This window comes from Felis catus, chromosome B1 (genome assembly GCF_018350175.1).
Source record: "Felis catus isolate Fca126 chromosome B1, F.catus_Fca126_mat1.0, whole genome shotgun sequence".
Classification (NCBI taxonomy): Eukaryota; Metazoa; Chordata; class Mammalia; order Carnivora; family Felidae; genus Felis; species Felis catus.
This window is the reverse complement of record NC_058371.1, coordinates 119,150,332-119,279,005: the sequence shown is the minus strand read 5'-3', so window position 1 is coordinate 119,279,005 and position 128,674 is coordinate 119,150,332. Positions and strand designations below refer to the sequence as shown.

The window sequence follows — 128,674 nt, the reverse complement described above, 5'->3', positions numbered from 1 at the left end:
CCTTTGCTGTGCAGAAGCTTTTAATCTTCATAAGGTCCCAGTAGTTCATTTTTGCTTTTAATTCCCTTGCCTTTGGGGATGTGTCAAGTAAGAAATTGCTACAGCTGAGGTCAGAGAGGTCTTTTCCTGCTTTCTCCTCTAGGGTTTTGATGGTTTCCTGTCTCACATTCAGGTCTTTTATCCATTTTGAGGTTATTTTTGTGAATGGTGTCAGAAAGTGGTCTAGTTTCAACCTTCTGCATGTTGCTGTCCAGTTCTCCCAGCACCATTTGTTAAAGAGACTGTCTTTTTTCCATTGGATGTTCTTTCCTGCTTTGTCAAAGATGAGTTGGCCATACATTTGTGGGTCTAGTTCTGGGGTTTCTATTCTATTCCATTGGTCTATGTGTCGGTTTTTGTGCCAATACTATGCTGTCTTGATGATGACAGCTTTGTAGTAGAGGCTAAAGTCTGGGATTGTGATGCCTCCTGCTTTGGTCTTCTTCTTCAAAATTACTTTGGCTATTTGGGGCCTTTTGTGGTTCCATATGAATTTTATGATTGCTTGTTCTAGTTTTGAGAAGAATGCTGGTGCAATTTTGATTGGGATTGCATTGAATGTGTAGCTAGCTTTGGGTAGTATTGACATTTTGACAATATTTATTCTTCCAATCCATGAGCACAGAATGTTTTTCCATTTCTTTATATTTTCTTCAATTTCCTTCACTTGCTTTCTATAGTTTTCAGCATACAGATCTTTTACATCTTCGGTTAGATTTATTCCTAGGTATGTTATGCTTCTTGGTGCAATTGTGAATGGGATCAGTTTCTTTATTTGTCTTTCTGTTGCTTCATTGTTAGTGTATAAGAATGCAACTGATTTCTGTACATTGATTTTGTATCCTGCAATTTTGCTGAATTCATGTATCAGTTCTAGCAGACTTCTGGTGGAGTCTATCGGATTTTCCATGTATAATATCATGTCATCTGCAAAAAGTGAAAGCTTAACTTCATCTTTGCCAATTTTGATGCCTTTGATTTCCTTTTGTAGTCTTCTTGCTTTTTATATTTCAAATTTCTTTTTTTTCTGGCATAATGTTCAAGAGGTAAGATTTTGGAATTTGATTACCTGGACCTAAATCCCAACTTCTGTTATTAGCTGAGTAACCTTGGGTAAGTCATTCAGTTTTTTGTCACTTAGTTCCCTCATCTATACAGCAGGGGTAAGAATATAAATATATTAATTTATAAATAAGTATATAAGCTTATTGATAATAATGTAAGTATATAAATAATAAGTATATATTTCTATGAGAATTAAGAATTAATATATTCAAAGAATTCAGAATACATACATATATATTCAGAATATATGTATTCAGAATACATATATATATATATAATATATATAATTGAGGTAAAATTCACATAACATAAAATAAACCATTTCAAAATGTGCAATTAGCAGCATTTGGTACATTAACATTGTGTTGTGTATCCATCACCTCTATCTAGTTCCAATTTATTTTTGACACTCACAAGAAACACACCATATCCATGAAGCAGTTACTCCCCATTCTCCACCACTACCCTCCATGCCCCTGGCACACATTAGTCTGCTTTTTGTCTGTAGAGATTTAACTATTCTGGATGTTCATGTAAGTGGAATCATATTAAGAAGTTATTTTTTTGTTTGTTTTCCCACATGCTTATTTTTAAAAATTTTAATTCCAGTGTAGTTAACGTAGTGTTAAATTAGTTTCAGGTGTACAATATTGATCCAACAATTCTGTACTCAGTGCTCATTGTGGTAAGTGTAGTCTTAATCTCTTTTACCTATTTCATCCATTCTCCCACCTACCTCCCCTCTGGTAGCCATCAGTTTGCTTTCTATAGTTAAGAGTCTGTTTTTTGGTTTGTCTCTTTTTTGTTGTTTTGTTTCTTCTTTTGTTTGTTTTGTTTCTTAAATTCCATATATGAGTGAAATCATATGATATTTGTCTTTCTCTGAATGACTTATTTCACTTAGCATTATACTCTTTGGATCCATTCATGTTGTTGTAAATGGCAAGATTTCATTATTTTTTATGGCTGAGTAATATTATATACACACACACACACCATTTCTTCTTTATTCATCAATTGGTGTACACTTAGGCTGCTTCCATAATTTGGCAATTGTAAATAATGATGCAATAAACATAGAGGCGCATACACATTTTCAAATTAGTGTTTTCATATCTTTGGGTAAATTCCCAGTAGTGGAATTACTGGATCATATGGTAATTCTATTTTTAATTTTTTGAAGAATCTCCATACTGTCTTCCATAGTTTTGCACTAGTTTTCATTCCTGCCAACAGTGCACAGGTTCCCCTTTCTCCACATCCTTGCCAACAATTGTTGTTTATGTGTTTCTGATTTTAGCCATTCTGACAGCTGATATCTCATTGTAGTGTTGCTTTGCATTTTCCTGATGACTAGTGATGTTGAGAATCATCTCTTTTGAACATCTATATGTCTTCTTTGGATAAATATCTGTTCTTGTCTTATGTCTATTTATGTCTTATGCTCATGTTTGAATTGGATTATTTGGTTTTTGGTGTTGGGTTGTATAAGTTCTTTATATATTTTGGATGCTAACCTTTTATCAGATATGTCATTGCAAATATCTTCTCCCATTCATAGGATGTCTTTTAGTTTTGTTGATTGTTTTTTTCACTGTGGAGAAGCTTTTATTTTGTTGTAGCTCCAATAGTCTATATTTTTGTTTTTGTTTCCCTTGCCTCAGGAGACATATCTAGATAAATTTTGCTATGGCCTATGTCAGAGAAATTACTGCCTGTGCCCTCTCCTAGGATTTTTACGGTTTATGGTCTCACATTTAGGTCCTTAATCGATTTTGAGTTTATTTTTGTATATGGTATAAGAAAGTGGTCCATTGTCAATTTTCTCCATGCAGCTGTCTAGTTTTCCCAGCACCATTTTTGAAGAGACTGTCTTATTCCCATTGCATCTTCTTGCCTCCTTTGTCAAAGATTAATTTACCGGGGCGCCTGGGTGGCTCAGTCGGTTAAGCGGCCGACTTCGGCTCAGGTCATGATCTCCCGGTCCGTGAGTTCGAGCCCCGCGTCAGGCTCTGTGCTGACAGCTCAGAGCCTGGAGCCTGTTTCAGATTCTGTGTCTCCCTCTCTCTGACCCTCTCCCGTTCATGCTCTGTCTCTCTCTGTCTCAAAAATAAATAAAACGAAAAAAAAAAAAGATTAATTTACCATATAATTATGGGTTTATTTCTTTCTAGGCTCTCTTTTCTTTTTTTAATTTTTTTTAAATTAATGTTTATTTTTGAGAGAGAGACAGAGTGTGGGCGGGGGAGGGCCAGAGATAGAGGGAAACATGGAATCCAAAGCAGGCTCCAGGCTCCACACTGTCAACACAGAGCCGGACACAGGGCTCGAACCCACAAACCCATGAGATCATGACCTGAGCTGAAGTCAGACGCTTAACTGACTGAGCCACCCAGGCTCCCCTCTAGGCTCTCTTTTCTGTTCTCTTGACCTATGTGTTTATTTTTGTGCCAGTGCCATACCGTTTTGATCACTACAGCTTTGTAATATAATTTGAAATCTGGAATTGTGATACCTCCATTTTCATTCATCTTTTTCAAGATTGTTTTGACTATTCGGGGCCTTTTGTGGTTCCATACACATTTTAGGATTGTTTGTTCTAGTTCTGTGAAAAATGTTGTTGGCATTTTGATAGGGATTGCATTAAATCTGTAGATGGCTTTGGATGTATGGATATTTTAACAATTATTTGTTCTTTCAATCCATGAGCATGGGATATCTCTCCATTTGTGTCATCTTCAATTTCTTTCATCAATGTTTTATAGTTTTCATTTTTTTTTAATTTTTTTTAAAGTGTATTTATTTTTGAGACAGAGAGAGACAGAGCATGAACAGGGGAGGGGCAGAGAGAGAAGGAGACACAGAATCTGAAACAGGCTCCAGGCTCTGAGCAGTCAGCACAGAGCCTGACGTGGGACTTGAACTCATGGACCGTGAGATCATGACCTGAGCCGAAGTCGGACGCTTAACCGACCGAGCCACCCAGGCTCCCCTATAGTTTTCAGAGTAAAGGTGTTTCACTTCCTTGATTACGTTTATTCATAGGTACTTTATTGTTTTGGGTGCAATTGTAATTGGAACTGCTTTCTTAATTCTCTTTCTGCTACTTCATTATTGGTGTACAGAAATGCAACTCTTTGGATCCATTCATTGGTGTACAGAAATGCAATCAGATTTATACTGATTTTGTATCCTGCAACCTTACTGAAATCACTTATCATTTTTAGTGATTTTTTGAGGAGTCTTTAGGGTTTTCTATATATAGTATCATGTCATTTGTAAATAGTAAAAGTTTTACTTCTTCCTTTCCAATTGGGATGTCTTTTATTCCTCTTCTTGTCTGATTGCTGTGGCTAGGACCTCTAGTATGATGTTAAATAAAGGTGGTGCAAGTGGATATCCTTGTCTTGTTCATGATCTCAGTTGAAAAGCTCTAAGTTTTTCACCATTGAGGATGATATCAACTGTGGGTTTTTCTTTTTCTTTTTTTTTTTAATTTTTTTATTTTTGAGACAGAGAGAGACAGAGCATGAACAGGGGAGGGGCAGAGAGAGAGGGAGACACAGAATCTGAAACAGGCTCCAGGCTCTGAGCTGTCAGCACAGAGCCTGACGCGGGGCTCGAACTCACGGACCGTGAGATCATGACCTGAGCCGAAGTTGGACGCTTAACCAACCAAGCCACCCAGGCGCCCCAACTGTGGGTTTTTCATATATGGCTTTTATTATGTTGAAGTATGGTCCTTCTAAACCTTCTCTGTTGAGGGTTCTTACCATGAATGGATGTTGTAATTGGTCAAATACTTTTTCTGCAGATATGGAAATAATTATATGGTTTTTATCCTTCTATTGTTTTTTTTTAAGTTTATTTATTTTTGGGGATGGAAGGGGCAGAGAGAGAGAGAGAGAGAGAGAGAGAGAGAGAAAGAGAGAGAGAATCCTAACCAGGCTCTGCACTTTCAGTGTGGAGCCCGATGTAGGGCTCAAACCCACAAACTGTGAGATCATGACCTGAGCTGAAATCAAGAGTTGGACACTTAACTGACTTGAGACACCCAGGTGCCCCTATCCTTAACCTACTTGAACCACCCAGGAACCCCTATGCTTTTTGTTGTTGATGTGATTGATTTGCAAATATTGATTGCAAATATTGAACCACCTTGCATCTCAGGAATAAATCCCACCTGATTGTGGTGAATAATTTTTTTAAATCAAAATATTTTTTTTTCAGAAATAGATTTAGTGATTCATCATTTAAATATAACACCCAATGCTCATCCCAACCAGTGTCCTCTCTAATGCCCCTCAACCCTTTAGCCCTTCCCCCACTCAACACTCCACCAGCAACCCTCAGTTTCTTCTCTATATTTAAGAGTCTCTTATGGTTTGCCTCCTTCTCTGTTTTTATCTTATTTTTCCTTCCCTTCCCTTATGTTCATCTGTTTTGTATCTTAAATTGCATATATGAGTGAAATCATTTATTTGTCGACTGACTTATTTCACTTAGCGTAATACACTCTAGTTCCATCCATGTTGTTGCAAGTGGCAAAATTTCATTCTTTTTGATTGCCAAGTAATATTCCATTGAATACTTTTTTGTGAGTATGTGAGTCTCTTCTGTTTTGTCCCCCTCCCTGTTTTTATTATTTTTGTTTCCCTTCCCTTATGCTCATCTGTTTTGTCTCTTAAAGTCCTCATATGAATGAAGTCATATGATTTTTGTCTTTTTCTGACTAATTTCACTTAGCATAATACCGTCTAGTTCCATCCACGTACTTGCAAATGGCAAGATTTCATTCTTTTTGATTGCTGAGTAATACTCCATTGTATAAATATACCACATCTTCTTTCTCCATTCATCCATCAATGGATATTTGGGCTCTTTCCATACTTTGGCTATTGTTGATAGTACTGCTATAAACATGGGGGTGCATGTGTCCCTTCGAAACAGCACACCTGTATCCCGTGGATAAATGACTAGTAGTGCAACTGCTAGGTCATAGGGTAGTTCTATTTTTAGTTTTTTGAGGAACCTCCATACTGTTTTCCAGAGTGGCTGCACCAGTTTGCATTCCCACCAACAATGCAAAAGAGATCCTCTTTCTCTGCATCCTCGCCAACATCTGTTGTTGCCTGAGTTGTTAATGTTAGCCATTCTGACAGGGGTGAGGTGGTATCTCATTGTGGTTTTGATTTGTATTTCCTGGATGATGAGTGATGTTGAGCATTTTTTCATGTGTCGGTTGCCATCTGCATGTCTTCTTTGGACAAGTGTCTATTCATGTCTTTTGCCCATTTCTTCACTGGATTATTTGTTTTTTGAGTGTTGAGTTTGATAAGTTCTTTATAGATTTTGGATACTAACCCTTTATCTGATATGTCATTTGCAAATATCTTCTTCCATTCTCTCAGTTGCCTTTAAGTTTTGCTGATTATTTCCTTAGCTGTGCAGAAGCTTTTTATTTTGATGAGGTCCTAGTAGTTCATTTTTGCTTTTGTTTCCCTTGCCTCTGGAGACGTGTTGAGTGAGAAGTTGCTGGGGCCAAGATCAAAGAGGTTTTTGCCTGCTTTCTCCTCGAGGATTTTCATGGTTTCGTCTTACGTTTAGGTCTGTCATCCATCTTGAGTTTATTTTTGTGTATGGTGTAAGAAAGTGGTCCAGGTTCATTCTTCTGCTTGTCACTGTCCAGTTTTCCCGGCACCACTTGCTGAAGAGACTGTCTTTATTCCATTGGATATTCTTTCCTGCTTTGTCAAAGATTAGTTGGCCGTACATTTGTGGGTCTATTTCTGGGTTCTCTATTCTGTTCCATTGATCTATGTGTCTGTTTTTGTGCCAGTACAATACTGTCTTGATGATTACAGCTTAGTAACACAGCCTGAAGTCCAGAATTGTGATGTGTCCTGCTTTGGTTTTCTTTTTCTGTATTGCTTTGGCTATTTGGGGTCTTTTCTGGTTCCATACAAATTTAGGGTTTTTTGTTCTAGCTCTGTGAAGAACGCTGCAGTTATTTTGATAGGGATAGCATTAAATATGTAGATTGCTTTGCATAGTATCAACATTTTAACAACATTTGTTCTCCAATCCATAAGCAGGTAAATGATTTTTTTAAATGTATTGTTGGATTTGGTTGGCTAATATTTTGTTGAGGAGTTTTGCATCTATGTTTATCAGAGATATTGGCCTATGGCTCTCTTTTTTGTAGTGACTTTATCTGGTTTTGGTATCAGGGTAATGCTGGCCTCATAGAATAAATTTGGCTGCTTTCTTTGCTGTTCCACTTTTTAGAAAAAATATGTATTAACTCTTTCTAAAATGTTGGGTAGAATTTCACTGTAAGCTATTTGGTCCTGGACTTGTGTTTGTTGGAATTTTTTTTGGTTACTGATTCAATTTCATTGCTGGTAATTAGTTTAAATTTTCTATTTCTTTCTGCTTCAGTTTTGGTGGGCTATATGTTTCCAGAAATTTATCCATTTTTTTTTCTCGGTCGTCCAATTTGTTGGCATATACTTTATCATAATATTCTCTTATAAAATTTTGTATTTCTATGGTATCAGTTGTTATTTCTCCTCTTACATTTCTGAATTTGTTCTTTTGTGTTCTCTTTTCTCCCTGTTTTTCTTAATGAATGTTGCTAAAGGTTTATCAATTTTGTTCCTCTTTTCAATGAACCATCTCCCAGTTTTATTGATCTGTTCTATTGGTTTTTTTTTTAGTTTTTATTTTGTTTATTTCTATTCTAATATTTATTATGTCCTTCCTTCTACTGGTTTTGTTTTTCTTCTTTTTCTAGCTACTTTAGGTGTAAGGTTAGGTTGTTTGAGATTTTTTACTTGCTTCTTGAGGTAGGTAGGTTTGTATTGCTATAAACTTCCCTTTTAAAACAGCTTTTGCTGCATCCCAAAGATTTTGGACTGTTGTGTTTTTATTTTCATTTGTCTCTAGGTATTTTCTGATTTCCTGTTTTATTTCTTGGTTGACCCATTCATTGTTTAGTAATGTGTTATTTAACCTCTATGTATTTGGTTTTTCCCAGGGTTTTTTTCCCCTTGTGATTGATTTCTAGTTTCATAGTATAGTGGTTGGAAAAGATGTATGGTATGACTTTGATCTCTTTGAATTTGTTGACATTTGTTTTGTGGTCTAATATGTGATCTATTCTGGGGAATGTTCCATGTGCACTTGAGAAGTATATTCTGCTGTTTTAGGAAGGAATGTTCTGAATATATCTGTTATATTCATTTGGTCCAGTGTATCATTCAGAGCCAATGTTTTTGTTTGGATGATCTATCCATTGATATGAGGAGGTGTTAAAGTCCCCTACTATTATTGTATTATTATTGATCACTTTCTTTATGTTTTTTATTTATTTTATTTTATTTTATTTTATTTTATTTTATTTTATTTTTATTTTTTAACGTTTATTTATTTTTGAGACAGGGAGAGACAGAGCATGAACAGGGGAGGGTCAGAGAGAGGGAGACACAGAATCTGAAGCAGGCTCCAGGCTCTGAGCTGTCAGCACAGAGCCCGACGCGGGGCTAGAACTCACGGACCGTGAGATCATGACCTGAGCCAAAGTCGGCCACTTAACCAACTGAGCCACCCAGGTGCCCCCTTTATGTTTTTTAATAGCTGCTTTGTGTATTTGGGTGCTGTACATAAATATCTACAATTATTATATCTTCTTGTTGGACCGTTTTATGATTTTATAGTGTCCTTCTTTGACTCTTATTACAGTCTTAGTTTTAAAGTCTATTTTGTCCAATATAGTATTGCTATCCCAGCTTTCTTTTCACTGCCCTTTGCATGATAAATGCTTTTCTATCCCTTTACTTTCACTCTGGATGTGTCTTAGGTCTGAAACGAGTCTCTTGGAGACAGCATATAGATGGGTCTTGCATTTTATCCATTGTATCACCGTATGTCTTTCTATGTAGTCCATTTAACATTCAAAGTAATTATTGACAGTTACGTACTTATTGGTATTTTATTATTTGTTTTATGGTTGCTTTTTTAGTTCTTCCCTGTTTCTTTCTTCTCTTGCTCTCTTTTCTCATGGTTTGCTGGATTTCTTTAGTGATATACTTACATTACTTTCTTTTTATTTTTTTGTATATCTATTACTCGTTTTTTTTATTTGTAGTTAACGTTAGGTTTGTATGTGACATCTTATGCATATAACAGTCTATATTAAGTTGATGGTTGCTTAAGTTCAACTCATTCTTTACTCCTCTCCCCACCCCTATCTTAAATATATAGTGTCATACTTTAAGTCTTTTTATTTTGTGAGTCCCTTCACTGATCTTTTTGTGTTTCCTGTTTTTTTTTTTTAAAGTTTATTTATTTATTTTGAGAGGGAGAAGGTGAGCACGAGCCAGGGAGGAGAGAGAGAATTCCAAGCAGCTTCTGCACCGTCAGCATGCAACCCGATGCAGGGCTCTATCCCACAAACCTTGAGATCACGACCTGAGCTGAAGTCAAGAGTTGGACACTTAACTGACTCTTTCCTATTTGCCTTACTGTTACTTATGGTTTTTCCTTTCCATTTCAAGAGTCTCCTGTAACATTTCTTGTAGGGCTAGTTTAATAGTCATGAATTCCTTTAACTTTTGTTCGTCCAGGAAGCTCTTGATCTCTCCTTCTATTCTGAATAATAGCTTTGCTAGATATTCTTGGCTGAAGGTTTTTCTCTTTCAGTAGTTTGAATATATTATGCCACTCTTGTCTGGCCTGCAAAATTCTGCTGAAAAACCAGCTGATACTCTTATAGGGTTTCTCTTGTATGTAACATTTTCTTTTCTCTTGCTTATTTTAAAATTCTCTCAAAAATAAAATAAAATAAAATTCTCTCTTTATAATTACTTTTTGCAAATTGTTTACTATGTGTCTTGGTGTGGACCTTCTTGGGTTGATATTTTGTTGGGGGCTCTCTGTGCCTCCTGGATCTAGATTCCTGTTTCCTTCCTTAGATTCAGAAAGTTTTCAGCTTATTTCTTTAAATTTCTTTCTTTATTTCTTTAAATAAAATTTCTTCCCCCCTTTTTCTGTCTCTTCTCATTCTGGGATCCCTATAATTGAATGTTATTAGGCTTGATGGTATTGCTAATTCCCTAACTCTGTTTTCCTTTCTTTTCTTTTTTCTTTTCTTTCTTTTTTTTTCTTCTTCTTCTTTTTTTTTTTTTTTTTGGTCTCTCTCATGTTCATCTTGATTGCTTTCCATTCTTTCCTCCAAGTCACTAGTCCATTCTTCTGCTCCTCTAGTTTACTATTTATTCCCTCAAGTGTATTTTCAATTTCATTTATTGACTTCTTCATCTCTGATGGGTTTTCTGTTTTCCATCTCTTTGTTAAGGGTCTCCCTGAGGTCCTCCACTCTTTCTTCACATCCAGTAAGTACTTTATGACCGTTATGTTATATTTTCCATCAGGCCTATTACTTATCTCCACTTCATTTAGGTCTCTTGCTGTGATTTTGTCCTGTTTTTTCATTTGGGACATATTCCCCTGTCTCCTCATTTTGTCTGTGTCCGTTTCTGTGTATTAGGAAAGTCAGCTATGTCTGCTCCTCTTGAAAGTAGCAACTTTATGAAGAGATTCTGTGGTGCCCTGCAGTGCAATGTCCTCTGTTTATTGCAACCTGGCACTTTGGGGGTGTCTCCTATATGTGTTGCACGCACCCTGCTGTTGTGGCTGAGCTGTGTTTGCCTTCAGTCCAGTCATCTGCAATGGATCTCTTTGCCTGTTATGGCCAGGATTTAGTCCTTGTGTTGTTAGTGGGACAGTCTGGGGCTGTCTTGGGCTTCAGTCAGACCAGGTGTTTGCCAGAGATGCAGTACCTCTGCTGTGGGAAGGGGTCTGGAGTGGAGGCAAGGTAGGTAGTGAGTGTTGAAAACACTCTGGTTCCTGCAAGTGGCCCGTATGTTTATGGTGGTGGATGAGGGAGGGAAATGGTGCCCTCCGGCTCCTTTGTTCCTGAAGAAGTCTCCCAACGATCCTTGCCCCTCCAGCACATGCTCTGAGATTAGTAAACAAATCTCCCTCCTGTGTACCCCAAGCATTTTTCAAACTGCTGCTTTTATGGTGCATCTCTGTGACACTGTTTTTGTGCTCTCTCTTGAAGGCTTGGGACTCAGTTTCCTCTTGCCCTCCCAGCTCTCTCACAGGCCTCCTGATTTTTTAAGTTCCAAGTTTTAGGCCTCTCTGATTGTAAGAACTTGTGCAAGTCATTCCTCTGGTTTTCAAGGCCAAATGTATGGAGATTCATCTTTCCAGTGTGGGTCTCCCATGCCTGGGCTGGGGTCTGCTCTTCTCCCTTTTTTGTGCCCGGGGCATTCCTCCCTCCTGTGGATAGTCCTGTGGGTCTTTAGCTTTCGATCATGTCTGTGTTTCCTACTCTCTTTGATGTGGCCTCTTTTCTACATTTAGCTGTGGAGAGTCTGGCTGCCAGTCTTTGGGTAATTTTCTGGGTTGTTCACACTGATGTGGCTGTTACCTAGTTGTATCCATGGACTGAGATGAGCTTAAGGTCCTCCTACTCTGCCATCTTCCCTGGAAGTCAATATGTAACTTTTCATATCCGGCTTCTTTCACTTAGTAGGTTTTCAAGGTTCATCCACATTGTAGTATGCATCAGTACTACATTCCTTTTTATGGCAAAATAATATGCCATCATATGGATACACACAATTTGTTTATTCATCCATTGTTTCCACCTTTGTCTATTGTGAATTATGCTACTATGAATGTACAAATGTTTGTTTGAATTTCAGTTTTCAACTGAAAACTAGGAGTATATATCTAGGAATGGAATTGCTAGGCCATGTAGTAATTTTGTATATAATTTTTTAAGGAAATGCCAACCTACTTTCCATAGAAGCTGCATCATCTTACATTCCTGCCAGCAATGTAAAATGGTTCCCCAAATCCTCCCAACGCTTATTTTCCATTTAAAAATTATAGCCATTCCGGGCACCTGGGTGATTCAGTCAGTTGGGCGTCCAACTTTGGCTTGGGTCATGATCTTGTGGTTTTTGAGTTCAAGCTCCATGTCGGGCTCACTGTTGTCAGTGTGGAGCCTGATTCAGATCCTCTGTACCTCTCTTTCTCTACTGCCCCCCTTCCCTACTCACACGTGCTCTCTCAAAAATAAACATTAAAAAAATATTATAGTGATTCTAGTAGATGTGAAGTGGTATCTTATCGTGGTTTTGATTTGTATTTCTCTAATAACTAATGGTGTTGAGCATCTTTTTCATGTTTGTTGGCCATTTGTGTATCTTTTTTTGAGAAATATTCAAATCCTTCGCCCATTTTTAAATTGGGTTGTCTTTTTGTTGAGTTTAAAGAACTCTTTATATATTCTGCAAACTAGACACTTATCAGATATGTGATTTGCAAATATTTTCTCCCATTACATAGGTTGTCTTTTCACTTTGATAGTATCTTTGGACATACAGAAATTTATAATTTTGCTGTCCAACTTATCTGTTTTTTCTTTCATTGCTTTTGCTTTTGGTATCATATCTAAGAATTTGTTTCCAAATCCAAAATCATGAAAATTTACTCCTCCTTTCTTCTAAGAGTTTTATAGTTGTAGATCTTACATTTAGGAATTTGATCCATATTGAGTTGATTTTTGTATGTGGTGTGAGGTGGGATCCAAATTCATTCTTTTGCATGTGAATATCCAGTTGTCTTAGAACTGTTGAAGAGACTATTCTTTCCCCATTGAGAGGTCTTAACACCCTTGTGGAGAATCAATTGGCCACAGATATGTGTGGGTTTATTTTGTACTCTCAGTTCTATTCCATTGGTCTATATGTTTATCTGTATGCTAGTACCATACTCTTTTAATTACTGTAACTTTGCAGTAAATTTTGAAACAGGAAATGAGTCCCCAAAGTTTGTTCTTTTTCAAGATTGCTTTGTGCTCTTTTGTAGTTCTCTACGAATTTTTAGATCTTCCATTTCTGCAAAAACAGTCATTAGGATTTTGACAGGATTGCATTGAATATGTAGATTGCTTTGAGGATCATTGCCATCTTCACAATAAGTCTTCCAATTCATGAGCACAAGAAGTCTTTCCACTTATTTAGGACTTTTCTCTTTCAGAAATGTTTTGTAGTTTTCAGTGTGCAAGTTTTGCACTTCCTTGGTTAAATTTATTCCTATTATTTTATTCTTTTAGATGTTATTGAAAATGAAATTGCTTTCTTAATTGCATTTTCAGATTGCTCATTGCTAGTTACAGAACTGCAATTGATTTTTGTGATTTTTGTATTCTGCAATTATGCTGAGTTCCATTTTTAGCTCTAATTTTTTAAATTATCATTAAGATTTTCTAGATTGTGTCATTTTGCGAATATGGTCTTACTACTTCTTTCCAATTTTTGATGACCTGATATTTTTAATGTCTGAAAATTTTGCAGGTCACATGGCTCCCACTCATGGTGCTATGTTCCTTTGTATTTTGTTTTTTTCTGATATTTAACCATGAACTATTGACTTCCTTTAGAAATATCTGTTTCCGCCAGTTCTTGGTTGCTCTGATTTGGAACTACTTTAAAAATTAATTCTGCTTGAGTTTTCTGGGACCACCTATGTAGTTAAGATTTAAGGGCTGCAAATCTTCACAAAGGCCAAACTATGACTACAGTTTCTGAGAGGAGAATATTCTCCTGTTACAGAGCACCAAGGTTCAAGATCTGTGGACTCCTCACTGTTGTTTTGGGGATGGGTTTCTCTTATTTGATACCACTCTTTGCCAGGGTCACTTGGTTTACAGGGAACTTAGGTTACAGTTCACTTGGTTTTCAAGTGTTTTTGAGATGAAGGTTGGCTTCTGTTTATATTCTTTTTGGATTCCTGGCTTCAATATATTTTGGCTTGTGAGTACTCCTTTCTTGACTGATTCACACATTAAAAAAAATTGTTTTTCCCATGTTTGGTTGCTTTTTCACAAGAGTCAGTCAGGATAATCATCCATACTAATAGGAACTGAAATGTCCATCTACTGACTGTGGTGGTGGTATTTTACTTACCGTAGTCAGAAAGTGAAGAAGGTTCATTACACTAGTCCTCCTGATCCATGGAGGATATGTTCCAAGACCTCCAGTGGATGCCTCAAACTGATAGTATTGAACTCTCTACTATATATTTTTCTATACATACACATGATAGAGTTTAATTTACAAATTAGGTACACTAAGATTAACAATTGCCAACAATATACTGTTATGACAGTATAATAAAAGTTATGTGGATGTGTTCGCTTTTTCTCAAAGTATCTTCTTGTACTCTGCTTACCCTTCTTGTGATAGGAGAGGATAAAATGCCTCCATGATGGGATGAAGTGAGGTAAATGTGACAGTTAGGCTACTATTTACCTCCTGACAGTGTATCAGGAGGATGATCTGCTCCTGGACCACAGTTGACCATGGATAACTTAAGACTGTGGGTAAGGGAGGACTACTATATTTTTCTATAGTATACTGTAGTTTTTGTTTTTTGTATTTTTAAACATTTGGCAAGGAATATTTTTGGCAAAGTCTACCATTTAACTTTCACTCATCTATTAAATACTTGGCCACCTAACAACGTGCCAGGCAGTCATCTAGTCATTAAAGAATATAGCAGAACAAAACAGACAAAATCCCTGTTCTGGGATGGGGTTGAAAAAACAGTATTACATGCGAAGGTAGATAATACAGAATATGCCATGGAACACTCTACAATGCAGGGCTGTGTTGGTATATTATGTATAATAATAGTTAAGGAAAACCACTCTTAAGTTTGACATTTGAAACAATTAGGGAAGGGAGAGCCATATGACTTGAGAGAATTCTAGTCAAAGAACAAGGGCAAACATCCTAACATCAAAGTCCTCAAGTCTCACCTGAAGCCTGTGAGAGTTTGAGTTGGGGAGTGGTTGAGCAGTGTATTAGAGGTGATGGGAAGGCGTTACATCCTTGAGCATTTGTTTTCACTCTGAAGGAGGCAGGAAACGTTTAGGTTTGGAGCAGTGATGACATGATCTGACATGGTTTAGGAGTATGCTGGGTGTTGTGTGTGGGGCAGATTGCTGCAAAGTAAAAAGCAGGACCACTGAGTAGGCTATTACATACAGTGATCCAGGAGGTGATCAAGCTTTATACCATGGTGGCAGCAGTGACTATGGTGAATAGGTAGGTTCTGAATAAAAATTAAAAGAACTGACAGGACTGCTATGAGAAATCAAGGTTGATGCCCAAGCTTTGAGCCAGTGCTACTCAAAGGAATGTTTTACATTTACCAAAGCCAAAAGAGGTAGGGGTGTGTGCATCTGTGTAGAAATCAAGTAGGTTTTAGACATGTTTAGGAGAGATGGTTGGGAGATCAGCAAAGGACAATGGTTAACTATGTACCTGAGTAACTAGGGCATGAAACTACTCCACTGTTTGGTCTTGACACTATTCAAATGTGACACACCAACAAGGAATTTGAGGTTATTTAAGAGGCTCAGACAATATAGTATGCAAGATGAAAGTTATTTCATAAAACCATTTTCAATACAGGAAAACTTCAAGAGGGCTCTTAAAGATACTCATCCAGGAACAGCATACAATTTGGAAAGGTAACTGACAATGGGACCTTAACTAAAACAAATACCATGTTAAAAGAGCAATTACTAGAAAGTTTGCCAGAATTAAAATCCTAAAAAATTCTTCAAAATGAGGCAAGAAAGGAGCAAGTAGTTATAAGATAGCAGGAAAGAATATAAAATTGTGGTAATTACTGGAGACCTGAAGAAACCAAAATCTTCCTAGTGTTTCCAGAAAACATCTTAGTATCTAAGTATCTTAGTTTTGATCTTTTACATAGTTCCCCCAATACACTATTTTTTGGGGAATGCAGATGCAGAGGTAATCAGGTTTTTAAAATCTTGTCTCTAAATACCTTTACAATTTATATTACATTGGGACAACTGAAAGTTTTCAATAGCTACTTTTGAGCTATTTCGAATTATGTTCTGAATATGCTAAATCCAGTGAACATTACAAACATCCTAAACATGAGGGCTTACCTTGTCACTCAAAAACAAAACAAACAACAGACTTAAAGGCCACGTGGTAAGACATGTTCAAATACTGGATCTAACCAACTTGGACTTTTGTACCTGGTTACTTTTTAAATATTAGTTGGCCATTTGCTCCATCATGTATACGTGAATCGTTAGATTTTTGTTATGAATTTGAATACCACTGGAAGATGGTTAGTCAAATTGTAGGATTTTAGATCATAAGTAAATGTGTGGAACCTACACTGTTATTTATAATTCAAAGTACTACAACTTGTCAGATATGAGATAGCAATGTAATGCTTGGGAATACAACAGATGTCCTCTTATCACCAATGAAACAGTAACAGGTGTCAAGTAACTAGCTATGGGGGCTCAAGGATTGCTGCTATGGGTTGTTAGATCTAGGAGCAGACTTCAGAATCACCTGGATGGCTTTTAAAAACAGACCACTGGAGGGATGCCTGGGTAAACCGCTCAGTCAGTTAAGCACCAGCCTGAGCACCAGGCTCAGGTCATGATCTCACAGTTCATGAGTTCAAGCCCTGCCTTGGGCTCTGTGGACAGCTCAGAACCTGGAGCCTGCTTTGGACTCTGTGTCTCTCTCTCTCTACCCCTCCCCTGCTTGCACTCTGTCTCACTCTCAAAAATAAAATAAAACATTAAAACAAAAAAACAAAAACAAACAGACCACTGGATTTTCTCAATCAGTAGGCCTAGAGTGTGGTCTGATAACTTGTTTTAATAAACTTCCCAAATAATACAGATTATGTCTTGGGACCACACTTTGAGAATGTCTTAATTCTTTATAGATCAGTTTTGTAACTGCTATTTTAAGAAGTTCAAATTAGAACTCACACAATATTAGGTTAAAGTGTGGATTTCATGTTAGCCCGAATTACTGAGACCAAAGTGTCTTTAAACACAGACTTTAATGGTAACAATTCCTTTAAGCTCAATTTTATCTTAGCTATTACAAGTGTTATGCAGATGTCACTATTAAGACAATATTTAGTGACTTGTACTGGTTTCCTCAAAATAGAAGACAAATTCACTTAAAAAGTAAAATCAACAATCATTTAACAGTTTTGTTATGCCAACACAAAACACGGCTAATTTGAGTCACCTCCAAAATCACTAACACAGCATGATCAGTAACTGAAGCATATTTTAACTAAGCCATTAAAAAAAAAAAAAAGTGAGTGTTTCACTACCCCTGAGACCACTATTAACTGTGGTTCATACTTTAAAAAATTGTGAGCACACCCACACAAGAAAGCAAACTAACAAGCTTTTTAAAAAAAATCTGGTACCACATTGCAAACTTGCCCAGGAAAAATGAGTCACTTAAAATATAATTTACCATTAACAGGTCAACTGGACTGTTAATTCTCAAGAAACTCAGCATTAAAAATTTGACTTTATGCATTAAAAGATATAGGAAATATAAAGAACCAAAATCAATTTTTAATCTTCTAATACGCATCCAGTCCTACACATGGCACTGGTAATGTATATAGGGAAAAAGGGCAAATTCTTGGGATTCTTTTGAAGGTTTCATTAGAGATGATTTCAAGTCCAGTGTCCATACATTCAAAAATGTTGGTTTTCCAGGTACTTTACTGTTCTCTTAAACCTGGAGAAGCCTCTATGGCTTATTCCCTTAGAGTGACATTAGAAATGTTGTAGAAAGCATCAAATCAAAGATACAGAGAACTGGACACATCTAATAATTATGACAACAATTTCAGTCATTCTCTATAAATACTTCAAGGTTGTCTATGGCTAAAAAGGTCAACTTGAAAGTCAATTAGCAATTCAGAAGCTCTGACAAAGTGCTTATTCACGACGGGCTTTCAAGAAATAATATGCCTACTAAAGCTATTTTGAGTTATTGGAGAATCAGAAGTAATTATTTTGAAAAAAGAGCAAAAGAACAGGATCTCTTACCTTACGGAGCAGGTAGGTTACTAATTTTTCATTTGTAATTTGAATCCAAAATAGCATTAACAGTATGACATCTACCTTTAAGGAGTAATTTTTTTTAAGTAAAAGATGAAATGAAAAAAATTCACTCGTTGGAAAATTGTATAGCTGGGTTGATATTTCTCAATGAAATGCTTAAATTACAGAATTAACAAAGCCAGAACATCTTCGGAAGGCATGCGTTTCACTTGCAGTTTAGAGAAAAATCTTAAGTCAATAAACCATGTCCAAACTACATATTAAAATGTTTATAAAAATCAAGCTTTAACATTTATTTTATATCTAGCTTTCCACATCTGTGTGCAGACAAGGAATAAGATTGCACATAAGTGTAAGCACTGCAAAAATGTGGAAGTGGAGAAAAGTCACAGATGTGCTAAAAATCAAACACAAGATTTTAAGAAAGCAATGGACAAACCAAAACTAGGAAAAAAGTAAAACTATAGCGTCAGGATTAGGAAGGGTGAAGAATGATAATGCCCTTGTTACTACAGAAGTTAAGTTAGTGGCACAGATAGCACTTGTCAAACAAAAAATAATCCAATAGCATTGACTTTTATTCATTCATGTTAAGTCACCTGAAATGATATCTGTTGCATTTAAATGCTCATTAATGTAAATGGCTGAACAAATCCATTTCAATGGATAGTCAATATCCCACATAGTTAAGTCACTTCAACACAGCCTCATAACAACTCCCACACCAGAACAGTACTTTATTTTGTAAATTTTGACCCATTATTACTCCCATGTTATGGTTTTTTCAGCTGTCAAGTGTACAAGGTGAAGAAAAAATTTAGTTAGATGGGGGTTGCACCTGGAAAATAAATTTCTTAAACTCCATATACACGTTTCAAAACTGCTGGGTCCCAAGTCCATCTATGAACTCCAGGGCTGCCAGTATCATGTGCAGCATACTAAAGCTACACTATCCGAATAGCTTATTAATTCTGCATAAATCAGGTCAATCAATGTGTCAACCTGTAACAGACTGTGCACTTTTAACTGAACATGGCAAAATATTCACTCTTTTGAACTTTACATCATTATTTGATGTCAAACAATGAAGCAAATCCCAACAGTATATACAAAAACAGCTTTGCATTTACAAAAGATTGTTTCCCATACTGATTAATTCAGGCAGCTAACTCATTGGTTTATGCAACTTTATTGAAGAAAAATAAATCAATTACTAGCAGAGCTATTAGTTGATCACTCATCCATTGACAACTTGCATCATTTATTCAGTGCTATATTAAACAGTGTATTGGAAGATAGATTAACTAATAGCTCCAAGCCTCCTAACAATTTAAATGAGAATTACAAAATGTTTGAGACCCTATTTTGGAATACAAAGGGTGTTTGACTTCCAATTTCCATTCTCTGTAGAACAAGAACAGGTCATTCCTTTATTGACATGCATAAAATACATCACATTTTCTGTTCTGCTGATGCTATAAATTCAATACCAATTCTCCAGCCACATCAGTTATGAGCATAAAGTATATCATGTAACCTCAAATCTCTAACAGTGGAAGGCTTAAAAAAGACTGGATGCTAGAATAATGCTGCTTCCTTTGATGTGACAACTGAGCATCCATCTCCCTCCCCCTCAGATGATTTCTTCAGCATGTTAGAGCAGTGAGGAATGGTTTTAGTCTCATAACCAAGTTAGAGTGAAGACATTGGCCACATAATACACATGCTCCATTTTTAAAAAAATTCAGAATCTTGGGCAACTGTTCTCTTGTAACTACTTTACAGTTTCTAAAAGCAGTTATTGTCCAAAGCTGGAAGAACTTAAGTCTTCTCAGATGAGCATGTGAATGAATGGAGGGAGGTAAACAAAAAATAAAATTAAAAAAGATGAGGTCTGAAAGGGGAGCAGCCGGATAAGAAAATCAAAAAAGGAACAGTAATTTAAAGTTTATTCCAGCTATAATGCAGGTTATTCTGACTTTAAGGTAGCATCACATGGCATACTTCTGAGTCCATTCCCGAGATATTCTGTTGTACCTGCAAATAAAGAAGATGTTACTTAAAAAGTTAAAGAATTCTTAATATTTGAAAGGAAAGATTTCTATTTTACCTCCAAACTCATCATGGAGTTATCTCTTATGGCTATGATTAGAATTAAGCCAACAAGGGAGAAACAGCATTGGTACTCAAAGCAATGTGGGAAATGGAAATCTTATGCTTCCACTAGAATGTTCCAATAGACTGAAAATATTTTCATAAACACAATAAGGTGGTATTGAGATTGGGGACGCGAAGAAAAAAAATAATCAAAGACCTTTTCTCTTCCCTACCACTGAGTTAAATGTTCTATTAGAAAATCCTATAATTAGTATTCACTTCAACTAACTGTAACATTAAAAAAATTATTTTACAGATCATGGACTTATGTCAGAACGGCACACACAGTCTACAGAAATTTCCATCAAAGTTGGAACCAAACAATTTTATCTGAATCCTAGACTTTGAGAAACTGGTAATACCAGAAATTACATTTGAGATTTAAAGCACAGGGAGAAGATTAGACATTGGGGAAGGAGGTTTTGAAGAAAGGACTTTTCAAGAGAGGTGGGTGTGAGTGGCATGTATGTGTTAATTGGAACATGTATGTGTTACTTTTAGAAAGTGTGACTGGAGCTAACAAGTCCCACTTGAGACTTAATGAGAATCTCTAGTAGTACAACTAGGGGGCATCTTTGTTTAAAAAGATCAACAGATAACTCACACACGAGCAAGGTTATTTATTACTGAGGATTATCATTCATATTGATAAATGCTATCAATTTCTTCCTGTATTACATCCATGCCATAAATTACTTACCAACAAAAAATACAGTGATAGCCTTAAGAAATGAATATAACATCAAAGGGTATAGGAGAACTTTTAGATTTCTATTTCCAGTTTGAACTTTATGCAATATTAACTAGCTTCATTTCAAACCAAGAACTAAACATGGTTCAACCACTTTTCTAAACTTTAGCATATAGAAGTTCTTTCTACCATTCATGGTTACCTCATTTAAGGACACCCTCTCAAGAAGCCAGCACTTTAAAACAAAGGTTTCATTTAGCATACAGGGAGCCACAAAGTATAGCTGATATTAATGCATGCTTGTCAGTAATGAACATTTAGTTTAGATGCTTGGAGGCTTTATTAAAAGTGTTTTCCCCTTATATTATGATCTCTTGGCCAAATTTTAATTAAATCACCACATTCCATAAAGTACTGGTAATAAAGGTTAAAATATACCAACTTTAAAATTTAAATACCATGGTAGTTTGAAAAAGATACTATTTAAACTTTCATTTCTTACTAGTGCTATATATAACTGCTTTGCCATGCAAATACTCTCAAGCAGTAAGGACTACTGGGTATACTTTCACGCTAAACAGAGATCAAGCAGTTAAATGTACAGTTTTCAGAAAACTGTCACATCTGTTACCTTTGGTTAGTTAAGACAGTGCCTTTAAGCATGCAGCACTCAAGTGCTGGCAGTACCATGAATAAGCGCACCATAGAGTGCAGATCCTCTTACCCTACAACATAGCGTATTTCTCTGTCCACTCTCTTGCTAACCTATTGTACCTAATTGAACAAGTATACTTAGCATTAATCATAACATACAACAAAGTTATAATGGTGAAGTAGTACATAAAGGTAATTCAAATATCTGAGGAATTTAGACCACATTTTTATAATAGTACCAGTTATTTGTTTCAAAAATGTAATTGGGACAAAGAAAAATCTTTCTTTCCAAAAACTTAGTAAGTGACAAAGCACTGAACATGTTGGGAAATTAAAACGTTTTAGAGGGGACTATTCATTGTCACATAAACTAAAACCTATTAAAAAAAACCTCACATTTCAAAAACTAGCTTTCTGCACATTTTAATTATTATCTTACCAGCAATAATCATCAAGTCTTCTTGGCATTGCCACAACTTACAGCAGAGTGTAAGCCTAACTCATTAAAAAAATAAAATCACTTTTCTACTATATACTTACTTATCTCTGTCTGTTTTATAGATCCGTGCAATCTCTGGCACTAGGGGGTCATCTGGGTTTGGATCACATAGCAGTGAACAAATGGATAAAAGAACTGCAAGAAAAAAAAGTGTTACCTAGCATTGGAAATTTAGATAAAAATGTATTTAGAAACATGTATTTAAAAAAAAAAACACCCAATCCTCGAAAGATTTTTTATTAGTTTGTATCTTAAGGTCAATGAGACACAGCTTTACAGACATTTTGCTTCACAGGAGACAATAAGGAATGTCAAAAATAGAACTTTGTTGGCATCAAGTTTAGTACTGACTAGCTATGAAAATAGTGCCAAACTCAGGAGTTCCAAGATACTCAAACAATGCGGTAGTAGTTTATTATCCTTTTCATAAAGTTAAATGGCATTAGTAATAAACTGTGGAGTTCTTGGTACTTTGAGGGGGGAAATCTATAAAGAATAATGTGGGGAACATTCGTGCAGTATTATTTTCAGCGGTTGGGCATAACAAAAAATCCATTCTCAGGGTGTCTAGCTAGCTCAGTCAGAGGAGCATGAGACCCATGATCTTGGGTTTGTGGAGTTCAAGCCCCATGTTGGAGGTAGAGTTTACTTATTAAATAAATATATATATATTAAAAGAAAGGGGGCACCTGGGTGGCTCAGTTGATTTAGCCTCCAACTTCGGTTCAGATCATGATCTCATGGTTTGTTGAGTTCGAGACCCACATTGGGCTCTATGCTGAGTGCTCAGAGCTTGGAGCCTACTTCAGATTCTGTATCTCCCCCTCCCTCTCTGTCTCTCTCAAAAATAAACATTAAAGAAAACAAAAAGAATAAAAAAAAAAGAAATCCATTCTCTTCCCTGCCCTTGGGGGAGTTTCACATAAACTCCCAACTGCTCTGTTGTGTTTTGTCTCCTTGAATTTATAAACTAAGAGTACTGATTAAATAAATGCTGAGATCTCCATTACTTTTTTAATAAAAGATTTTATTATATACATATATGTACATACACATATATTTTTAAGTAGGCTTCACGTCCAGCGGAGAGCCCAACGTGGGGCTTGAAATTACAACCCTGAGATTGAGAACTGAGCTGAGATCAAGAGTTGTGGACACTTAACCGACTGAGCCATCCAGGAGCCCCTGAAGATTTTATTTTTAAGCAATCCCTACACTCAACATGGGGCTTGAACTCACAACTCCAAGATCAAGAGTCCTGCTCCACAGACTAAGCCAGCCACGCAGGCACCTCTCTATCTCTATTACTAAACGAGCCTTCACAACTTTAGTTCTTACTCTGACCTGTTCAATTCATGAACTTGGATGATACCAAGCATTACAGAGCATGTATCTAATTCATTTTGTATGCCTATTATGTGGCAGACACTGCAAAGTGTTATAAGGGATTTTCTTTCTTCTCCAAAACAGTGATTTTAGTCAAATAAAAGTCTGGGAGATGCTACACTACCTTTTTAGTAGATACAAATTCACTGCACAATCCTATCTGAAATACTGTCTTAATTAGCAACATTAAAAACCTCATTTTTTATACCTTAAGGTATGCTAAGCCAACACCAATACCCAAAGGTTACTACAGGGTACACTTCCTTCCCATTGAGTAGTCACTCTGTGGTAGGTGATTTCATTTGTGGGGGAGAAGTGACATAAAAACCACCACAGTCATTCAAAATGGAGAAAGATGGAGGAACTCCATCTCCATCTGGGATTTTCTTGTGGAGACTGGACAACCTATTAGAGATGTCATATAATAGATCCCAACTGAAATTAGAAGACCAGAATTGATCTAGAGACCTTTCCAAGACTATGAATCTGAGCAGCTCAAGACTTTCTCTGAAAGTATTTTACCTTTAGAAATAGTTAAAGCAGGAGACCACTGTGATCTTAGAATATCGAGACAAATGCTGCCATTACTGTTAATATTTGGATGATAAATTCTTGTTGTAAATGCAACCTAAAATAAATTAAAAAAATTTTTTAGGTATCTTTTCCCCAAGTAAAAATAAGCATCCTAATCTGAAATAAAAGACTTTCATTTTTAGCAAGGCTTAAAATACTGTTCTGCTCTGTCTCTCTCCGTCTCTCCCCCCCCCTCTCTCTCACACACACACACACACACACACACACACACACACACAATCAAATGGCTAAAACCTACTTTACATACACAGTAGGACTAAAAATTACAGAAACTCATCTGATATTCTGATCAAGATCTTTCAGGGGATCCTTCTCTTTCATTAAAATAAAATGTACTCTTTGGGGCAAAAATTTTACGATCAATGATATGATGGGATATTCTGAAGGTTAACTTTCACTCTACCATGTCATGAGTATCAAGAACATTGTGAAGGCTAATTAACATTCATTAATAAATAAAGGAACTTCAGAATGTAAACCAAATTTGTAGACCAACCCATTTAAGGTATCAAGTTACAAAAAGTATGTGTTTTAGTGTGCGTTTCCATAGTACATAAAATAATTTTAAATATCACAGAAGTGTTTCATCTGAAGTAACTGTCATACTACACCTATAACATGACTGCAAAGATGGCTGAAGTGCCAACGTTCTGCTATTTTCTACAGGTATTCATATAGATTGGATTTATGCTAATTGCTCTGAAAAGACAAGGATCAAATGCTTTTAATAACTGTAAACCAGTCACCTTCGTGCATTAAGCAACTATAAGCTTTGATAGATTTATTGTTATATATGCAAACCCAAACCCCTAGAAGATATAGCCTAAGACCTAACAAACATAGCCTAGGCTGCAGCAACATATGCAAATGAATACAAAGCTGAATAACTGAAGTCTACTACTTTACAGAGGTTAATAATCCAAACCTGTATGAGCACAATAAAGGGGGGAAAAAAACTTCCACATAATGTATCAGAGCTTTGCAACATTGGATAAATCCTTATCTCCATTTACAAAAGTTCAAATCCAGGTCTAGCTGCTCTTCTAACTAAAGATTAAGAGCATTCTGTATTATATATTTAGCTTATGTATTAGCCTCAATATGTATTTAACCTAAATTATTTTTACTCCCTACATATACATGCCAATTACCTTGAATTACATTGAATCTTAATTTCTAAGAATACTCTATTCCTTTGAAATAAAACACTGATGTATACTAATGGATTTTGGGGATAAATACTTGCCTTAGGTGGTTTGAAGGGGTAGTCTGTAGGAAAATGAATTGTCAAAAAGAATACACCACCTTGATATGGGCTGTCATTCTGTGAAAAGAAAAATTTGCTTAACTCTGATATTTAAAATATTACTGCTAAATAATCCAGGTAACATTTCTATTTTCTAAATAAGCATTTAATATGGACCCAAATTACCCACTGTTTACACTGTAATAGAATCTAAACTATTCCACAATTTAGTTCATATTATTAGAAAATACACAATCAAAATTTACTATAGAACAACGAACCCTTATTTACTTAGATCCCATTTTACGTAGGTCACCAAAGAACCAAAAAATTACCCAGAAACTAAGTGTTCTAGATCCCAACTTTCACAAAGGAAAAGTATACTTAGCAATAAGGTCTATAAAAGTATTATACATCAAACATGAATTTGAAAATAAGGTCTTATATTTATTTCTTCTAATGAAAACCATATATACAACACAGAAGGCTTTGTACTTCAACACATCACTCTGGCTACTGGCAAAACAAAATGCTGAACTCACAACCCTGAGATTAAGAGTCACGTGCTTTTCTGACTGAGACAGCCAGTAACCCCTCAAAAATCCTCATTTAAAACCAAGGAAGTTTTTCTTCAAAAGCATACTAAAAACCCCACAGCAAACCAACACACAGCATTACAATATTTGGAAAACAATGTAGAATATTTGTTCTTCCACTTCAAAAGAAAACAAAATTTCAAGCTATCGCATCACTCTTCCTCCCTCGTTTTGATTATAATTTGAGTACGAAGGACTCTTAGTAAATACCTATTAGACAATGTTAGTATGAAGTAATTTTTGGGAAACACTACTTGCTAGAATTTTACATTTAATTTAACCAATATCAGGAAAAAGATATCATTGTTCCCATTTTATGGACAAATATAAAGGGACTTGAAGAAATAACTTAGGTGAATGGTATAGGATAGAACCAAGATTGAAACCCCAGGTCTTATGAAGACTACCAACAATGGAACAGAAAGTGAGGACAAAAGACAGTGACTTAGTAAAAAACTTTAAGGTAAAAGTTAAGGAAAATATAAAACTGCTTCTAGATATGCTAAGAGCCGACCTGAAGATGTATTTCAAAGTTTATAGTGAGTTATTACCAACATCTATTTCTCTCCATTAGAAGAGTATGTACATAGTGCTAATATAAGCCTTTTACTATGCTCATTCTGGATATCAGGCAAATAAAAACTTTTCCAGATCTGTCACTTTTATAGTGTTCATTTAATCCCCAGCCCGCTGTAAAATAAACAATAGCTGAATTAATTTAACTCCCTTCTATAGATCAGGTATGTAGAAGGGACATTGAGAACAGTTTCTTATCTTGATGGGCTAACAGTATGGTAAAGAGACATATAATGAAATGTTGCAGGTATTATGAAAAATGAATGGGATATATCTGTGAGTTGAAGGAAAAATGTCAACTTACTGATAAATGAAGTTCAAAGAAACATACAACTAGTAAAATTAAAAAAACTACAGTTTGAACCCTTTCATAATGCCCAAGTCCTTTCTTTTCATATTGTTTACAAAATTTTAGTTTGAAAAACTACAACTGCAAAGCAGCATTGTGAAGTATAGACAAAAATCAAAGCAAGGTACCAGAATACGATCTGAATTTACCAGATTAATGGATCTTTAACAGCTACATCAACTGGGAGTAGATGCTTCAAATGGCATACACTTTTATAAGACTAATACTGAAAATGTTTGTACAGTGTACAGTTAACAATTTACGGTAATCCTAAACAGTAGAATTCTAGGGGCACCTGAGTGGCTCAGTCGGTTAAGCATCTGACTCTTGATCTTGGCTCAGGTCATGATCTCTGTTTGTGAATTGAGCCCTGCACTGGGCTGAAAGTGTGGAACCTGCTTGGGATTCTCTTTCCTTCTTTCTCTGCCCCTCCCCTGTTTATGTTCTCACTCTCTCTCAAAATAAAAAAAAAAAAAAAAAGAAAAAAAAAAAGAAATTCTAAATTTTCATACAATCACAAGTGCTGTAATCTCACTGCTTCTGAATAAAGGCAACCTAATCATAAGATTTAAGCAAAACCAAATTTCACTTCACTTGTTCAAAAAAAAAAAAAAACTTATGGGATGAAAATATTTCAATGTTACAATTTAACACTACAACTCCATCAACTCAAAAAGGAAAAACTGGTAAAATCTTAAGATCCAGGGGTAACCCAACCAAACTATGCTATCTAAAGATTGAGGCTCTATATCAAAGTTACTATAAATAGAAAACAAACAGAAAAGAAATTAAAACAGGAATATTTTGATTATAAACTGACCCAAATCCAGAATTTATACTTGATCTCTTTATAAACCTTCTACACCTTGGATTTACTCCAATTAGTTCAAGTGGCTCCTCTCAGTGTCTGTATTCCTCCCCTAGGGCAATCATAAAGTGTTGGTATTCCCAAAGATCCATCTTCTGCTTCTATCTCCTGATCCGCACTTATTCTGGTAACTCTGGAGTCCTTCTCTCTCTCTCTCTCTAAATATATATATTATATATATATATATTCAAATGCTCATGAATGTTTATTCTTGGATGTCTTGTGTCCAAAACTCAAACCACAAACCATCAGTGATCAAAGCAGTTATCAATCTTAAAGATCCTTAAATTCTCTTCAACTAGCTGCTTCTCCTTTAGGTCCATTGCCACCACTACCTTCGTTCCAGATCTCACATCTTTTTTCTACATTATGGTAATGGTTTACTACTGGTATTCCTGTCTTCACTCTGGCTTTTTCTTCTAATTTATCCCTCACCCTAATTCTGAAGTTGTCTTAAGACACAAGTTGCACCCCTGCTTGAAATCCAGCAGATTTCAAGATAAAGTACAAACTCCTAAGCACATAAAGTGCTTTATGAACTCATTCCCACTAATATAGCTGGTCTCATCTTCTACCTATTCTCCTAAATGTGCTCTTTACTGCACATAAAATGTTTCACATCTCCTTTTTCTATTATTTCTTTCTCTTCCTTGAAATATTCTTTGAAAAAAAAAATTTTTTTTTTTTTTATTAGAGAGACAGCATGTGCGAGCGGGTGGGGGGGGGAGAGGGGCAGAAGGAGAGAGAATGTTAAGCAGGCTCTACACACAGCGTTAGCCTGACACAAAGCTTGATCCCACGACCCTGGGATCATGACGTAAGCCAAAAATCAAGAGTCAGATACTTAACAGACTGAGCCACCCAGGCATTCCTACTTGAAATATTCTTATCTGCATCTGTATCTTTATCTCTAGGATCCTACCTACACTATAGAATCCATCTTAAGCTTAAATGTCCTTAAAAAGATAATACAGCCTTTCCTTTAGTTCAATCCGCTTGTTGCCTTTCTTCTATAATTTCTGTACATTTACTATTATCCAACATATTTATAACTTACTTATATTTTCCACTTCCTCTACTCTTCCTCTGGACTACAAAGCTCCTTTTAAAAGGTCATGAAGGGAAGAGTTTTCATGTTATCATTAACCTTTGCAGAAACTGACATAATACACTTAAAATAAGTTGAAAAATAACCTTTATGGACCAATGAGACAATACCTATGAACCAATTATTTGACTTCAGATGGTTTTTTGTAGTTGATTCTGCTCAAGCTGCCAAAGATGACGTTATATTATTCAAATTTGGTACTTTCTTCCTTGGCTGTATCATAGATTAGGTGGAAGTTAGTGTGGTTCTCCAAATAATTTCAAAATTATCTTTCTCCCAGCTCCATTTCCAATTAGTAATCAAGTATATAAATACCAGAAATAAGTAAGGAGTTAATTTCTCCTAACTTTTCCAATTGTTAATGGGAATTGTCCTCAATATAGTACAAAAAACCCAGCCACCACCAAAAAGTTTAAGAACCACATAACCAGCAATGCTCTGTCATTTCTTTCAAAGGTTTAATTTTTATTAGTATTTGTGCTTCCAAAGTATCTTACCTTAAGAAAGAATAAGCCAGTTCAAATGGTTATTAGAAAGCATTTTGCCTCATAAATTTAATGATCAAGAACATTCCCAGACTGTAATACACTAAAACTGAATAGTTACTCTGCATCAAAACTTAAATTAGATGCTCCATTCTTTAGTCAGGAACCTTTAGTTATGTGGCACTGCCAATCACTTTACTGACCTAAGAAGTACTCCATAGCAATTTTGTTACCATTTATTCTTTCAGCAAATCTGCAAATATATGGATTGCTATACTACCAATGTCCCAATGTTTTAGCTCATTTATCTGCATGTCACACAGCTAGGCATAATAACAAAATAAAGCAATTATTTATCTAATCAAACTGTGATGTTGTATCACAAGGATGCAATCAAAAGCCAAAATAAGAACATGAGTTGTTTCATTGTTGACGCTATGGTAAAGATAATTGCTAACTATTTCCAAGTTGACACCCAAAACCGGTGTTTACTAAAATACAGCTTCTGTAAATTTTGTTCATTAGGGAATATTTAAATAGTTCTGAAAATCAAGTATTTGTTTTTAAAAGCAGAAAACTGTCATTGATACAATTAACAAAGTTTTCTGAAAATAAAAGCAAATAAGTAAGCAGCTACAAAAAAAGGTCAGGATAAGCAATTTTCTCTTATTCTCTAAAAAATTACTGGCATAAACTACTCACTTATGCTTCACTCTGATTTACTCTAAGTATATTCCTCACCTTTTGGAAACAAAAGTTCAATAAACAGTGGAGTCTCAGAGTCCAGCAGAAAAATGTCACACTGGTGTCAAAGAGCTGGTTTCTATCATACACACCATCCAATTAAGTCTTGAGATTACCAACTTTTTAGTGCTTTATTAATACTGACAACTAATTTTTATAATGAGACCATCTTAAAGCACCCTCTGGATCAAAGATGAGCTTTTACTTGGTAGAAATGGTAAGGCATTTTACTGAACACTCTGCTTTAAGAATTGGTGACCTATAATGACAAAATTCTAGAAACAGCAAATCCATGTGCCTACAGAATCTAGGGAGGCAAAATGAAGTGGACAGGAGTGTGAGACACAAACCCCATATAAAAAAAGGGAGGTAGCTGCTAAACCTCATCCCCAGTCGCTACTGCTATGGAATGAGGGCCTCGTCAGGGTTTTAATATGAAGACTGTTAACTTCTAAACTGTTTTGTGGACCAAACTGGGTAAAAGCCAGACTAGTTAACTATGTTCACTTAAAATAAATAAACCACAATTTTGTTGCAAAGTAAGTATTTTTAAAGCAAAATAAAATTTACAGTAGTAAGAATAGTCCTTGAGATAACTAGAAGTGAACAATTCTGACTGTTAAATTTTTTTCCCTATTAGGATAATACAGATATGTTTCAGACTATTAAGATAAATATCCCCCCCTCTACCAACACCACCAAGTTTAACTTAACTCACAGTCTCCCTACCTTTAGGTCGTAACATTTCACAATTACTCTAACTCAATCATCCCTGCTATGACTTCCCATAAAATTTCCTATCTTATGCACTTGTTTTAATTGCCGGTCTCTCCCAGATTTTAAGTTCCCTAAAGAATGAGAAGTATTATGTCTATCCTTAATGGCTGGCATACAGTGGGGGACCACAGGGAGATGGAAAAAAAAAAAGATTAAAGTTATCAAAATCAGAACTACGGAATAAAAACTTATTGATCCAACCCATCAACTGGCTAACTTTTCCAAGAGCATTTCTCCTTTTAGAATAATACCTATTTATTGACCGTTATCTCACCAAGTACATTATTGACATTTATGTTGAGATTAAACCACCAAAAAGGGGGGGAAGAAAGCAGATTAAGACATACATAGAATAGAAATCCTAAAGTGCCTTCCAAGTCAAAAAAAATATTAAGTATTGTGCAAGATACAGTCTTACCCCAGGTTGTTTTACTGCGCTCTAATTCTGTGAAATTCTTAGATGGTATCCATAATTCTGAATATTCAATTATCCAGCATATACAGTTTCTTATCTACCCAGGATAGAAAGGAATTTTGCTGTATTCAAAATATCACTTTCTACCTAAAAATATTCAAATTTTGTAAAAATCTAAAGTTCTATACAAACATCAAATACAATAAAAACTTAGATTTTTGGCAGCAAGAGGAATTAGGTCCATGGTAGAGCTAATAAATTAAATGGTCTATAAATAACAGGAAGCTCTGCAACAATGCTTTACATTACTACAAAAGAAAACTAAGATAAAGTGAAAAAATATTTGATAGGTCATAGAGATGCTAGACTCTAGAACCCGAATACAGGGACAGACACATATATGTAAACAAATGACTAATTCATTAAATTTTTAGGGCTTTCAAAAGCTGTACAACTACGGCAGTTCCAAAACGGCATTACAAGGTTAATAAAATAAATATGAGACTAAGTTAAATATAACTAGGTCAATGTTGAATTTTTAATTAAAAGCAACAATTTTTAATTCTTAATACTTACAGGTCCCATAATTGTGGCTTGCCAATGAAACACTAGGGAAAAACAAAACAAAACTGTTATCTAAAAATGTACAAGCTTTTTTGAAATTAGCCATTCAAATCAACTTCAGAGTTACTTACTGTCATCCCCAACTGGACCTGCAGAACATTGTGCTGGAGGGTCACGGGCCAAATCACTAAGTTCCTACACCAAAACAGAAAATGATGGGTCATATAACCATAACAATAAACAAATAGAGTCAATAGTTTATCTTCACCCCATTCTTTAAGGGACACACAATCAGAGTTCACATTAATACATTCTAGTAAAAGAAAACATTAAGTTAACCATAGTCCGGATTGTGGAACATAATAGGCACAGATACAAAAATTCTTGTTACATCAACAAAAGCCGTCCAAACCAGAAAAGTTGTATCAGATACTTTCACAGCTTAAGAACTAAGACAGTTCTCAGCATTCATGTTGTTTGCTTCACTTTCAGGATATCTCAGAAGCCCTTATTTCTACTATCCTAAATCCTCTGTTGTATCTGAACCACACTATCCACAGACCTCATTTCCACTTGAAAAATCTCTAATGGGGCTAGGTAGGTAGGTATCCTTTTTGATTTGGTCTTATTGCTGCAACTCAACTGTGTTTATTACCCTGGAAGAAACTGAAATTTGCTCTTAGTAAAACATGCAGTTTCCAAAATTCCATCAGACCTTATATTTATAAATATGTACTTAGCCTTTCCAGGACTTATATGTAACAAATATGGATAATTTAGTTAGAAAATAAAGTTGTTTCTTTTTTAATTTTTAATTTTATTTTAGAGAAAGAGAGTATGTGTGGGGCTCGATCCAGAGCAAATATCTGCCTCTCTCACATGGTCCAAATACATTTCAGAAAATAATCAACTGTTGCACAGTGATCAATCTAGATTCACTCCATTTAAATACAAAACAAAACCCCACACTGCAGAACAATTGTCCTTGTGGTAATTGTTTCACAAAATTCATAAACCGTCACGTTGCAGCTCTAAAACTAAAAATGTCACAAATCAATTATACCTCAACAAAACTGGGAGTTGGAGATTGCTCTGATACACTGCCAACTTGCTTCTCAAACTCACACATCTGTTTTTAAGGTTATCAAAACAGCCAGAAATCCCAGGATACCCAACTTAGGATAACGGAAGATCAGATCAGACCTTTACGCTTGCCTAAATAAATATACCTTCTTATGTTCAATATATTTAAGAATGGGAGAAAATTCATCCCAACCACCATGGATCCTGATCAGTAGGAATTACAGAAACTCTGAACAGAGATTTAAACAACTGGTTAAAAGAAACTATGTATGGGGGCACCTGGGTGGCCCATTTGGTTAAGCCTTCTATTCTTGATTTCAACTCAGATCATGATCTCATGGCTTGTGGGGGTTTGAGGCCCATGTCAGCTCTGCGCTGTAAGCACAGAGCCTGCTTGGGATATTCCCCCCTCTAAGTAAATAACTTAAGAAAACAGAACTATGTATGGTTTTAACTTAAAAACAAAAACACTGTTACAAATTATCAAATGATTCTGAATGTTATTTTTTGTTTTGTTTTTTCAGGCTTGATGTCCAGGGGGGAGCCCAACACGGGCTTGAACTCACAACCCTGAGATCAAGACCTGAGCTGAGATCAAGAGTCTGACACTTAACCGACTGAGCTACCCTGGCGCCCAAAACTACCAATTTTTGAGTAAAAATAGAAACGTACTTGAATTAATTGACTACCCATTATTAAGCAAATGACTTTTTCATAGGCCAGATTAGGTTTCATATGGCAATTATTTACATCCCATAACCAGCCACTTTTGTTATGATGGGAATCTACTTTAACACCATCTCAAAGCATTAAAAACTTCATTGTTGGTAAAAATCAAGTAGTCTAGTCAAACTAACACGACCAGAGAATTCTCCCATGTCCCAAAGCTTATGTAACAAGTTCTACTGTTTAGCTGGCCCACCAAAAAATACAAAAAACCAAAAGCTAATTTATACAGTTTAATTCTCTTTCCTTAAGGAACACAAGGGTTCAAAAAAAGGGGTCTATTTTAAGGTTAAACACTTACCTGTTCTAAACCATCCCCCCCCTCCTTTTCCATAAAAGATTTATCTCGTTTCTTACATTGAACTAGCCCAAATTATGTCCTTAATAAACATGTTTTGAATACAGATTTGTTTATATGCCAGAAAAAAAAGCAGTTATTATTTTTTTTTTAATTTTTTTTCAACGTTTTTATTTATTTTGGGGACAGAGAGAGACAGAGCATGAACGGGGGAGGGGCAGAGAGAGAGGGAGACACAGAATCGGAAACAGGCTCCAGGCTCCGAGCCATCAGCCCAGAGCCTGACGCGGGGCTCGAACTCACGGACCGTGAGATCGTGACCTGGCTGAAGTCGGACGCTTAACCGACTGCGCCACCCAGGCGCCCCAAAGCAGTTATTTTTAAATAAAACCAATCTAAACGATGGCTGCTCTAAGCAACCTTGAAACAACTTCATTATAAATTTCAGTAATCTATAAAGTTGACCTAGAATATACCAATACCCTATTTAATGTTAAAGAACATATTTCTTACAGAGGAAACAAGTTTTTATGCATAATATTTACAAATTAAGCCTTTATAATACTGGCATTATTATTCTAACTTTAGAGTGAAGGTCTAATTTCAGCTCTTTCCTCCCAAAATTTCAGGCTCTTATTACTCAGATAATTTCTGAGTGTCTTATTTTCTAAGTTCTCCATGACCAAGATGTCTCTGAAGTAATAATCAAAGATCTAAAATTAGGCCAATTATCTTACATACTAAAATCTACTTTAAATACAACATTGAAAAAAAAAACCAACCTGAGTTATTTTAGGGATCAAAACAGGTCTTTCAAATCATATACCAGCGTTCATCTCTAAGATAACAAGTAATTCTCATGACATTATTATGCCCATAAGCATAAGCAAATGAGAATACGTAAGAAAATCTCAGCAAGAAAAATTATGAGAAAGCACAGTAAGAAGTCACCTCAGATGCTCTTAATGTGTAAGACCTTTTATCTACTCAGTAAACTATCTATCTTACCCTGCTTTCATGGAAATGCTTTTCCCTTACTCCAAAACATGTGATTGTAGTGTTTGGTTAATGGTGGCTGATAACCACCCATTACTCAGGGCTAATCATAGAATTTTGTTTCTTTAGCTTCAGTGATTAGCTCAAAGGGCTGGAAAGTAACCTAAGCCAAGCCAGGACCTGACCTAATCAGGTCCATCCATCTCTGCCTGGTTTTTCATATTGAAGCTGGGAAGACTTCTTCCTTCTCTAACTGTAAGGATGTGACTTAGAGCTATTGGCAGGCATGTGCCTTGAAATTACATGGTGAATCCAGAGAAAAAGAGACCACATTGGGCAAAAGAGATAATAAGAGCTGACTTGGCATAAAGATATGCAATTTCAGTCCCTGAGGTTGTAGCTTGCTCTGGTTCCTATAGTTATTTCCTTTGATTGTTAACTGCTCCAGTTTCCTTCTAACAAATCCAAGGGAGAAAAAACACCAAGAGTGAGGAGAGACCCATTCTAAGCAGAAAGTTCCTGGGAACCACGGCCATTTATATAGAGCTTATCCCACTAAAGCACAATGTAATGCTCAAGTCTTGTTTTTTGAAAAACATGTAAGAAATCTAAATCAGTCTCAAAATCAAGCTAGAGGGAGCAGGGAGAAATCATGTATTCTGTCTAGCAACTTTTAATCTAATCACAGAAACTAGAAGTTAATTTAAATCCATTTCTAAAATGAAAAGTAGTATTTGCTATTAGCTAAAGTTTCACCATCATTTATTCACATATAGGAAAAGTGCATATTTGGTGTCAAGCATGTTAGGTCTGAATATACCGAGATAAAACCTAAATCCCTTCCCTAATAGACTGAGTTAATATAAAGTAGGCACAATGCAGAAACAAAAAACTACATTTCAACAACTTTAAGTGCTTAAAATAAAGACATTTAAATGCTTTGTGAATCCTGAAAAGGTGACCACTAACCTTGCCTGGGTTTAAAAACAGTGACAACTGAGCTGAGTCCTGATGGAGGGATAAGCATTCCAAGCAGAGAACCTTATTCAAAGTCAAGGGTATGAAAGAACAGTCTACAAAAATTTGCTTGTAATTCTGGTATACCAACCAGAAACACAAAAGAGTAAAGGTAAGAAGGTAGCACATGTGACCAGCAAGGTTAACCATGGCTTGATCTTTCAGTAGCTTTGAATATATCAAAGACCATCCCAAAGGCAATGGGAACCACAGAAATTTTTAAGCAGGAGTAAGGCAAATCAAATTTGGGGTGTTTTTAAAAAAAATGTACAGACAATAGTACACTAGAAAAAACTTTCAATTTTTAAAATTACTAGGTCATATCCTAAAAGTACCCCTGTGTACCCAGGCTGACAAGTAAAGCTGAACATTTTTACTAGATTTCCTTCATATTAAAAATAAAATGCTGCAGAGAGGTGCCTGTATGAATCAGTTGGTTAAGCATCTGACTCTTAACTGGCTCAGATTCTCATGGTTTGTGGGATTGAGCTCCGCACCGGGCTGCACACTGAACATCATAGAACCTGCTTGGGATTGTCTCTCCCCTGACCCCACAAAATGAACTTAAAAAAAAAAGAAAAAAAAAAAAAAGCTATAGGAGCACCTGGGTGGCTCAGTCAATTAAATGCCCAACTCTTGGTCTTGGCTCAGGTCATGATCTCAAGGTTCAGGAGTTCGAGCCCCACATCGGACTCTGCTGATTGATGGCAAGAGCTTGGGATTCGATTCTCTCTCTCTCAAAATAAATAATTTTAAAAAAATGCTACAGATATACCTGAAGCTCCCTCACATACTCCCCAATTCCATGTGCCCCTCAGAAGGTTATTTGAAATTTGGTTTCCACTACTTCTCCCCATTTTTATACACTACTAGATATGTATCTCTTAAGAATATATAGCATTGTTTCGCAGGGCTTCAAATTTTAACTATATATATAGACATGTATCCATGTGTATTTCTATAGATATCATTCAGAACACTGGCTTTTAAAAATTTTTTTCTTTTAGAGAGAAAGCGAGAGAAAGAGAGGGGGGGAGGGAGAGAGTGAGTGAGAAAATCTTAAGCAGGCACCACACTCAGCACGTAGCCCAACATGGGGCTCAATCCCACGACCCTGGGATCATGACTTGAGCCAAAATCAGGAGTGGGACCCTCAACCAACTGGGCCACCCAGACCCAGGCACCCCCAGAACACTGGCTTTTAACACTATTTGTGACAAGCACTTCTAAAATTAACTATTAGAGTTTCTATCCCCCATATACCCATACAAAAATTTAATCTGTGGGTATCACAGACTCATCTCCGTATTGTAGGAATCCCTAATACAAGGACAGAGAAGCAGTAACTACATTAGGAAGCATTAGCAGTAATTCAGGTGAGAGTAGAACATAAACTAAGTCATGGAGGATTAAAAAAAAAAAAAGAAAAAAAAAGATCTTAAATACCAAGCATTTTACCCTTACAAAAATCTTACGAAAATAGGCCTGATTTCTATTTTACATCAGAGGAAAGACTGCATGCAAGTGTAGGATATACTAAGCTTTAGGATGTGTAGGAAAACAAAAGTAGTGTATCTACTAGACACTTGAAAATTAGAGATCTAGAAACAGATTTCAAAATGGCTGCTTTTTAAAAAGGGTGTCCTTACATCAAAGATGCATTTAGGGGCGCCTGGGTGGCGCAGTCGGTTAAGCGTCCGACTTCAGCCAGGTCATGATCTCGCTCGCGGTCCGTGGGTTCGAGCCCCGCGTCAGGCTCTGGGCTGATGGCTCAGAGCCTGGAGCCTGTTTCCGATTCTGTGTCTCCCTCTCTCTCTGCCCCTCCCCCGTTCATGCTCTGTCTCTCTCTGTCCCAAAAAAATAAACGTTGAAAAAAAAAAAAATTAAAAAAAAAAAAAAGATGCATTTAAAAAAATTTGATACAGCATTTGGCATACTGAAGAAAAAAATTTCAATTGCACTAAACCAACTCTCCACTGTACTTAAGGAATAAATGGCCTAGATTGAACAGGATATGGAAAACTGAGGTTTTCATAGGATCAGTTTCTCCATAATCATTCAGTTAGTTTGCATCTTATTACTACACTCAGTATGAATCTAGTGTTACCTATTTTTTAAGTTACATGGCCTTTAAATTAAAGCCAACTGAGAAAACAATTATCCATTCCACTGCAAGAGGAAACTCTATTTACTGGACTGAGATCAATTTTCAATGAAGCACTTACTCAATGAATTTCCAAAAGTAATTTTGTCTTTGGTAAAATCATACTAAGTACTGAAACTGTTAGCTCTTTGCTTCCTAGTAGAGAGGAACATGGAAAGGACCAGAGAACAGCTCACATATAGCACCTGGGAAGTCTTCATATGATGACCATCCCTTTCCCCAAGAATAGCATTACTAAGGTGGGCTCTTGCCCAACTATTTTTTTACTAAATTTTTTAATGTTTATTTATTTTGAGAAAGAGTGAATGGGGTAGGGGCAGAGAGGGAGGGAGACAGAGAATTCCAAGCAGGCTGTGCACAGAGCCTAACATGGGGCTCAAACTCACGAACCATGAGATCATGACCTAACCCCAAATCAAGAGTTAGATGCTTAACCGAGTGAGCCACCCAGGTCCCCCACAGCCAACTATTAAGACCACTAAAATAGAAAAGAAGTTGTCAGGGGAGACTGGCACATACTAGGAGTTGCTTAAAGGCTCCGCTCACACTGAAGGGACACTAAAATGGATCAAGGGCATACAAGGACATAAAACAAACAAACCTCCTCACCAAATTTAAATATTTTTTTGTCATGGTATGTTCTTCTGGAGGAAATTTTTTTTTTGATCATCTTCCTCTGAACTGCTTCTCCTGAAACCTCCCTGCATACTTAGCTGGTATGAAAATCCAGGCCTTTTCTCACTTAGAAATATGCTTCTCTATTCCATTTAAAAGCCTAAACAGGGCACCTGGGTAGCTGAATCGATTGAGTGTCTGCTTTGGCTCAGGTCATGATCTCGCGGTTTGTGAGCTTGAGCCCCACGTTGGGCTTGCTGCTGTCAGCACAAAGCCCGCTTTGAATCCTCTGGCCCCCTCTCTATCCCTTCCTTACTTACACTCTCTCAAAAATAAATAAATAAATGTTAAAAAAAAAAAAAAAAAAAAAAGAGTCTAAACAGACCCATAGGATAAGGAGTCAAGCAAATCTCTCCAAAAGGCAGCCAAAAGGTACAGCTTAAGGCAGTGAGTTCTCAATTGTAGGTACATGATTAAACATTAAGAAGTATGACCATTCCTTTTGTGGGGCTCCTACAAGAAAGCCCAGCTTATCTTTAGATCTTTGCTTTGATCATTACAGCACACAGGATCTCTTTGAAAGTTGACTATAAGAAGTAAAACATGAAAAGACCTAAAGTCTAAACATACTGCTAAATATTTGCTTTTTGCTTCTCTACTGTATCTACATCTTACTCATTTTAGAGGTGAAATGACTAACCAGACTATGAAGAAAAAGCCAAGGCATTAAATGCAAAGGCCTAAAGAGATGATGGGAAGTACAAGAAATGGCCTCTGCCATTAAAGAATTCATAAGTTGGAAATACAAGAACTATTTATGAATAATGAAACTACAGAGCAGCCATATCAATGAGTGTCCAGTAAGATTTAATGCCTCTAGTAATAATCGTTTAAGCATCCTGCTGAACTTTCTAATGACAACCACTACTTATGCATTAGATCAACATAACCAAAGTCAGCATTTATGAAATTACTGTGGTAATGCCAAGTTCATGGGTTCCATCCCTGAGTACAGTAATTGTCATCACCATGTTCACAATCATTTGTTATCCCATACTCCACTATCCATCATGCACATTATCACTCAAAGGTCATAACGATAGCAGTATAGATACAATTCCTATCATAACTTTTGGGAAAACTTAAAAGGTTCATGCCATTACTGACAGGCAATTTCTTGTATTTTACTCAAGAGTCCACTTCTTTCAAAACTTTTGACTTAGAGACCAGATTTGTAGAACTATGTGAATCAGCACTATAAAGACATCTCTTGCCTCTTAAAACCTATACTGAGCAGCAACATAAAATACTGCTTTGGGGTCTGGATGAGATGAGGCCATGAAATGGAAAGAAGAGTGCCTTTAAAGAAATTTTGAGAGAACTCACCCTCACCAAGCCTTTACAACCTAACAAAATATAAAGGTACATATTCAGACGAGTGATAGGACAAAATGCTATGTAATTATTGCTCGATAAGAACTGCTCTAATTGTTCTTATAAAGATCAGGTTTACTATGAAGTAAACAAAAATTTTCTAACTTTAACATCGTGAAATTTCTATATACTGTGTGTAGACACAAATAGTAAGGAAGAAAACAGCAAACATTTTAGAAATGTATGCTTACCAGAAGTTATTTCAAAAGAAGGAAACCTGGCAAAAATATTTTAGGATCTGAACACTTTCATAGAACTGCAGACTTAAAGAATGAAAAGAAACAGTCACTTTAAAATCATTTTAGTTTGCAACTTACAATTTATGCGAAATCCTAAAAGTTTCTTTTAAGAATTAAGAGGTAGGTGCTACAAACCATGTCTCATTACATCACTGACAATATAGTAACTTCCTGTTTAGCTGTAATTACAGGTGAGACAGTGTGCTTGCTCATTACTCAAGATATAAAGAATGTCTTGAGTGAATAATACTACAATTTTCTTTCCTTAGATCACCATTTAAATCACTTAAAATTATTCAAAGCTGTTCTTTTGTAGGCTTTATCTAAATGGGCAAAACAGAAAGCCAAATTTAGGTTCTCAGCTTTGATACATGAAAACACACAAGGCATTTCATAGATAAGAAAAAACAAAAATTAACAGCAGTCCTGTGGTTGAAAACATCCAATTATACATTAGCTTTGAAATGATAACAAGACTAGGATGAATGTGAACAAGTACTCTATCCTAAAAACGAACAAGTAACCAAGTAGTGATTCACAACTGAAACCTACAAGGCCAAATAAGACAAATCTAGCTATGAAAAGTTGTCAATATCAATGATACAAGATTATACTGAAAGTGTTGTTGCAGATAAAAATCAGATGTTTAGGGAAAGTATAAAACACTTCATCGAATTTTTCCCTTTCACACATAACAAGGCAGAGGATAGTTTTGAGAATCTTATCTAGCCAGATAACTTAGCTAATAAGATATTCACTAAATGCATTCATTCTTAATTACACTGTTCAATTTCAAATAAGATCATGCTGTTGGTAGTAAAACCCAATCAACAACATAAAATTTTCTAGTAAAGTAACGAAAATCACTTAATCTTGCTGATTTCAAAATACTACTTGTTTGACAGAATTAGGTATAGTTATAAAACCCACCATAAAACGGCAAAATATAGCATAAGCAAATTATTTAAATAATCTTTTTTTTTGTAATTTTTTTTTTTTACATTTATTTTTGAGAGAGAGAGAGACAGAGCATGAACGGGGGAGGGGCAGAGAGAGAGGGAGACACAGAATTGGAAGCAGGCTCCAGGCTCTGAACCGTCAGCCCAGAGCCCGACACGGGGCTCGAACTCAGGACCGCGAGATCGTGACCTGAGCTGAAGTCGAACACTCAACCGACTGAGCCACCCAGGCTCCCCCAAATAAACTATCTTTAATAATAAGTAAATCTGGGGCATCTGGATGGCTAAGTCAGTTAAGCACCCGACTTTGGCTCAGGTCATGATCTTGACTTTGGCTCAGGTCATGATCTTGCGTTTCCAGAGTTCAAACCCCACACTGGGTTCTCTGCTGTCAACTCAGAGCCCTGTTTCAGATCCTGTGTCTCCCTCTCTCTGCCCCACCCCTGCATCTCTCTCAAAAAAGGTAAAAAACAGTAATGGGTAAATCTGATATAAAACCAAAGATTTCACCCCCCTTTTTAAAAATTTATTGTGACAGAGGAAGAGTGAGGGAGAGACAGAATCCCAAGCAGGATCCACGCTCTGAGTGTGGAGCCCAATTGGGGCTCCATCCCACAAACCTTGAGACCATGACCTGAGCCAAAATCAAGACTCAGAACTCAACTTATAAAGATCAGGCACTCCCCTTAATTTCTTTTAAATAAGTGTTTCCCATACTTGACTTAGATTCTTGGAAGTTAAGTAGTACAAGGTGACAAACCCCTATTCATGTGTTTATATGCTTGTTTCTTCCACTCAAAGCAGAGACTCTCATGGGTAATGACAAGGCTTCCTCATTTTCTATCTCCTGGGACTAACCTACTGAGCCAAATGGAGTAAAACTTCCCTCAGTTAAGTATTGGTTAAATGATTACCCCGATGTTTGTGGATCTTCACCAGAGGGAGGCTTCAGAATCACCTAAGGGACATTTCAAAATCACGCCTGTTCCCAGAGAAAATGAAATGATTCCATATATCTGGTAAGATCCTATACACTATATTAAGAACTCTGCTCAATTTCCCGATATATAAATGCAACTCATGTCAAAACCCACGAACAAGAACGTATATTATGGAATGCAAAAGCCAACCTAAGATTTGAAATCTTAATCTGAAAACATCTTTATGTCAGCATTAAGAACCTACTGTTTTCTTTACTAGAAAGGGATCATTACAGTAAAAGTATTTGGAAAAATTGCAAGAATTTACTGTATCTTGGATTAACAAGGTGCACGGAATCCATGAGTTAAATTCACATATAATCTAGTAACAGATATATTGTAAGTAGCTTCTCCCCTAGTGCTAATAAGAGTATTCAAGTTTATATTCGTAGGAATAACAAAAACTAGAATTAACACTGCAAAAGAGCAGGATGATGAAAACAGTGTCAAGGTAAGTGCCTCTTCATAAAATAAACACCAAGGTCACCATGATCAGTATCCATGAGTCACACAACTGTCCCACAAATTTAGTTGGCTACAGAAAAGCCTTGAGGATCCTAAAGAAACACCTGCAAAACTGTGTATCCAGCCTATAGGCTCTTTGGAGACAAGATATTTTAAGATACCCCTAGCAATTAGTTGGAACATGGCAACTCCCAGTCCTTTAAGAGATCAACCAAAAAGAACATTCACTCCCGCTTTCAAAACTTATGTTAGTGAATATCTTAATTCACAAATTAACTATAATCTAAGAATAAAGTGAAATTCCCATTATTTAAAAGTGAAGTGGGAGAGGAGAGCAGCAGCTTATTGCAGGTAGTAAAACTAAAATGACATTCATTCACCTGATAAAATAGAAACAAATGGTTCAGAACAGCAGTACACTATGGAGTTCAAGAGGTTAAGCTCTTGAGGTAGACTGATCTGAACCTCAGTCACTAGCTGTGTAGCAAGTAACCTCTGTGTTGGTTTCCTCATGTATAAAACGGAATGATAAAGAGCATCTCACAGAATTGTTGTGAGAATTAAATAAGCTGATTTCCATAAAGGGCTTGGAAATAGTTTGGTACACAGTAAATGCTAAGTCCTCGCTATTGCTAGCAGCAGAATGATGCAAAAGAAAACCTTTTTGAATGCTAAAAGCATAAAGGATGACATAACAGTTAAGACACAGAATGGAGCCAAACTGTCCAGGTTCCAATCCCAATTCTGCTATCAGACGAACGGTAGGTTTTTATTTTGTTTTTTAACCTTTCTGTGCTTCAGGTTTCTAATCTCCAAATGGGGATAATAATTTAACTGTACCTACTTCCTTGAGTTGTAATACTGAGTTAATACAAGGGTTTCAAACAATTCTGACACATTGCAAACCCTCAAAACATGAGTTACTCTTCTAGGCTTGGCTCACATTATATTTTATGTGAAGTTCTTTTTAAACTTCCCCAAAATACAAGCACTGTAGTTACCTGGTTTAATGGGAGTAGTATAATTGCCTATGGTCCTCAAACACCACTAATCAACTTGGGAGTTCCCATTTTTCATTTTTGTTGTTTAATAAATAGCCTTGTAAAACCATACTACAGCTTATTAAATAAATGATACAGCAAAAAACAAGTAAGATTGTTTGAAAAAGCTGCCTGGTCTAAGAAACACAATATATTTTAATGTAAGCTTTAGAAAAAAACAAATCCAAAAGCTTTATCAAATGAGTACTGGCCAAAAATAATCCAACAATAAGCATTTCAATAAAGCATCAACAAATGTAAGTATCTTAGTATTTGGAATTTGGGGGCTCCAAACAATAAATTAAAAAAAGAAAAAGAAAAAAGTGCGTAACACAAGAAATACCATACTAATAGCGATGCCTACTTGACCCTGTATTTCTAGAACAGAAATTAATAAAACCATCCCCCATAACTATCACTAATACTCTTTGGATCTGGGATTTTTTTTTTTTTTTTGAAGTTTCATCATGTGATTCTGACAGTAACAGCTAAATACCAAGCCACATGCCTTTCAAAAACTTTCTGTACATTGAATCAACAGTCCTACATAAATATTGTTTTTTCCAATTTGGAAAGTATTATGTCTAGTTAATATATTACGCATATCTTCAAAATATTTACAACAGAAGACAATCTGATGTTAATGAAGAGTACTAAACTACGAAAGTTCTTTAAGAAGATTTTGAAAATTAAAAAGTGATATTAAAATAGCAGTAATAATCTGAATGCCATATGCCTGTTCCAAGCCACACACTAACCTCTTTAATCCTAAAATAAATGAATAAACAAATAAAATCTAGGACCCTAAATCTGTTTTGCTCACTACTGCAGTCCTAGCATCTAGAACATACTAGGCACTCAACTATTGTTCATACGTAACAAATACTCATTTTATAGAGGCATACAAATAACTTGCCCAGTCCTAGAATTCTAACTGGAGCATTTCTGCTCCAAAGTTCAAATTCTTAACCATTATGTTGCCTCTCTAGGGCTTTTAAATAATTAAAGTGGTGTCACAGCAGCTGGGTATCACCTGTAAAAGAAAAAAAATCAATGAGACCTTCCTTTGAAGTTCCACATGCATAAAAAGCTATGGGTTTGAAACTATTCCACATCTTAGTAGCCTGAACTAATTCTCACAGATAAAAGGTTTTGATTTGTATTTAATGTTATATTCTTTGTATTAACTATGCTTTTCCAATGTATTGCTGGCCTTCAAAGTGGTCAAAGAGATGCTTAATCCTTTTTGCTTTAAATCTTAACTCTTACAAAATTTTTCCTCTCCTCTTCCATCCTCTCAAAATCACAGAGATTTAAGTTTATATTTAACATAAACACACAATGACAATGCAATGATGGACTAAATCAAAATTCAAAATTTCAGCCTCGATACATTCCATGAAGATATGAACCTTCATCTTTCATAATATCAGTGTTGCCAAATAAACTCCAAAGTCATACGTATTGAATAAATCAAAATTAGGCAGCATCAGGTCTACTTAGTAAAGCCAAGTCCTTGTCATTCCTTCCATGCAGAACCCCTTTTAAAAAAGTAACCCATCAAAACCAAAGTTTCTAACCCACAACCTCCTCTGTCTCCTAGTTTTAGTACGGCTGAATTTATTCCATGACATTTTTTTCAAGTTAGCTGTAAATACTCCACCCTCCTCGATTGTGCAAGAACCAAACACACCACACATACACAAGTTACAAAAAAGGGAAATACAGTCTGAGAGTTTGAATATAGATAAAGTCTTGAGCAGGACGTCTTAAGAGCTATGTACAATCTGATGTAAAAGTTAACATTTAACAAAGAATATCATTTTATATTATTAGGAAAGGAGATGCCGGAAAGAGCCTGAACCAGTTAAAGCAGCCGCCATCTTAAAATGCGGGATAGAAGTTAGAGCAAGAAAATGAGACTAAACCTCCGGAGGTGGAGGTTCCGCTCACCCCCCAAGCCTCGAAATATCCTTTTTTCACCCCAATTTCCAAGGATAGTTTAGTATCAAACCACATTTTAGGTGGCGAAACATTGTTTCCCGAAAGTGTTATTAACAGAGCCGAGGCAAAACTAGGTACACCTAGCCTTCCCTTACTGCCATCACACCCCTCGTCCGCCCCCTTCCCCCCCCCCCCAGCCAAAAAGAAGAGAGCTTCCAGAAGCCTTTTACATCAGTTGCCGGTGTCCCTCAGATAAATAGCTTCGGGTGAGAAGCCTCAACTACAAAACATAGGAAGCGGTAACATTGTGTCAGCCCATCTCCTCTCAACCCCACTTACTCTTGTGTAACCAACCTGCCCCCAGTCGATTAAGTTTGACTAAGCTCATTCACTACTTTTCAGCCACTAAGAGGCTTCTACACCGACCCCCAATGAAGTTCGGGGCCCGCCAGATTTACACGTTCTTCTCCCCCGAGTTTCCAATGATTCTTCCCGTAAAAAGCCTAAGATCCTTGATCTTACAATTGAAGTTTTTAAGCACCGAGAATAGGAAGCGCCATGACATCTGCTGGAGCGTCTCTCGGCAATTCTGACCTCAAACAAAACTAACTCTTCCTTTAGAAGCAGAACCGAGGCGCCTGAAATCACTCTCCCCCGCCCCTAATTTGCACCGATTCCACTGAAACATACACAAGATAACACCTCACTCGCCACAAGTGTTGTTCTTTAGCTTGAACATTCACTTCTTTAAAGTAGATCTGCGTCTCCCTTCCCCCAAGAGAAGTGACCCAAAGAGGGACGTTTTCATAATTATACTTCCTCCCCACCCCCACGCTTTCCTCTGGTACTGAACCTTCCTTTCCTCCTACGACCCCATTCCCTTTAGCCCCAAGGGTTACCTTATTAATCCGTTTCAGCGCCATCGTCTGTGCTTTTCGTCTGGCTCCTCACTCTCCCGGTGTGTGCTCAAAGGTCCGGCCAAAACTCTTGATTATCCGGGCGGCAGGGAAAGATGGGTCTCTTCGTCTCACACCGGCTCTGCCAGACACAGGCGCCTTTTGCAAAAACGGAGCAGATCAGCACTCGCACAGGCCCCGAAGAGACCCTGATGAATCCAGGTCCCTTAAAACGGTCGCGATCCGGGGTGGGTGGGGTGGCGTGGCAAAGCCACCAACAGCCTCTATGCCGTGCTTCGGCCCGAAGAGGCGGCGAAGGTGACGGGAAGAGCGGAGGGGCGGCTACAAGTTTGACTTCCCGGCCTCTCGATAGGAAGAGACCCGGGTGGGAGAGGAAGAGGCGTAGGAGAAAGGGGTGGGTGCGGGGCAGGGTCCGGAGCCCAGCAGAGGAGGAGCCGGGGCCTAGTCGGCGCTATGCCGGCGTCACTAGGGCAAAGAAAGGCTAGGGGGGAGGGGGAAACAGGAGACTCCGGACTTCTTTCGGTTTCTGCTCAAAGATGCGGCCAGGGAGGGGAAGGAAATAAAAGAGGGAAGGCTTGATATGTGTTGCCGTCCCCGCAGCTAGGGCTATTCTGTGTCGGCCCCTGACGCCACCGTACACTCCGCCTTCCAGCGCGCTCCCGCACGCGCCCGCCCAGCCACCGCCACCACGCGCCCGTGCTGCCCCTGAGGCTCTGGCTTAGGCGCGAGGACGCGCCCATTCCCCCACCCCTTAAGCAAGACAGGCCCCGGCTTCTCCAGCCTTCCCACCCTACCCCACCCAACAGGCTGGTCACTCAAGCCAACCAAGGCCTGTATTTCCCCTCTTACCCGGCCGGCCAGTGGGCCGGCCTCCCTTCCCATCCCCTAGCCGTCCACACCCACGCGTACAGAGGGGCCGGGGCCTCCCTCAAGCTGCGGCCTCGGCCTCCTCCCCGCGCGGCAGCTGGTGCCTCCCCGGCCCTACGGGGCTCACGCGCACGACACAGCCACAAGATGTCCGCTCTGACGGAACTACTGCCAGCTGCCACGCTCCGCCCCTCCCCCCTCCTCCTGCCTCTTCACCACCGCGTATCAGTCCGCCAACGCCGCCGTCGCGAGCACAGGACGAATCTAAGGGTGAAGGGGGACGGTTTACTTCCTACGTCCAGGGTTGAGTTTATCTATACTACCCCCTTTTCCTTTTCGGAACAGCACCTTCTTACTAAACAGATCGGAGGTTGGACTGGGAGGGCGGGGGCCGGAGGCGGGTCATGGGCTGGGGGGAAGGGTGGACGAACGGCGGAAACCCTCAGACTCAGAGAAGCATCGAGAACCGGAAGGAGACCATGGGAGGAAGGTAATGGAAGCGGCAGCTGCGCGATTGAGCCCCACGCCCCTCCCAGCAGCATCCCCCAATTTCCTCACTTGGTATTGAGGCGGCGGATCTCGCGAGAACCTCGTGGCTGGCTAACAGGAGCTATACCTCTGCAATGACTTAAGGGCAGTTTTGTGCGCGCTTCCTGCTGAGGGCCCGCCCCCAAATCCACAAATTCTCGCGAGAAGCAATAAGCACCGGCTCGGGTTGGGGCGGGCCGTCGCCGGGAAGCACCGCCCCTGAGTGCCTATGCTGGTGGGAGGGAGAGGAAATGGAATTCCCCGGACTGGTTAGAGCGCGCGCCGACACATCCGTCTCTCACGCGCCCAATCAGGAATGTGCTGTGGGAGGTACCACGAACTAATTACTAGATAACTTTAGCCCAGGTTGACCCGTGCTTTTGAAGTTTTCGGGGAAGCAGGTGAGCAATATTTTACTCGCCTGCCCATCCGGGCCGGTTAACCAATGGGAGGAGGCACCTCTCAAAATGAAACAGTCATTTTAAATAGAACCAGGCGAACCGCTGATCAGCGCTCTCACGTGCCAAAATATAGCGCATTTCTGGCCTAGAGGATCAGTACCGAGAAGAGTGGACTCATACACTCGTTCCCAGAATGACAGCGGCCTAGAAATCAAACTCAACAGTGAATTGATTAACTTGGGGCATAGGGGCGGACTAGTTATTTGCCTTTTCACCATCCGCCAAGGTTGAGGTAGGAAAATAGGCTTAATACCTTTTTCTTCTTCTTGCTGTGTTTCAATTTCTAGAGCCACAGAGTTGGCAAAACTCAAGAAATCAGTTTTGGGTCATAAAAGGTCATTACTTAACTGAAATATCTGGTGGGGGAGGAGGCACCTATAAGGGTAGGATCGGCCTGTTTTAATTTAGGTGTTGTAAAATATAGAGAGGGTGGTTTTACTGTCTAGTGCATCCTTCAGGTGAAGGGTAGTACATTAATTTTTAAAAGGAGTAAAGGTAAGAGCTGACGTGTTTTAAAGTTTTCCAACATTCCTAAGTGAAGTGGATATTTAAAAAAATTTTTTTAACGTTCATTCATTTTTGAGAGAGAGCATGAGGGGGGAAGGGGAGAGAGAGAGGAGGACAGAGGGGGAGAGAGAACTGGAAGCAGGCTCCAGGCTCTGAGCTGTCGGTACAGAGCTGGAGGCGGGGCTGGAACTCACCAACCATGAGATCATGACCTGAGCAGAAGTCCCACGTTTAACTGACTCAGCCACCCTGGGCGCCCCATGAAATGGATATTTTAAAGAATTAATATAAATATAAACTTGGGGCGCTTGGGTGGCGCAGTCTCTTGATTTCCATTTGGGTCTTGATCCCAGAGTCGTGGGATCGCGCCTGTAAAGAGCATGGTGCTTGCGTGGGACTGTCTCTCTCTTCTCTCCCCCTCTGCCCTTATCCCCTGCTCGTGCACACATGCACTCTCTCTTCGAAAGAAGAATTCAAAATGCTGTAAAAAATATGTGTATGTATATAAACTCACTTTTAGAATATACTCAAGAAAAAAATCAAGTTCTTTCTTGTTACAATAAAGTATTACCTAATAAAAACAAAAGTAGGTCTGTGATAAATGAGCTAGCTTATACTGTTTAAGTGACCAGAATGAGTGTCACTAGAGCAACTAGTGAAACAGTGCTTTTCAGACTAGTGTCTGTGTGAATCACCTAAGGATTTTGTTCAGAATGCAGGTTTTGATTTAGTAGGCCCTGGTGGGGCATGAGATTCTACAGTTTTAACAAGCTCCCAGGTGATATAGATTATTCTGGGTAGAGGACATGAGTAGCAGAGTACTAAAGTGCTCATCATGTGGCTTATTTCCCTTCTCCCAGAATAATCTTCGTTCTCTGTTTCAACCAGTCTGATATGGTAGAAACACAGAATTAGGCAGTTGGGGTGGAGGGAGAAATCCGGGTTTGCCTTCTTGCTCTATTCTGATGTGTGTGATACTGTGTGGCTACTTACCATCTTAGTTTCTTCAACACTGAACTATACATAATAATAGCTGTCCTTTTTCACAGGTTTATTGTGTGGTTCATATGTCATAATGTATGTGAAAGGGTACTGTAGACTACAATGCTGTGTAAATAGAAGTTATTAATGTAACCAGCCAGACATTAACTGGCTGTAATATGAAACAAATGTACAAGAATAATCATAAATACAGGTAATGTTTATGCAACATTTGTCTTGTGTCAGGGACTGTGCTTATTAACCTACTTTTACAAATAAACTGATGCACAGGGAGATTTACTATCCCAAGGTCACACAGCTAATAAATGGCAGAAGTAGAATTTGAACCCATGCAGTCAACTTCAGTGTGTTCATCAGGTGGAGTTTCATATTGTCTCCTATTTTAGAAAGTAGGAGAGTAGGATGTTGTATATTTCTACTTTCAGTGTCCTCTGAATCTAGTTTTATTTGACTTATTTCTCCCTCTGTTTTGTTCTTTCAGAAGCCAGTATACAAGAGTGGTAGGAAACATTCCTATTGACCCAAAGGGAACTCACAGTATCCAGGAGGTCCCTTAAGAAAAGTCCCAGATAAGCCAATTTGTATTACCCTGATCTAAACAAGCTTCAGTATGAAAGTATAAAGGAACATGTTAATGCTCTGAATTAACGAAGCACAGCGGAGTGGGACAAATTTGAGGTCAGAGTTCTTTACTTTTTTTGTGCCACAGACCATTTTGGCAGTCTGGCAAAGCCATCGACTCTTCTCAAAATAATGTTTTTAAATGTATAAAGTAAAATTCATAGCAATAGTTGTAATGTGATATAAAGTATCTCATTCCGATTGGTGATACAGACATATGTATAGCTATTTGCTGCTTACATTCAAAATTGAAGGAAATACTACATTTCAGTTTGAGATTAGTAAAAATAAAGCAGTAATTTTTTTTCCCCAACTGAATTCACATACTTCCTATATTCTATCCATGAACTTCATGATAAAAATTTTTAGGTAAAGTCAAGTGGGCTTATTCCTGTTGGTAAGCCTTGAAAGGATTGTGAAATGTTATCATTCAATTATAACTTATATTCATAACAGTAGTGATTCATTAATCACTAAAATTCATTTAAAAAAGGTTAATTACTACCAGTATATTCTTTTTTTTTTTTTTAAATTTTTTTTTCCAACGTTTTTATTTATTTTTGGGACAGAGAGAGACAGAGCATGAACGGGGGAGGGGCAGAGAGAGAGGGAGACGCAGAATCGGAAACAGGCTCCAGGCTCCGAGCCATCAGCCCAGAGCCTGACGCGGGGCTCGAACTCACGGACCGTGAGATCGTGACCTGGCTGAAGTCAGACGCTTAACCGACTGCGCCACCCAGGCGCCCCGTTACCAGTATATTCTTATTAAGAATGCATGGAAGTACATAATAGGTTTAGGAAATAGTTTTATCCCATTCGTTGATTTTTTTTTTTTCTATGCGTATAAACGTACCCTATGGAAAACTTACCTATCCAGATGACTCATTTCCCAAGCATTCTGGTAACTTAGGTTTTACTGTATCACTTTTATTTATTACACGCCTTTGCAAATAAGATGTGGTGGAAGAAGTGCAAAATTAAAATAATAACCTACAATGAAATTAAAATACTGTGTAAATTTCTTAAAAATAAGTGTTAATAATTGTTACTTGAAGCACTATGTATGGGGTCTCTTAATTCATTATCTCATCAAATACCCATTATATAGATGAAACACTCAAGCTCATAAAATTATTAAGTAGTAGAGTCAGGATTTAATACTTGTGTACTTCTGTACCCCCACCCCCACCGCCACCCCTGCCACAGGATTCCTGTGTGTCTCTTTAAACACATAAAAATTCCTTTGCAAACCTCCTTTATACTTAACCCCCAGTATATGTTGGCAGTTATACTCCAAGCATATGGCCCCTGATGTACATCTGAAGGGTCTCATGACTGAGGTTTTACTAAATAGTAATACATGATGTTTTCCTAACAACAACTAGCCCCTCAAGGTCCTGGAAACCTTGCTTCCAAAATTCCTTAGAGCCTTATGCTGTCCCTAACCCACGCCCCATCTGAAGGTATATAACCAGTCACTCTTCACAGTCCCAGTGCAGCTCTTTCTGTCCTGTCCCTGTGCCTTAATAAAATCACCTTTTTGCACTAAAGACATCTTCAAGAATTCTTTCTTGGCTGTCAGCTCTGAACCTCACCATCACCCCAAAATCCCAAAACTAATATGTGAATGTATCATTGAAACCACATAATTATAAAAACTTCAGTACCAGGGTTAATTAAAATTTATGTGTGAATAAATATATTTAATATAGATTGGTACATATGTTTATTAATGTTGAGTCTGTTTTCAGATTTCTGTAACTTTATCATGGAATTTTATAACGTGTTAGGGATACTGGCTCTAACACAGTGTATGCCATTTTATTAGCTTAATTAAATTGTAAATGTTGTAGTCCAGATTTTATATTCAGAATGTATGTTTACATATTCTGCTTGTAATAGGTGATTTGGAAACCAAGTCAACCAAATGTTACTTCATATTGTTCGCATAAAAATTAAATTACTCCTCTCTATACTTTGTTCAAAATCTCATTTTATGATCAAGACAAGTTGATGTGGTTTAGGGAACTGTTTTATGCTAAGAACATCATTTCGACCTTAAATTAAGATGGTGTTTGGAGTGCCTGGGTGGCTGAGTCGGTTAATGGCTCAAGTCATGATCTCGCTGTTCATGAGTTTGAGCCCCACATCAGGCTCTGTGCAGAGCCAGGAGCCTGCTTCAGATTCTGTCTCCATGTCTTTCTGTCCCTCCCCCACTTGTGCACACTCTCTCTGTCTCTCTCTCTCAAATATAAGTAAATGTTAAATTTTTTTTTTTAAGCTGGTGTTTGGTACATAGTAAACCATGCACTAATGTTTGAGCTAAAAATACATTTCAGCATTTTCACATAAAAACTTGTATACGTGAATCTTCAGAGTAACATTATAATAGCTAAAAAGTGGATACGACCAAAAGTCCCACCAGCTGATAAATGGGTAAATAAAATGTGGTATATCCTTATTATGGAATAGTATTAATAAGAAAGAACAGGGGCGCTTGGGTGGCTCAGTTGGTTAAGCGTCCAACTTCTCAGGTCATGATCTCACAGTTTGTGAGTTCAAGCCCCCCCCACCCCCCACCATTGGGCTCTGTGCTGACAGCTTAGAGCCTAGAGCCTGCTTCAGATTCTGTCTCTCTCTCTCTACCCCTCCCTACTTGCTTTCACTCTCTCTCTCTCAAATAAGTAGAAACATTAAAAAAAAGAACAAAATACCGATACGTATTTCAACATGTGTCTTGAGGCTTGAAAATGTGAAGTGAAAAAACCCAGAAACAAAGGCAACATATTTTATCATTCCATTTATAGGAAATTGCTAGAAAAGGCAAATAGAGACAAAGTAGATTACTGGCTGCAAGGGGCTAGGGGCAGGGGGAATGGGGAGTGACTGCTAAATGAGTATAGGGTCTTGGGGGGAGGTGATGAAATATGTTGAAATTGGATAATGATGACGGTTATGCAACTCTATAGATATGCTGCAACTCACGGAATTGTAGACTTCAAAAGAATTTTATGGTATGTGAATTATTTCAATGTAGATTTTTAGAAAGAAATTAGACGGGCGTCTGGGTGGCTCAGTCGGTTAAATGTCTGTCCAACTCTTGATTTCAGCTCAGGTCATGATCTCAAGGTTTGTGAGTTCAAGCCTCACACTCTCAGTGTGGAGACTACGTGGGATTCTTTCTCTCTTCTTCTCTCTCTACCCCTCCCCTGCTTGTGCACATGCTCTCTCTCTCAAAATAAATAACGTTTTAAAAAATAATAAAAATATTAATTAGAACCAAATGTGAAATCACTCTGAAAGCTTATTACTAAAAATTTTTCAATATCTCAGTGCCTCTCAGATTACTGATGATAAATGAGATACAGCAGCCTTGTATAAGGTGAAAAACTTAGTCAACAAGCGGTTTTTCCTTCAATACAGTGTAATTTAGATTAGATTTTAATATAATAATAAGCCTTTGCTGTTAATTAGTTTTTAATTTGGTGGTATTTTCATCAATCTTATTTAATAAAACAGTGATTAAAAATTAATTTATAATTAATTTTGTATATCCTTGAAATACATTGTATTTCCTTGAAAATAAAACTTCATAATTATGGCCAGAAATTACAAATAGTCTAAATAGATAAAAATTTTTCTTTAAAATTTCAAATGAAATCAAGTTAGGTTGAAAATTGGGTAAATCGTCTAGATAAGGATTTTGAGGATTAGGTAGTATCAAATGAGAACACTAAAACAGTTTAGTAACAAGTTTGATGTCCTTATTGAAAGGAAACAATCCATGGATTGGGGAATATACTACCCCCACTTCTGAGAGGATTTTGGGCAGGAGCCAGTTTTACAAAGTATTAGAGCAGCAAGATGAAAATGGCATGATTGGCTAGGAGGTTGGGGATTTCCTTGTAAGGCTAACAGGTCCTGTGTTCTAGGGTAAGGTAAGCTAGAGCTAAAGCTGACTTGAAGGATTGTGATTGGCATATGCTAGGTTTCCCTGACAGGTGTTTTTCGTAAATGCAGACTGGTTTAGGTTTACATTTGTGATGTGGGCTGGGCCACTGAGGTGGCCTCCATTTTGTGGATCCCAGTACACAAATTAACTTTATCAGTAGTTAAAATATGTAATTTGAATTAATATTAACTTCCCAACAATAACTATAATCTTTGTTGCTTCAATAACAATGTAAAAAATCTAAAGGCAACAGGTGTTTTTGTAAATGCAGACTGGCTTAGGTTTACATTTGTGATGTGGGCCAGGCCACTTAGGTAGCCTCCATTTTGTGGATCCCAGTATACAAATTACAAATTAACTTTATCAGTACTTAAAATATGTAATTTGAATTAATATTACTTCCCAACAATAACTATAATCTTTGTTGCTTCAATAACAATGTAAAAAATGCAAAGGAAACAGAAATAGAGTGTGATTTAGACCAGAAATGATCAGTGTTTACAGTATTGGATTTGATTATTTAAATAAATCTATGTGAGAATTCTTTAAGAAGTTAATACACTCTTATTAAAGAATTATGCTGTGCATAGTGGTTCTGATGGATCTGATCTATATCATATCTAAGTGACTTAATGGAGCCACTTATGTGAAACTTTTAGGTTTTAACATACATTACTACCTGTTGATTTTTCATTGCACAGAAACAGTGACTTAACATGGCACTAAAAGAATGAAACTTATTAAGAAACATTTCACTACATCTAAAAAAAACCTTAAAGAATTTGGCTTATGTGGTGTTGAAGAAATGTGACAGTTTCAGAGATATCCCATCATCAAAGCATATTTAATCTCAAAAGTTAACTATAATGAGATTGGGCTTTACCATATACATACTTTGTAAGAGAACAGTATGAGACAGGTTTTCCATAGAAAAGTGGGAAGAAAAATGTCAAAGGCAAATTAAAACTATTCTTAAGGAAACAAGAAATAAGGATATATATATTTTTCTTTCTCCTCTTTGTTCAAGCACTGTAAGATCTCCTGCCCTAGAGCACAGAATTCCAGCTACTACCATGGTGGTTCAGTTTTATACAACTTCATTGCCATTTCTGTACTTGCTAGCTTGAAATTTAGTCACTGTAACATTGTTCACATGATAGTACATTCTGCCTTCCAAAAGCCTTCTTATTTATAGCTTTAAAAAAACATCCATTTATAATATGGGACTGCTTTTGATGTAGGTTGAGGCAAGACTGAGACTCCTACAGTTTGTCAGTCAGTGATATTTGGATTTGACTGGGCCAAGTGGGGAGGTTTCTCCCTAAGTGAAGGTTTAGGCTGAAGAATGTTAATGCAATAGAGATCTATTGATAAATTACTCCCATATTCCTGTTAACTTTTAAAAATATATTGAATGCCTATTATATGCAAGGCACTGAGCTAGATGTTGAAGATACATAGATGAAAGATCCAGATGTCACCTTTAAGAAAGTCTTTCAATTGGGGAGACCATTAAGGATCAGATAGTCACCATAATGTGATGACATAAATGCATGCATAGAGTAATTTTAATGTATCTAATTTAACTGGGGGTGCTCAGGGAAAATGTCTATATGTAAGAGAATTGTTTTTAAACAAAATCATAGCTGGGGGGGGGAAACAGGAAGTCGCCTACACAGAGGGAACAATGCAAAGTCTCAGAGAACTTGACCTGGTAAGTTTTGGAAACTACAAGTTTGGCAAGTACTCTAAGGGGTTTGGGGAGGGCAGAGGAAAGAATGAATGAGAAGGGGGGGCGGCGCCTGGGTGGCTCAGTTGGTTAAGCGTCCGACTTCGGCTCAGGTCATGATCTCGAGGTTTGTGGGTTTGAGTCCTGCGTCGGGCTGTGTGCTGACAGCTCAGAGCCTGAAGGCTGCTTTGGATTCTGTGTCTCGCTCTCTCTCTGCGCCTCCCCTGCTCACACTCTGTCTCTCTCTGTCTCAAAAATAAATAAAACATTAAAAAAAAAAAAAAACCTTAAAAAGAATGAATGAGACAAAACAGTTGAAAGATAAGGCTGGATATATTGAGTGCCTTAACATATCATGGTAATGAATTCAGATTCTATTCTGAAGGGTAAAGGATGGGAGAATTGAATTTTAAAAAAGTCTTGGTCTTTTAATCACAAAAAGATAACTATGAGAGCAATGTGAAATATGTAACTAAAGTTACATATTTGCTGCAATGGGGTGGAGAACTAGAGGCAAAGAGACCACTTGGGATGCTATTGAAATATCTAGATGAGATGTGATTGTGGGAAAGACCTAAAATAGTAGTGCAAATACTAAGGACCCATAGTACATTTAGTGTGTTTACTGGGCAGAGCTTACCTAAAGAAAAAAAACAAATTTTTGAGTTTCCTCCAGTTATCTTTATAACTCTTAATATGAACTCTTTATGCTCTTACCTCTTCATCTTGAAACTAAAATTTATATACTAAATGTAGAGAAATATAAACTCATAAAATTAGTATCTATGTGCTACTTGATTTTTTTTCTTTTTACTTTTTGCAAAAATTGCTTCTTGAAACAGAAATACAGATCTGCCACAGTTTAGGTTCTTCTAAATTTGGCCTGTCTGTACTAACTGTTGTGTTCCGTATATGATGGCCAGTTTTCTCTACTAGACCTTTAAGAGATCTTGTTCATTCTTTCACTGATGTCATTTGACTTTCATATGGCCAGAAAGAAGCATTTATTACCTATTTCTGTTCTCATTTGCCTGAGACACAAGTGCTATTACACAGTACCAACAAGATCATAAAATCTAAACACAGCACAGGCTCTGGAATCACATGGCAGTATTTAGTTATAAGTGGCAATCAGGGTGATTTGGACTATGATTATATTATTATAGATTAATGAAATAAATCACAAAATGGGAAAAGTCTGGTAAAGAATTCAAAGATTCTAGTTTGAGAAAAACTGGTGTAGAGGTTATAAAAATCCTTTTGTCACATCTAAAGTCACATTTGTTGAGTCTGACTTTGTGACTCTGAGTAAAGTCAAGAAATGCTAGACAGGTAGGACAGATAAATAACTTGATTTTAAAGTGAAAGGGGTGCTGGTTGGCTCAGTTGGTTAAGTGTCCAATTTGTGATTTTGGCTCAGGTCACGATCTCACTGTGAATTCAAGTCTGGAGTTGGGCTCTGTGCTATAGTGGGGAGCCTGCTTGGGAGCCTCTCTCTGTCCCTCTCCTGCTTGCACACGAGCATTCTCTCTCTCTCTCTCTCTCTCTCTCTCTCTCTCTCTCTCTCAAAATAAATAAATAAACTTTTAAAAAGTTTAGGGAAAGTAAAAGGAGAAAGAAAGGGCTTAGGTACATTTTAAGGTTCATTCCTGTTCTGGAACTAAGAACACAATATGCAATAGGAAAGTAATTCTGTCTCCAGGATTACTATTAGGGCCATTCTCTAAATCCAACCTCTGTATATGTTTTATGTTACTATGAGAAAATATTCTATAGAGTTTCAAGTTGATATAGCAGGAGTGATCTCTGCCCATCAAAATGAGGCATCCTACCTTTCTGTTTTGTTAGTAAGTCTCCTACCTTCAAGTAACAGGAGTTAGTTACTTCCTATAACTTAGGGCAAGAACTCAAACAGATCAGGAATAATTGGACTGAAGGTAAAATCATATTGAGTGGTTGGATGAAAGCTTTAGAAAGTTGGAGATTGGTAGCCAACGAATCTATATTTAACCTTAGACGTCACTGTATGGTTTGGGTTGGCTCTGGGACTCCCTTCTTTTCTTTTTTTTTTTTTAGTGCCAGATTGGTTTACCCACATTTTTCTCCCCTGCTATTATCAATTGCTCCCTAACAGAAACCAACAAGCTTTCTTTTTCTGTCCTCACTTGGGGAAGAATACAATCTTACGTTATCCTTTTTTTCCTGAAGCAAGTATGCACCCTGTTAAGTTTTCATAATGGTTTTAATTCTGGTAATAGAATGTCAGTATTCATATATGATTATAAGCAAGTATGAAGATCAACAAGAGAGTAGTTGCAGTGATAAAGAACTCTTATTTGAACCTGGTTTCCTTCCTATCATCACTTCCAAGCCCCCACTCAATAGATCAGACTCAATAGAAAAAGTCACAAGATTCAACTGTACTTTAAAGGAAAATTAGAAATAGTTATTGTAATACTGTTGATACAACAAATTACTACAAATTTAGTGGCTTAAAAAAAGTTATCTTAGATATTTGGAGGTCAGAAGTCTGAAATGGGTCCTACTGTTCTAAAATTAAGGTATAAGCAGAGTTGGTTGCTTCCTTGAGATTCTGAGGCAGAATCTCTTTTCTTGCTCTTTCCAACTTCTAGAGGCTGCCGGCACCTTGGTTCATGGTTCCCTTCCATCTTCAAAGCCGGAAGTGGCTGGTTAGTCTTTTTCACATCACGTTAATCTGACACACTTGTCTGCATCCTTTCATTTATAAGGATCTTTATGATTATATTGGGCCTACATGGATAATCGAGGAAAATCTACATACTTGAAGGCCAGATGATTAGCTACCTTAATTCCATCCACAACCTTAATTCCCCCTTGCTATATAACATAACATATTCAACGGTTCCAGGGAAACTGGGATGTAAACATCTTCAGTGGGAGTAGAAGATCATGGGGAGGCATTATTCTGGCTACTACAACTATTTATAATTCCTTGGGTACTCAAGTTTAAAAGCAACTTTTCCCTTCCTTCCATCAGTTCCTACTTTGTTCTTCTAAATATATTTGACTACTACTCAAAATATGAAGTGTGAAATGGTACAGAAAGTTAAATATACTAAAGGTTAGGAACTTGTCAACTACATTTTGTCACTGATGACTCAGTTTTATTGAGGTAGTGTTGACAATAATTTATATTTAAGCATGTTGTGAAGTGAATGGAAAATGAAAAAGTGCAGAGCATGGCCATGAGAAGAAATTAGAAGATAGAGTATTAGTTTAGAGTAACTCAGGGTCAAAGGAGGATATTTTTTTAGAATGGGAGAGGTTTGAGTATATTTATAGCCTGGAGGAAATCCTGAGAGAGATGAGATATAGAACAGAGAGATTAATAGATGAAGTCATTTTCTTCACAAGAGATGACTGTGGGTCAAAAAATTGAGTATTTGATTTTGAACAATGGGTAAACATCAGACTCTAGAGGGAAGAAGATTAGAATGGGTAAAAACAAAGATAATTTTAAATGGAAAGAGGCAGGAAGTTGACCATTAATACTCAGTTTTCTCAACTTAATTGGAAGGAGGGCTTTATCCATTCATCTATTGATGAACACTCAGGTGCTTCCATATCTTAGCTATTGTATATAATGCTACAATAAACACAGCTTTGTGTAATATTTTCAAATTAGTGTTTTTATTTTCCTGAGTAAATACCCAGAAGTGGAATTACTGCATCATATGGTATTTCTATTTTTAATTTTTGGAGAACTCTCCATACTGTTTTCCATAGTTGTTGTACCAATTTACATTCCCACCAAGAAAATGGTTCCCTGTGGCGCCTGGGTGGCTCTGTCAGTTAAGCATCTGACTCATGGTTTCAGCTGAGGTCATGATCTTGAGGTTCGTGAGTTCGAGTCCCACATCAGACTCTAAGTTGGCAGTGTGGAGCCTATTTGGGATTCTCTCTCTACTTTCTCTCTGCCCCCCCCCCCCCTCCTCCCCTGCCACTCGCAGAGTACCAACAAGATTATAAACCTAAACCTGTCTCTCTCAAAATCAAATTAACTTTAAAAATCCTTAAAAAAATTAAAAAAAGAAATTCATCCCCTTTTTTCCACATTTTTGCCAACGCTTATTATTTCTTGTCTTTTTGATACTAGCCATTCTGACTGCTGTGAGTTGATGTCTTACTGTGGTTTTGATTTGCATTTCCTTGATGATTATTGATGTTGAGCATCTTTTCATATGTCTATTGGCCATCTGTATGTCTTCAGCAAAGTGCCTATTCAGGTCCTCTATTTTTAAATTTTATTATTATTATTACTATTATTATTATTATGTTGAATTGTTTGCGTTCTTTTTACATTTTGGATATTAACTCCTTCGCAGATATGTCATTTACAAATATCTTCTCTCATTCAGTAGGTTGCCTTTTTGTCTTCTTGGTGGTTTCCTTTGCTTTACAAAAGCTTTTTAGTTTGATGTAGTACAAGTTGTTTATTTTTGCTTTTGTTTCTCTTGCCTGAGGAGACAGATCCAGAAAAATATTGTTTAAGTCCGAGTTTACTACCTATGGTTTCTTTTAGGAATTTTATGATTTCAGGTCTTATGTTTAGGTCTTTAATCCATTTTGCATTATTTTTGTGTATATTGTTAAGAAAGTGGTCCAGTTCCATTCTTTTGCATTTAACTGTCCAGTTTTCCCAACACCATTTATTGAAGAGGCTATCTTTTCCCCAGTGTATATTTTTGCCTCCTTTGTTTTAGATTAATTGACCATATAAGTGTGGATTTATTTCTGGGCTCTGTTCCTCTCTATTGATTCTCTGTGTTCATTTTTGTGCTAGTACCATATTCTTTTGATTATTATAGCTTTGTAGTACAGTTTGAAACTGGGATTGTGATACCTCTGGCTTTGTTCTTTTTTCTCAAGATTACTTTGGCTATTTGAGGTCTTTTGTGGTTACACCCAAATTTAAGGATTGTTTGTTCTAGTTCTGTAAAAAATACTGCTGGTATTTTAATAGAGATATCATTGAATCTGTAGATTGCTTTGGAAAGTATGGACATTTTAACAATATTAATTCTTCCAATCCATGAGCACAGAACATCTTTCTATTTATTTGTGCCTTATCCAGTTTCTTTCATTGGTGTCTTATAATTTGCAGAGTACACTTCTTTTATCTCCTTGGTTAAATTCATTCATAGGTATTTTATTCTTTTTTTGATGCAGTTATCAGTGGGCTTGTTTTCTTAATTTGTCTTTCTCATAGTTTGTTCTAAGTGTATAGAAATGTGGCAGATTTCTGTATATTGGTTCTGTATCCAGCAACTTTACTGATTCCATTTATTAGTTCTAATAGTGTTTTGGTGAAGTCTTTAGGGTTTTCAATATGTAGTGTCAGGTCATCTGCAAATAGTGAAAGTTTTACTTCTTCCTTACCAATTTGGATACCTTTTATTTATTTTTCTTATCTGATTGCTGTGGCTAGGACTTGTAGTATTATGTTGAATAAATGTGGTGAGAGTGGACATCCTTGTCTTGTTCCTAATCTTAGAGGAACGCTTTTAGCCTTTCACTGCTAAGTATGATGTTAGATGTGGATTTTTCCAATATGGCATTTATTTTGTTGATGTGTGTTCTCTCTAAACTCACTTTGTTGAGAGTGTTTATAATGAACAGATGTTGAGTTTTGACCAGGGCTTTTTCTGCATTTTTTGAAATGATCATGATTTTTATCCTTCATATTGTTAATGTGGTATATCATGTTGATTGGTTTGCAGGTATTGAACCTGTAATCCCCAAAATAAATCCTACTTGATTGTGGTGAATGGTCCTTTTAACATATTGTTGAATTTGGTTTGTTAAATTTTGTTGAGGATTTTTGCATCTATGTTCATTAGGAATATTGGTCTGTACTTCTTTTTTTGTAGTGTCTTTGGTTTTGTTACCAGGATGATTGTTGCTTCATAGAATAAATTTGGAAGCATTCAATCCTCATCTATATTTTGGAATAGTTTGAGAAGGATAGGCATCAGTTCTTTGAATGTTTGGTAGAATTCAGGGCACCTGGGTGGCTCAGTAGGTTAAGCATCAGACTCTTCGTTTTGGCTCAGGTCATGATCTCACTGTTCATTAGTTCAAGCCCCACATCGGGCTCCGTGCCGACAGGGCAGAACCTGCTTCGGATTCTTTCTCTCCCTCTCCGCCCCTTCCCCACTCGTGTGCACATGTGAGTATGTGCTCTCTTTCAAAATAAATAAATAAATAAATAAACTTTAAATGTTTGGTAGAATTCACCTGTGAAGCCATTTGATCCTGGACTTTTGTATGTTGGGAATTTTTTTTATTACTGATCCCATTTTCTTAGTAGTAATCAGATTTTCTCCTCCTTCAGTCTCAGGAGACTGTATGTTTCTAGTAATTTATCCATTTCTTCTAGGTTGTCCAATTTGTTGGCATATAATTTTTCATAGTAGTCTCAATCCTTTGTAGTTCTGTGGTGTCAGTTGAAACATCCCCTTTGTTTCTGATATTGAGTTCTTTCTCTTTTTTTCTTGATGAGTCTGGCTAACGGTTTATCAATTTTAGCTTTTCAGAGAACCAGCTCTTTCTTCTTTTAAAAAAAAATTTTTTTTTTTTTGACATTTATTTTTGAGACAGAGAGACAGAGCATGAACGGGGGAGGGTCAGAGAGAGAGGGAGACACAGAATCGGAAACAGGGTCCAGGCTCTGAGCTGTCAGCACAGAGCCCGACGCGGGGCTCAAACTCACGGACTGTGAGATCGTGACCTGAGCTGAAGTCAGACGCTTAACCGACTGAGCCACCCAGGCGCCCCCAGCTCTTTCTTTATAATTGATCTACTACCATTACTATGTGTTTGCTTTTACAAGTGGAATTTTTTCCTTTTACAATTTTCTTCTAGTTGTGGCCTTTTCTTATTTGCTTATGGAATTCCCTTTAACATTTCTTGTAAGGCTGGTTTAGTGGTGCTGACCTTTAACTTTTGTTTATCTGAGAAACTCTTTATCTCTCCTTCAATTCTGAATGATAACCTTGCCCAGTAGAGTCTTCGTGGTTATAGGTTTTTTCCTTTGAGCACTTTGAATATATAGTGCTGCTCCCTTCTGGCCTGCAAATTTTTGCTGACAAACCAAGTAATAGGCTTATGAGGTTTCCCTGGTATGTAACTATTTGTTTTTCTCTTGCTGCTTTTAAGATTCTCTATTTTTAATTTTGGACATTTTATTTATTTATTTGAGAGAGAGTGCATGCATGTGCCTGAGTGGGTGAGGAACAGAGGGAGGGAGACAGATAATATTAAGCAGGCTCCATGCCAGCATATAGTCCAGTGCAGGGTTCAGTCTCATGACTCTGAGATCATGATCTGAGCTGACATCAAGAGTCAGACGCTTAACTTACTGAGCCACCCAGGTGTCCCAAATTTTGGACATTTTAATTATGTGTCTTGGTGTGGACTGCCTTGCGCTCACTTGTTTGAGGTTCTCTGTATAGCCTAGACCTGGGTGTCTGTTTTCATCCCCCTTAAACTTAAGGAGGCTTTCAGCTGTTGTTTTCTCAAATTGTTTTCTGCCCCTTTCTCTTTTTCTGGGGCCTGTATAATATGAATGTTAGTATACTTGATGTTGTCCTAGAAGTCCATTAACCTGTCTTTTTTTTTTTCTTAAATCTTTTTTGTTTTTACTGTTCGGCTTGGGTGCTTTCCATTACTCTGTCTTCCAGATCACGGATCCATTTTTCTGTATTCTCTAATCTGCTGTTGATTCCCTCTAGTGTATTTTTCATTTCAGTTATTGTATTCTTTAGCTCTGATTTTTTTTTGAAGTTTTTGTTAAAGTTCTCACTGAGCTCATATACTTCTCTCAAATCTGGTTAGCATCTTTATGAGCATGATTTTGAACTCCTTATCAGATAGATTCCTTATCTCTATTTTGTTTAGTTCTCTTTCTCAGGTTTTGCCTTATTCTTTTGTTTGGAACATATTCCTCTGTCTCCTGATCTTGAAAGTAGTGGCCTTATGTTGAAGGTGTCCTGTGGGGCCCAGTAGCACAATCCTCTCTGGTCACCAGAACCAGGTAATCCAAGGATGTCCCCTCTGTGGACTGCATTCACCCTCCTGTTGTGACTTGGCATGACTGCTGCAGGCATGCTAGTGGGCAGGTCTGGCCTCCAGCCTGGCTGGCTGCAGTGATTAGCCATGACTACTTATGGGTGTACTGGTGGGTAGGGGTGGACCCCTGTGCAGCTATGAGATCTGGCTGTAGTGGGTGTGCTGGTAGATAGGGTTAGTTCTAGTGTAGAAGTCTAAGAGTCTCACCTCCACCTTTGGTGGGCATGCTGGTGAGTGGGGCTAGCACTCCACCTCCCTGGGGCAGAACTTGCTCTGGAAGGGCATTGGTAGTTGGTGGAGCATGTGACTTGATCTAGGGGTTGTGAGTTCAAGCCCCATGTTGGGTATAGAGTTACCCAAATAAAATCTTAAAAACCAACCAACCACCAACCAACCAACCAACCAATTAACAAACCCCAAAAAACAACTGAGGCTGCTTGCCAGGTGTGGTGCAGATTGGACCGGACGGGTCTGTAGGGAAATGCTGGGGAGGAGCAAGTAGTGTTCTCAGGACAGATGGAGAGTATCAGAACTGGCTCACACAACCGTCGTCCAGCTAAGCTGAAAGAGGGCAAGAAAAATGGTGCCCACCAGTACTGCCCTGCCCCTCCAGAACACCTTAAAATTAGATTTCCTTCATGTATAACCCAGGTGCTTTCCAAACTGCTGCCCCTGTGCTGGGTCTCAGACTAAGTGATCTAGTGCTCTGGCCTTATGAGTGGCGTCTTTGTTTCTTATTGCCTTCTGGCTCTCTTAGAGTTATGGTAAGTCCTACTGATCTTCAAAGGCATATTTTATGGGGATTTATCTTCCCTGTGCAGGTCCCCACAGCCAGAGGTGCCTGATGTGGAGCCTGATCTCTTCGTTCCTTAGAGAGGAACTCCTATGATATCCTATGATATCCCTCCTACTCGTGGGTTGCCAGGCCAGGGGTTTTGGTTCTTGACTGAGTCTCTGCCCCTCCTACTGTAATGAATGTGGCTTTTTCTTTATATCAGTAGCTGTCGAAAAGTTGTTCTGCTAGTCTTCAGGTTGTTTTCAGAGTGAGTTATATTAAATGTAGTTGCAGTGTGGGTGTGTCTGGCGGGGGTGGGGGGTGGAGGTGAGCTCAGGATCCTTCTGTTCTTCCATCTTCCTTGCAATCGGTACCTTTCTTAGTGTAAAATCAATAGCAGTTCTCAAAAATTAATACTCCCACCTCAAGAAACTCAGATGACAGAATAAATGTTTATGTGCCACGTGAGAGAGGGAGTGCAGAAAGAAGCGAGAGTGCATTTTATTTATTATTTTTATTCCTTTAAATATTTTTTGTTTTTGAGGGAGAGAGAAAGCACAAGCCAAGGAAGAGCAGAGACAAAGAGAGAGAGAGAGAGAGAGAGAGAGAGAGAATCTGAAGCAGACTCCAGGCTCTGAGCTGTCAGTACAGAGCTGGACGAGGGGCTGGAACCCACAAACGATCATAAGATCATAACCTGAGCCGAAGTCGGACCCTTAACTGACCAAGCCACCCAGGTGCCCCATGAAAGAATCATTTTAAATTTAATCAAGATCCATTTGGCAGATATTTATTGAGCAACTGCTATGCATTAGCTTCTGGGCTTAGCTTATAGAAAACTTAAGAGGTGATTTTCATACTTTTTCCCCTCTGGAGCCCTTAAGTCTATAAAACAAAGAAGCTGCCTGACTTGGAGGCTAGAGCCTTGCCTACTGAGAATCTTTATCATTTTCCCTCCATTTCCAATCCTCACACCCACTCAGGATACCTCAGATGGTTCTGTGAGTATCCCTCCCTAGTGTTCACTAAACAGAATCTGAAAAACCAATTGTCTAATAAATATTAATACCAAAGCCTCACTATAATAGTTATGAGAAATAAATAATATAAAATATAGCAGAGATAAGTATAAAATGTGTAAAGAAGTGTAAAGTATAAAGATGAAGAGAATCTGGCTTAACAGCAGACATGTGATAAAAACCTGAGCATTTCAGTTGCTCAACTTCTCAGTATAAGCCAGCAATGTGGTCAGGGTTTGCCTAAAGAACCTATACAGTTTTACTCCCAAAGATAGAAATGTATTGTCCAGCACAAAGCAGTTGCCTTTTCCTCATCTTCATTGGCCAGACCATAGTTTTAAAAATTTTTATGGGGCGCCTGGGTGGCTTAGTCGGTTAAGCGTCCAACTTTGGCTCAGGTCATGATCTTGCGGTTCGTGAGTTTCAGCCCTGTGTCAGGCTCTGCTGACAGCTCAGAGCCTGGAACCTGCTTCAGATTCTGTGTCTCCCTCTTTCTCTGCCCCTCCCCTGCTCACGCTCAGCTCACAGCTGTCTCTGGCTGTCAAAAATAAATAAATGTTAAAAAAAAATTTTTAAAAATTTATTATAGCTTTATTGAAATATAATTGACATACAGTATATCACATATATTTAAAGTACACAATTTGGTAATTTGACGTATGTATACACCCATGAAACAATCACCAAAATCAAGATAATAAACATATGCCTCACTACAAGTGTCTGTGTAGTCCTTTGTAAACCCTTTCTGTTCCCCCAACCCAACCCCTCTTCCTTGCACCCACTTGAAGCCAATGATCATTTTGTCCTATAGCTTAGTTGGCATTTTCTATAATTTTATTTAAATAGAATCAAACAGCATGCCCTCCGTGACTTTTTTCACTCAGCATAATTATTTTGAGATTTACCTATGTTGTGTCACTCAACAGTTTTTTGTTTTTTGTTTTTTTTACTACTGAGTAGTATTCTTTGTATGGATATGCCACAATTTCTATATCCATTCACCCATCGGTGGACATTCTGGTTGTTTCCAGTTTTTGTCTATAACAAATACTCTTGTATAAGTGTTTGTATGGACATAGATTTTCTTTTTGGTAAATAGGTAGGAATGGAATAGGTGGATTATGATAGGTATACATTTACCTTTTTAAGAAACTGCCAAGCTGTTTTCCAAGTGGTTGTACCATTTTACATTCTCACTAGTTATATACTGAGAATTCCAATTCCCCCTGACCTGTTATGACCAGTCTTTTTAATCAGCCATTCTAATAGGTATGTAGTGGTATAGCTCATTGTTATTTTAATTTGCATTTACCTAGTGACTAATGATGTTCAGCATCTTTTCATGTGCTGTTTTGCTGTCTATATTTTTTCCTTGAAGAAATGTCTCTATTCCCATTGTTCATGGAGTTCCTTTTGTTTGTGTTTATTTACAAGTGACAAACATTTACAGCTGGCTCAGAAGATTTTAAAAAGTAATAAATAAAGTCATAACAAGGTATCATATACATGGAGGAATATGAAAAAGGCATGAAGGATTCAACTCATATTAGCTATTGCCTAAGTCACTTCCAAAACTAAAAGTGCAGAAAGCAGTATATGCTAGAGCTGGCTTATACTGCTTTATGAGTACATTTAAACATTTTTAGAAATTTTGCAGGCTGTTAAACACAGCCTTTATGAAGAATTAACTATGTAAGCTGACAATTATGTTAAAATCCAGTATATAAGAATAATAAATACTCAAAATTTATTTCATTTTACTATTATCCATGTTTTTGTGGTTATGGTGATCATATCTGTATTATAGAAATATTATAGTTTGATAATATATACCTTCTTCTAATTCTGTGTTCTGTGATGTCCTGTGGTAGCCTGAAATGAGCCACAGTGGGATATTTACCCCAAGAAATTTGCAAACACCATAATCAAAGCTTTTTTTTTTTTTCTTTCCTGGTGAGCTAGTTGTCAAACATTTACTAGGCCACCTGTAATGACAAGGACCTTCAAACTGCACTGGGTTACTGTCCACGATGAATAATTGAAGCCTTAGTCACATGGAGAACTCACCTTTGTGAAGCACTTAATTCCTTAAGAACAGATTGATATTTTTGCTGCAGGGTAAAGCTTACCGATTTTCCTTGCTGCTCTGTTTTTTTTGTTGTTGTTGCTTTTTTCACTTCCAGATTTGGGCATGCCAAAATCTACTGGATAAGAGAGGATGCCAATACATTATTTCTGTAGTCCCAAGTAAAAAATACAAAATATTTTATTTGGAGTAGAATTAGAAGGGCTGTTAAATACAGAAAACTGTAATGGGCAAAAAAAAGCAGGAAAGGCAAACAGCTCTGTATAACCAAATTTCTACTCATGTAAGAATAGGGGAAACTAGACAAAAATGAGAGGGAACAAACGAGGATGTAAGAGGAATGTTTGGTCTAAACCCCCAATCAGCTTTCTAATGGTGGACAAAGCATTTTTTTAAAGTCTAAACTTAATGAAGATGTTGGATGTTACTGGAAATGTAAAGTTACAGATTCAGTAACATACTACAGCAATCCAGAGATAATCAAATTATGGGGGACAAATTCCTGGGGCACAACATAAAGCTACTGTTATGGTTGAGTGTCCATTACAATTTAATTTTAAAAACAATTAGGAGAAACTAAGGATTTCAGAAGGAACAGAAACCATCTTAAAAGTTCACAGTCTAAATTAAAGGCATATACATTTAAAATATAAAAGAAACAAACATGGCATATGACTTTCAGTAAGACATTTGTTATGTCTCACATGAAATTCAAATTGAAGTTAAAGTGTTTGCCTGACATGAAAAGATGCTCAACATCGCTCCTCATCAGGGAAATACAAATCAAAACCACACTCAGACATCCCCTCACGCCAGTCAGTGGCCAAAATGAACAAATCAGGAGACTATAGATGCTGGAGAGGATGTGGAGAAACGGGAACCCTCTTGCACTGTTGGTGGGAATGCAAATTGGTGCAGCCACTCTGGAAAGCAGTGTGGAGGTTCCTCAAAAAATTAAAAATAAACCTACCCTATGACCCAGCAATAGCACTGCTAGGAATTTACCGAAGGGATACAGGAGTACTGATGCATAGGGGCACTTTTATCCCAATGTTTATAGCAGCACTCTCAACAATAGCCAAATTATGGAAAGAGCCTAAATGTCCATCAACTGATGAATGGATAAAGAAATTGTGGTTTATATACACAATGGAGTACTACGTGGCAATGAGAAAGAATGAAATATGGCCCTTTGTAGCAACGTGGATGGAACTGGAGAGTGTTATGCTAAGTGAAATAAGCCATACAGAGAAAGACAGATACCATATGTTTTCACTCTTATGTGGATCCTGAGAAACTTAACAGAAACCCATGGGGGAGGGGAAGGAAAAAAAAAAACAAAAAAAAGAGGTTAGAGTGGGAGAGAGAGCCAAAGCATAAGAGACTGTTAAAAACTGAGAACAAACTGAGGGTTGATGGGGGGTGGGAGGGAGGGGCGGGTGGGTGATGGGTATTGAGGAGGGCACCTTTTGGGATGAGCACTGGGTGTTGTATGGAAACCAATCTGACAATAAATTTCATATATTGAAAAAAAAAATAAAGTGTTTGCCTGGGTTTTAGTAAGGTACAGTACCTTAAAGTACTAATAGTGATAAAGATTTAGATGCACACTGAAGAATAGCAGTTTGGTATTAAATTGGAAGGAACAAATAATCCTTAAACCAGGCAGTATCCCATGTAATCACTTTACTAATAAACTGGACAAATATAAATGGAACTTTTATCAAACCAGCAGGTACAGGCTTTATTTTTTTTTAATAAATTAAAATTAAATTAAAATTAAATTAAAAATGAGGTGCCTGGGTGGCTCAGTCGGTTAAGTGTCTGACTCTTGATTTTGCCTGGGGTCATGATCTCTGGGTTCCTGAATTCGCAGCCCGCCTAGGGCTCTGTGCCAGGTCAGTGCAGAGCCTGTTTAGGATTTTCTCCCTCTTTCTCTGCCCTTCCCCTGTTTGTACTCTCTTCTCTCCCAAAATAAACAGATAAACTTAAAAAAAAAATGAGGAAATACATTCCCAAGGAGATATCTTCTTTCTCTATCTCCAAACTTAAAATTTTATAAAGGAAATTGAGTAATCTCACATGAAAATACCTAAGAATATATGAAATTAATAGATACAGTAGAGAAGTGCCTGCTAAACATTTCCACAATTAAAAAGAAATAAATCACTGTTTTTTCCCTTGTCCTGATTCCCATAATCAGTTCCTCTTTTTTTTTTTTTTAAGTTTATTTATTTTGAGAGAGAGAGAGGAAGGGGGTGTAGAGGGGCAGAAAGAGAGAATCCCAAGCAGTCTCCTCACTGTCAGCGCAGAGCCTGACACACAGCTTGATCCCAAACTGAGATCACGGTCTGAGCTGAGATCAAGAGTTAGATGCCTAACTGACTGAGCCACCCAGGCACCCCATCAGTTCCTCTTTTGATTGACTTATGTAAGTTGATTCCATTTTCTAGTCACCAGGATTCACTATACTTGAATAATCTTTTTCTTTCACTCTTCTCTTTCCTTATCAGTCTCCACTTTTATTTCTTTAGATCTTCAAATGCATATTACACCTTTAATTTTATAATATGCATTTTAAAAGGTTCTTATCATCATTATATTTGTATAACCACTCTGTGAGTTAAGGAAAAGTTATTAACATTTCATCATTCTATTAAAGGCCTCCAAGGTGACTGGCATGTAAATAAGCAGAATCACACAGGTTAAATGACTTGCCCAAGTTGACAGGACCAGTAATTACAAGTCCTGTGATTCTAATGTCAACATTCTTTTCATTACACCATGATGTCTCTCATCAACAGCTCATATTTGGTCCATTACTAAAGATTCCTAGTGGGTTTCTCTGCCTGTATTCTTACTTCTTCAGTCTATCTTGCATGTCACTACCGTATTGAACACAGTTTTTATGAAAAGATACCACAATAGGGGTAGCTCAGTCAGTTGAGTGTCTGACTTCCGCTCAGGTCATGATCTCATGGTTTGTGAGTTTGAGCCTCGCTGTGGGCCCTGTGCTGACAGCTCAGAGCCTGGAGCCTGCTTCAGATTCTGTGTCTCCCTCTCTCTCTGCCCCTCCTCTGCTCACACTCTGTGTCTCTCTCTCCCTCAAAAATAAAAAAAAATTAAAAAAAATTTTAAAGATACCACAATAAAGAAATTTCCAATGGTTTCCTATTATATAGAGAATAAAAGTCAGACCTTTATCCCTGCTTTCATACATCAAATCTCTTAATCAAACTGGGCTCATGTTCCTTCAAACATCCTTCTAACTTTCCTGAGACTATGCCTTTGCTTATAGCAGTGTTTCCCTTGAGTTACAAATCCCTGAGTAATAGTTATTACAGGGGACTTGGACATAATGATGTGTCTATTTTTCTTATATATTTATTTATAGTTTATATGCTAAACATGTATGACTAGTACCCTGTGTGTTTTGATAGAGAGGGGGCAGGGGCATCCAGTAAAATTTTTGACATTAAAAATGTCACAAGTCACCAAGGACTTGGTGTGTCTGGTTGGCTCAGTTGGTGGAGCATACGACTGACTCTTCATATCGGGGTTGTGAGTTTGAGCTTCACATTGGGTGTAGAGATTACTTTAAAAAAAAAAGAGTCGTCTGCAGTTCCACTTCTAATAATAAAGAACTAGGTGGGTTTTGATTATGCTTTAGCTGAGAATAACTAGCAACTAGAAAAGTGGGCCAAGAAAAAGAAAACCACATTTCTTTAAAGGCACTAAAAAGCTACCAAACTGGTGAAGATTGCAGGGCTAAGATCTAGGAGAGGGAGACACATCGGAAAGATACTTGAGTATTTAGGGCTCCCTTTCTGCTAGAGACATCTGACTCTATCAAAAGCAACTGAGAAAGTGAACACAGATTTTTGCAAACTCACAGGCCCAGGAGGGGGCAGGGAGGTTGAAAACTGGAGTTTAGGGCTCACAAGGAAGAAATAAACACCTCAGTCTTTTAGCTGAGGGTAGACTTTCACAGTGGGTAGACTTAGTAGTCAATTATATGGAGTTGAGGACAAAATTAGGGAATTGGAGAAAGTTCAGAAGAAAATATGCAGATAGATTTACAGAGACAAAAGGAAGAAAATGGTAAAAAATTTTTCAAAGGTGGAAGAGACTTACAGTGTAGAATTTTAAAAAGTCTAATATAGTTGAGACCCAGAAGGAAAGGAATGAGAGACCATAAAAAAGTGATACTTGAAGAGATGTCTAAAATAAGTAAAAGGCATCATGCCTCAGATTTAAGCAGCACTATAAACCTTAAGCAAGAAAAAGGCAAGGAAAATCACACTTAAGCACATCATCGTAAAATTGCTGAAAACCAAAGAGGAAAAATTTACGCATCCAGAGGAAAAAGACAAATTATTTTATCAAAACGAATGACAGTAAGACAGCTGTTTTGCAACCAAAATGATGCTATCTTTAGAGTACCAAAGGAAAATACTGTCAACTTAGAATTTACATTCAAACAATATAACTTTCAAATAGGCAAAATAAAGTTTTTTCAAACAAACAGAAATTGAGAATTTGACACCAGCATTTCTGCCCTGTAAAAAAGAGTGGACTTTGGGCAGAGAGAAATGATCTCAGATAGCCACTCTCACATTCTGGAAGAGATGAAGAGCAATGAAAGGGAAAAATACATAGGTAAATCCCAATAAATAGTAAGTTTACAAAACAATGCTAATATATCATGTTGTTAAAAACATACAGATTTAAAACATAATAGCACAGTAACTGAGAGGCGAAGGAAAATAGTCTTAAAGTGGTCTAAGGTAATCACATTGTCTAGGAAGTGGAAAACGTACTAATATATACTAGGCTTTTAAAAGTCATGGATGCACATTCTCATTTCTGGAGTAACTAAGAATATTAAAAGAACATAAAACCACAAAAAATCAAAAGAAGAAGATGAAATAGAAAAAACACTTAACAATCCCAAAGAAAGTACAGAAAAAAGAACAAAGAATAGGTGAGACAAAAAACAGCAGGATGGCAGCTTTAAAGCCTGTATATAATAATTATACTAAATGTAAATTGATTATCCCAATTAAAAGACAAAGACTTGGATTTATAAAGGTACACTTTTAACCTGTTTTCAAGAGACAAATCTTAAATATGAGAATGCAGAAAAGCTTAAAGTAAAAAGGTATATCATGCAAAAACTAATAAAGATGGTGCGGCTATGCTAAATCCAAGTAGATTTTAGACAAGAAGCAATTCAAGAGATAAAAAGTTCATGTGTCCAGGGGCGCCTGGCTGGCTCAGTCAATAGAACATAGGACTCTTGATCTCAGGGTTGTGAGTTCAAGCCCCATGATGGGCATGGTGCCTACTTAATTTAAAAAAAAAAAAAAAAAGTTCATGTGTCCAAGAGTCCTAATAGGAAACAAATGATACATTCAGGATCATTTAAAGAAGGTTGATTTACAAAGGGACTAATTACAAATGTGTGTGTGTAGGGTATAAGAGAATTACAAGAATAGGTTCCAAGAGACAGAAGAACTTAATCAGAATCTGGAGGGAGAGAGAATTGTGAAGAGTTCACTGTGAGACGAGTAATGACCTGTGGTCAAAGTATAAATCCAGTTCAAGGTAACCTCTAGTGGAGGGGAAGAAAAGATATGCTCACCTCACTCTTTTCCACTAAGCAATCTCTTCCCATCAGTTACAAACTCATCATGGGGTGGTGTAATCAGTTCTGGAACCATAAACATTAGCACCCTAGAATTCTTCATATATGGCAGGGGAGAAAAGAAGTTACAAAACATAATCATAGTCTCTTAAAACCTGCTTTTTTAAGTTGGTCATGAGGCCTAGATTCATAAACATAGCTCTTTTCTTTCACCATCCATTCTTTTTTTTTAATGCTTATTTTTGAGAGAGAGAAAGAGGGAGTGAGCGACAGAGAGAGAGCATGAACAGCTGGGCAGAGAGAGGGAGAGAATCTGAAGCAGGCTCCACACTGTCAGCACAGAGCCTGATGGCTCAAACCCACAAACCATGAGATCATGACCTGAGCTGAAATCAGATGCTTAACCAATTGAGCTATCCAGGTGCCCTGTTCACTGTCCATTCTTGGTTTCTCTCACTTTTTGTTTGTACCTCACCTGGATGGGATTCTTACCAGGTGGGGTACTCCCAACCGTCATTCTTATGAGTCCTAGCAGAGGTCCTTTTTGGGTTACCCTAGTTTTTTACTGGACTATTGGCTAAGAGAATACAAACAAGCTTCTCAGAGAATACTGTTACAGTCCATATACAGTCATATTTATTCTGCTGTATAGCAGCAATGCAATTTCCCCCTGTTAAAAGGGATCCCTCACCCTGCCAGTAGAGTGATTGCCTTCTCTCTTGTTGGTTAGTGACAGAAAAAGCCCAAACCTGCCAGTGAATAGTGTCCACTTCTAATTCGTTGAAGTATTAGGAAGCATTCCTCTCTTTAGTATCAAGTTTACTACCAAAACCACTAAGTCCAAAGTTTCAGGGACCAAAAAATTCTTCAAGTGGGTTTTTAGGTATAATAGAGAACCTAACAAAAATGCATACATGTGTACCCCAAAAGACATACAAAAGAATGTTCATACCATCAGTCTTTATAACAGCCCTAAATGGAAACATCGCCAATATCTATCAACGGTAGAACGGGTAAGTAAATGGCAATATATTCATTCACTGTATAACAATGAAAATAAATGAACAACCGATCCAGGTAACAACATGGATAAACCTCACAATGTTTTCTTTAAAGATTTTTTTTTAATGTTTGTTTATTTGAGAGAGTGAGAGATGAGTGAGCAGGGGAGGGGCAGAGAGATGAACCTCACAATATTAAACAAAGGAAGCCAGACACAAGAGAATACAGTTATGTATTCAATATATATAAAAGTTAACCATTGGCAAACCTAATCTTTGGTGTTAGAATTTGGGAAAGTGATTACCTTTGGGAAGAAAGAAGAATAATGACTAAGAAGGGGGCATGTTAGTGTTGTAGCTATTGATGTGGGTGTTGATTACACAGTTATCTTTACTTTGTGATAAGTTGTGCTAAATAATTATATTTGTGTACTTTTCTACATGTGTGTTATGCTTCCATTAAAAAACTTTTAAAAATTCATATAACAGCCCTCCTGTGTGTGATGTGCACTTTTTCTGAATGCTTTTAAGATATTTTTCTTAGTTTTGTCAGTTTGACAATAACACGCATTGGTAATTTTCCTACCTGTGCTTCACTGAGCTTTGTGGATCTGTAATTTCATGCTTTTCACCAAATTCAGAAAACATGCTCCCAGTTATTTAAAAAAAACAGACATATAGAAAATAGAGGGACCATGCTCATCTCCACTATACATACCTTCTGGGAAAGATGGCACTACATACTGGTTACTGCATTTAAGCATAATACTTTATTCTGAAGTCCGCATCCTAAATTTGGAGGTTATTGTCTCCTGGTTGGCTCCATAAACTGAACCAGTTTTCTAATTTGTTCTAAGTTCTTGTCCAGCCTGTCGACTCATAAGCCACTCACAATGAACCACTCTATACCCTTACCTCAGGCCACGTCTCCTAAAGTTCTCAAGGAAAGGATTTCCCTTTACTGTTGTGATTCAGGGCCACTATTGAGCGATGGTGTTGTATAGTGACCACTCACACCCAGCTATTGCCAGCTCACTGCAGACCCTTTTGTGAATTAACAAGACCTAAACTTTTTTCCTTCATTAATTGGTCAGAGGGAACCCCCTTTGAAGCCAGTGTATATGGATTGAGGGAGAAGTGCTGAAGGAATAGGGGCAGGTACTAATAACAGTAGTCTGAGTCACCTGCTTATTCAGTTTAGTTGTGGCCATGTACCCAGTTTTGTAGGGAGTGAACTGCTGTTATGCCCATCCAGTTGTATGATTGGTGAATCAGATAACACCAGTTCATGACGAGTAGTAGTTCGATCATTCACATAGTCACTTGATGTCCCATGGTCAGGAGTTCCATCTCTATCAGGTACCAGCAGCAAACCAGGAGCTGCTTTTCAAAGAAACAAAACAAAACATTGGTTGAGGAAGATAGATCTTTACTCAAAAACCAAGGAATCTTGTAATTCTCCTATTGGCACTTACCCTCAGAGGCTTCATAGAACATCTCCACCACATGAACTTCCAATACCATTGTATCTGCCTAACCATAAGGCCCAACTGGCAAGACAGTTTGCTCTGGGCCCCACTCAAAATTACAGTTACCCATAAAACAGGTTAGGTCACCCAGAAGTACTATTTTGTTGTCTCCAGAACCTAAAAAGGCCTGCCACACATTTTGCTTTTTTCTTTACTGTGGTGGTGAAAAACACAACAGACTGTCACTCACTTGAATGGATAACCTAACAGGTCTCTGGCCATTGAATCCCATGTGGCAGGTCCCTGAAGTTTTACAGGGTTTTTCTTGCACCTTCTGCTAAGCATATGTCTTACCAAAGCATGTAGAGTGTTTACTACTTCCTGCTCTTTGGGCTCATTTAATGTTCATTTCTATAATAGACCAGTGTGATATTCTATCACATAGCAAGATGATCAAGGTCCCTTCAGCACAGAATAGAAAGGTGGCACAGTGCTGAGACAAGACAATAAGGGCTTACTGTTGTCTCTGTCAGTTAAACACAATCTACTTCTGATTTCCCTGAATAACTGGAATGGGAAATCAGGGGGCACTTCCAGAGCAATACCTATATATCATATCAAAGTCTGTATTCATTTCCTCCAATGAAGATACCACACCTATAACAGCAACTACAATTGGCATCTTTGCCTGATAAAATCTTGCAGTAATCCAGTCATTCTTTACTACCCATCTAGTTTTTATACTGTCATTCCCTATGACCCATCTGGTGACCACAAAGGGAAGTTAAGTGGGAATGTGGTATGAATCACTATGCCAGCATGGTGGCACTAATTTCTACAAGTTCCCCAGGGATGCAGTACTGCTTTGGTGAGAGACAAGCAGTTATGAACTTCTACATAGCCCTTCCTCCCATAATAGCATTCACTCCATTGGACAGGAAACTAAAATGAAGACTGCTTCAGTTATTAAAATATGTCTATTCTTACTACACATTAAGACTGGAGAAATAACCCCAATATGGGTCTCTGTGGACTCACTGTTAACCCAGATGCAGGCCAAGACTCCATCTGTCACTTAAGTTTCCTAGGCCTCCTATTTTAACCAGTTGTCCAGGATTAGGTTTTGGGTCTCTAGGTATTAATATAAGTTAAGAGACAGTATCTAATAAGCCTCAGGAGGTCTGGTATTTTCCTTTCTCCAGGAAATGGCCACTAGAGAAGAATTGGGGCAGTGATCCCATAATTTGCTCACCAGGGGAGCTTCAAAAAATATCAATGCCCGGGTCTCACTCCCTGAAATTATGATTTAATTGGCCTGGATGTTCTTGAGAATTCTACGGTGGTCTAAAGTACAGACACGTTTGGGAAGCATGGGATTAGGGGAAGGTTCATGGTTATACACCTGTGGCAGCATTGCAGGATTTTTCTTCAAAGGGACCCAATCTTTCTCCATCATCAAAGAGTTCCAGGTCTGTGAACTGGATGAGATGCTTCAAATTTCATTATGACAACACAAGTTAGTTTAGAATTTTCCCACCTATGTATGTCAAGCAGCAAATTAGTAGGCTACTTAATCTATTACTTAATCTGCTTCCTTTCTTGTTATCCTTTAACCATTACCACCTTTCCCTGAAAGTCAAAACACTCTGATTAACGTTCTCTTCTTTGGATTATTATGGTAATTGTGCCCACCATGTCTCTGATGGTTATATGCCATGACGTGGCCTCTACCAATTTGAGATTATCTTATTCTGAGATCAGGAAACTCAGTTCTACCACAGCATTTATCATCATCAATCTGACAAACAGAGGGCAGCCACTTCAGAGCTCTTTAGGGATGCTTATACTTCTATCACCAATGCATCCTTAATGACTTGGTAAAAATGGAGAATGTCTAAGGAGCCCTTGTTTTCTCTTCTCTACAGTATGCCAGAGTATTTCTGGGATTCTGAAATTATTACTTCAAATTTCATTTGTAGGTCATTTATTATTTGTAGACTGTTATTGAGCCCATGCCTCATCCTAGCAAACTATTAATGCCAATATATGAGATGTTGATTCTCAGGTGAGTGCACCCATGCCAATAAATTTGCCATGATAAAACCTTGTATTGATTCCCCCTTGGTGTAACATCCTTAGAACCCACTTCTATATATACTCCTCAGGTTTCTGCTGATCAACATGGTAAGGTCTTTAACTCCTGTGTAGGTTATCTCATGCCATAGCAGGCCACATACTTCTCTGATTAGGTGATCTTGAGATTTATCTAGGGATACTGCGAGGTGATGAAGGTACGTTCTGAGAACAGATACCAGCCTATGAGAGAGCTGTTCCCAGTGCAGTCACCGAAAGCCTCTATGCAGAGGAGGCTAGTTTCCCCAGAGAGCCAAGAAGTTTGGGGGATATGCAGGTTCAGCATTCTCATCTTCATTCTTGTCTGCTCAAAAGTCTCCATTCTGTCTTAGGGCCCCACATCTTTCTCACCAATGCTCTACCCTTAGACTAAGAAAACTGGAAGAACTGAGTATTTTATTGGTACTACAAATCTACCTTTTCTGCCCACTGCTTATAGGAGATGAAGGACTCCTTCAAAGCTGTGGTGGAGGAGTTCTGACACTCTCTATGCATTCTCAGCTACATAGTCATAGTTTTTACATTTTTCTTTTTCCTGTGTACATTCTGTTTAGGTTCATAAGAGAGGCCTGGTGGATCCACAATCTTAAATCACTATGGTTACCACAGTGAAGGTTCTCACCTTCACTCCATCCCATGCTATTAATAGTAAGTATAACAGTACCTTAAGCCATGGATCACTTGTGGTCCCTTTGTCTATAGCAATGAAGTTATCCCTGTGATTGATTTTACATGTGTGTGTGTATTTAATTCAACCTCAAAGGGTCCATCTCCTGTAACAGCTCTGGTACTAATTACTCTTTCAGTCAGGGTTATAAAAAAAATTGAAGGCACATGTGAAATAATTTAAGAATGAAAAAGATTGGTGAAAATAAATTACACTAAAATCAGGAACTTTGTTTTTTCAAAAGATGCTACTGAGAAAATGAAAAGACAAACCATACTATGAGAAAGGATATTTGGTATATATATGTGTGTTCAAGAACTCATATCCAGAATAAAGAAGTCCTAAAAATCAGTCAGAAAATGACAACTCAACAGAAATATGGGCAAGTGACTTGAACAAGCACTTCAAACCAGAGGATCTCTAAATGGCAAATAACATAAAATGGTGCTCAGTCTCAATCATCACCAGTAACATGCAAATTAAAGCTAAAATGAAATGCCACTACACACCCATCAGAATGGCTAACATTAAAAACAGTGATGATACCAAGTGTTGCTCAGGGTGTGGAGACTGTGAAACTTTCATATACTTTTGGTGGGGATATAAATAACATAAACTTTGGAAAACTGTCATTCTGTATACAGTGTGAACATACCTTGAGACCAAGGAATTTTAATCCTAAGTATTCTCTCAAAAGAAGTCTTCCCATTCACACCAAGAGACACATAAGAGAATGTTTATGGCATCATTATTGGTTAATAGCCCCAGGGTAGAAAAACCCAAATATCAACAACAGGATGGATAAATATATTTGGTGTAGTCATACAATGGAATATAGCAATGAATGTGAACTTTTCCAAACAATACAGAACAATCTCATATACATATGAAATGCACACTTAATACCATTTATGTAAGGTTGAAAGTGAGGCAAAATTGGTCTATGGTTAGAAACTGGAAGAATGATGACATTGAGGAGAAAGGCAGGATAGTTATTGAGAGGTTGTATACTATGTAAACAGTAATACTCTATTTTCTGAGTGGTGGATACAGTGATATTTTTACTTTATGATAGATACTTCATTTATTTCCATAGTATTCTATATTTTGATTTTTTAAAAGGGTGGGCCTAAAAAGACTGGAACTATTTGTTTATGCCTCCATGCCCCTCTCCATTAATTCAAGTACTTCTTCCTTCAAGGTCCAGTTCAGATTCCGTATCTTACATGAAGTCCAACCACTCCAGATAGAGGCAATTTATCTTTCTATATGGTTTTTATTACATCCCCAGGGAGGCAGTATAACAATAGAAATATGGGCAAAGGGGTTTGGGCTTCAATCTGTAAGGCAAATAAAAGTAGGATAGTGACATGGTCATATTTGTATCTGCATACCATAAATGTGTTTAACCAACTTTACTTATACATATTTCTTTGAATATGTGGGCAAATATAAAACTTTATATATACCTGTAAGTATGTAATATGCTACACTGTTATAATATTTGTTCCCAATGAATAATTCTTTGGTTTATGCCTTTTTGCAATATGCCTTTGGAGGAATAGATAATTTGGGGGGGGGGGGGAGGAAGTCTCTTTCTCTTGTTACCTAGCTCACCAATTAATCTAGTCTCTCAATGTCCTTTCTTCTTCCTTCAGTATTAGAATGCCCAAGTTTTAGCTTTGTACATTGCCACATAGTTAAGGACTATATTTCCTAGCCTCCCTTGAAAGTGTGGCCATATGACTATATTTTGGCCCGTGACTTATAAGTGGAAATGACGGCTGCAACTCCTATGGCATTCCCTTAAGAAAAGGTAGCTAGAACAAAGGTATTTGTCATTTAAAATATTTTAACACAGATTGCCAGAGTGCTTTGTAAATAGGTTGAAAAGTTCACATGTATACCAGCAATGTAAAACAATACCCTTTTACTTGGATCCTCACTAGCAAGAGGGAATTTAAAATTTTGCCCACTCTGAAAAGATGTTTCATCATACTCATAACAGGAGAAAAACATAATAAACTAATATTAAACATTTTCACTTTTCAATCTCAAATCCAAAAGTCTGATAACATATTCTAATGACAGTGCTACACATTCTCAACTGTTCTTTATACAACACTTATGGAGGAAAATTCGGCAATATCATCAAAATTACACACACACACACACACACACACACACACACATGCGCACAACTTGATCTAACAATCTTATTTCTGTAAATTTATACTACAGATATCTTGAACATGTGAGACAAAACTATGAACAGGATTTTTCATTACTACATTGTTTTTAAGAGCAAAAGACTGAAAACAATGCAAATATCCATCACAGAAGTTTGCAAAATAAATTCTGGCATTCTTTTTTTTTTTTTTTTTTTTTTTGAGAGAGAGAGAGAGACAAAGAGAGCATGAGTGGGGGGAGAGTAGGAGAGGGGCAAAAGAGAGAGGGAGAGGGAGGGGAAGAGAGGGAGAGAGAGAGACAGAGAGACACACATAGAGAGAGAATCCTAAGCAGGCTCCATGCTCAGCATGGAGCTCAACCTGGGGCTCCATCCCATGTCCCTGGGATCATGACCTGAACTGAAATCAAGGGTTGGATGCTCAACTGACTGAACCACCCAGCTGCCCCAATTCTGGCATTCTTGTAATACAAATACTACGTGGCTGTTAAAAAATGAGTAATCTTATTATGCAGCTGATTAAATACCTCTAAGATGTATTGCAACCAAAAAAGTGAGATGTGGAACATAGTGTACATTATGATACATTGTTTTTTAAAAAGGAGAATATAAATTTGTATAAGAAAGCTCTGGGAATTACTTCAAATCTATTAGAATGGCTGTTATCAAAAAGACAAGAAGTAACAAATGTTGGTGAGGATGTGGAGAAAAGAGAATTTTTGTGCACTGTTCGTGGAATTATGTATTGGAATAGCCACTATGGCAAACAGTGTGGAAGTTCCTCAAAAACTTAAAACTAGAACTACCATATGACTTGGCAATTCCACATCTGGGTATTTATTCAAAGACAATGAGAATGCTCCAAAGGATATATGCACACCCATGTTCATTGCAGCACTATTTACAATAGCCAAGATATGGAAACAACCTAAATATACATTGAAAGATGAATGGATAAAGAAAATGTAGTAGATATGGAATAAGTCATGGAAATAAAAGCCACAGCATAAAGAATATAATCAATGATATTGTAAGTGTTGTATGGTGACAGATAGTAGCTACACTTGTGATGAGCATAGCATAATGTACAAATTGGTCAAATTAGTATGTTGTACATATGAACTAATATAACATTGTGTGTCAACTACACTCAAAAAAAAAAAAGAAAAATTCATGATCGAAGTTTAGAGGGAAAAAAAAGAAAAACATGTCATACATATTTAGAATAGAATATCATTTAACCATAAAAAATAATGAAATCTTGCCATTTGCAACAACATAGACCACGTGGGCATAATGCTAAGTGAAATAAGTCAGATTGAGAAAGACAAATACCACATGATCTCACTTGTATGTGGAATATAAAAACAACCAACCAACCAGCCAAGCTCAGAGATAGAGAACAGACTGGTGGTTGCCAGGGGTGGGGTGGGCAAAATGGGTGAAGGGGGTCAAGAGGTACAAACTTCCAGTAATAAATAAGTCATAAGGATGGAATGTACAGAAGGTAACTATAATTAATAATACTGTTTTGCGTATTTGAAAGTTGCTGAGAGTAAATCTTAAAAAGTCCTCGCCATAAGAAAAAAAATTCTGTAAGTGTATGGTAACTAGACTTATTGTGATGATCATTTCACAATATTTACAAATATCAAATCATCATGCTGTACACCTGTACATATAAAGTTTCATGTCAATTATACATACCTCAATTGAAAAAAAAGAATACCATGACAAGAAAGACTGCAAAAGAAAGGGAAAAGAAAAAGAAAAAATAAGCTCTAGGAAGATACATGAGAAAATTGTAAAAGTAGTTGTGAGATGGATGGATAGATGGCTGTGGCATGAGAAATGGTGGAGGGGATATACATGTGGGAAATTTCAAAACATAAGTCTATTTATACACACGTGCACACACACACCATTTGAATGAATTACCTACTCAAAAAGAAAAGAAGTTTCCATATGGTGAATTCCTTAGTTTCCTTTATGTGATTTTTGTCAAGTCCATTTACCCATCTGATTCTTCTACTGTAAATCAGGGGTAAGATACACGTCATAGTACTTTGTGAGCACTTATATGTGTGCATAGTTCAGTGCTGGTTACATAATCAGCATTTAATGTTAGTTGAATTAAAACAATAGTTTGACAGTCTGTTAGGCCTAACTGGCACCTCATTATTATTTTACTTCGCATGCTCCTGATTTCTCCTGATTCTGAGCATCTTTTCACATTTGGAGTTACTCTTTGTTGAGTTCATATTCTTTGTTACCCACTTTTCTGTTGAACTACATGTTCCCTTAATGTGAATTTCTAAGAGGGTTTTGTGTATTACAGATGTTAAACCTCCTCATGAATATTTTTCAAAATTTATTGCACATCTATTAACCTTAATTATAACTTTTCTATGCAGGCTACTTTTTAATAATGACAAGTGTCTATCTTTTTTGAGAAGAATGTATATTCTGCTCTTTTGGGGTGAAGTATTCTATAAATGTCAATTAGATCCAATTGGCTGATGGTAATACACAGTTCAACCGTATCCTCACTGATTTTCTGCCTGCTAGATCTATCAATTACCATAAGAGGGGTGTTGAAATCTCCAACCATAATAGTGATTTGTCTATTTCTCTTTGTAGTTCTACTTTTGCCTTAGCTATTTTAATGCTTTGTTGTGAGATATGCACATTAAAGTTTATATCTTTTTGAAGAATGGACACCTTTATCATTATGTAATGCTCCTCTCTATCCCTGATAATTTTCCTTTTTCTAAAGTCTGTTTTCCCTGAACATAGCAACTATAGCTTTCTTTTGATTAGTATGAGATTGGTGGGTCTTTCTCCATTCTTTTGCTTTTAACCCGTATCTTTATATGTAAAATAGATTTCTTACATGATTCCTGAGAAAATGGGGCACTACTAATGGCTGTGGGCTTCCTTCCTCCAAACAAACCCTAGGTAACTACAGAAATAAAGGAGCAAGGGCTTGAGGAATAAGATAAAAAAACTGAGAAAACCCTGGTAAGGGTCAGGAGTAAGTTTTTAAGTATTGTTCCTGGCACTTCCCTTCACTGCTTTGGGACAATCAGTCCAGACAACTGACTGCTACAGATATCATTAGCAACCGCTTCCCAGTATAGAATAATACAAAGGGTCTGTTGAAGCGAGTTGCTGATGATAAAGTGTGTGGGCTGAACAGATACTCTAGAAAATTGAGACATTCACTCTCCAACTCCTTCCCCAAACCTCTAGGGTTTTGATGGATTACAAGAGCCTTCTGCTAGATTATGAGTTTCAAATTAAATCCTCACCAGAGGAGTTTTCAGAGGAAACAGTAGCAACAGAGATAGAACACTATAGCTCCTCTGTGGTGTCTGGAGCTCTCTGCTCTCTAATCCTTAAACTTGTGGGAAGGGATAAAAATTAGGGTCTGCCCTTTTGCTCTTCCTCAATATCCATTATCAGAACAGAAGCTTGTGAACCAAGTATCTAGACTCCTAGGAATATGATCACTATGTAACACAACAAGTTACACAACATATACCAACTGAAGCAGAATTATAGGAATAAATGTAGACATTTAATTTAAAAAATTTTAAAGAATTAAACAATTAGTCATTCAACAAAAAGTTTACTGAGCACCTACTAGTGTCAGGCACTGAGGATCCATCATGAACAAGATAGACAAAAATCTTTATTCTTGTACGTTTTATTTTCTAGTGGTGGGAAATGGCATGAGGGACAGAGACAAAAGCATACAAACAACTTATTATCTAACTAAGGAATAAGCCATTTTAGAAGGTAATATTTGCTATAAAAATAAGGCTGATTGGGATTGTGAAAAGGGTCACAATTTTAAAATGAAACTAAGCCTAAAATAGGAGTGAAGAGGATGTTGAGTGGGAGGTCAGTAATGTTTGAAGAAACAAGAAATCATAAAAAAAAAAAAGCCATATGAGAATATTAGGTATGGAAACGAGTTTAAAGAACATCATAAATAAATTAAAATTAAATTAAATTAAAAAAAAGGAACATCATAGATGGATAAACAGGGTTGATCAGATTTTAAGTTGCTTTTGAGGTACAGAATTTTAATATTTTTATGTAGTTAAAACCTCTAGATTTTTTACCCTTGTGGTTTCCTGTGTTTTCATGTTTGAAACACCGTCATCCAGAGATTTTTTTTTTAGCTTTATAATTGCAACATTTTAAATTATAAAATAGTATTTGTAGATGGTAAGAAATTCAAACAAAATAGAAGGAAAGTAGAAAGTAAAAGACCTCATTAACTCTCCTCCATTATCCTTTCTATAGGGGTAATCATTTTTCTATGTATCTTTTCAGAAATTTTCTATGTATAATCAAATATGTATACATACATGGTTTAAAAAATTTATAGCAGCTTGCTTTTTCATTTCCCAATATGGATTGACTCCAGAGAATGAGGTTTTAAATGACAGCAGAATTTCATTTAGGAGGCATGATTACAGAGATAATAAAACGATCACTGGATGGTCAGTGGTTGGGGGACAGTAGGGATGAACAGGTGGAGAAACACAGGGCATTTTTAGGGCACTGAAACTATTCTGTATACTATAATTCTGGATACATGACATTATGCATTTGTCAAAACCTACAGAACTGTACAAAACAGAAGGAACCTTAATGCAAACTATGGACTTTAGTTAATATTAATGTATCAATATTGGTTTATCAATGGTAACAAATAAATATACCACACTAATACAAGATGTTAACAATAGGAGAAACTGAGTGTGTGTGTGTGAGATGTGGGAATTCTGTATCTTCTGTCCAGTTTTTCTGTAAACTTAGAACTGCTCCAAAAACAATCTATGAAAAAAAACCTCATTTAGAAAAACTATTTTGTAAACTATTTTTGTAAAGCTTTGTATAGGATACTTTAGAGATGGAGGCTAGAGGTCAAATATCAGGCAGGTTGTTGCTATGGTCCAAGCTTAAAATGATTAGTACTAAGGTAGCAAATGAAATTAGTTTGAAAAGATTTGCTAATACTTAAGAAAACTGCATCTGAGAAGTCTTTTTTTTTTTTAAGTAATTTTTTGAGAAAGTGTGTGCACACGCATGAGTGGGGGAGGGGCAGAGGGTGGGTGAGCGAGCGAGCGAGTGAGAGAATCTTAAGCAGGCTCCACACCCAGTGCGGAGCTCAACGTGGGGCTTGATCTCATGACCATGAGATCATAGCCTGAGCCTAAATTAAGCATTGGATGCTTAACCAACTGAGCCACCCAGGTGCCCCTGCATTCTTAGAAATTTTAAGTAGAATTTAAAGTTTGTGATTTAAATAGGTAATCTGCCAAAAATATTATGTTAGTCAGGAACAGCAAAAAAACCCCACCAATATGGGCAAGAATTATGAGAACAAAAAAATATGGCTGAAAAGATGTGAATAGCCATGACTGACATGTTGACTATATTTTACCTTAACACGACATGGAGGAATAAGGAAGTTATTCATCCATTACACTTGGTGTTACTCATGTTCTTAAATTGTTCATTTCCATATTTTTATAACTTACCTTTAATTTCTTTAACAAATCAGTCATTAACAAGACATTATTGGATGCTTTCAATCTAAATAGCACTATTTCATACAAAATGCAGCTATCTCAAATTTATTCTATGCACAACACAAAGCATTAGATTCCTGTTTTCTTTAATGCCTAATTCATCACACTTGGGAGTAGGCCAGTTCCATAAATTTCTGAGTTAAATAAGAATCTGTTCTAATATTTTGAATGATTACATATGAAGATTATAGTAAGTATGGCATTTCTTTTTTTTTTTTTTTTTTTTTTTTTTATTTATTTTTGGGACAGAGAGAGACAGAGCATGAACGGGGGAGGGGCAGAGAGAGAGAGGGAGACACAGAATCGGAAACAGGCTCCAGGCTCCGAGCCATCAGCCCAGAGCCCGACGCGGGGCTCGAACTCACGGACCGGGAGATCGTGACCTGGCTGAAGTCGGACGCTTAACCGACTGCGCCACCCAGGCGCCCCGTAAGTATGGCATTTCTAAGGCAAAAAGGTAGCTTCCAAAAAAGAAAAGGAAACTTCAAAGATCTACAGAATTAAGCTTTTTGTTATGTATGTATGCACATATCTATGTACGTATTTACTTCTTAACTGTAATATTTTTCTAGTCCATGACTGCAAAAGTGGCATCTCAATACAGATGGTCCCTTGTGATGGTTTGACTCATGATTTTTCAACTGCATGATGGTGGGAAAGCAATATGCATTCAGTAGAAACTGTACTTCAAATTTTGAATTAGGGTTTTCTTTTGGGCTAGTGATATACAGTATGATACTCTCTAGTGATCCTGGGCAGTGGCAGCAGCCACAGCTCCCAGCCAACCATGAAATCACCAGCATAAACAACCAATACATTTACAACCATTCCGTAACAATACAACTCTTCTGGTTTTCACTTTCAATACAGTATTCAATACATAAGGTGAGATATTATACACCAGGTTTTGTGTAAGATGATCTTGCCCAACGATAGGCTAATGTAAGTATTCTAAGCATGTTTAAGGTAGGATAGACTAAGCTATGATGTTAGTTATATTAGCTTTATTAAAGGTGTTTTTGACTTAATATATTTTCAACTTATGATGGGTTTATTGAGGCATAACCTCATTGTAAACTGAGGAAGAACTGTATACACTCATAGAATTATGGGGTAGAGGGGCTGTTTCAAAGCTCACTCTATTCCACTACATGTCTCTAGAAATTTCCTACTAGACAATTCTATATACTGCTTGTTTTTAGTACCAGAAGTATTATGGAAGATGATTTTAAAATAGCTTTACCATATGTTATTAATTCACCAATACCAGTTTTGTTTCTCCAATTTTGCTTTTATTTCCAGTTTGCTGCATTTCCTCTTAAAGCTGTGGGTAAGGCAAGGCAGTTAAAATATGGTTCCTCATAAAGAAAGGGGAAGTATAATGTGAGAACACCAAACACCAAAATCAAAATACTCTTTTTAGTAAATTTTGTTTATCCCCTTAAAAATGTTTCAATAAATAAGTTGATAGGTTTAATAAAAGTTCTTTTTAAACATCTGCTTAGTTTCTCATGTAATGATCATTCATTCAACCCCAAACTATAGCCCAGGAGGGTAAGCCTGCAAATAACTTTCAGACATACAGGCATACCTAAGAGATATTTTGGGTTCGGCTCCAGACCACCACAATAAAGCAAGTATCTCAATAAAGTGAGTCAAATAAATTTTTTGGCTTCCCAGTGCGTGTAAGTTATTTTATACTATACTATACTATACCCTATTAAGTGTACAACAGCATTATGTCTAAAAAACCCAATGTACAAACCTTAATTAAAATCCTTTATTACTTGGGAATGCAAGCTGGTGCAGCTACTCTGGAAAACAGTATGGAGGTTCCTCAAAAAACTAAAAATAGAATTACCCTACGACCCAGCAATTGCACTACTAGGCATTTATCCAAGGGATATAGGTGTGCTGTTTCGAAGGGACACATGCACCCCCATGTTTATAGCAGCACTATCAACAATAGCCAAAGTATGGAAAGAGCCCAAATGTCCATTGATGGATGAATGGATAAAGCAAATGTGGCATATATATACAATGCAGTATTACTTGGCAATCAAAAAGAATGAAATCTTGCCATTTGCAAGTACGTGGATGGAACTAGACGGTATTATGCCAAGTGAAATTAGTCAGTCAGAGAAAGACAAAAATCATATGACTTCACTCATATGAGGACTTTAAGAGACGAAACAGATGAGCATAAGGGAAGGGAAGCAAAAATAATAAAAATAGGGAGGGGGCCAAAACAGAAGAGACTCACAAATATCGAGAACAAACTGAGAGTTACGGGAGGGGTTGTGGGAGGAGGGATGGGCTAAATGGGTAAGGGACACTAAAGAATCTACTCCTGAAATCACTGTTGCACTATATGCTAACTAATTTGGATGTAAATTAAAAAAAATAAAAAATAAAACAAGTTAAAATAAAAAAATCCTTTATTACTAAAAATGCTAACCATCATTTGAGCTTTCAGTGAGTCACAGATCACCAAAACAAAAAATGAAAAAGTGTGAAATATTGTGAGAATTACCAAAGTGTGACACAAAGACACAAAGAGAGCAAAAGCTGTTGGAAAATGGTGCCAACAGACTTGCTCTGCACAGGGCTGCCACAAACCTTCAGTTTGTAAAAAATGCATTATCTGCGAAGCACAATAAACAAAGCTATGCCTGTGTTAGGTGTTCCATTAATTTCATCTTACTGTTTCAATTCATCAATCTGCAACTCCTTTACCTCTCTTTTAGTTTGGGTTTCATATTTCCTTAATCACATGCCCTACTTTTTCTTGGTTTAATCCTAACTTAGGTTGTACACATTCTCCATTAGCTTAAGAAAAGATGTACAAAATGTGTATTTTCTAAGACCTTTTAGGTTTGAAAATAACTTTATTCTAGCCCCATAATTAACTTACAGGTTGTCTTATTCAGAATTCTAAATTACAATTAATTTTTCATCAGAATTTTCAAGCACTGCTCTATTATCCTTTTGTTTGCAGAGTTGCTACTGAGAAGTGCAGCACATTAACCTTTGTGTACATCACATGAAACCTGTTTTTTTCTCTCCATAAACTTGTACAATCTACTCTTTGTTTCTGAAGAAGTCCAGAAATCTGTGTGGGGTCCCCTTAAGCATTTTATACTTACAGCAATCTTAATAAGATACCCAAGAGCCACATGTGATTAGCACTGACACACTGCACTATCAAACTGACCATGCAGCCCTACAGCAACCACTGTGAAAAACAAAACAAAGTACAGCTATAATAAAAAGATGTGCTAATAGTGATATAAATAATTATGACAATGATAAAAGATAACACAACTGTGCATGTATATGTGCCAGGTGAGTTTAGTTGCTTTATATGTTTTAATCCACTAAATTTCTACATACAGTACAACCTTAAGAGGTAGGTTCTATCTATCTATCTACCTATCTATCCATCCATCCATCCATCCATCCATCTATATTTCTTAAACTAGCTTAAAACATTTTTTTTAATGTTTACTTATTTTTGAGAAAGAGACAGAGAGACAAGAGTGTGAGCAGGGGAGGGGCAGAGAGAAAGAGAGACAGAATCTGAAGCAGGCTCCAGGCTCTGAGCTGTCAGCACAGAGACCAACGTGGGGCTCGAACTCACGAACCGCGAGATCATGACCTGAGCCAAAGTCGGACACTTAATTGACTGGGTCACCCAGGCACCCCAATACTATCTACATTTTGAAAGGTTACATAATTTACCTTGGCAGAGCCAGAATTCTAGTCCAAACAGTCCAGTTCCAGAGTCAGTGGTCTTAACTGTTATGATATACTACCTTCCAGTAGTAAGGGGCAGAGGGTTTTTTTTTTTTTTAAACGTTTATTTATTTTTGAGACAATGCGAGAGACAGAGTACAAGCAGCAGAGGGGCAGACAGAGGGAGACACAGAATCCGAAGCGGGCTCCAGGCTCTGAGCTGTCGTGTCGAACTCACGAACTGTAAGATCATGACCTGGGCTGAAGTCGGATGCTTAACTGACTGAGCCACTCAGGCACCCCTAATGGCAGAGGTTTTTTTGTTGTTTGTTATATTGCTTTTATTTTTTTTTTCAGGTTTATTTATTTTGAGAGAGAGAGAGGAGAGAGAGGGAAAGAGAATCCCAAGCAGGGGATTTGACGTGGGGCTTGATTGCATGAAAAGTGAGATCATAACCTGAGTGAAACCATGAGTTGGATGCTTAATGGACTGAGCCACCCAGGCACTCCTTAAATTTATTATTATTATTATTATTATTATTATTATTATTATTTTAGAGAGGGAGAGAGAATGCAAGCAGGGAGAGAGAGTCAGAAAGAGAGAGAATCCCAAATAGGCTCCACATTCAGCACAGAGCCCGATGCAGGGCTCGATTCCACTACCCTGGGATCATGACCTGAGCCGAAATCAAGAGTGACTCTCAACTGACTGGGCCAACCCAGGGCGCGCTGTTATATTGCTTTTAAATATATTTTCTTGACAAAATAAAAAGTTGGGGAACCTACATTTTCGCAATTCAAAAACTTAACAGTTGGTGAAATCTAAAGGCCTGAAGATCATCAGGTTCTGTGGCCAGTAGAGATCAAGAAAAATGAAAATCTGAGGAAATAACTGATGAAGCAAAATCTTGGGAGGATGAGCTCCAGAACACAGGGTGCAGAAGACTAGGAGAGAAGGGCTGACGCTAGTTATAGGAGGAATTATAGCTATCTTCAGAGGTGCTGGTGAGGAGAGCTTATCTGTTAACTAGAATTCAAGGTCATCGAAGCTCAAAATAAGTCTGGTAGTAATAATTAGAAAGCTTAATAAATAAATAATGTAAAATAGTGAAGATTTGGAGGAATGGAAAAAGTAAATAAATCCAGGAATGGACTAACAGACTAGAATAACAGAGATGGTTTCAACACTAAATATCTTTAAGTCAAAGGATAAGTTTCATAGGAGTAAGGGAGTAGAAGATGTATAAACAAATATACAAGGTTGTGGTCAGAAGGTAGTATTTCTGAACTTAAGATCTCAAAGCCAGAGTAAAGACTCATTCATTGATGATGATACTAACCATTCATTATACACACAAAACAATTATACCTAGTCATAACAACCATTAATAAATATCCTATTACAGGGGTGCATGGGTGGCTCTGTTGGTTAAGCATTTGACTCTTGGTTTTGACTCAGGTCATAATCTCATGGTTCATCATGGTTCACAATCTCATGGTTCAAGCCCTACATCAGGTTCTGTGTTGTCAGTGTGGAGCCTGCTTGGGATTCTCTCTTTCCCTCTCTCTCTGCCCCTCCCCAACTTGTGTACATACACACACTCTCTTTCTCAAAATAAACTTAAAATATAAATGAAACAAGATTTAAATTTTATTTTTCAAGATTTAGATGTATTTTTTAAAAAAACATTTATGTTTGAGAGAGAGAGAGTGTGCACACGCATAGGAGTTGGGGAAGGGAAGAGAGAGAGAGAGGGACACACAGAATCTGAAGCAGACTGCAGGCTCTGAGCTGTCAGCATACAGCCCAATGTAGGGCTTGAACTCACAAACCGCAAGATCATGACCTGAGCCAAAATTGGATGCTCAACTGACTGAGCCACCCAAGTGTCCCTAAATTTATTTATTTTTTTTAATGTTTATTTATTTATTTTGAGACAGTGAGAGAGTGTGTGCACACGTGCCAACTGGCGACAGAGAATCCCAAGCAGGTCTGAACGTGGGGCCGGATCCCATCAACTGTGATCATGACCCGAGCCAAAATTAAGAGTCAGACATTTAACCTACTGTGCCACCCAGGAGTCCCATAAGATTAAAATTTTGTTTTTTAATGTTTATTTATTTTTGAGAGATAGAAAGAGAGAGACAGAGCATGAGAGGTGGAAGGGCAGAGAGAGAAGGAGTCACAGAATCCAAAGCAGGCTCCAGGCTCTGAGCTTTCAGCACAGAGCCCGATGCGGGGCTTGAACTCACAGACTGTGAGATCATGACTTGAGCTGAAGTCAGACGCTTAACCGACTGAGCCACCCAGGTGCCCCAAGATTTAAATTTTAAGGTAAAAAGAATCTAAGAAACTATTCCCTATAATACACAGTAAGAATTTTATTGATTCGGTTAGGAACTATCTCCTTTTATACATGAATGTAGTTCATGTAATGCATCTTCTCTAAATTTTAAGATGAAAGAAAGAAAGGAAGAAGAAAGAAAAAAAGGCAGGAAGGAAGGAAGGAGGAAGGAAAAAGGAAGGAAGAAGAAAGGAAGATCAATGGATGAGAGACTTCTACTTACTATATTTCTTCTACTTGGAAATAGCAAATCAGCTATCTACATCAACTGCTCAGGGAACCCAGTCACAGAACTACATACTGTATAATTCCTTTTATATGAAGTTAAAGAACATTCAAAGCAAGGCAGAATAGCGGTGGTGGCAGCAGCGGCGGTGGTGGTGGTGGTACGGGGACCAACCATGGTTGGAAGGACCAAAAGAAGCTCTATTGCTTAGGTGTTGGATACATTATTCTCTATATATTTATCTGTGCAGTGGTCACACCAAATTGTACCTTCGGCACCTCAGCATTTTACTATGCTGTATGTCTTAAATGAAGTATTTATTTTTTAATTCCTTTAAAGAAAAACTTCAGAAGCCTAAAGAATCTCACTCAACACAGCTTGTTTTGCCCTTGTCAAGACCACAAAGCCTTTAATTGAGAAACAAATATTTAGTGGCTGTCTCTAGGCCTTTCCTCCTTTCATTTCCCTCACTCCCAACACACTCCTACCGCAATCATCTCCCCAAGGGTATTTCTACATATGATCAGCAGAGATTATTAAAGATAACCCCTAACAGAACAGTCCAGAGGACAAGGATGTTTGAGAATATTAAATTCAGAATAAACAAACTTCAGGGTCCTTCTTTCACTAAACCAAAAGTAAGTTCCCAAAAAGAAATGGAAAGGAAATCCTAATGTAAACAACTTTTTGATCATCACTTTGTATATAACCTTCTATATTGCTCTAGCTCATGAACCTGTATCTAAGCATTTTCATAGAATTTCCAATGTAATTGGATTTTGAACAAGGTAAAATAGAAAATTGGTTTATCTAGATCTGAATTCAACTAACTCTCATACGGTTATTTATTTTTTTTAGTGAAAACCCATCACAGATATTAAAAATCAAAGAGTCTAGAGAACGAAAAGTTACTTTAAAAAATGGCTTCCTGGGGCGCCTGGGTGGCGCAGTCGGTTAAGCGTCCGACTTCAGCCAGGTCACGATCTCGCGGTCCGTGAGTTCGAGCCCCGCGTCGGGCTCTGGGCTGATGGCCTGGAGCCTGTTTCTGATTCTGTGTCTCCCTCTCTCTCTGCCCCTCCCCTGTTCATGCTCTGTCTCTCTCTGTCCGAAAAATAAATAAACGTTGAAAAAAAAATTTTAAAAAAAATAAAAAATGGCTTCCTTTCCTCACTTTAAAATGAAAATAACAAGGGAAAAAATAAAGAATAAAACGTATTTATGACAACTAGCTGTTAACATTAAGTCACACAAAACGAAATACCGGACCATGATCAGTTCGTTGGTATTATATGTAAATAGTCAGGTGGAGCTCAGAACTGTACGGAGGCACCTTATTAAGATATCACACCACATACACAACACGCAGTCACCAAGGGCATTACTAGGGATATTTCACTTTGGTAAAAATAGCAAACAAAGTCATGTCAAGCCAGGTGTTGCAAGGAAGTGAAGCGGTCTCCTTCCACTCTTCAGTTTTTAAAAAGATATTAATAAAAATAAAATCTAAAGATCTTCACGGATACTTTAGCTTATAGTAGAAATCCTGCACCATAAAAGTCGCTTTAAAGGTTTATATTCCTTTACACTTTCCTAGTTTTAGTTAACCGAAAAAAGAACTGATCATCTGCAGAAGGAAACGAAAGTATCGAAAGAAGGAATATCACGGGTCCTATCTAAGCTGCAAAAACAAAACAAAACAAAAACCCTCAGGGTTGCACAAAACTGCCGAGTGGCAAAGCTTAATTTAAGCAGTTCGTAGCTCAGGTATTTTAACTTAAAAACAAAAACAAAAACAAAACCCTGGCTTGCAGGGGCGAGGGAACCGAGTTGGGCACCGCAGGGCAGACGGGGAGGGTGCTCTTAGAGGAGTATGCAATGCTAGGGCCAAGGTACCCAACCAGTTCCAGGAAGAAGGGGTCGTGACGAGAGCGGCCGAAGTAAAAAGCGACGAGAGGAGCAACTCACTTTTGAAAGGCACTTTCCGGTTACAAAGCACTCTCACATGCTTTACCTCATCGCACACAGTATCCTTTCTCCTGGCCTCCACCGTCTACAGATGTGAAGGGCCCAGCGTGTACGCAGGCCCTCTTCAAAACCGTGTTTCCACGGAGGGCGGCCCTACTCATCCATTCCCGCGGCTCCGCACCTCGCGGCCGCGCGCGCCCCCTCGGCGTCCGCGGGGCGCGCACGTCACTCGCCCGCTGCCAATCGGCGCCCAGCAGGTCACCTCTCCCCCGTGGGCCCCCAGCGCCGCCCCCTCTTGCAGGCCGCGGGACCCAGGCCGCAACGCCCGCCGGCCGCTTCTCCTCTCGGCGCAGGCGCGGCAGCTTGGCCGGAGAGCGGCGCGGTCTCAGAGGGGAGTGGACGCTGCTCGCGAGGATGGTGCTGGAGAGCGTGGCCCGTATCGTGAAGGTGCAGCTCCCCGCCTATCTAAAGCGGCTCCCTGTCCCCGAGAGCATTACCGGGTTCGCCCGTCTCACAGGTAACCCTCGCCTTCAGTCAGTCCCTGTCCTTGCAAGTTTCTCAAGGTGGGAGTCGGGGGTGGTCTAAACATCCTCGGGCTAAGGGACGGGGCGGGGCTTGGCGAGTGGCACGTTACCCCGTGACCCTGCGCGCAGAGGGCGGGGGCGAGCGCTGGCGCAGCCGCCGTGGAGCGCGAGTGATTCCTCCTGTGGGTTCTTGGGGGCTTCCGTCCTTCCGTCCTTGTCCTGGTGGCTCTGCCGTGTTCTTCTGTGACGGGGGACCAGGGTTTTGCAGAGGAGGTGCTGAATTTGTGGCGGGTCCATATTTTTCATCTCCATCGGTCACTGCAGTGTGCTTTTTATTTTAAAGTCATAGCTATCTAAGGTGCTGTGAATTAGGCATTTCCAGCTCTCGGCGCTGTTTTACCCACAGCGTGTGTGTGCGTGGGAGAGAAACAGGCACGCAATATGTGTATGGCAGTTTTATTTGGTAACAAAATTGGAGAGTAGCCTCCATTCCCATAGGGAAGACTTGAACTACCCCGGGGCATTTTAGGCCAACTCCGTTACTATGGGCCTGAAGGCAACTTGAGGAAAGATCAGTTAGCCAAAAGGGGTTCAAAGGCTAGTATGATGGACCAGATTTTAGAAAGTGAAATTTAATGAATATATATAACTTTCTGTACTTAGATCCCTCCTGTACAAGAAAAGAACCCACAATTCAGGGTTTCACATCAAAAGGACGAAAATTTCTAGAATGCAGTCAAACACTTGGGAGACATTGTTGGGAGTGTTACTTTGTAAGTGGAATATTTGTAAACCAGACTGAGACTGATCAGGGTGGTGAGAGAAAAAAACGAAAACCATATTGATTCGGCAAACTTTGAACTCATACGTCTTCAATGTCAGGGAATGAAACAGGATTCATGAAGACAATTTTGAGATAGAGTTGTTTAGCCTGGAGCAGTCTGGAGTTTTATGGTAGCTGAAGGTTTACTGGTGGAAGAATAACATTTATTCTGTGTAGACCAAAAGACAGAACTAGGACCAAATCGGTGAAGATTATTGGGAGATGAATTTCCCCTCCTAATACAGGGAAGGTTTTTGTTTGGTTGTTTTTTAAGAGAATACTATCCCTAAAAAAGGATAGTATTAAAAAAATGAGGTAGTCCAGTAATAGATTTAGATGGGGTGAACTGGGTGACATTCCAAATCTAGAGATTGTTTGAATTACGGTTTGACCGGAAGCATATATATATATATATATATATATATATATATATATATATTTTTTTTTTTTTTTTTTTTTTTTTTTTTTTTTAGGTTTATTTCAAGGGGGAGAGGGAAGGGGAAAGAGAACCAGAAGCAGGATCCACACTGACCTTAGCCAGATGTGGGGCTTGAACTCACAAACTGTGAGATCATGACCTGAGCCAAAGTCGGATGCTTAACTACTTAACCAACTGAAGCACCCAGGTGCCCCTGAAAGCATGTAATTAAATAGAAAGTATAGTAACCGAATAATTAACGGTTATTAAGAAGAAATATCTAAACATCGAAAGCCGCATAAAACTAACATAAAGTGAAAAAATGTGTCAAATCAAGTATTTATAAACATCAAAGTCTTCTTTTGATCCTATTCTGATGGATTTTCGTCAGTTATATACGATTTTGGCTTTTTTAAACCCTTTATCATTGCTTTTACTTTAGAACTTTATATATTTTAACGTGTTCTTCATCTTCTAACAACTGTATAGTTTTCTTTTAGAGTAACATCATGGTAGGCTTAACCATTCCCCTGCAGTTGGAAATTTGGAATGTTTGCGTGTATATATATTTTATTTGTAATATTCAGTGGTTAAGTAGCCCTCTACCAATTGTTAGTTTTTCTCCTTTTATTATACCCTTGAATGCATTCACCAAAGTAGTAATAAAGAATATGATCATTTGTGACATTTGGTTTTATATTACTTTCAATTTTTTGTGAATAGAATATAGTTGGAGCAGATAGAAAGTATGATGTTTTATTTAGTGGCTAGATTTTAGAAGTTTTCTTTGTTTTTATTTTTGCCTTAAAGATTTCCACTGTCAACAAATATTTAATTTCTATTAAAGGCATTAAGGAAACTCAAACCTTTTCCCCCTTAAATCAATAATACATAGTAACTTCTTCAAAGCTGTTAAATATTTAAAGTGAGGACTGATTCTCAGAAATAGTGATAACTCTGATAAGTATCTTAAAAACATATTTAAGTTCCATTACAATGTGTCTACACTTTAGTCCTCATTGTATTGTTTATTAGGAAACATTAACATGTTTGTAATAATTGCTCTATGAAAAATTGAGATAGTCTGTTTCATACTGGATGGTGACAATATAATAGTTGCAGAATCTGTTTTGGAGCACTATGGAAGAAAATTTCCAATGACCAATTTCTGCTCTGAGTCTCCCCTTCAGAGTAGATTTTAGTAGCTAATTACATCTGTCTTGATTGAGCTACTTACAGAATCCATACTTAGACTTCTGTTGAGTCAAAAACCTGAAAGGTAACTTTTCAGCAATTGTTAAAATGTCTAGGAGACCAGGGGTGCCTTGGTGGCTTAGTCAGTTGAGTGTCGGACTTCGGCTCAGGTCATAAGCTCACGATTGGTGCGTTCGAGCCCTACATCGGGCTCTGTGCTGACAGCTCTGAGCCTGGAGCCTGTTTGGGATTCTGTGTCTCCCTCTCTCTCTCTGACCCTCCCCCACTCACACTCTATCTCTCTCAAAAATAAATAAACATTAAAATTAAAAAAAAAAATGTCTAGGAGACCAAAAGTGTTTGCATTTTCTATCTGTGAAAACTAGAGCAAACAAAGTTACAGTTTATATTATTTTTGCCTGTTTTTTCTTCCCTATTTAGATCTAGTGGTTTTTTAAAGCAATAGACTGTCTCATGATGACTCTGCATTCTTAGTAAACACTTGGAGATCCTTAATCACCATACACTATTTACAGACAGTCCTTATCTATCAGAAACAACTTATCTATTTTTATTTAGGCCACATTTTTAACAGTGAGGCTTTTAAAGTAAGTTTGTATATTGCTTGGAAGTATAGTCTATTCCAATACTTTGACCTTTAAAAAAAACTTTCCCTGTTGTGTAAACTTTTAAAGCATGACAACAACAATAAAATCTTCCTATTCGAAAGTCAGAAACAGTTTGCTTCTGGATTTAAAAGCTTGCTATGAAACTTTGAACATATAGCTTTGCCCTTCTTGACCCTGTTTGGTTCTTTGAAAAATAATGGTTTTGCTCCTAAAGACAAGGCAATGACTCCCAAGACCATCATAATATTCTTTCCAGAGTAACACAAACATGTCAGAGCTGACAGCATCAAAAGCATTAGCTCTGTTTATCCAGAAAGGGCCACTTTTGAACAAAGAATTTAGAAGTGGAACAGAGTTGAAAACCTATATCCACAAGAACACTTCTACAAACATGTTTTATAGTAGCCTTATTTATAATAGTTCCAAACTGGAAGCAACCCGAATATCTGACAACAGGAGAGTGGATAAACAAATTATAGTATACTCAAAGTGGAATACTGGTTAGCAATAAAAAGGAATGAATTACTGTTCCACTGGATGAATCTCAAGAACTTTATGTTGAGTGAAAAAGCTTTAGTGATAGACATCAGTGGTGGAAGGATAGACTAGAACGGGCAGAAGAATACTTTCTTGGGTGATGGAGGATTTTGCATGTTTTTACATATTTTCAGTAGAGGCTGCTGGGGTATATTTGTCACAACTGAGAGCTAAACACCTGAAATCTGTTTATTTTCTTGTATGTAAAATGTATCTTTTTTTTTTTTTAAAGAAATGAACCAAAGGTGAGGTTTCTCAGTAGGAATGTATAAGAAATAATAAAGTTCAAACTAGAAAGTTGCATTTATTAATAATAACGTAAATAATAAAAGTTATTTCTAAAAGATTAAAGAATTTTATTTTAGAAAACTGTTTTTGAGAATTTGGGAAGATATTTACATAGTTACTATAAGTTACAAAAGTTTTTTCCCCTCTTCCTAGTTAGACCAACTATATTTAAAAGTTAGTGTAATTAAAGATTTAAAGATTATACTAGGCTTTGTGGGGAACAATTTCAGCCTCATTAAAACATTTTCTGCCATCTAACTACCTTGCAGTGTAAATTTTCTCAGGTCATCAGGTATTTATTGAGGACTTGGTCCAGGAAATGTTCTGGACACTAAGACACTGTTCTATTCATAATAATGAATGTAAAAAAGATTTTTAAATTGATCATTAATTTCATTCTATTGGATTTTGGTCCTGAACAGTCTGTATTAGGTTTTAAGTGGTAATAGTAAAACCATCCATTGAAAAGATTTTACTTTTCTCTTTTTGCAGTCCAGATATAGAAATCATTTCTGTGTCTTAACCTATAAACGGTACACAAGAAAATCTGTTATTAAAGTATCAGCAGCCAAGTTGCCAATATTATTTTTATAGTATCATTACATGCCACATTTTGAGAAGGGAAAAAATTCTGTCCTAGTTTCTTAGAATATAGTTCCTCATCGAGAGCCATGTGTATCTATATTGTACTTTTACAAATGTTTTTATCATAGTATTTGATTATATATGTTGGTCAGGAATAGGGTGTAATAGGTAGCCTTTTTTTTTTTTAAGTTTATTTTCAGAGAGAGTGTATGCAAGTGGGGGAGGGGCACAGAGAGAGGGAGAGAGAGAATCTTAAGCAGGCTCAATTCCCAGCGCGGAGCCCTACATGGGGTTCAGTCTCATGACAGCAAGATCATGACCTGAGCCGAAATCAACAGTCTGATGCTTAACCAGCTGAGCCACCCAGGAGCCCCTGTAGCCTGTCTTGAATCTGCCCTGTCTTAAGCCACATTGTTTCTCTAAGGAGATACTATACCTTCTTTTAACAGCATTTAAACTTAAAAAAAATTTATGTTAAAATTGCTTGCTACTCAGGTTGCTTTGAAATGTTCTTTTCTGTGTACGTTTTGTTTGTCTGATGGTACTGGTTCTTTTACTCTACCGTCTTAGTCTATTTGTTGTTTGTCTTAATAGTGGGAAATAGAATATTGCAAAATGCATATTAGAATCCTGCTTGGTATTTTAGTATTAGTGTGGTTTGTTTTTTTTTTTAATGTTTTATTATTTTGAGAGAGAGACAGAGACAGAACATGAGCGGGCAAGGGACAGAGAGAGAATGAGACACAGAATCTGAAGCAGGCTCTAGGCTCTGAGCTGTCAATACAGAGCCTGACGTGGGGCTTGAACTCACAGATGGCGAGATCATGAACTGAGCCAAAGTCAGATGCTTAACCGACTCAGCCACCCAGGCACCCCTAATTTTTGTTTTTAACTTAGAAACAGGTGATTTAAAAAAATTGGAAATAGGAGAAATTCACTGGTAGAGGAAGAAAATCTTTCTGAAGTGAAAAATTTGAAGTAAAGGAAAAAATTTAAGGAAATTCAAGCCTCTTACATTCAAATGAATAATCAAAATGTTGCCTAACTGGGTACATTTTTAGTGGATTGAATGTTGAGGTCAGCCATGTCCTTGATTTAATTACAGCCAAAAATACTTACCCCACCCCATAACCCCTGATCTTCTCTCACACTGTTATCTTCTACTCCTGGCTTGTCTACTTTTTTTATTAAAAAACTTTTTTTTAATTTTTTTTTTTTTTTTTTTTTTTTTTTTGAGAGAGACAGAGCACAAGCAGGGGAGGGGCAGAGAGAGAGGGAGACACAGAATCTGAAGCAGGCTCCAGGCTCTGAGCTGTCAGCACAGAGCCCGATGTGGGGCTCGAACTCATGAACCGTGAGATTGTGACCTGAGCCAGAGTCTGACACTTAGCAGACTGAGCCACCCAGGTGCTCCCTGGCTTGTCTACTTGATAATTTTTCATATATGCACCTCCTTACCCTAAATGAAACAAAGCTATCCCTTAGTAAACCACTTCCCCTGTAGGTCTCTCAGTGATATCTTTTCTTTATCTTTCTTGTCTTTCTGGCAGAGCAGAGAGAGTTGGCATCTTTTTTTTTTTTAATGTTTGTTTATTTTTGAGAGAGAGAGAGAGAGGTAGGGGCAGAGAGAGGGAGACAGAATCCCAGGCAGGCTCCATGTTGTCAGCGCAGAGCATGACATGGGGCTCAATCCCACAAACTGTGAGATCATGACCTGAGCTGAAATCAAGAGTTGGATGCCTAACCAACTGAGCCACCCAGGTGCCCCGAGAGATGGCATCTTTTAGGCTCTGAAGAGCAACTTCCACATTAGATTATTTCACTGTTTCAAAGAAAGCTATGACTTATGCAATCCTTCAGTATTCCTAATTTTTTGCTGTTAACTGTTGACCTTTAGTCTCTCCCTTATATTCTTTAAGGAATATTTTCCTTCATATTTTTCCCTTTCTTCTACAACACTGCACTGGTCTCTTGCTGCTTAAAACTGCCCTTGTTATGTTCTGTTTTGTTTTGTTTTTGAATTAGAGACCAGTATCTCCATTCATCCAGATAATGAAACCAGAAATCTGGGAATCATGAAGGACCCTCACTTCTTCCATTTATGCTCCATACTTGATCACTCACCCAATCCTATTGATTTTACTACTTGAGTTAGTGGTTCTTAAGTTTCAAGGTATGTGAAGATTGATTACAGACCTGCTCTGTGATCCCAGTAAAAGCATCAGACTGTCTCCTCAAAAAATGCATGCACACATACACCGTTCAGGCAGTTTTGGGGGTTCCATTTGTCCTCTGCTTTAATGGCTACTGCCTTGGTTTAAACTTGCATTATTTTGGGGGGAATTATTTCAGTGGAATTCTAACAGATTGTCTTGCCTCTTGCCCTCCCACTAACATCCCTCTCTGCCCTTCCCTCTGTCTCTCCACTAGTCCGTCGTCCATCTTATACCTTAATTCCATCTGATTTCATAAATGAACAGCTTTCCAGTTACATTAATATGCAGTGATATTCTTAATATCGGTGGTTTACCTTTTATGTACAGGGTAGATTGTTACCTACCTATTGATTTTTATCATCTGGCACCTGACCACTTCTACAGTCCCTCTCCTATTTCATCATATTCCAGCAATATTGTTGTGCTTACTTCCCCCAACTTTTCATGCACATTGTATCTCTGTGCCTTTGTTTATGCTGTTTCTTCTGTGTGAAAGGTAGCTCCCCCTCCCATAAGCCTATGGACTCCTATAGTCTTTTTTAAAAAATTTTTCTTTGATGTTTATTTTTGAGAGAGAGAGAATGCACGCAAGTGGGAAAGGGGGGAAAGACGGAGACACAATCCAAAGCAGGCTCCAGGCTCTGAGCGGTCAGCATAGTGGACTCCTATAGTCTTATTCATCTTTCAGAAACCTGGTTAGGTGCCAACCTCTATGTAAAGCCTTTGCTCATCCCTGCAGAGTTAATCATGTCTTCTGTATTGCTTATTTATAATTGCACATACCATACAGTACTTAATTCTTTTCTTATAGATCTGTAGTCCATACTAGGTGAAAAGCTTCTTCGGGGTAGGAACTGTGTCTTGTAATTTTTGTATCTTCACCTGTCTATCACCTGATCTGTCTATGAGGTTTTATATTTCTTGAGGGTGCTTAAAGTTTTTTTCTTAAATATTTTAAACAGAATTCTTATCTCTCACCTTACACTGTCATCATTCATAGGCCTTGAATAAAGGCAAACAAGTGCATACCTAGTAGGAGTTATCTTAGGGGCGCCTGGGTGGCTCAGTCGGTTCAGCGTCCGACTTCGGCTCAGGTCATGATCTCACGGTCCGTGAGTTCGAGCCCCGCGTCGGGCTCTGGGCTGACAGCTCGGAGCCCGGAGCCTGTTTCAGATTCTGTGTCTCCCTCTCTCTCTGACCCTCCCCTGTTCATGCTCTGTCTCTGTCTCAAAAATAAATAAACATTAAAAAAAATTAAAAAAAAATGTCAGTGTAATGGAGTACAGACTCAATTCAGTTAAAATTAATTGAAGTCTTGGTTTATATAAGTCTCTGTTAGAGGACAGGGAGTTGGGGAGGAGACAGATATTTACATAACTGTAGTTTCAGGGCAGAATGTATTAGTAGCTTTCTTTCACATAGTGTTCTGTAGTTTTTCTAGTGGTTTCCAACTTCATTCGCTCCTCCCAACAATCCTGTGAAGTTGGAAGCTTCTTTTACATGTACTCCTGTGCCTTGTAAGTTTTTTTCTCAAGTCTTTGAGCCCCCCACCTTCTTGTCTTTAGGTCTTGACTTAAAGATCTTTTTTTCCTTCCTGACTTCCTTACCGAAAGTTGGAGTCAACCTATCCTGCTTGGTCCTTAGGATAATCTTTTTCTTTCTTTTATCATTCTGTTTGTTTCCTTCATAGCTCTTATTATAATCTAAAATTATCTTGGGGCATCTGGATGGGTCAGTCAGTTAAGCATCCAACTCTTGATTTCTGCACAGGTGATCTCCCAGTTGGTGATATCAAGCCCCACATTGCATCAGGCTCTGTGCTGACAGCACAGAACCTGCTTGGGATTTTCTCTCTCTCTCTCCCTCTCCCTCTCCCCCCCCCCCTCCCCTTTCTCTTGCACGTGTACTTGCAATAAATAAACATTAAAAATTAAAATTTTTTTCTTTAATAGTTAAGTGTAAGAACAATTATAGTCTTACCAAGAGAAGGACAGATGAAATTTTAAATTTGTTGGATTTTATTTATCATGATTGAGAACTAGACTGGATTTATTGTCCTGGACTAAACCTGCTTATGGAGCTGCAGTTTACTCACATGAAAATGGGAATAATAGTGGTACCCTCCAAATACAGCTGTTTTAAGCTAACACAGCTTAACAGAGTTAAATAAGATAATACAGTGGTACTCTTAGCATAGTCTATTACTAACATTAATTAGCATGCCTTGGCACATCTTTAGTTTTTCTCTCTTTCTTGACTAAGCGATTTTTACATAGTGCTGAGCAAGATATCAGGTAAGTACTCAGTGAAGATTGTCAAATGATCACATTTAAGAACAGAAGGGATTCTCTACAGAGCCCCGAAGAGGGAGGGCACTAGCCAACATTTGATGAGTGCATGCTGAAATGTTTATCTTGGTTTCCTTATGTGTTTGCCTTCATAGACATAGGGACGATTTTATTTATATTACTTAATATTCCCTGACCCTGCCCTCCAAGAAGGTACTGAGTGCTCCACAAGGCATTTAATGAACACTTAGGGAATAAGAGGTATCTAATAATGAGAACATTCAGTGTATGAAAATTTTAATTAGTTCTTTAAAATAGTAGCTTTTAGATAACATTTCTTTAGGAATTACTATGTCTTACCAAAAATGTAAATTAAAGCATTGAAGACATGTTCTGTCTGAAATTCTAAATCAACGGTAAAATATTCTTGGGTATTCCAGGGTGCCTGGGTGGCTCGGTTGAGCATCCAACTTCAGCGCAAGTCATGATCTTGTGGTCCATGAGTTCAAGCCCCACATCAGGCTCTATGCTGACAGCTCAGAGCTCAGAGCTGCTTCAGGTTCTGTGTCTCCCTCTCTCTCCTCCACCTCTCACGCTTTGTCTCTCCCTCTCAAAAATAAATAAACATTAAAAAAATATTCTTGGGGGCCGCCTGGGTGGCGCAGTCGGTTAAGTGTCCGATTTCAGCCAGGTCACGATCTCGCGGTCCGTGAGTTCGAGCCCCGCGTCAGGCTCTGGGCTGATGGTTCGGAGCCTAGAGCCTGTTTCCGATTCTGTGTCTCCCTTTCTCTCTGCCGCTCCCCCATTCATGCTCTGTCTCTCTCTGTCCCAAAAATAAAAACGTTGAAAAAAAAAATAAAAAAAAAAATATTCTTGGGTATTCTGTTGTATGATTTTAGACATGGTGGAAATGTTTTCTAAACCTATAAAATATATCACACATTGAACTTTGTTTGTAATTATGATGATTGTTATTCCTGAAATAAAAATAAAGATAAACACAAATATACTTGGTGTTCTCATTATTAGATACCTCTTATTACCTAAGTGTTCATTAAATGCCTTGTGGAGCACTTAGTACTGTCTTGGAGGGCGGGGTCAGGGATAATGAAATAGGATACTTGATATAAGATACATTTCTCAAAACTTTGTGTTCCAGTTTCACAACTCTTCAGTTAGCTCACAAATCAGAGTGGTGGTCTTAGATATAGGTGGCTTGACTTTGTTATTTATTCATAGACTTATAGGTAAGAAATTAATGTGAGAAGTAAAGAATAGGTAAAGAATAAACTTAAGCATGACACGTGCTGTTTGAGTTCTATTACAAGAGTGCTGCAGACTGTTAAATCTGTACGTGTTTAGTTTCAGAATGGCTTCGGTTATTGCCTTTCCTTGGTGTACTTGCACTACTTGGCTACCTTGCAGTTCGTCCATTCCTCCCGAAGAAGAAACAACAGAAGGATAGCTTGATTAATCTTAAAATACAAAAGGAAAATCCCAAAGTGGTGAATGAAATAAACATTGAAGATTTGTGTCTCACTAAAGCAGCTTATTGTAGGTGTTGGCGTTCTAAGACGGTAAGATGTCCGCTTGCACGTACTCTGAAACTTTGTGCAGTTAGAATTGTTCTGCTTTTTAAATCCTTAGTTTTGAGGTTCTGTGAGATGAAAGATTTTTCCACAGTATTCAGTACTGAAAATTTATATTCCTAAATTAAAGTTTGCATTTTATGGTGGATACTTACCTACATTAGAAAAGGAAGAATAGAAATCTGATGTTTTCAAAACTGATGTCTTCCCCTTACAGTATGACTTCAGTTGGGCAGGTTACTGAATCTTTAATCTCTGATGTTTTAGGTTTTTGTTTTTTTGTTTTCTGATAATATATCAATATCACAGACATTTTTTAGGATTTAGTAGATGCTATGTGTACAGGGCCTTATATATAGATGAGCTAATAAATGGCAGCTATAATTATGGATGATTTTTAATGTGGAAATAATAAAAACAAGTATGGAGTGATGAGTATTATAAGTAGCTGGTGAGATCTGTTTTCTTCGAGTACTTTAATCATAGGTTATTTGAAGTTTTAAGCATAGTAATGTTCATCACAACATTTATTGTAATAGCAAAGTTTTGGAAATAATCTAGGTGTCCGATAATGGGAATGTGATTAAAGAATGGTATAATACAAATTACGGGATATTAGGAAGCCATTACAAGTAATGTTTTTAAAGAATATTTTAATGACAGGAGAGCATGATGTAATTAATAAAAGCACAGTACAGTATGATCCCAATTTTGTTTTTTAAAAAAGAAATACACATAGTAAATGCAGAGGAAAAATTATATAAAAATCTTGATTATTGTTACTTATGAGTGAATATTTTTAAATTCATTTTAAAATTTTTTCAAAAATTTTACAATATGTGTGAGTTTCATGGTAAGAAAACATGAAATAATGTATTTTGAATTTAAATTACAGTTGACCCTTGAACAACATGGAGGTTGGGGCACCAACCACCGGCACAGTCAAATCTGGGTATAACTTTTGACTCCCCCCAAAACTTATTAGCTTACTGTCGGCCAGAAGCCTTACTAATGACATAAACAGTCAACATTTATCTTCCATGTTAGATATATTACATACTTAATTCTTACAATGAAGCTAGAGAAGAAATGTTAGTAAGAAAACAATAAGGAAGAGAAAATTCATTTACAGTACTATACTGTGTTTATCAAAAAAGAAAAAAATCCACAGTTAAGTAGACCTACACAGTTCTAACCTGTGTTGTTCAATGGTCAACTGCACATTCTTTTCAAATTTAAATAAGTGAAGAGGTGAGCTCTAATTTGGAGCTCCACAGAAAACAAGAGATTATTTTGATCCCCCTTTAAGCCTGTTTTATTGACTCTTGGAATAACCAATCCAAAGCTTTTTATTTAAAATATCTATCAAATAATAAATTAACTGTTTAAAGTTGTTAGATTTGCTGTGATATTGGAATGCAGTTGGGTTAGGTGTAGAATGTACATTACTTAGGAAAGCTGTCTGGTGATTTGTTTTTCAAAGTAATGTGCTTTCTTTATAAGAGCATTTCACAAATATTTCTACTCATTGAATCATTTTTAAAATAATACTTGTAATTCTTTTTCCTTTCTAGTTTCCTGCCTGTGATGGTTCACATAATAAACACAATGAGTTAACAGGAGATAATGTGGGTCCACTAATACTGAAGAAGAAAGAAGTATAATAGTAATGAATTAGGATTGAGTTCAGTTGTGTTCTGTAAAATCTCCTAATAATACTTTTTCATTCTTTGTGTATAGAAGATCTTTCAAATGGTGGTCTTAATTATTGCTATTGGTTGAGTAATTATTTCTACCAATTTATTTTCTTGCTACACTACTGTTTATATTTGATACTTTGTATATTCAAACAATCATTTATATAGAAATTAAATTGTACAACCCTTTCATTCTTACTTCAAAGACTTAATGTTATTGTCCTAAATAAATCAACACTCTTGGTTTTAATTGAGAAAAATCTAAGTTTTTGGCAGTGTGTCCAAAGCTATTCCTTTGAATATCAATATTTTCAATAGAATCTACACTTAGAAATTTTCTCTGTGCACTATTAAATATATTGTTTTCCAGTCCTCTTCTGTGATTTTTCCTCTTTGGCCTTCCACACTCTGTTCTTTTTAGATCAGTAAGAAACATGTTGCTCTCAAGAATTACTTGAGTTTTCAAAGAGATAAATGCTTTGCTTTTATAAAGATTGTGTCTAATAAGTGTGAATATCCCAGTTTCAGAAAAGACTTGAACTGGATAAAGAAAGTTCCAAAAAGGAACAGTTATTTACATTATAAAAAATGTGTTTACTTTACAAAAGTCTTGTTTGTGTCTGTTTAGGTGTGTGTTTTGTATATGTATCTTGAACTCTTTGACTCAATGACAGGATGGGATGGGGTGGCAAGAATACTTATACTAAACTGATGAGCTGCTGCAATTTGAAGGTCAGTTAGAAATAAACATAAAGCATATCTGAATTCATAGTAAAATGATAAACACTTCAGTGTTCAAAATGGTATACATTTTTCTCTTCAAACAGTCTAAGCCAATAAAACATAAAACACAAAAAGTTTGCAAAATAAACTTACTGAAGAATCTTTAAAACTTTCGTAATTTTTCAGCCTAAGAGTCTATTTTGTTTTATTGTATATTACAGTTCTTCTATTAATAGCTATCCTTAAGTCTATTAAAGGTACAGTCCTGTCAGTTTACTGTGTCTTTTTTATATACAAAGATATGCTAATAGGTAGCACATGGATGTACGTGACATTGCACTAAGTCTGGTACCTAGATTTGTAATTTATTACTTGTAACGTCAGTAGATTCTATTGTGTGATCTTGCCTCTGTGACCAACAGCAGGAATTTTAAAACCTTTTTTTTTTAAGTTTTATTTTTATTTATTTTGAGAGAGAGACCGAGAGAGAGAGAGAGAGAGAGAGAGAGAGAGAGAGAGAGAGAACAGGAGAGGGGCAGAGAGGGAGGGAGAATTCTAAGCAGACTTCTTGGTATCAGCACATAGCCCCACGCGGGGCTCAAACCCAGCAACCGCGAGATCATGACCTGAACTGAAATCAAGAATCGGACGCTCAACTGACTGAGCCATCCTGGCTCCCCAAAAGCAGGAGTTTTAAAGTTAGGGTTAGAAATGTAGTTGTGGTTTTGAACAGTTTTACAAGGTATGTGTCCAAAATTGTTAATCTTTCCTCATGTGTGAAGAGGGAGAAGTCTACCACTGCCGTCACTATGGCTCTGGGTGTTCTTTCCTAAAACCTTCTCTTCAACATTCTTGAGGGGCTTCACTGTCAAAGTAAACAATTATTTCTCCATAGATGATCACAAGATTTTGGGAAAAATCTTCCTTACCAAAAGTTTGAATATCCATGATCTGTGGCCGTGAAATGCTTTTCTTTAAAATAATTTACTGCAGCACAGCAACATGTATATTCTAGTGGTTCCCATACTTAAAGTTTCCTAAAAATGTGGAGACTAAAATGAAATTATCAACTTTAAGTTTTGTCAGCTAAATGTATATAAAGAATTGAAAACTAATTATCTCATAGAAGGTAATTTTAACACCCCAAAAGTATGAGAGCTATACTCTCAGAATAGTTTGTGCTCCCCACATTTTTAAAGAGCTATGTCCAAATATTTTCCTACATGTGCAAATTTTTCAAAAGGGGCTGAGGCTGGTAGCAAGCTGTTTTTTTAATGACTCCCTTTACATAAGCATTATTATCAGTTGCCGTCACTTCCTCTTGTAAATTTATAGAATTCCATCATGTCTGTTTTAAAAGATGAATATCTGATAACCAACTGCTTCTGAATTGTTACAACAGAAGATAACAGCTCTTGAAATACATACCTTGGTTTTCTAGAACTTTAAAGAAAAAACTCTCATTGTCACGTGATTGTTTTGAGACTTGCTTCTCCTTACTCATTGCCTTACTCAGCAAATGAGCATACCATTACATAAATATCAGGTATCCAAAACTGTTGAGCAGGCTTGAGGTATTAATGATTCATTCATATGGGTAATTAAGCAAGTGGTATTATGAAAGCACATGACAGTTCAACTTTGAGTTCAATGCCTCATATGATGATTCATTAAATTGCTTTTGTATTTTGTAACCTAATTTGTTAATAAGTTGATGGGAAGCTACGTAAGCCAGTTGCTGATCTATATAGTTCTGCCTTCCTTATTGTGATTCATATAGTTTTCCATTAGAAACATGCTATCAGACTCTCCCTCTGCAAAGAGAGTTTTAGAATCTGCTGCTCAATAGGGTTCTTAAATTATGGTGGATATTTTATTACCTACCTACTAGAAACATCTAAGAATTGAGTGCCTCACAGTAAAAAAGAATGAAATCTTGCCATTTGCAACTACATGGATGGAACTGGAGGGTATTATGTTAAGCAAAATTAGTAAGTCAGAGAAAGACAAACATATATATGACTTCACTCATATGAGGACTTTTAAGATACAAAACAGATGAACATAAGGGAAGGGAAGCAAAAATAATATAAAAACCAGGAGGGGGACAAAACCTAAGAGACTCAAATACGGAGAGCAAGCAGAGGGTTACTGAGGGGTTGTGGGGGGGGATGGGCTAAATGGATAAGGGGCATTAAAGAATCTACTGAAATCATTGTTGCACTATATGCTAACTAACTTGGATGTAAATTTAAAAAATAATTAATTAAAAAAAAAAAAGAATTGAGTGCCTCAGGTCCCCATCTTCAGAGTCTGCTTATTCACAACTAATTCTAGTAAGTTTGGTTATCTGATTTATGCTCCTGAAAAAAATCGCAAGTATCAACAGGGTCCTGCTAGTGTCAGGTAAACAATAAAATGTAACAGCTGATATCAGGGGGAGGAAACTAAAAAGTAAATTTAATGTGAACATTAAAAGTATAGCAGCTTAAAATTTAACGTAGGATCCTGCACACTCGTCCCTGAGAGCATCCCTGTGATCAACTTAATCCAAGTAATGTTACTGATGAATTCGAATCAAGATGGGTAGTATGTGGCATTTAAGAAGGCAGGATATGTGTTGCATTTTGTGATACCAGTTTCCACTTCAAATAGTTAAAAGTTTAGCACTTTGAGTGGTATATCCAGGTGGAAAATTTATGCAGAAAATACCTTGACTCTCTCTTTGATATTTGGAGAGTTCTCATGGGAAGTTTTTCCATTTAATTGAAAGATTTTTCAAGTTTAATGACTGTAATTCACTACATAATTTGATTTGTTAAAGTATGAGGAAAATTAAAGGAACATGGTTTGTCTTGCTAGCCAGGGAATCCCTTTGCATCAGAGGCTGGACTGTAGAAGACTCAATGGCTGTTTTGTTTTGTTTTGTTTTGTTTTAGCTATACTGCATCATCTGAAGTTGTGATTTAGTTTGTGATGATCTTTTCCTGGAAGCTCACTTTATCTTACATTGTTCAGATAGTGGAAATTTTTTTTTTTTTTAACGTTTATTCACTTTTGAGAGACAGAGACAGAGCATGAGTGGGGAAGGGGCAGAGAGAGAGGGAGACATAGAATCCGAAGCAGGCTACAGGCTCCGAGCCATCAGCACGGAGCCTGTTGCGGGGCTCGAACCCATGAACTGCGAGATTGTGACCTGAGCCAAAGTCGGACGCTCAGCCGACTGAGCCACCCAGGCGCCCCCAGATAGTGAAATTTTTTATCTTCTGGAGAAATCCAGTTTAGTAGAGTCATGTTCTAGCAAGCAGTATTTTAATATAAAAAGTAGAAAATCCATATTGTAAGCAATTGTATTATGTCATTTTATATTAGTTATGATCTTGAAGGACATTGAAAATCTGTTCAGAGAGGCATACCTATGTTGTTAGTCAGAGATGACATCACTCACTAATTGTCCTTTGGTTTAAATATTTGCTTATAAAAAGAGTGTATCTGTGACTCTATTCTCTATTGTCAAATTCAATATTTACTGTTGTCCAATAGATCAGCCACAATGTTAGCAAATTCCTGATCTCTATTATAAGGCTGTAATTTCCCAAAACGATATAGAAATGGGGAAAAGGGTAGTAAATTGCATAATTACGGAGATGAACCCTGTACTAGAGGGAAAATAAAAAATGTCAAGAAATAATTCACTAAATTTTTGAATTTCCTGTAATTTTCCATTAGTATCTGTCATACATTCCTCTGCCTCATAACACTGAAGATAGGGATCAACACCACCCATTCAACAGATTTAAGGAACTCAAAAATTTAGGGGCACCTGGGTGGCTCAGTCAACTAAGCGTCCGACTTTGGCTCAAGTAATGATCTCGTGGTCCGTGGTTTCGAGCCCCATGTCAGGCTCTGTGCTGACAGCTTAAAGCCTGGAACTTGCTTTGGATTCTTTGTCTCTCTCTCTCTCTGCCCCTCCCCCACTCATGCTCTGTCACTCTCTTTCAAAAATGAATAAATGTTAAAAGAAAAAACCCTCAAAACTTAGAAGTACAGTCTTCAATTATCTTGAATGCTGCCAAGCAGCGAAATAAGATGAAGATATAGAAAGATGTTCACTTTAAAATGCTGCATACAGGGGCATCTGGGTGGCTCAGTCGGCTGAGCATCAGACTTCCACTCAGGTCATGATCTCATGGTCTGTGAGTTCTAGCCCGGCCTCTGGCTCTGTGCTGTCAGTTCAGGGCCTGGAGACTGTGACCAATTCTGTCTCCCTCTCTCTGTGCCCCTCCCCCACTCAACACTCTATCTCTATCAAAAAATGAATAAACGTTAAAAAAAAATGCTGCATACAGCTGTATAAGCAACACATTGGAAAACCTAGAGGAAATGGATAATTTCCTAGAAAAACATAAATGACCAAAAGCACCCAAGATGAAATTTAAAATGTTAGTAGATTAATTGTCAAATGAGAACATAAAAGTGAGGCTTTTAAATTTTATTTATTATATTTTTTGAGTTTTTAAGAGCACACAGGCACATGCACACAAGCAGGGGGAGGGCAGAAAGAGGGAGAGAATCTTAAGCAGGCTCTGCACAGTGGATCTCACAACTGTAAGATCATGACCTGAGCCAAAATCCAGAGTCAGTCACTTAACTGACAGACTGCCAAGCACCCCAAAAGTGAGGTTTTTAAAAAGGAGAGTTTTGGGGCACCTGGGTGGCTCAGGTCATGATCTTGCGGTTGTGAATTAGAGCCCCGCATTGGGCTCTGTGCTGACAGCTCAGAGCCTGGAGCCTGCTTTGGATTCTGTGTCTCCCTCTCTCTCTGCCCCTCCCCTGCTCATGCTCTGTCTCTCTCTCTCATTCTCAGAAATAAATAAACATTTAAAAAATTTTTCTTTAAATAAAAAGAGTTTTTTAAATTTTTGAAATGTTTATTATATTTATTTGGGGAGAAAGTGTGAGGGAGGGGCAGAAAGATAGGGAAAGAGAGAATCCCAAGTAGACTCTGTGCTGTGAGCATGGAGGCCAACACAGGACTCGATCCCCCAACCCTGGGATCATGACCTGATTCAAAATAAAGAGGCGGCCACTCAACTGAATGAGCCACCCAGGCGCCCTTCTTAGTACTTTTTAAATTATGGACTTAAAAACTCACTTTAGGAGTGTTTGGGTGAATCAGTCAGCATTTCTATGTAGTAGTGGTAAAAAGCAAGATGCAATATAGCATGTTTAATCCATCTTTGTGTGTATGTATGTATATATACACTCTTATTTGGGGTCATGTATATATATAATTTTGCATAAGATCTTATGAGCATGGAGAAAAATGGGGATAAAATCTTCTAATGAGGGTGACATTTTTTGTCTGGAGAGGGTAGGTGGAGTAAAGATGGGAATCTGAGTGGGAGAAAGGAGAGGATGAGCAAAAAAGGGAAAGTAAAGTATTAAATTCCATGTATGATATCCCATTTTGAATTATGTAAATTACACGTGTATATGCTATAAGAAAATGTAAAATATTTTTTTTTAATTTTTTTTTCAATGTTTATTTATTTTTGGGACAGAGAGAGACAGAGCATGAATGGGGGAGGGGCAGAGAGAGAGGGAGACACAGAATCGGAAACAGGCTCCAAGCTCGAGCCATCAGCCCAGAGCCTGACGCGGGGCTCGAACTCACGGACCGCGAGATCGTGACCTGGTTGAAATCGGACGCTTAACCGACTGCGCCACCCAGGCGCCCCAAGAAAATGTAAAATATTAATTGGAACTGATAACATGAAGGTCATTGATGACCTTACCTAGAGCAATTTTAGTTAAGTGGAAGCAAAGAATGAAGTAAAATTCCTATTACAGCAGTTTTAATAATAAATACGTGGTAAGATAGCAGACTGCAATAAACTGGCACTTCACTAAAATAATGCCAATAAAAATAAACAAACCTAGGGGCGCCTGGATGTCTCAGTGGGTTAAGTGTCCGACTTCGGCTCAGGTCATGATCTCGTGGTCCGTGAATTTGAGCCCCGCGTCAGGCTCTGTGCTGACAGCTCAGAGACTGGAGCCTGTTTCAGATTCTGTGTCTCCCTCTCTCTCTGACCCTCCCCCGTTCATGCTGTCTCTCCCTGTCTCAAAAATAAATAAATGTTAAAAAAATATTTAAAAAAAATAAACCTAAAAATCAAGTAAAATACAATAAACAACAGTGAGCAAAAAAAAAACAAAAACAAAAAACAAACTGATGAGGCAAATGAGGCTTCTGTATATTGGCCCTGGGTTGTTTATTAGCTCAAAAGCCCACTAATACCAAACCAAAATTTTACACATCCATTTGTTTTAAACATAGCTTAATCAGATTTTTAGCTACTTAGAGCTTGACTCCTTAACATACCCTGTGCAACTGTCTAAAATCTGCTTGCCACAGATACAATAAGTCTTGGGCTATAAAGACCCTAACCTGCTGCTGCTCTTTAGAATTCTTCAGTCTGACCCAGAGACTCTCTGCACTCAGATGCTGCTTGCTGAGTGACATCATACAAAAACCACCTAGACACATAAGCCCTCTTTCTGATGCCTTTCTCCTCCAGGAGTTCCCTCACTCTCCTCCCCTTCTGAAGGATGGCCTCCAAGCCTTAAGTCTCTGGAAGGTCTTCCCTTAGGGCTTTCCCCAATATGCAAATCTTCAAAGCATCCCCCAAATAAAGCTTGTGTGTGCTACTGCCACCTCATGGCCATATTTGTCCCCCCATGATCAGCCTTGAAATGCTCAAACTCCTCTCCTTTCACTAGATAATAATAAAAGTAAAAATCCACCAGGAAGATATACCAGTTCTAAAATTATAGATACCTAATAATACATCTTCAAGAGTAAAAAAGGCCAAAATAGAATTATGGAGAGAAATTGATAAATTCACAAATACACTGAGAGATTTTAACACATCATTTTTAGTAACTGACTAAATGCACATAAACTTCATAAAGCTATATATATGATATAGAACTATAGTCAACAATTAAAGAATCCCTATTCTTTTCAAGTAAAGTTGAAATATTTACAAAAATGGACCAGGTGTTAGGCCTAAAGTTATAACATTTTGTTTTTAAAAATTTTTTAAAGTTTGTTATTTTGAGAGACAGCATGAGCATGAGTAGGGTAGGGACAGAGAGGAAGGGAGAGAGAATTCTGAACAGGCTCTGTGATGATACAGCATAGAGCCCAATGCAGGGCTCAAACCCATGAACCATGAGACCATCACCTGAGCTGAAATCAAGAGTCAGATGCTCAACTGACTGAGCCACCAAGGCGTCCTTAAAGGTATGACATTTTAAAATTCAGAGACAGACAAAAAAGCACTAGTATTAGAAATCAATAACAGGGAATGCAAACTGGTGCAGCCACTCTGGAAAACAGTGGAGGTTCCTCAAAAAATGAAAAATAGATCTACCCTATGACCCAGCAATAGCACTGCTAGGGATTTACCCAAGAGATACAGGAGTGCTGATGCGTAGGGGCAATTGTATCCCAATGTTTATACAGCACTTTCAACAATAGCCAAATTATGGAAAGAGCCTAAATGTCCATCAACTGATGAATGGATAAAGAAATTGTGGCTTAAATACACAATATACACAATGGAATACTACGTGGCAACGAGAAAGAATGAAATACGGTCTTTTGTAGCAACGTGGATGGAACTGGAGAGTGTTACCCTAAGTGAAGTAAGTCATACAGAGAAAGACAAATACCATATGTTTTCACTCTTATGTGGATCCTGAGAAACTTAACAGAAGACCATGGGGGAGGGGAAGGAAAAAAAAAAAAAAAGGTTAGAGAGGGAGGGAGCCAAAACATAAGAGACTCTTAAAAGCTGAGAGCAAACTAAGGATTGATGGGGGATGGGAGGGAGGGAAGGGTGGATGATGGGTATTGAGGAGGGCACCTGTTGGGATGAGCACTGGGTGTTGTATGGAAACCAATCTGACAATAAATTTCATATTAAAAAAAAGAAATCAATAACAAAAGGTTATTCAAAAGAGATCCATAGATTTTAGAAATTAAAAACAATTCCAAATAATTTATGGAAACAAGAAGTAATTATACTAAAATTAGAACATATTTAAAATTGGATAAAAATGAAAAGATTACAGACCAACAGGTGTGTAATACAGCTGAAGCAGTACTTTAAGGGAAATTTACCAGAAGCAATTCACATGCATGAGAAGGACGAGAACATACATTTACAGTCTTGCCTGAAGTCTATGGTTAGCTTTTCTACCCTCTGTCATAATGCAATCCAAAAAGACCTGGGCTGACTGGACATTCTGTAAGAATATCACATTTTTCCATTATATTGATGAGTTAAAACAGACTGGGGGGACAAGAAGTGGCAAGTATGCTGGACATCTGGGACACATGCATCCCTGAGAGTAAGAGAAAACTCTTTGAAGGTTAAGGGACCTACCGCATCAATGGAGATTTTCAGGGCCCATTGGTCTGAGGTAGGTTTAAAATACAGGACAAACTATTGCATCTTATATTCCTACCATGAAGAAGGAAGCGCAATGCCTCATAGACCTCTTTTGAGTTCTGGAGGTAGCATATTCCAAACTTAGGAATACTGCTCTGACATGTTTGCTGAGTGACACAGAAGGCTGCCAGCTTTGACAGGAGCTTAGAATAGGTCCAAGCAGCCCTACCAGTTGGGTCATACAACCAGCAGATTCTGGCATTAAAGATATATGCAGTGATGGGGGAGGGCGCCTGGGTGGCTCAGTTGGTTGAGCATCTGATTTTGGCTGAGGTCATGATCTCACCGTTCATGAGTTCCAGCCCCGCATCAGGCTCTCTGCTGACAGCACAGAGTCTGCTTGGAATTCCACCCAGCCTCTTTCCCCTCCCCCTACTTGTGCTTCTCTCTCTCTCTCAAAAATAAATAAACATTAAAAAGATATATATGTATGCAGTGGGAAACAGGATCATATATGCTTAAAAAAAGATCACATGTCAAAAACTGGATAAAAGGAACATACGGTATTCTGACAGCTATTAGCCTCTTCATATCTCTTTACATAGTTCAGGTAAATGTTGTAGTATCTCAGAGAATACCTATTTAGCCTTTTGTATTTAGATAGTTGCTTCTAGCCTGATTGTTCTTAGTAGTTTACTACTGGGTGATACAATTTTGAGTTTTGCCAAATTTCTAATTAAAGGGGCTGTAGTGCCACTATGTTCTTGGGAACCGATCTAGTTGTCTGCCACAAATAAAAAGCATTTAGTATCTCTAGTCTCTGAAGCTGAAAGAAAGGAACGCAGTCTTTGTTTAATCACAGCTATGAACAGAAACCAGTTATTTTTTTTCTTGCTGTAAAATACAACTTTTATATACTGGCCCGATCAATTTCTTGGTAGATACATTACACAGCAGTACCTTGTGTGCCTTATTTGTGCTCAATCTGTGTATGTTTACCAACTGTTTAATTATATATGTGCTACACTTGCAAGATAAGACTCTAAAATTTTGGTGATCAGTATGGGTAGGAACCACCTGTGTTACAGCAATGTTATTTTAATGAGGAAGAATATTAAAAGTGAAGAAAATGGGCTTTTGGCAACCCAGTATTAACCATATTTTATTATAGAATTGAGTTTAAATTCTCTACAATAGTGATGCTTAATATTTTAATGTATCTCAACACTATACAAACAATAGAGAAAAAAAGATATATACAGTGGGAAAGACACCATGTGACGCAAACCACAAGAAGAGGAATCACAACATAGTCCTATGGGGTTCTCTAGCAAGGCCATGCTGTCTGCTGATAATTATACATCATATTGAATAGCATAATTATACACCTTAATAATACTGGATTCACCTGGCAATGGGTATTGAGTTACCATGTGACTAGAACTTCCCATTATGAACTTGGTTTTGTTAGACCTACTGAGTCATAAGGGCAACTTGGTCCAACAGTAGCCCATCACAAGATGGAAGTAGCACATTAAAGATCAGGCATAAGAAGCACTACAGGTCACAAATAAACAGTATAAGCAGGAGGTTCAGGTTCCCATGTCATCAAAAACTGTTCCACTAGTTTCTCTCCCTCAGCTTGGAACTATGGTTGTGTGGGCATTCCCATGTTGCTTGGGGAGGAAAAAGGTTAAATTTGGTTTATTGAAGGTTTGGCTCAAGATGTGGCTGGAAGCCAAAATTATATGGCTGCTTACTTTAGCTCTGGAAAGATAACAAAAAGACAAAATCCTCCCAGTAGTCAGAACTCTGGACTGGTTCATTCATTTCACATGTATAGAGAGGTGGCCCAAGGTAAGAATGTATTCAGATTCATGGCCAAATGGTTTGGTTGGTAGGTAAGGAGCTGGAGGAGAAGGCATGGAAGACTGAAGACAAAGAAATCTGAGAAAGAGGCATATGGATGAACCTATGGGAATAGATACAAGATATGAAGATCTTTGTATCACAGTTAATTCTTACAGAGGGTATCTACCAACAACCAAGGTGACAAAATGATTCAGCCAATTGATGTCAGCCAGCCTCTTCCATTGGCCACCTAAGTACTGCCACAATTGGTGCATAAATGTAGTGGCAGCTATAAAGAGGCCCAAACAGTAGAAGTTCTTACTGCTATTGCTGAATGTCCAACTTGCTGGTAACAGCAGAGAACAACACTGAGACCTCAATATGGCACCATCCTTCAATGAGACCGTATAGTAACATAGTGGCAAGTTGAAGAATTGAATCCCTCCCATTTAGGTAAGACAACAATTAATCTTGATTGGAACTGAGACTTATTCTGAGTTTCAGTCTGTCTTTCCTGCTCATATGGCCTCAACCAGCACCACTACCCAAGGGCTAACAGAATATTTGATAACCAACAAGGAATCCTGGTCATCATTACATTGGAGCAAGGAATACACTTTATAGCACAGTAGTTGGAGCAGTGGACACATGACAATGTGCATCAGTAATCCCATCAAAAATCATATAAGCACAGCAATCAGAACCTGCCAAACTGATGAGAATGATAGAAAAAGCTTTAGAAGACTTTTGAAGCTACAAGGATGGGGCGCCAGAATACACTCTAGATCAATGACCATTACATGGTCCCATGTCTCTAGCAGACAGAAGATCAAGGGTGGAGAAAGAGTAGCACATTTACCATCATTCACAGTGACCTGTTTGGGAAATTTTTGCTTCTAATCTCTCAGTGGTGTTACAAAATGGAAGGAGAGAGGAATGTGGTTGGCACATTCCAAGTGATCCACTGGGGGATCTGTATGTAACAGATATGTAATAAGGAAATCTCTTATTCAGTTTTGATGGCTCAATTTAAGTAGACAAGTGTAGTACCATGGCTGAGCGTGGCATTCTATGTTCAGTAGAGGACAAATGATGACCTGGGCTCAAGCACCTCAGGATGATGATTTGGGTCACCTGCCAGGTAAGTGACAGAGACCAGTACAGGTACTAGTTGAGGGTGAGAGAAGTGTAGAACAGATAGTGTGTGGATAGTAGGTGAGAGCGATGATCAGTTGAGGGTGCAAGACCAGCTGTGGAGGTAAGGGGCTATAGTTCATTCCACTAATGTTCCTTTCATAAATTTCCCCAAGAAAAGAAACCAACCAGAATCCTGGAGGAGTTTTTTTCCCAGATGGAGTGAAATTATATGAAACAATAGAGCCAAAGATCCAAATGGCACAAGGGGTGGTGATGTGTAGCCAATATCCCTCTTTCAGGACTGAGGCACTCATTCCCCTGCCTGCCTTGAGTGTTGTCTGTTGAGGGATCACAACTAAGACCCTCCTTAAGAATTGCCCTCATATAGGGGCGCCTGGGTGGCTCAATTGGTTAAATGTTCTAATTCTGCTCTGGTCATGATCTCACAGTTTGTTAGTTTGAGCTCCACGTTGGGCTCTATGCTGACAGCTCAGAGCCTGGAGCCTTCTTCAGATTCTGTGTCTTCCTCCCCTCTTTCTCCACCTCCTTTGCTTGTGTGCGTGCTCTCTCTCTCTCTCAAAAATAAATAAACATTAAAAAAGAAGAGAGAGAGAATTGCCCTCAGACAAAAGGAACTATATAGCAGGGCGCCTAGTGGCTCAGTTGGTTAAGTGTCCGACTTTGGCTCCGCTCTTGATCTCACGGTTTGTGGGTTTGAGCCCACACAGGGCTCTCTGCTGTCAATGTAGAGCCTGCTTTGGCTCCTCTGTTTCCCTCTCTCTCTGCCCCTCACCTGCATTGTCTTTCACTCTCTCTCAAAAATAAATAAACATTAACAACAACACCAAAAAGGAACTACGTAGCCCAATTACACTACCTCCCTGGGGGCAGTACACATCCAATGACTACTTCATTACTTCATCAGAATCATATTAATTATTGCCAGCAATATTTTAAGTAATATGTTGTCAGTGAAAGAAAAAATAAAACTTGAGATGAGCTGAAATGGAGTGGAACTATTAGAAGACTGTTAGTAAGACCAGAGGAAATAATGACGATGTGGCCAGTGTGGGCCACTGATGTTCAGAGGTTTAGCTGAGCAGAAAGCAATGGAGAAAAGGGATATTTGAGGCCCAGACTTGGACACTGAACAGTAATAATAAATCTGGGTTTCAGTTTTCTCATCTAGAAGATGAGGAAGGTGGGGCGCCTGGGTGGTTCAGTTGGTTAAGCTTCTGACTTCACAGTTCAGGCATGATCTCATGGTTCATGAGTTCAAGCCCTGCATCAGGCTCTGGGCTGTTAGCGTGGAGCCCGCTTCAGATCTCTCTCTCTCTCTCTCTCTCTCTCTCTCTCTCTCTCTGTGCTACTCCTTTGCTTGCTCTCTCTCAAAAATAAATTTAAAAATTTATTTCTCTCAAAAATTTAATCTCTCAAAAATTTAAAAATTTTTTTAAAATAAAAGATGAGGGAGGTTAGATTAAATGATCACCAAGTGTCTTCCTGCTCCTGTATTCTGTAATTCTAAACTTCTCTGCCTGACATACAAACAAACAGCACGGGGGACAATACTTTAAACCTATAACTAGCTTACTAATAGAAGATTAATCTTTAAAACAAATAACAAAGGGTTATCGAAAACCTAGAGATTCCTACACCATGAAGTAATTCTTATGTGTACATTCCAATTGACAATAACTTCTATAAATTCCAATTGACAATAACTCCTATAAATAAGCACAACAAAAATATTGTTTTTATTAAAAAATAATATGGCATTAAGAATACTCTCACCAAGGGAGTATAATGTACAGTAGAAATTAATGTAGTATCTAGGGCATTAAATACAACAGTCATTCCTTTCCTTAAACAAATGAAAACCACTTAGACATAGTCTATTCAGTTCTTTCATGAAAAGCATTTATGTTCTCTGATCCACACCCTCCTTCTATGTCTCTCCTTGTGCTGTGAATGTTGGATTGAAAACTTTACCACACATTGCTATACTGTTCTCAAGATGTAGGCAGAGTAATATGCAAGAATTATGTTCTGTATTTACATAGTCATCTTAAAGTTCATAAGGAAAATTTTTAAAAAAGCAAGGAAAGTCCTAGGGAAAAAGGAGCATTAAGGTAACTAGCTCTACCAGATATTAAAACATAATATAAAGCTTCTAAAATTACAATATTCTGGTATTAGAAGGTGAATTGATAAATCAGTGGAATAGGATAAAACTCCAGAAATAGACTCAAATATATATGGAAATTTAATGTACAATAAAGACATCTTGAATCACAGAAGGAAAACGATAGTTATTTTAATAAATGGTACTTATTACGGGTTGTGTTCCCCCAAAAGATATGTTGAAGTCCTGAACCTTAGTACTTCAGAATTATTTGGAAATAGGGTCACTGCAGATGGAATTAGTTAAGGTGAGGTCATACTAGAGCAGGCTGAGCCCCTAATCCAATATGACTGACACCCTAAGAATAGGAAATTTGGACACAGAAACAGACATGCACAAAGGAAGGATGATGCAGAGACACATCAGGAAAATGCCATCTAAAGGCAGAGTAAGAGACTGGAGTGATGCATTTACAAGCCAAGGAACTACCACCAGCTGGAAGAGGCCAGGAAAAATCCTCCCTGGGAGGCTTTGGAGGGAACATGGCTCTGTTGACACCTTCATTTTGGACTTCTAGTCTTCAGAACTATAAGAAAATAAGTTTCTGTTGTTTAAAACTACTCAGTTTGTGGCAATTTGTTTTGGCAGCTCTAACAAACTAATCCAGGGTCAGATAACTGGAAAACCATTTGGCAAAAGATAACATTCAATCCATACCGCACACCATGTAACAGAATAAATTCCAAATGCATCAGAGAAGTAACAGTGAAAAATGAAACTATACAAGTGGTAAGGGAAAAATGAGTGAATTCCTTTCTGTGTATCTAATAGCATAAAGAAAAAGATTCATATATTCAACTATATGAACAGAAAACTCTTTTACTTAAGGAAAGAAGTACCACTAGCAAAATCAAAAGAAAAATTGGAGAAAAGATCTGTAATTTACATCACAGACAATTGGCTAGTCTCTCCTATGTAAAGATCTTTTTAAAATAGAAAAGAGAAATACCAAAAATCTGATAGACAAAGGACATGAACAGATAGTTTGCAGAAAAAGGAAGACAAATGGCCTTTAAATCAATGGAAAAGATGCCCACTCATTCATAATCAAAGAAACTTAAAATTACACTGAAATTCTATCTCTCATTTATCAGACTGGAATAATCCTGAGGTTTGAAAATATATGCTCTTGGTGTGATCCTAGAAAAGACTCTGCCCAAGCATACACACGTGCACACACACACACACATAATCACACACAAAATACAACCCCATGTGTTCGTTCATTGTGGGATTATTTATAACATCAAAAGATTGGAAAGAACTTTCATCAATAGAGGAATTCTCAAACTAATGGGACATGGCCATAATATAGTACTATTCAGTGGTTAACAGGAACAAGGACAATTTCTATGCACTGACACTGGACAAAAAAGTGTACAAATTATGCTCTATTTGTGTAATTGGAGAGGAATAATTTTCAACAATAAATATCCATTTGCTTATATTTACTAAAATATATTTTTTAAAAAAGGAGAAGCCAGAAATTAAATAAAAGAAAAAGAAAATGTGCTCAATTGTTAAGGGACAGGAAAAGAAGCAAGAGTTTCCAAAAATGCCTTTTAATATAGTCTTGACTTTTAAACTATATAATTGTTTTATATACTCCAAAATTATATGTAAATCTTATTTAAAGGCAAATCTTGGAACTAAAAGCAAATAGAAGTAAACAAATCTGTATATCAAAGTATATATATTATATAACTATATATATAATTATATATAGGATTTCAAGGATTATTTCAAGAAGCTTTAGAATTTAGTACTTTTAGTGGACGTCTTTGGTGAGACATAGTCTAAGGACAAAAGAACTGCAAAATATCTTAAACTTAGGGGCACATGGGTGGCTCAGTCAGTTGGGCAACTGGCTCTTGATTTGGGCTCAGGTCATGATCTCATGGTTCATGAGCCAAGTGTGGAGACTGCTTGGGATTCTCTCTCCCCCTTTCTCTGTCCTTGCCCCTCTTGCGTTCTCTCTCTCAAAATATATACATAAATATTTTTAAAAAAATCTTAGGACTCAGTTAAGCCTCCAACTCTTGACTTTGGCTCAGGTCATGACTTCACAGTTCATGAGTTTGAGCACCACATTGGACTCTGCGCTGAGAGTACGGAGCCTACTTGGGATTCTCTTTCTCACTCTCTTTTTCTCTCTCAAAAATAAATAAACATTAAAAAAAATCTTAAACTTAATTCAGTAGTTTCTTGTAAGTAATAATATTGGTATTGCTCTCTTGAAATTTTTGAATATTGGAAAATAAAGTTAATAAATACTATGCTAAATATTAAAAATAAATAATACATTAATAATATTAGGAACCAAGATATTAAGTGTAAGTGAAAGAAGACAGAAGTTAGGTAAAATCCCTATAATAGTTATATTTGATTTAGAAATAGCAACTGATCTCATGTTTTTTATAGTTTTATTTTTTAAATGATTCAAAAACTGTGATAACTTAGGAAACTTTATTTCAAATATTTAGTTATCTTATAGAACTTATGTCCTATAATTACATTGTTTTATATAACATTTACTTTTTCTCCTCATTAATCAGCACTGAAGCAATTTTGACTACATATAATCTACGCTATGAATTGTATTCTAAAATCACCAATAATAGTAAAAACAACACTGTTTTTACTTTAAAACATGTACTTCCTGATTTCTAAAACTTGTATTTTTTAGCAATGCTTACTGAAAAGGTCTAGAAGCAGTGATACTCCAGTTATAGTTAGCATTCCTAACCCTTCAGATTTTGGTTTTAATATGCCCATTTTCATGGAAAGATACCAGTGTATTGTGGAGAATAGCTGCTTCCAGGTCTGGAGTAGGAAAAATGCATATGAATCTGGGACAGCTTGTTAGTCCTGCAAGGAAGAAAGCATTCAAACACTATGGCATCATGTCCAGAGAGTACAGAAACGATCGTGAAGGGTACCCAAGGGCCATATTTGGGACACTTTGAGAATCGAAAAACAAATTTTAAAAAATCCTAAATTGACATAAAAAGAACACAGGAGGCTTCTGGCTCTGGTGACAATACAAGCTAGTATTCTACTTCATCACCAACTGCAAACAACTACAGTACCTGGATCCACCTCCTTCAGGTCACTTCACGGCAGCTACCCTGTAGACTCAGAACCATGCTGCATACCATCCTTTTCACCAAATTGCTCAACTAAGACCAAGTCCTCACTGGACTGCTCAGGGTTCCAGACCTCATCCATTCCAAAATATGCCTGGTGCTGTCTGCCCAGCTGTTCCTAGACTACCATTTAATATTGAGCCTAGCTCCTTTATAGGTTCCACAAGTCATGTCAATGGTGTGTTGGTAACAGCACAGACAGTGGGCCCAACAACCTCAGCAGCTGCTGCTCTAGCTATTCCTGCTGTCAGTACTCTTCCACAGTACAAATATTCTGGGGAGTTTGCTATTCTCAACATCTTAATGTAAAGCCACAAGTTACCATGTAGCAGCCTGCTGTTAATGTACAAGGTCAGGAGCCTTTGACTACTTCCATGCTGGCATCTGCACCACCTCAAGTGCAAAAGCAAGTTGGGATGAATGGCTGATTCCTTTTATTCAAGCCATGCACCCTACTGTTGCTGATAAAAATCACTGATGTGTTGTTGGAGACTGGTAATTCAGAACCTCTTCATAGCCTTGAATCTCCAGAGTCTCTCTGTTCTAAGGTTGGTAAAGTGTTGCTGTACCACAAGCCTACCAAGCTAAAAAGGCTGCCCAGGAAGCAATTAACAATGTCATTGTAGTCCCAACTCTTTAAAATTGATCAGGGACCATGAAGAGAAACTCATGTTTCACCGAAGAAAATTATCTAAGCACCAAAAAGCTTAACTATCATGGGGAAATAACTGCTAAATGTAAAATAAATGCAAAAGAGGAAAAGAAACTATGAGCCTTATGTACTGATCAAATGCCAGGTGTAGCAAACATAATGCTGGTTCTAGATTACTTCCTGATTCAAACACACACACACACACACACACACACACACACACACACACAATCTAAAAACTGGTGTTTTATAGATCCTGGGAAAAACAGTTTTCAGCAAAGTACAAAAATTTAAAGCATTTCTTTAATTTTATAATTCTTTACTTTGGAATAGCTCAGAATGTCATTTCAGTTTTAAATAAGAGAAATAATATCTGAACAAGGAAATGTACTTTGGATTACAAAACTCTTCCTTTAATAAAAATTTCTTAAACAGTAAAAAATATTAATAAGTAAACAAGGACATACTTGATAAGTTTATAAGGAACAATATTCTTGTATTTACTTGTTTAAATACTATAAACACTAGGATATTGTACACATGGTTAACTGGTTGTAATTTTATTTTTTTATTTGAGAGAGAGAGAGAGCATGTGCCAGGAGAGGGAAGAGGAAGAGAGAGAATCTTTTTTATTTTTATTTTTTTTACATTTGTTTATTTTTGAGAGACAGAGAGAGACAGAGTATGAGCAGAGGGGCAGAGAGAGAGGGAGACACAGAATCAAAAGCAGGCTCCAGGCTCCAAGCTGTCAGCACAGAGCCTGACATGGGCCTCAAACCCACGAACTGTGACATCAGGACCTGAACCAAAGTTGGACGCTTAACTGACTGAGCCACCCAGGTGCCCCTTGGAAGAGAGAGAATTTTAAGCAGGCTGCACTCTCAGTATGGAGCCTGATGTGGGGCTTGATCTCTTGACCCTGGGATCATGACCTGAGCCGAAATCAAGAGTTGGTTGCTCAACCAACTGAATCACCCAGGTGCTCCCAGTTGTAATTTTAAAATGACATTAATGAAGTTAGTTTTTACACACAGAAACTTTTAAATTCAAATTAAGTCTGAATGCCTGCAATACTACCTTAAAATGTAGAATGTTTTGGTCTAATGGACATATAAATATTAAATTTAATACTTAAGAAAAAAAATCTATAAATCACAAAAATGATAGTTTTCTTATTAAAAAAACCCCATAGTTCCTCATTCTGAAAATGATTTATTGTACCTTTATCTTTTATTAAGATCAACTTCCTATTTTAAAATCTAATTATCTTATAAATGTAAAATACTATCTTGTGAATATAAGTATATTTTCATTTACTTACTGGTAAAATGATATGTCCTTATGATTTAAACATTAGTGATAACATTGCAGAAGTTTAGAATTTTAAATTTTTAGAATTTTAGTATTGGAATTTAGTTGAAAATGAGGCACAAAGTCTATGCTGAGTTGTAAAAATGTACAAGAAAATGCTACTAGAACAGTAGTTATCTCCTCCCAGAGTTATCTAGGTGTGTTTGAAATTTTGACAGTTTTAGTGTTCCATTTTGTGAAAGGTCCCAGTTTTTTTTTTTTTTTTAAGTAATTGCTACACTTCACGTGGGGCTGTACCTCATGTCCCTGAGATCAAGAGTTGCATATTCCTCTTCCTTTCCGCACCCCAAAGGTCCCAATCTTAATAGGAATAAATGCATAGTTTTGGTTGCCTTATAGTTGCTTCACTTTGCAAATTTATGTGTAAATTTCACATTCTGTGCTATTTTAATACCTTACTTATTATATAGAAGAGGAAAGAGAGAAACCAAGTAATGACTAGTTCCTGCATTTGGTTTTTGCCAAAGAAGTCTGAAAGATTTCTAAGAAGGCTCCGCTAAGGCTATTTGAGAAGATTTTACATGACCCTTCCAACTTTAAAATAAAGAATCTTGAAATAAACTGAAACTGCATTTTGCTTGTGATGGGTTCTATATAAGCATAGCTGACTTCATCAGCCAGAATTGAAAGGAGATTCTGTATTACTAAGGAAAAGAAAATCTCACATGGACAAGTCTATCAGTCTTTCATTTCTGTAGGCTGACTTTAATCCTTATTTTATTCTAGTTGAAAAATCATGGTTTATCTCCATTTGTGATTTAATTTTATACCTGTAAATAAATACTACAATATTTCATTTAAAAACTATTAAGAGGTGCCTGGGTGGCTCAGTCGGTTAGGCGTCCGACTCCCGCTCAGGTCATGATCTCACAGTTTGTGGCTTGAGCCCACGTCGGGCTCTGTGCTGACAGCTTGGAGCCTGGAGCCTGCTTCGAATTCTGTGTCTTCCTCTCTCTCTGCTCCTCCCCCACTCATGCTCTGTCTCTCTTTCTCCTT

General features: G+C 37.5%; 2 protein-coding genes and 1 long non-coding RNA gene across 10 annotated transcripts; 1 reads left to right on the top strand and 2 right to left on the bottom strand.

Moving 5' to 3' along the window:
• Positions 1–18,687: 18,687 nt before the first annotated feature.
• Positions 18,688–48,274, bottom strand: UBE2D3 (ubiquitin conjugating enzyme E2 D3). Of its 4 annotated transcripts, none has more exons than XM_006930940.4 (9): positions 48,142–48,274; positions 46,699–46,854; positions 31,971–32,034; positions 31,852–31,883; positions 25,358–25,435; positions 24,040–24,145; positions 22,173–22,266; positions 21,703–21,752; positions 18,688–20,167 (listed from the first exon to the last, which is right to left on the bottom strand). In XM_006930940.4, the coding sequence occupies exons 2-8, from the start codon at positions 46,720–46,722 to the stop codon at positions 21,704–21,706; spliced, it is 447 nt and encodes a 148-aa protein (XP_006931002.1). In that variant the 5' UTR covers positions 46,723–46,854; positions 48,142–48,274; the 3' UTR covers positions 18,688–20,167; position 21,703. The 4 variants fall into 4 exon arrangements, with proteins under 4 accessions (XP_006931002.1, XP_006931001.1, XP_006931000.1 ...); XM_006930939.4 differs by lacking the exon at positions 48,142–48,274 and adding an exon at positions 47,932–48,063; XM_006930938.4 differs by lacking the exon at positions 48,142–48,274 and adding an exon at positions 47,626–47,763.
• Positions 48,275–51,526: 3,252 nt separating this feature from the next.
• On the bottom strand, positions 51,527–95,574 carry LOC102901174. Of its 5 annotated transcripts, none has more exons than XR_002156162.3 (4): positions 95,364–95,574; positions 76,211–76,406; positions 68,422–68,496; positions 51,527–51,692 (listed from the first exon to the last, which is right to left on the bottom strand). It is a non-coding gene; the product is annotated as an uncharacterized LOC102901174 (long non-coding RNA). The 5 variants fall into 5 exon arrangements; XR_440132.4 differs by lacking the exon at positions 51,527–51,692 and adding an exon at positions 56,574–56,628; XR_002156161.3 differs by lacking the exon at positions 51,527–51,692 and adding an exon at positions 66,773–66,827.
• A 172-nt stretch (positions 95,575–95,746) lies between these two features.
• On the top strand, positions 95,747–108,753 carry CISD2 (CDGSH iron sulfur domain 2). The gene is made up of 3 exons (XM_003985124.5): positions 95,747–95,880; positions 106,228–106,442; positions 108,029–108,753. The coding sequence occupies exons 1-3, from the start codon at positions 95,778–95,780 to the stop codon at positions 108,116–108,118; spliced, it is 408 nt and encodes a 135-aa protein (XP_003985173.1). The 5' UTR covers positions 95,747–95,777; the 3' UTR covers positions 108,119–108,753.
• The last annotated feature ends 19,921 nt before the right edge of the window (positions 108,754–128,674 follow it).

Coding starts and splice junctions, on each gene's coding strand:
- CISD2 (XM_003985124.5), top strand. CDS start 95,778: ATGGTGCTGGAGAGCGTGGCCCGTATCGTGAAGGTGCAGCTCCCCGCC. Junction 95,881..106,227: donor CGGGTTCGCCCGTCTCACAG/GTAACCCTCGCC, acceptor GTACGTGTTTAG/TTTCAGAATGGCTTCGGTTA. Junction 106,443..108,028: donor GGTGTTGGCGTTCTAAGACG/GTAAGATGTCCG, acceptor TTTCCTTTCTAG/TTTCCTGCCTGTGATGGTTC.
- UBE2D3 (XM_006930940.4), bottom strand. CDS start 46,722: ATGGCGCTGAAACGGATTAATAAG. Junction 31,884..31,970: donor AGGTCCAGTTGGGGATGACA/GTAAGTAACTCT, acceptor GTTTTTCCCTAG/TGTTTCATTGGCAAGCCACA. Junction 24,146..25,357: donor ACCCCTTCAAACCACCTAAG/GCAAGTATTTAT, acceptor AATTTATTTTAG/GTTGCATTTACAACAAGAAT.